At 40.4% G+C, this 135,000-nt stretch overlaps 9 protein-coding genes and 1 long non-coding RNA gene across 13 annotated transcripts in view; 4 read left to right on the forward strand and 6 right to left on the reverse strand.

Moving 5' to 3' along the window:
- Window positions 1-1,762: 1,762 nt before the first annotated feature.
- Window positions 1,763-18,917, reverse strand: flvcr1 (FLVCR heme transporter 1). Its single transcript, XM_037751410.1, has 11 exons — window positions 17,756-18,917; window positions 16,311-16,667; window positions 15,766-15,907; window positions 14,186-14,326; window positions 13,026-13,093; window positions 12,060-12,163; window positions 9,906-10,016; window positions 8,334-8,439; window positions 8,096-8,207; window positions 7,926-7,993; window positions 1,763-4,191 (listed from the first exon to the last, which is right to left on the reverse strand). Exons 1-11 carry the CDS (start codon window positions 18,113-18,115, stop codon window positions 4,093-4,095), a joined length of 1,668 nt encoding a protein of 555 aa, XP_037607338.1. The 5' UTR covers window positions 18,116-18,917; the 3' UTR covers window positions 1,763-4,092.
- A 2,257-nt stretch (window positions 18,918-21,174) lies between these two features.
- LOC119477614 (spermatogenesis-associated protein 45-like) lies at window positions 21,175-23,874 on the forward strand. Its single transcript, XM_037751761.1, has 2 exons — window positions 21,175-22,886; window positions 23,739-23,874. The coding sequence occupies exons 1-2, from the start codon at window positions 22,646-22,648 to the stop codon at window positions 23,756-23,758; spliced, it is 261 nt and encodes an 86-aa protein (XP_037607689.1). The 5' UTR covers window positions 21,175-22,645; the 3' UTR covers window positions 23,759-23,874.
- On the reverse strand, window positions 23,525-32,085 carry tatdn3 (TatD DNase domain containing 3). 2 transcript variants are annotated; one of them, XR_005204272.1, is made up of 11 exons: window positions 31,881-32,085; window positions 31,601-31,633; window positions 30,027-30,100; window positions 27,718-27,802; window positions 26,749-26,811; window positions 25,504-25,613; window positions 25,219-25,274; window positions 25,022-25,134; window positions 24,341-24,421; window positions 23,871-24,228; window positions 23,525-23,818 (listed from the first exon to the last, which is right to left on the reverse strand). XR_005204272.1 is itself a non-coding variant. In XM_037751760.1 (10 exons), exons 1-10 carry the CDS (start codon window positions 31,935-31,937, stop codon window positions 24,046-24,048), a joined length of 855 nt encoding a protein of 284 aa, XP_037607688.1. In that variant the 5' UTR covers window positions 31,938-32,085; the 3' UTR covers window positions 23,525-24,045. The 2 variants fall into 2 exon arrangements, 1 of the variants encoding a protein (XP_037607688.1); XM_037751760.1 differs by having other exon boundaries at window positions 23,525-24,228.
- A 1,282-nt stretch (window positions 32,086-33,367) lies between these two features.
- Window positions 33,368-39,108, forward strand: nsl1 (NSL1 component of MIS12 kinetochore complex). The gene is made up of 6 exons (XM_037749884.1): window positions 33,368-33,622; window positions 36,858-36,930; window positions 37,064-37,197; window positions 37,501-37,555; window positions 38,516-38,583; window positions 38,767-39,108. Exons 1-6 carry the CDS (start codon window positions 33,434-33,436, stop codon window positions 38,998-39,000), a joined length of 753 nt encoding a protein of 250 aa, XP_037605812.1. The 5' UTR covers window positions 33,368-33,433; the 3' UTR covers window positions 39,001-39,108.
- A 2,208-nt stretch (window positions 39,109-41,316) lies between these two features.
- batf3 (basic leucine zipper transcription factor, ATF-like 3) lies at window positions 41,317-44,240 on the forward strand. Its single transcript, XM_037751147.1, has 4 exons — window positions 41,317-41,632; window positions 41,955-42,059; window positions 42,902-42,946; window positions 43,154-44,240. Exons 1-4 carry the CDS (start codon window positions 41,558-41,560, stop codon window positions 43,295-43,297), a joined length of 369 nt encoding a protein of 122 aa, XP_037607075.1. The 5' UTR covers window positions 41,317-41,557; the 3' UTR covers window positions 43,298-44,240.
- LOC119477194 lies at window positions 43,242-45,548 on the reverse strand. Its single transcript, XR_005204193.1, has 3 exons — window positions 45,296-45,548; window positions 44,248-44,422; window positions 43,242-43,373 (listed from the first exon to the last, which is right to left on the reverse strand). It is a non-coding gene; the product is annotated as an uncharacterized LOC119477194 (long non-coding RNA).
- A 13,306-nt stretch (window positions 45,549-58,854) lies between these two features.
- On the reverse strand, window positions 58,855-63,446 carry atf3 (activating transcription factor 3). Of its 2 annotated transcripts, XM_037751357.1 has the most exons (5): window positions 63,425-63,445; window positions 63,328-63,388; window positions 61,723-61,981; window positions 61,502-61,609; window positions 58,855-61,194 (listed from the first exon to the last, which is right to left on the reverse strand). In XM_037751357.1, the coding sequence occupies exons 3-5, from the start codon at window positions 61,978-61,980 to the stop codon at window positions 60,895-60,897; spliced, it is 666 nt and encodes a 221-aa protein (XP_037607285.1). In that variant the 5' UTR covers window position 61,981; window positions 63,328-63,388; window positions 63,425-63,445; the 3' UTR covers window positions 58,855-60,894. The 2 variants fall into 2 exon arrangements, with proteins under 2 accessions (XP_037607285.1, XP_037607284.1); XM_037751356.1 differs by having other exon boundaries at window positions 63,328-63,446.
- Window positions 63,447-104,974: 41,528 nt separating this feature from the next.
- pex3 (peroxisomal biogenesis factor 3) lies at window positions 104,975-114,736 on the reverse strand. Its single transcript, XM_037750924.1, has 12 exons — window positions 114,512-114,736; window positions 112,622-112,753; window positions 112,406-112,487; window positions 112,131-112,174; window positions 111,866-111,987; window positions 111,428-111,494; window positions 111,283-111,337; window positions 110,077-110,215; window positions 109,897-109,967; window positions 109,678-109,800; window positions 109,409-109,505; window positions 104,975-108,321 (listed from the first exon to the last, which is right to left on the reverse strand). Exons 1-12 carry the CDS (start codon window positions 114,582-114,584, stop codon window positions 108,238-108,240), a joined length of 1,089 nt encoding a protein of 362 aa, XP_037606852.1. The 5' UTR covers window positions 114,585-114,736; the 3' UTR covers window positions 104,975-108,237.
- Window positions 114,737-115,560: 824 nt separating this feature from the next.
- Window positions 115,561-118,796, forward strand: adat2 (adenosine deaminase tRNA specific 2). 2 transcript variants are annotated; one of them, XM_037751165.1, is made up of 6 exons: window positions 115,561-115,638; window positions 116,593-116,697; window positions 117,072-117,222; window positions 117,826-117,932; window positions 118,165-118,237; window positions 118,690-118,796. In XM_037751165.1, the coding sequence occupies exons 1-6, from the start codon at window positions 115,636-115,638 to the stop codon at window positions 118,716-118,718; spliced, it is 468 nt and encodes a 155-aa protein (XP_037607093.1). In that variant the 5' UTR covers window positions 115,561-115,635; the 3' UTR covers window positions 118,719-118,796. The 2 variants fall into 2 exon arrangements, with proteins under 2 accessions (XP_037607093.1, XP_037607092.1); XM_037751164.1 differs by having other exon boundaries at window positions 115,590-115,835.
- A 6,992-nt stretch (window positions 118,797-125,788) lies between these two features.
- Window positions 125,789-135,000, reverse strand: part of aig1 (androgen-induced 1 (H. sapiens)) — a 21,258-nt gene continuing 12,046 nt past the window's right edge. The window contains exons 4-6 of the mRNA XM_037751163.1: window positions 129,146-129,261; window positions 128,542-128,711; window positions 125,789-126,272 (exon numbers count right to left, since the gene is read on the reverse strand). Coding sequence (XP_037607091.1) covers window positions 126,253-126,272; window positions 128,542-128,711; window positions 129,146-129,261 — 306 coding nt within the window. The 3' untranslated portion in view covers window positions 125,789-126,252. The remainder of the gene's footprint in view (window positions 126,273-128,541; window positions 128,712-129,145; window positions 129,262-135,000) is intronic.

Here is a 135,000-nt window from a genome sequence, read left to right on the forward strand (position 1 = left end):
AGCGCAGAATAGAAGTGAAAGCAGCGCTCTGTTTATTTTAACGTGAAAGTGCTGTAATAACAATATGTTGTCGCTAAATCAATGAATTATCGTGATCTCAATAAGGATAAAAAATAATCGTGATTATCATTTTGGCCATAATCGTGCAGCCCTAAATGAGAGACAGACTAGATTTGTTGACATGAGAAAAACAGAACACCCAGTCTTTAACTTTAATGGAAAGGTGCCGTAGTATACAGTAGCTGTCTGAGGCGTTACTGTCTTTGCTTAGTTTAACCTCTGCCATCAAGGGGTTACTGTATGTGTCAGATAACAGATAACACTGTCCAATTACAACATGTCCTTCGTCCACAACCATGAAAACCTCCTGCCACTCAGAAATTGATTCATTATGGAGATGTAAAATCTGAATCCAAAGATCAGTTTCATGGAGCCAGGGAGAGGAGAAAGCATCGAATCCGATGGGTTTATACATAATATTGTCTCGGCAGCAGTCACAGTATCACAACACATAATAATAATAAGATCCTTTCCTGATTTCACTTGCAAAAATCTCTGATGGTCACACAGTAGAAAATGTTGAAAACATGATGGAGACGATGTAAAATAATACGGCTGTATGCACATTAAAAAAACATATAAATATGAAAGCATGTGTCCATGAAATGTGTCACGTTTGTATTTATTCAGAGGAGGTTCACTGAGAAGCGGTGTTCTCTTTTTCAGGAACGCCCTGATCACATTCACACCTGGAAGCTCCATTACACCAAAGAGGCTGACCTGGAGCGGTTGGGGTTGGGTTTGGGGGAGTGGTGGTGACGACCCAGAATTCATCCTGCCGGTCCGTGGATTGAACCAACAACCCTCCGTTACAGGCATCTCTAACCTTTAGGCCACCACTGCCCCTCTGGGTCGTATCAAACAATTCCCAGTATTTTTAACCAGAGAACCATGTTATTAATAACTAGGGCTGGGCCATATGGAGAAAAATCACGATATTTTGACCAAATACCTCGATATTGATATTTACACAATAGGATTTTTGGTAAATAGATGATCAGTAATGTTGATATAATGACTAGGCATGTAAAGTTAAATAACAGAAGAGCTAAAACAGTCTGGTAAGTTCAGAAAATGATAGGGATGCATCGATACCGATACCAGTATCGGGTCCAATACTGGTATAAAACGGGGCCCCCTGCTCCACGTTTGCGGCGAGGTCCGGTTGGGGAGCGCTGTAAAGGCTGCGGCCGCGAGCTACCCCGAGCCTTTCCAAGCCGACCTAGAGCCAGTGCGGCGCACCGCCTCATATGCGGGACTCCCCAGCCTGCTGTGTGTCGCTCGCAACCTCCAGCTGGCTGTTAACGAGGGTCTTTAGGCACAGAGAAGTACTCGTATTCGGTACTCGGTATCGGCGAGTACCCAAATGTAAGTACTTGTACTCGGTCTGAATAAGTTGATATCGGTGCATCCCAAGAAAACGACATTCATTTTACTGTGATGAAGCTTCTAAAAGCAGGAAAAGACAACATTTATGCCGTATCGCGACATTTCGATATCCAAAATCTATGACGATATCTAGTCTGATATCACGATATCGATATATTGCCCAGCCCTATTATTATTAACCCTGTCATAATTTATTCACAAGAGAGGAATAAGTAGTCTAACTTGACAAGACAGAATAAATTATAGTATAACCATATGTCAAATATTAAGTTGCTCTATAAAAGTTATAAAAAACGAGAGAAAGACAAAGAAAAAAATGTGAGATTTTCATTTACATCAAACAATCAAGATTTATAATATTTCATATAAAGGTTTGAAAAAATAGAAGCAAATAAATATTGAGAAACAGAAGATCAAACAGTGGTTTAGGAGAAACGAGTCGACCGTGTTAAAAAGGTAATATGAAGAAAGGTTTAGGGGACAAAATCAGTAAAAATACCCCATCAGCTGAATGTCATATAGTCAACACTGATTAAAGGTGCTCAACGGGAGTTGTTGGGAACATTCAATCGGCTCTCAACAGTCATCACTTTGAAATGATGCTTTCATTTAGTCCTTGACAAAACTAAATTAATATTACGAAAACCAGAATAGTGTTGGAAGTTAGCTGACATGAAGATTTTAGGGGGGAACTGCTGCTATTCATTAAAATAAAATCCAAAATCAGGAGCCCTACGTGTAAAAGTCTGTCGTTTATAAGCTTTTTTCTTCTTAAAATAAAACTATCATTTACCATTTTGCTGTCAATTTACAAACTGACTTTGTTGAAGCATCCGGCATAGAGACGGGTGTCAGACTTTAAGCTACACGACAGCTAATTAAACGCTTTGCATCTATTTTGAAACTGTAAAAGTCGACAACATTCATCCACACGAAGTAAAAAAAAAAGTATAATTTGAGTTATAAATGTTTAAAGAAAGAACTACAAGATCCAGAATTCTTTCATACGACATCAAATAAAACAAAGAGATGGATCTGAAAACGAATCAGCAGCCTTTTCTTCTGATACATAAACACTTTGTGCTTCTCGTGTCCACTCGGCTTTGTTTTGTTACGTCCTTCTGTCTGTCCAGAGCGTGATAACGGACAGAGGTCGACCTTAAAAACACGTCTGAAAGCATCGCCTTTGAGTATAAATCTTGAAGTTGTGCGTGTGTTTCTTATTGTGCATTGTTTGGTCCATTATAGTTTGTGCAGTGAAGCCGTTGTAAAAGTCGTCCACATACTCTACGCCGCTTGTTCCCGAACCTATGTTCCTTGAGGAACCCCGGGTTGGGAACCACTGCACAACACATATTCTAGTTTACTAATGCAGATAGTTATTTCTTCATCAGTATAGTGTTTTGATTCTTGGTGCCAGTTATGTCAGAGCTCCTTCATAGCAGATAAACTGTTCTAAATGACCTTGTGGTTAAATAATGTAATTAATGTTAGATAGCTGCTAGACAATGTGAAACAACAATGAAAATGTTGTTTTGAAAGGCTAAACGCCAACAAATGTGGACTGAAGCAGAATATTTCGTTAGATTTTGCTATTAAGTAGCAAAACAAATATTTCTTTTTAAATAGTTTTATATGCAGACTTTTGTTGATCAGACAACAGTACTTTCTTCATAAGCATAGTGTTTTGATTCTTTGTGCCAGTTATGTCAGAGCTCCTTCATCGCAAATAAACTGTTCTAAATGACGTCTACTGTCCGTCCCCTTCCCTCCGCTCCCTTTGTCGGATGGAAAAGAAGGGGAAACTCAGGGATGCATCCCTGGAATCGAAATACAATTCTTCTCCGGTGTCAAAAAGGAAAAGCTGCACCATAAAACCTGTCAGGATTTACGTAATTGTTTAGATGTCTTAGGACTTGCTGTCGTAGCATTTATGACAAAGTCCGCCCATATTTATGAAGACTAAAACAAACTGTTTCTTGGCCCGTCTAACATGCACACAGCACGGCAGAAACATGATTTATGTGTTCCTCTTCTGTAGCTAACATGTCGTATGTGAAGAAGAAATCAGAAACATCTACAGTGTGTTTTCAGTCCAGAGCACGAGAGGATATTTCAAGTAAACTCAGGAGACGTTGGCCCCGTTTAGCGGCCGCAGTACAAAACCAAACAGAACCGCTCTCTAGTTCCTCCTCGCCGTCGCCCGGTCACTCCAACTACAGCAGAGCTTGTGATGGTGATCTACAGGTACGAACTGGAAGCCTGTCTTCCTTTGAAAAGTGCAGTGAGCTTCCTCTGTCTTCTTTTGTTTTGACCAATCCACAACTACCTCTCCATGAGGAAACCCAAAGTTCTGTGAATTGGAGGTAATCTTCTATGCAAGTGTTTGGGAGCGTGAGGCACCTGCATCCTACGGAGGCTCGACGCTCCGTGCCTCGTCGGTCACCCGCCTGGCTTGAATTAGTCTTGGCATCGCACCCAGATACTCCGTCTTTACGGTCACATCGAGGAGCTTGGCAATAAAAAATCAAGTTGCACCTTTGGGTTCCTCACGTGGAGCGATGGTGCCAGCCGGTCTCCCAGCAGAGCAGCAGCAGGGAGACCTTCACGGTCGTCCTGCGATCCGGCGGTGACTTGGCAGCGTCACAGCGAGGTCTCACGGGAGAAGCTGATCGACGGCTCCAGCTTGACGCCGTTGGTTTTCTTTTCTGAAGGGCAGTCACCGGGACACTCGCTGTGAAGCTGGGAGGAAGGAAGAGAAAGTTAGATAGCAACTAATCAAGTCCTCAAGCATTCGATGGAGACTAGAAGAGCTGAAGGGACGAATATCAGACATTAACAATGGAGTAACATTCAGTTTGATTAATGAAATACAACGCTGAAGGAGTGTCATGTTATCATGGTTAAAACATCTTTCAAATTGTTCTGAAGAAAACATGAATTGACCCGGTGAAGATAATGCAGTCTTGTGTTGCTTCTCAGAGTCTTTCTCTATAATACCACCAGATGGCGCCAAATGAAAACTAAACTGAAATCCTTCACATGCTGGTTTTAAGTGGTGACGATGCAAAACGAGGCCGTGCTGGAGATCCCCGACAGACTGGAACCAAGAAACGTTGGACAAAAACTGGGATTTTCCTTTTTCAAGTTTTTTCATTTGACTTTCAGGAGGAACAAAATAGAAGTCTAAAAACATAAATGTGAGATATTCATTTTCCATCTCACAATTCATCTGGAAAACCTCAAACTAGACTGTGTGATCTTTTAGTGAAGCTGGAAAGCTATGAGCTCAGGATGAAGAGGAAGGAGAGGATGAAGAGGAAGGAGGGAAGAAGAGGAAGGAGAGGATGAAGAGGAAGGAGAGGATGAAGAGGAAGGAGGGAAGAAGAGGATGAAGAGGAAGGAGAGGATGAAGAGGAAGGAGACGATGAAGAGGAAGGAGGGGGTGAAGAGGAAAGAGGGGAAGAAGAGGATGAAGAGGAAGGAGAGGATGAAGAGGAATGAGAGGATGAAGAGGAAGAAGAGGATGAAGAGGAAGGAGGGGATGAAGAGGAAGGAGAGGATGAAAAGGATGAAGAGGAAGGAGAAGATGAAAAGGAAGGAGAAGATGAAGAGGAAGAAAAGGATGAAGAGGAAGGAGAAGATGAAGAGGAAGGAGGGGATGAAGAGGAAGGAGAGGATGAAAAGGAAGGAGAAGATGAAGAGGAAGAAGAGGAAGGAGAGGATGAAGAGGAAGGAGATGATGAAGAGGAAGGAGATGATGAAGAGGAAGGAGGGGTTGAAGAGGAAGAAGAGGATGAAGAGGAAGAAGAGGATGAAGAGGAAGGAGAGGATGAAGAGGAAGGAGACGATGAAGAGGAAGGAGGGGGTGAAGAGGAAAGAGGGGAAGAAGAGGATGAAGAGGAAGGAGAGGATGAAGAGGAATGAGAGGATGAAGAGGAAGAAGAGGATGAAGAGGAAGGAGGGGATGAAGAGGAAGGAGAGGATGAAAAGGATGAAGAGGAAGGAGAAGATGAAAAGGAAGGAGAAGATGAAGAGGAAGAAAAGGATGAAGAGGAAGGAGAAGATGAAGAGGAAGGAGGGGATGAAGAGGAAGGAGAGGATGAAAAGGAAGGAGAAGATGAAGAGGAAGAAGAGGAAGGAGAGGATGAAGAGGAAGGAGATGATGAAGAGGAAGGAGATGATGAAGAGGAAGGAGGGGTTGAAGAGGAAGAAGAGGATGAAGAGGAAGAAGAGGATGAAGAGGAAGGAGAGGATGAAGAGGAAGGAGAGGAAGGAGAGGATGAAGAGGATGAAGAGGATGAAGAGGAAGAAGAGGAAGAAGAGCATGAAGAGGCTAAAGAGGAAGACGAGGGTGTGTTTGATGAAGAGCCTCGTCTTCAGGGCTCTTCGGCGGTGACTCAGCAGGACGGAGGGACATGAAGACTGATTGAAGAGAGTCCAGAAACAGAAAGAGGTTTAATGAGCCGCCTCGTCTGAAGGAACGTTTGTCCTCCAGAGGAGAAACACAAAAGAGACTCGATATCCAAACTGACTGAAGAGTCTCTGTTCAGGGGAAGTTTAGAGGAACGTTCAACAATCTGTCTCCTCATAAGGTCAACGCCGCCGCGGGACGCCAGGAGGACAAAGAGACACTCAGACTAAATGCTGTCCTCTCTAAAGGCCACTCCACGGGGACGCAGAGGGAAGACGGGATGGGAGATAGAAAGGAAAAAGAAATGATAGAGGAACTGGACGGGAAATGAAAAAAGGGTTCTGGATACATTTGATCTCTTTTTTCAGAACGCAGACGAGAATCCATCATCATCCAGGAAGTCAACTAAAATACTTAATAATAAGAATCTTCTGGGATATGATGCACTGTGTAAATAACAGCTTTCTAATGCCTAACCCAGAGGTCAGCAGCCGTCACTACCTAAAGAGGAAAAAGTTGTAATATTACGAGAATAAAGTCATAACTTTACGAGAAAAAAAGAAAATAACACGTAAAATTACTACTTTAATTTAATAATATTCTGACTTTATTCCATAAATCTCAGATGTATTTTTTCCTCAATGTGGTCCTAATACTCCGTCGTACCGTCGTACCATAGACCTACAACAATGATGAATGAAAATGAAAATGTAAACAAAGAACAGTTCTTCATTTCCATGTTTAAACCTCCACAGAGAGCCACTGGAGAGGAGCTGAAGAGACACAGGATGCTGACCGCTGGTCTAATCTATTCTTCTGTGAACAGAGACACAGAGACGCGCCTCGCACCTCCTGGAGAATGTGACTACACACCAGACACCGCAGAAGTGTGTTTGGACATCAGAACCGGGAGCAGTGGCGTAAATATCAACGGTGCAACCGGTGCGGCGTCCAAACATCCCCTTCCTACACCGCGTCCACACTGACTCCGTTATATGCTCTTCTGTTACGCTGTGTAAACAAACCACGTAGGCGACCTATCGGCTGTGAGCGTAACGTAACCACTCATCTTCGTTTGTTTGTTTGTTCTTTATAAAGAGAAAACGTTTAACATTGTGATATTTACTGATAATGACAATACAGCTGACAGCGGTAGGAAACTCTCAGCTCTCTGGTGATCTCCCTCCAGTCAGCTGACATCTCATTATGCAAATCAGCGGCATCCGGCGCGACTCACCGCCTCTGGAAACTCCCTAGAAACTTTTAAACTAACCGTTGATCTGAAATGAAGACAGATTCATCAACTGCATGAATTATTACTCGCATAAAATGTTTTCAGAAAAACATTTCGGTGAACTATTTTCGTGATATCAGAGAAGAAAGTTTCCAAACGAGCCTCCAGGTTGGTTCTGGTTTGAAAGCTGAGAGCAGCAGCCCACGGAGGGAAAGAGTTCGTCCAATCAGGGGTTTAGTAGCAGCACATCAAGCGTCCAGTGCTGGGAAGCGAGGTGATCCCTCGCCATAAAAAGCGCCCCGGTGGGCCCGGTACCGTGAACAGAAGTCCACTGAGCTGGTGATCTGCATGCTGCGTCTGCTGAGGGAGATCAGTCAGGACGCCGATCAACTAAATCAAAGACCGCCTGTTAAAAGATCTGAACACCGCGGGTCCACATTAAAAAGAAATGATTGCTGCAGTACTATATAGTGTATGCCTGGCGTGCATGAGAGGTGCCTGCACCAGTCCACTTAGAGGTATAAATCAGGCCTACTGTACGTCTCGTCTGTTGATCTGACTGAACCACCTCCAGGAGGAAAGATTCCACAATCTGTTTTCACTTCATGAAAGTGTGGCATCAAAACTTCTCACTTTCATGAAACCGAATCTGAAATAAAAGTCTCTCTCAAGCCGCTCAAAGACCGACGCACTCTTTCTGACAATGAGGAATATAATAATAATAATAATAATAATAATAATAATAATAATAATATGCAGGACATATGCAAAGTGTCCAACGAATGTGATGGACAGTAAACCTCCCTGTGTGTTTCTTGATGTACTTACTGCTTGCAGGCGGCTGCTGTCTGCTCCCATGTTCACGTTGTGTCTTTTCAGTTCTGACTTAATTAAGGCTGGAACATAAAAAAATGAAGAAACATTATATTTATATGATATATTTGATACGCACATATTCACACACACACACACACACACACACAACACACTCAGCCTACCGGTGAGCAGGATTCCCAGGAAGATCCAGGCGCAGAGGAAGAGATTCCCAGCCAGTGCACTGTAGTCCGTAGTGAGTTTACCCTGAATCAGAGTGAAGATGATCCCAAACAGCTGCACACACACACACACACACACACACACACACACACACACACACACACACACACACACACTGGTTAATGGATGTGTACTTGTAGCAGGTTCAGGTCGCTAACGTTGGAGGAATGTTTGTGGTACCTGAGCGAAAGCGTTGAGGAGTCCTGACGACGTCCCCTCAGACTCCGGGTAGGTGATCTCCACTCCGAACTCGAAGCCCAGCGGCAGGTAACCCGTCATGAAGAACCTGGAACACACACAGTCACATGCACAACTTCATGTACTGTCACATGCACAACTTCATGTACTGTCACATGCACAACTACATGTACTGTCACACTCACAACTTCATGTGTATTTTTCTGACTTGTTGTTTATATCATGAGTATTGCTGCGATTAAATATGTATAAGTCAGTTTGTAAGTGACGATGTTCAGGCTGAAAGGAACACAAATGATGGCTTTTATATGCTGCATCCTCAATATATTTAACAGGCTTTGGAATAAGCGCACTTTATTTGTTGATGAATTTCTATATTTATGTATCTATAAACACATAAACACACAGAGCCTGTTTCACACCGACAGCAGGTGTGTTTAAACCTACAGCAGGTGTGTTCAGACTGACAGCAGGTGTGTTCAGACCGACAGCAGGTGTGTTCAGACCGACAGCAGGTGTGTTTAAACCTACAGGAGGTGTGTTCAGACTGACAGCAGGTGTGTTTAAACCTACAGGAGATGTGTTCAGACTGACAGCAGGTGTGTTCAGACTGACAGCAGGTGTGTTCAGACCGACAGCAGGTGTGTTCAGACTGACAGCAGGTGTGTTTAAACCTACAGGAGGTGTGTTCAGACTGACAGCAGGTGTGTTTAAACCTACAGGAGGTGTGTTCAGACTGACAGCAGGTGTGTTTAAACCTACAGGAGGTGTGTTCAGACTGACAGCAGGTGTGTTTAAACCTACAGGAGGTGTGTTCAGACTGACAGCAGGTGTGTTTAAACCTACAGGAGGTGTGTTCAGACTGACAGGAGGTGTGTTGAAACCTACAGCAGGTGTGTTTAAACCTACAGCAGGTGTGTTCAGACTGACAGCAGGTGTGTTCAGACCGACAGCAGGTGTGTTTAAACCTACAGGAGGTGTGTTCAGACTGACAGGAGGTGTGTTGAAACCTACAGCAGGTGTGTTTAAACTTACAGCAACGAGAGAAAGAGAGACGGAGCCGACACCCTGTGTGTTGACTGTTTGTTTTGAAAGCAGGATTGTGTCGTTGTGATGAAGGTAACTGTATCTGTATCGTAGGTAACTGTATCTGTATCTGTATCTGTGACCTTCTGAAGGTCACAGGGTTAGTTTGAATCCCAACATCTGGGAGGAGAAAGCAACAACAGCCCGTCTGTCTTCAGCTTGTTTTAGTTTCAGAAGTGTTCAGTTAGTTAGCAGCCGTCACTCTGGTTATATTTCAACCGGTCTGACTGACTGACAGCAACAACAGTTTGTGACACCGGTCCAGTACTGAGGGAGAACGCTGCAGAAGACAGCTGCTCACGGGCTGCAACACGGTGCTATTCAATACTCAACACATCTCCCTTTAAGGTTCATTTAGAACAGATAAAAAATGTGCGATTGATCCTGATTAATAATATAAATAAATATATAATGAGTAAAAACCCGGTCCAGTCGGTAACCAAGTGTGTGATTTAGTGTTTTTCTTACCCCAGGGATCCAGCCGTGAAGAAGACCAGGATGATGTTGTCGAGGTTCAGAGTGAAGGTGAAGACCAGCATGCCCAGAAACGACAGGATGTAGACGATGAGAGTCGTCATCCTGGAGAACACAAACACACAGCAGAGGCTCTCGACTTACTCAATCACTTTGATTGACAGTATTTCAGTCACCAGTCAGAGAGAACGTATTTCCTCCAACTTGTCTTGTGAATGAAAACAATCTGATTCCCAGAAACTACGGAGGCATTAAACTAGAAGCTGATTGAACCCGACAGGTTAGTCAGGCAGAGTCAGGATTTCATTTCTCTGGACTCCTTCCAGCTCCATCGTCTCACGTTTCCCAGCTGTAGGACTTTAATTGTGTCCTCACATGAGCGTTAGACACGTGAAACAACTCTGATAATTCACTATATGGATGAAAGTATGTGGACAAGCCCGTCTGTTTTTCAAGGTGTGGGCCTCTTAGTTCCACTGAAGTGAAATCTCCACGCTACAGCAAACAATGAAATACCAGACACCTTCTTTCAGCTTTGAGGCAACACTTCTGGGACCCTTTCCTTTTGTCATAATGACAATGTCCCATAAAGAAATGTTTTTCCAGTTTGATGTGGAAGAATTTGACCGCAGTGAGCCGAGACGAGAAAGTCTAAAACGTCGGAGGGTCGTCGTGGATACGACCTGCACCCTCACATGTTAAATCCAGCGTGGTAAACACTACACATCCAGTAAAGGATGGAAACACTTTGGGTTTCACACATTGACAGGAAAAGCAGAGCTAGACAGAGCAGAGATAAAGCTGCATGCTAACTTCTAAATAAATTGCCAAAATATGTCCGAAAATAAGTCAAAACAAAGGCTGAAAAAAATCAGAAATATGTCAAAACATTTTTTTTTTAAAAAAGGCAGAAATATTTCTGAAAAAATGCCAAAGTATGTACGAAATATGGCCGAAAAACTTTTAAATAAAAAAGTTGAAATATGGCCGACAAAAGGCCGAAAAAATGCCAAAGTATGTCTGAAATGTGGCCCAACAAACGTCCGAAAAGAGGTTGAAAGAGGTCTGAATAAAGGTCTGAAAAATGCCAAAGTATGGCTGAAATATGGCTGAAAAATGTAAAAAAAAAAAAGTCGAAAAATATCTGAAAAAAAGCTAGCAGGAAACGTTATTGTATGGCGGTAACGTTATGGTATGGAGGTAACGTTATGGTATGGTGGTAACGTTATGGTATGGAGGTAACGTTATGGTATGGAGGTAACGTTATGGTATGGTGGTAACGTTATGGTATGGAGGTAACGTTATGGTATGGAGGTAACGTTATGGTATGGAGGTAACGTTATGGTATGGAGGTAACGTTATTGTATGGCGGTAACGTTATGGTATGGAGGTAACGTTATGGTATGGCGGTAACGTTATGGTATGGCGGTAACGTTATGGTATGGTGGTAACGTTATGGTATGGAGGTAACGTTATGGTATGGAGGTAACGTTATGGTATGGAGGTAACGTTATGGTATGGTGGTAACGTTATGGTATGGCGGTAACGTTATGGTATGGCGGTAACGTGGCGGTGGAGCCGTCCGTCGCTCTCGTCTCCGTGGTCAAATGGGCCGACGCTACAACTGTAGAGCACCCAGATACTGACATTATGTTCTCTGCATTGAAACGGCCCCGATGGAGCTGACCATGGATGGATAAAGAGAACGGAGCTGACGGGAGAGCTAGAGACCACCTTGGAGAAGTTACAGGAAGTAGACACGTGGGACTACGTCCGCTTTTCAAAATAAGATGTTAACAAAGGGAACTGTAGATACTAAATACATCTATGGAAATCAGATTGATGGATTATATTCACCAGAAGTATAAATCATTATAAATTAAAAAGATAAATCCACTAATCTGTGAGGGAAATGTCTTTATTCTTTGATTTCTGGGTTGCTGGATAATCAATGTAATCAATAATTCCTGCCAATGATCCTGATATATTTGACTTCAGGACGTCTCTGACTACAGACATGCTGAAAATCAAACATTCTACTGGATTCATTTAGAGATTTTACAAAGTGAAAGTCTCTAGAAGTGGAGGATTCATCTGGTTCCCTTCATGGTCTAGAGGTAAACAAGTTGGGTGAAGTGTGTTGCCTACTTGTACGTCTTGGTGTGGTCCAACCAGAGGCCACAGAGGATGGAGCCGACCATCCCAGCAACAACCAGAGTCAAACCGATTCTCCCGGCATTCATCTCCTGGTTCTGAGGACGGGAGATATGAGATATGAGATATGAGATATGAGATATGAGATATTAAATATGAGATATGAGATATGAGATATGAGATATGAGATATGTTAATATCGCCTCCGTGGGAACAAACTGCCGTCTTTTGAGCTCCTTTAAACTCATCAGATCTAACAGGTGGAGGATAAGCCGGTCACATGTTCTGGTAGGGGAAAGGGTTGTAAAGTCATCTGACAGTTCAGCTGAGAGAGTTTTATAAGTTCATGCCGGGGTGAACATCTCAGTGTGTGTGTGTGATAGGAATAGTGTGTATTGCTAATAAAAGCATAAAGTGGATGAGCGTCAGCGTCTCTGTTAAACTGACAGAGTGACAGCAGGCGGCTAATGAACTCAGACAATAAGCTCATGTCTTATCAAAGACATCACACGTCTCTTTGTTCTTTTCCCTCTAAATCCCTCTCTCTCTCTCTCTCTCTCTCTCTCTCTCTCCTTCCATCCAGCTTCCATCCACCTGTTTTATGAATATGTAACACCAGAATAAAATACAAAATAAAGCAGCTAAATGGAGCAAAATGATTTAAGTTGAGGTGGAAACCTGTTGAAGTGATGAAGAGAAGATCTGCAGATACAGACACAGATAGTTCCGTTATTATGTAGTTTGATCTGCTTTGTATCGTCGTCTTGTTCTTTCAGCTGTTTGTTCAATATTATTATATTCTTTTAGTACGCTTCCCTTCTTTACTGTACGCGGTCTTAGAGCCGGACCAGAACAAGGAAACAACTGGGTTTATTATTCTTCATTGTTCAGGCTGCATGAGAGATGGAGAGATTAAACCGTTTGTTTATTGGTTCCCTCCAGCTGTTTGTGTGTTCCTACCTGGTAGCAGGCCATGATCATCTGGTTGAGAAGAGTTGAGACGGAGTAGAAGGAACCCGTCATTATACCTGAGAGCAAACATACACAAAGAAGATATCTGTTAAGCTCAGGATTCAATAAGTGCATGATGAATATGTTCTGGCTTTTCTAACAAGGACGCATGCATTCATATTATTATAGAGAGTTCACTAAGACAGGTCTCTGTGTGTCTGTCCAGCTGTCTGTCCAGCTGTGTGTCCAGCTGTCCTGACTGGCTGGGAGTGTGTGTGCAATACGCCAAATTCACACCAGAGCAGTGGCGAAGTGCAGCCTGCGGCGCCGTCCGGCCTGCGGCGAGCTGCAGCCGTTTCATTCTGCGGTGAAATGCGGCCAAACTAAAAGTTGGTAAAAGTTGAACTTTTAGCGGGAAAGTGCATCCAGAGACGACCTGCAGCCAATCAGTGAACAGATCATGTGACTCCGTGACATGTTGACCTGTGTTACAAAGAATGTCTTCCCTCCTGAAACACATTGATACGCCTCCCGGTCGCAGAAAAATTGTATTATTACGTATAGCCGCACTTCACCGCTGCCTGTTGTGAATTCAGCGTTTGGGCTGCAACTAACCGTTATAGTCGTTGTCGATTATTCTCTCGGTTAATTGATTAGTTGTTTCGTCTATAAAATGTGAAAATGGTGAAAAATGTGGATCAGTGTTTCCCAAAGTCGAAGACAACGTCCTCAAATGTCTCAGAGATATTCAGTTTACTGTCGCAGAGGAAAGAAACCAGAAGATATTCACATTGAAGAAGCTACAATCAAAATGACTCAAACTGATTCATCCATTATCTAAACAGTTGGCGATTAATCAATTATTGGTTGCAGCTCTAGTGAGCATCCCTGATTGGCTGCTGCTTAGTTACAGAGTCGTTACGCATCCAGGTCAAATGAGTATACGACAATAAATATCCTCTTCTTTTAAGTCGGCCTGTCCGATGCAGAAGAGGACGTCAGCTGGACGTGTGTGTGGCTGATCATTTATACGAGGTGCGTTGTTGAAGTGGGTGTTGTGCCGTCACATGGAGGAGTCACGTGAAACAACATGAGACGGTCACGCTACAAACATGTAGAGTAGAAGAACACGGTGTGTGGCCCTGATGAGGCCAAAGCTGGACTCTCACCGTAGCTGACGAGGAGGAGGACGAAGGCTTTGTTCTTTATCAGGTTCATAATGGACCGTCTGTAGGAGTAGTCCTCAGGAGGAGAGGCCGGGAGGACGGCCTGGGCGTGACTGGGAGGGAGGAGAGGCCGGTCCTTTATCACTGTGGACCACACAGAGAGACAGTTTGGGTTAGCTGCTGGGACTCTAGGTAGTCACACAGATAACAGATAAATACATCAATACAAAGACTGTAAATACAACAATATAAGACAACCGGTCAGGTTACATCCATGTCTGTCCAAAATGTCAAAATGCAAAAATAAATAAATACAAATAAATACATAAAAAATAAATAAAAAATAAATAAAAAATAAACGCAAAAATAAATAAATGAATTCAATAAATGCAAAAATAAATAAATAAAATAAACAACAACAACAAAAACTAGGAAAGTGCCTGGTTATCCCGCCGAACATGGGTAAACCATGCACATACATTTTGAAAGTTAACTTGATTGATTTACATTTTCTACAACAATCGCATGGGGCACCGATGCAAAAATAAATAAATAAAAAATAAATGCAAAAATAAATAAATACAAAAAAATGCAAAAATAAATAAATAACAAATAAATAATAAATAAATAAATACAAATAAATAACAAAAAATTAAATACAAAATAAATACAAAATAAATACAAAATAAATGTAAAAATAAAAATGTAAAAAATAAATGCAAAAATAAATAAATAAAAAATTAATGCAAAAATAAATACATTTAAAAAATAAATACATATATAAATAAAAGGGAAAATTAAACAAAAGAGTAAATAAATAAGGGAATTAATGCAGATAAGATAAATAAATTAAGAAGCAAATTAAAACAGAAATATCAATTTATGTCACATTTTATCAATTAATTAATGTCTATATTTATCTTTAATATTATTTGTGCTACTTTTAATGACATATTTATTTATTTATTGATTGTCTTTTTATTTTGGCAGGTTCCGTCTAAGTGTAACCCTTAACCGTGGGCCTTTCCTTAACCTAATCCTGTTCTAATCTTAATCCTTCACTCAAGTCTTAATCCTGAACCGGTCCCTTTGATTTAAAGAGCGGCAAAATGTTCCCCTCTCCTACCCCCCCGATGTCCCCACTGTGGAGGACGTCTGAAATATGTCCATCCTTGTGAGGACATCTGTCCTCAGAAAGACAACAACACACAGCTGTGATGTAATGACGTGTTCCTGTCCTCACCTCACACGACTTCCAGGTAACTGAACCACAGCGACCGGAACAGATGGCGGCACGGCGTGTAAACGTGTGTGTGTGTGTGTGTGTGTGTGTGTGTGTGTGTGTGTGTGTGTGTGTGTGTCTGTGTGTGTGTGTGTGTGTGTGTGTCTGTGTGTGTGTGTCTGTGTGTGTGTGTGTGTCTGTCTGTCTGCGTGTGTCTGTGTGTGTGTGTGTCTGTGTGTGCGTGTGTCTGTGTGTGTGTGTCTGTGTGTGTCTGTGTGTGTCTGTCTGTCTGTCTGTCTGTGTGTGTGTGTGTGTGTGTGTGTGTGTGTGTGTGTGTGTGTGCGTGTGTGTGTTTGTGTACCTATAACGGCGAGGAGGAAGAGTGCCGTGGAGACGGCGGCGGTGCCGTAGAACATGATGCTGATGTTGTGACCCGTCAGTTCAATGTCGTTGGTGGTGGGGACCAACACTGGAGGCAACAGGAAGCCAATGGCTGTCCCCAACTGGGGACAAGAGACACAGAGAGACACAGAGAGAGACACAAAGAGAGAGACACATAGAGACATTTAGAGACATAGAGAGAGACAGAGAGACGTAGAGAGACACAGAGACACAGAGAGACACTGTTAACTAACAGTCACTCTACTGACTCCATGTCTCTACTCTCTTCTATCGGCTGTAGATCCACTCAGTGTCTCTAAACACATTGTAAACTACAGCCTAATCAATCACTCAATCAATCAATCAATCAATCAATCAATAATCTGTGGCATGCTGTGTCTCTTTGTATTCATTTTCTGTGTCTTTGTTGTAGTTTTGTAGTCATATTGTGTCTCTCTGTAGTTGTGTTGTGTCTCTTAGCATGTCTTTCAGGTACATGTTGCAGGTCAGGTGAAGCAGACTGACCTGGTTCCCCAGCACGGCCGTGGCGCAGGCGGTGGAGACCTCCCTGGGTCCGAACCACACCGAGGCGACCCGGGACGGCAGGCCGAGGATGAAGACCTGCGCCACGGAGCAGACCACCTGGGCGGTCACGGTGACGCCGAACCGCTCCGGACTCACGCTGACGCACTTCAGCCACGCGCCGGCGCAGTTGAGCCCGGAGCCCAGCAGGGCGGTGAGCCGCAGACCCCTCCGGTCCAGCAGCCAGGTGGCCGGGAAGATGAGCGGGATGTAGGCCACCATGTAGACCATGGACAGCCAGTCCACCTTGTCGTTGGTCACCCCGTAGTACCGCGTGAACACGTGCGTGATGATGCTGTACTGGATAAGAACAAGACGTTTATTTTATAGAGCACTTTTCAAGCACAAAATGCAATTCACATCATGTACAACAGAATACACTGGAACATAAATAATGAAATAAAGAAACAAGCATATACATATTCATACAGTTACATATGCACATATACACATCAGCACACTAAAGACTATAACTCAGCTGATGTAAAAGTCATTCTATAAAAGTGGGTTTTAAGACTACACTGTAAACAATGTCTGTTAATGTCCTGCAGGATTTCACCAGTATTAACCTGTTATTGCTAGAAACAGTGCTTTACTGTTAATACAAAAGAAAACCTGTTAAATTACTCTCAAAGGTCGTTTTTACATTCTTATAAAACATCCCTTTCCTGCTGATCAGCTGTCTAAAGTCTCATCAGTAACAGCTTCATGCAGTAGTTGTTGAGTTCTGGGACCTGGTCTGCTCATGTGAGGCTTGTTCATGAACATGATGGTAAAATCAGTGAATTATCTTTATTGTTCTTCATCACATGTTGTTCTGGTTTCATTCTGTGCTTGTAGCAGCTAGAGACACACAACAAGTCTATTACAGCCTTTTTCCTAACAGACTTTAATTGTATTTAGTGTGACTGTTCCTATGTCTGTAACCTGCTAAGTCTATTCATCTATAGGCACAAAATAATGTTTATTAAAATGTATGTCAAAAATAAATAGTGCATTAAAACAAATCAGTAAGATAATGAAAAAGAAAGGTGAAAAACAGCTTTATAATGTGTCTTTAAACAGTAAAATAACTGTAAAATACTGTGAAATTAATTAAAAAAATAGTATTTTTTATTAACAGTACAAAGCTGTAAATGTCAGCGACAGTATAATAATGTTAATATTACAGTAACATAAAGGCAACCCTGCTGCCAGCTCTTTACTGGTATTTAACTGGGACATTCTTCACAGTGTGGATTTAAAAGTTGTGACAGACTCTTCTGATCTGATGCTCAGTCCTGCAGAAGCTCCATCATCAGCTGTTAACAGACCTGCAGACCTGCAGACCTGAGGCCTGCTGGACGGTACCGTGTGGGGTGTGATGTGTGAGGAGCTCAGTTACATACTTGGATCCACTGGAAGGCGTTCACCAGAGAGTACAGGCTGAACACGGCCAGCACGGCGAACCGGCGCCGGTACAGCTGGGTCTGCAGCGCCGGTACCCGGTGCTTGTCCTCCTCTTCATCCTCTCCTCCTCCTCCTCCTCCTCCTCCTCCTCCGGCTCCGTTGGGCAGCATCTTCTCTCTCTCCTCCAGCTGCAGCTCCTTCTCCTCCGGCTGCAGCTGCAGCTCGGTGTCCGCTGCTGCTCCGTCCAGCAGCTCGGGGCTCTTCCTGCAGACCGTGATGTCGTTGATGTCGTCGTTAGGTGCGCGCCCAGGTGAGGTATCCGCGCGCAGATGCTCCTGCACGAGCTCTCCGGCGACCATGATGCGCGTCTGTCTCCGGTTTAATGAAGTGAGGAGGCGAGACAGGAAGCGAGGAGGAGCCGCTTCCTCATTCAGCTGCTGCTGGCTGCAGATCACCGCACAGTGACTAATAATAATGATATGATGTGAACCAGACTCAGAACAGATACATGTTAAACTACCTACTGTACAGAAAACATCCGGTTCATCTACTAATCTACCTCAGACCTCCTCTCCAGCAGACTGACGCTCTGTGCGCTCTGAGCGTCTCTGTCTCTCTGTCTCTCTGTGTCTCTGTGTCTCTCTCTGTCTGTGTCTCTCTCTCTCTGTGTCTCTCTGTGTCTCTCTCTCTGTCTCTCTCTCTCTCTCTCTCTCTCTCTCTGTCTCTCTGTCTCTCTCTCTGTGTCTCTGTGTCTCGTGTGGTGAATTGGTGAGCGTGGTTTGATAGCTCGTTGGAGGGAGGAGATGGAGGAGGAGCTCAGTTGGTGCTGAGGCATCATGGCCGGCTAGTTGAGGAGGTTTTTTTTTCGTTTCGACATAACAAAATAAAATAAAATGAAATATGGATGAAACCAAATGGAGAGAAAACAATTATAAATTAAAGAAAGAAAAAAATAAATAAACAAATAAAGAAAGAAAAAAAAAAAGTCAGGATGCAAATCAAGTTAAGGCAAGATGAACAGGAATATGATCAAATAAATGATCTCTCTCTCTCAGTCTCTCTCTCTCTCTGTCTCCCCCACCCTCTCTCTCTCTGTCTCTCTCTCTCTCTCTCTCTCAGTCTCTCTCAGTCTCTCTCTCTCTCTCTCTCTCTCTCTCTCTCTCTCTCTCTCTCTCTCAGTCTCTCTCTCTCTGTCTCTCTCTCTCTCTCTCTCAGTCTCTCTCTCTCTCTCTCTCTCTGTCTCTCTCTCTCAGTCTCTCTCTCTCTCTCTCTCTCTCTCTCTCTCTCTCTCTCTCTCTCTCTCTCTCTCTCTCAGTCTCTCTCTCTCTCTCTCTCTCTCTTTTGTTCAGCCTGACTCTGACACGAGGCCTTCCGATGCTGCTGAGCCAATAGAATAGCAGCTGCAGCTTGTTGTGTCTTGTCCTCTCTCTCTCTCTCTCTCTCTCTCTCTCTCTCTCTGCCTGCCTGGCTGCTGGATGGTGAATAATCGGTGTCCATGTGGAAACCGGGATTCCATGACGCAACAGCGTGTACTGGGAAATATGACCTATTATAACCCCACATTATTAATATAAGAAGTAGCCTAAATATTAATACGGTGAATTATTCTAATGTGGGATTTTTTTTTTTTGTTGCATTTCAGACTTCTGGAATATACTGCGATATGAAGCCAATAAATAAATCCACCCTGGACCACTCCGCAAAAACAGGCAGTTTTTTAAATGTGTTATTGTCTCCTATTCTAAAATGTTGAATATTTCTGCATCCTGGGGTCCCTAAACTGTGTTGAAGTCCATTAATGGTCTCACTGTAAAGCTGAGACTCTGGTGGATCCAATGAGCCCAACTGTATTCATGTGTGATGATGTTAGTCCCCATAGGAGACATTTCATTGACCTCACTGTATAAAATGACCTGTGGTGACCTCTAGGATAATCACAGCCTCATGAAACTTTACAGCCACAAACTAGAGACCTAGAGCATTCAGAGGATGGATGGATCAGACTAGAGACCTAGAGCATTCAGAGGATGGATGGATCAAACTAGAGACCTAGAGCATTCAGAGGATGGATGGATCAAACTAGAGACCTAGAGCATTCAGAGGATGGATGGAGGATGGATGGATCAAACTAGAGACCTAGAGCATTCAGAGGATGGATGGATCAAACTAGAGACCTAGAGCATTCAGAGGATGGATGATCAGACTAGAGACCTAGAGCATTCAGAGGATGGATGGATCAAACTAGAGACCTAGAGCATTCAGAGGATGGATGGATCAAACTAGAGACCTAGAGCATTCAGAGGATGGATGGATCAAACTAGAGACCTAGAGCATTCAGAGGATGGATGGATCAGACTAGAGACCTAGAGCATTCAGAGGATGGATGGATCAAACTAGAGACCTAGAGCATTCAGAGGATGGATGGATCAAACTAGAGACCTAGAGCATTCAGAGGATGGATGGATCAAACTAGAGACCTAGAGCATTCAGAGGATGGATGGATCAAACTAGAGGCCTAGAGCATTCAGAGGATGGATGGATCAGACTAGAGACCTAGAGCATTCAGAGGATGGATGGATCAAACTAGAGACCTAGAGCATTCAGAGGATGGATGGATCAGACTAGAGACCTAGAGCATTCAGAGGATGGATGGATCCGACTAGAGACCTAGAGCATTCAGAGGATGGATGGATCAGACTAGAGACCTAGAGCATTCAGAGGATGGATGGATCCGACTAGAGACCTAGAGCATTCAGAGGATGGATGGATCCGACTAGAGACCTAGAGCATTCAGAGGATGGATGGATCAAACTAGAGGCCTAGAGCATTCAGAGGATGGATGGATCAGACTAGAGACCTAGAGCATTCAGAGGATGGATGGATCAGACTAGAGACCTAGAGCATTCAGAGGATGGATGGATCAGACTAGAGACCTAGAGCATTCAGAGGATGGATGGATCCGACTAGAGACCTAGAGCATTCAGAGGATGGATGAATCCGACTAGAGACCTAGAGCATTCAGAGGATGGATGGATCAAACTAGAGGCCTAGAGCATTCAGAGGATGGATGGATCAGACTAGAGACCTAGAGCATTCAGAGGATGGATGGATCTGACTAGAGACCTAGAGCATTCAGAGGATGGATGGATCCGACTAGAGACCTAGAGCATTCAGAGGATGGATGGATCCGACTAGAGACCTAGAGCATTCAGAGGATGGATGGATCAAACTAGAGGCCTAGAGCATTCAGAGGATAGATGGCTTTCCTAGTGAGATTGACAATAAGGGTCCATTCAGGTCCCATTCAGGTCTGTAATGGTGCTGCTTGGTCCTGATACTCCAGTTATCCTCCCGTCCATGTGCTCAGACCGTTATCTGCTCTAATCCTAATCATCCTTTGACCCAGTGGGACTCCGCTGCAGCAGCAACAGGTCTGATCCCACAGGAAGTTCACACTTAATGTATACATGGATTTCACTGTTTCATCCATATGGGTGGAATAAAAGACCTAAAATAGATTTAAACATGGTATTTATTTTTACATTAAAGTGCTGACAGCCCTGAGAATGAGGATGCTGTAATGTATGAATACAGTGTTCACTTCCTTTATGTAAAATAATTAGTGAACATTCAATCATAACTTTGGCTGTGTTACGAATAAATATTAAAATGATCATTTAACTAGTAATAACGGTCCAAAATGATGTAAGATTTCATAGTTTTAAGTCAAAATCCTTCACATTTTCTTCACTGCAGATTTTGCATAATACGTAGGAGCATCCTGAGCGGCTCCTAAAACCTGAATGATTCCCGACTATAGGCTCCAAATAACACAGGAAAGCACTTTAACTATTAACACTAAACACACCACCTTAACCCTAGAATGGTTAAAGTTAACAGTGATTACCACCGCAGTGTAGAAAAGTGCTGTTTTTTCTTATTAGCAAAGCCTTTCAATATATTAATTTCTCTATTCTGCAGAGAGAGGCGCCAAACTCCAAACATCTGAATGAAGAGCCCAAAGAAGGACACGGAAACGCTGCTATAAATATTTGAACCGCATCAAACGGCCGACACCTGATAGTGAGGAGTGATAACAGGTCAGTCCTGTTCTACTGAGGCTACGATACACACATCACGTTTTCCACCTGGAATCCTTCTGATGTACGATGGTGTGTCTCAGGAGGATCAGATGACCTCTGACCTCATGTGGTGATGTGGTTTGAGAGGAGAAGAGTGAGAGAGAGACGAGAGCTCTCACTCTGTCTCTGTTTTCAGGTACCAAGAGGAAAATAAGAATTTGTTCTCAGTAGATGAGGTACTGAATCCTGTCACATCATCACACAGGAAACACTTTCCAACAGGTGAACCTGTCACCTTAAATAAACCATATTAATAAGATTCGTCAACGTTAGCAAGAGTAAATAAGGAGATGTTAATAATATCACATGACATATGAGATGTATTATATTTTTGCATCGATTCGAGTGTTATCAGCCTGTTCGCACTAAAAGGTATAAATGCCACGATAATGCACAAAGCGTTTAGCGTGCAATAAGTACGCCTTTCTTGATTTTCACGTGTCTGTTGTTGACCTGTGTTTTGTTTATTAAGATGCATTAAAGTTTAAAGGCTTATTCTGACGGCAACAAATGTGAAAATAAAAGTTTGTAGGATCTCAAAGCTCCAACTTTTAAAAAGACAGTAAGAACCTCTGTTGTGTGTTATAGTGACTCATCCTTCCACACATAGAGGATCTTTGGGACGCACAGACACAGCTTCAGGTTTCCCGTCGCCATGGAAACGGCAGCATCACAACCTGACATCACTTTAGATAATTCATACCCTTAAAGGGGGAAAAGAAAAATACATCCCAGAAAAAACAGGCGATGTCCGGAGGTGAAGAGCGGGCTCTGCTGGAGCTCAACCTGCGGAGGGAGACGTGGTGTCGGGTGGACGGGAACCCCCAGCAGGCCTGGGAGAGGGCCGAGAAGAGACACTACCGGGGTCACCTGCGGACCAGCCCGGTCCTCCTCACCGCTCTGACCGCCGGACCGCAGAGGAGGGCGGCCGATCGCTGCAGGCCTCCCCCCTCCGAGCTCCCGGAGAGAAGACACTACGAAGAGAGCTGTAAGAGTTTACTGGAATCCTCCTGATGTCTTTAAATGAGTTTATAATCTCTAAAGTATCATTATTTCATGCTTAATTCATGACAGAACTCAAATCCAGGCTGGGATATTTGTTTAGTGCATATATATATATATATATTTATAGTAGTGATGAGAGTCTATTTCTTTAAATTAAGTATGTGGAAAAACTGATATTGGAAGTTTTATTATTTCTTGTATTTGTTCATTTATTTTGCATATATTTTTATTTATTCTTGTATTTAATTTTAATTATTTATTTATTTTATAAAAAATAAATACACAAAATAAATAAATACATAAAAAAGTAATAAAAACAACAATAATAATAATAAAATGAAAGGAAAATTTAACAGAAGAGTTAATAAATAAGGGAATAAATACAAAGATACCTCTTTAATACCTTTCATTCATTATTATTATTATTTTTATTATTATTTTTGTTATTATTGTTTTGATTAATTTTCAATGTTATTCATAAATCTTTGCATTTATTTTGTATTTAAAAAATAATAATAATAAATAAATACAAAATACATGAATAAATAAAAAGTAAATGCAAAAATAAATAAATAAATTAAAAAATGTATAAAAATAAATACATAAACAAATAAAGAAGCATTTTAAAACTGAAATTTCAATTTATGTTTAAGACATCACAGAACACGTTGGCAGGATACACATGATTTGTAATGAATGGGTTTAAGCTTGAAAATCTCCAGTGTTGTCATTCAACACATTTAAATAATGTCTGATTATCTTGGTGGTTTATTATGTGATCATACTGTTTCATAATAATCTGACTCCCGTCTGTAACGCCTCTGTTCTCCTCCAGATAAATCACACCTGGTGTAGCCGGCTGCAGCCTGACGACCACGAGCTGGTTCAACAAACACACACGATGCATTCAGGGACCTGAACACACATGATGCATTCAGGGACCTGAACACACGATGCATTCAGGGACCTGATCACACGATGCATTCAGGGACCTGAACACACTTCAACTTCCAGTGTTTTATTTCCATAAACAGAGAACCGAGTACATCATAATTCAATTATTAATAAACAATAATGAAGTGTTGATCTTTGCCTTGAAGATGTGTTTCTGCCTGTCTCTCTATACGGACTATACGCCTCCCTCAGGCCAAACCTCCCCTTTCAGAAGCTCGTGTACTTCTGTGTGCGTGTGAGCGTGAAACATTAAAAGGGAAAAGTCTGTGTGCGTTTTGTGCGGTGGCGAGCTGAACAGTTTGTGGCGACAGACCTTTGACCTCGGCGATGTAGCGGCAGGACAGGACGATGTTACAGGGCTCGTTCCTCACCTGGGAGACAGAGAGAGAGACAGGAAGAGGTTGAAACAACAACATCTGCAGAGGAGATGCAGATGTGTCACAGTGGATGTAAACATGATGAGTTTGATCATTTTAAACTCACGTGCTTGTCGAGCCCCAGAGCAGGAGAGTCCGTCTCTAGACAGATGTGTTCCAGCGGGATCTGCTTGATCAGTTTGTCTCTCTGTATTCAAATAAGTATTATTTCATCATTATAACGAACTGATGCGACCGACGTCAGGACATCTTCCCCGAGGATCTCAGGCAGGCAAACTCAGTATCTGAGATCTGAGTTTGCCTGCTCAGATCTCAGATACTGAAATAATAATTGTCTAATATATTAATATTAAAATAATTAAAAATAATTAGTTTAGTTTTGTGTGTTGTGTTCTGTCGTGTATTTATGAGATATTACACTTCGTATTGCTAAACAGCATGTATTTTATAAGTTGGGTGTTTTGTTTTTTTTACCCATCATGCATCACACGTCAGCGAGCACGTACTGTACTTCATCTGCATATTTTATATGACTGCACATGAGCCAAAGTTCAGCTGAAGTTTTATGGATTTAACAACAATGCAGACAAAGAGGTTTCTGTTGCACATTCATACGAGACCAAAGAGCATTTTGATGATGATGTTTGCACTTATTTGGGTCCATATATACACACATATTAACCTCAGTAATCTTTGGCTTGAACATACAGGATCCTCCCTGAGGGCTGACCCTACCTATAGAATCATACATGAAAAGAAATAATTGAAAGAAGTCCTTTTTTTCTACCTGTTGGTTCCTGCAGACTGCAGGTGGGAAGGAGAACAGGTAACCGGCCTTCACACCTTCCAGCGCCACCGACGGCTTCCCAGCAAAGTTATGAAGCAGAGCTCGACTGATACCTGGCGGGAAAATCAGAAAGACGTGACGTCCAGATGTCTTGTTTTGCAGCCGTGTAAATGTATAAAATAGATTAAGACGCCCACCTTGTTCTCTCATGGTCGCTATGGTGACCTTAGCAGCTGATCGTGAGTGGACGTTCCTGTGCAGAAAACAGCATTTATTTAGGGTTAGGGTTCACATTCAGAGAGGAAAGTAGAAACGTGGTGGATTTGAACATGTCATTTGTGATTGTTTCTTTGCAGGTATAACTCTGAATTCATTGGACAATGAGTGGGAAGCTTGTCATTGAGATTGTCATCAGATTGTCATGAAGGAATCCTGCAGAGCTCGGAGGTTGAACTGTATATTATCTATGTTACTGTGCTCACACAGGCAGGTCCAGCTCCTTGGCGACGTTCAGCTGCTTAATGAAGACGTTCATCTGGTCGTCTCTGTCCTGCTGAGCGGGAGCACGCCACGGCGTGAAGTCGAGGCCGATCTGGAAACAAACGTAGACGACAATATTACTCAGAGCCTCGCAGGAGATGTACTGTAGATGTTCTTGTTTTATTAAAATGATGAGGTGCTCAAATGTTCCACAGAGAAGTACTCGTATCGGTACTCGGTATCGGTGAGTACCCAAATGTAAGTACTTGTACTCGGTCTGATAAAAAGTGGTATCCGTGCATCCCTATAATTCAACACGGTGAAAATACTCTACTACAAGTAAAGGTCCTGCATTTAAGTATATTATTATTATTTTCAGCAGAATGTATTTAAAGTAAAAGTCTATCTGCGTCAGTAAAATGTTCCCTGTCAGCGTTTTACCGTTCTATGGGATGTTCCTGGATTAATATCAGCGCTGCATTGTGTTCAGAGCAGCAGGAGGACGGACCAACCCTATCCATAACAATAACAGTTATGGAAACGAGACTCTGGGACTGTTGACTCAACGCTGTGATCGGACTGAACACACACATTCCTCAACAAGCAACTACAGAACAAAGGGTGTGTGTGTGTGTGTGTGTGTGTGTGTGTGTGTGTGTGTGTCTGATTGTGACCGACTCTGCTCGTTCACCGTTCCTCATGAGGACGATCAGGAGGTGAGTTGGGAGTTTTAACTAGTTTAATCTGCTTTACTTCACCAGAAGTCACATTAAAGTTGGATATGTGAGACGAGAGGTTGAAGGCTACCTGAGGAACTGGACCAGGTTAGATTCAAAAAATGATTTCAACTACACACACTAAATTCTTTTGTTTAGTTCACGAGTTCCCTTCATCACAATGATCAGATGTTTTGCGGCTCCAGACAGATTTATTTTTAGACAGTAAAGGTTTCTGACTCCTGGTCTAGAGTGAGTTAGACTTGTAGCTCTTAATTTAAGAGTCCTCTTTTTCTTCTACTTAGTTCTTTGATTTCCTTCATCCTTTAGTCCGCCTCACCTCTTTTCATGTTGTACCATCTAAGCTCCATGTAAATAAAATATCTTTATTTCTACCATCTGTTTTCATGTCGCCTTCCTTTCCCCCAACGAGCCGAGTGAGGGCTCCTTTGAAGAGCTGTTTGAAGGTTAAGATTAGAAGAAGGATTAGATTAAAGTGACAGTAAGAATATAGAAGAACAAACTTCCTACCTCTCCGATAGCGACGAGGCGTTGTCTGTGTTTGTAGAAGTGAGGCAGGGCAGCGTCCAGCTCCTTAAGAGGAGACACTAAAGAGAGGTCACACTTCCCCGGTTCATCACTGACATCAACACAGATATTTATGTATTACAAGTTTTATGAAACTCTATGTTTAAATATGCAAATGAGGCATTATCTTATTAAATTCATACCTTTAAAATAAGGTATAAAGATATGATTTCCTCAAGGTACAGGGATGAAGGGGGGGTTCGACAATCACAAGGTGTTTACAGGGATTACTGTTTATTTACTGGTTACTTCATATTTAAGTTTATTACTAACATGTTGTCACTATGGAACTGAGATGATGGAAACTTGAATTTCCCTCGGGATCAATAAAGTTACTATCTACCTATCTATCTATCTATCTATCTATCTATCTATCTATCTATCCATCTATCTATCTATCTATCTATCTATCTATCTATCTATCTATCTATCTATCTACCTATCTCTCTATCCATCTCCTGCAGCAGTAATAACTAACGGGGATCCTAAATGAAGTAAAGTTCCAGCAGCAGAGTTAATCCCGGCTCAGCTGACCTGCTTGAGGATCAGATCTCCATCAGTAACCTGAGAGCTTCATTCAAATGTGTTTTATTTGCAGATTCAAAGTTGAGAGAGAAGACAAATGTTGATTCTGTGACTTTGTGTTTAAAGGGAGCGTCTCTCTGTTTCTACATCATCAAAGGTTTATGTTGTAATATTTATCTCCTTTATGAGAAATGTACATTTTTGTACTTTCAATAACAAGTTAAAAGAACAAACAGATCCCCCTTCATGTCCTCCAGAGGCCTCCGAGACCCTCCCTCCTCCTGTGTTCCTCACTGAGATCACAGAGATCACTGGGTTCAGCTCCTCTCAGAGTCACTCCAGTAAAACAATCAAAAGCTGGACGAGGTGCTGGGACTGTTGTCCTACCTGAGGCTTCACGCTGCGCCGCTCGCCTCCTTCGCCGCCCTGCAGCGGATGGAGGCCGAAACACGGAGCCACCAGGTCTGGATAACTGAGAGGAGAATTCAACGGTAACACCCTGGATAATAAACACGGAGCTGTCCAGCTGAGAGCAGCTGTCTACGGGACAATGGACATTTATTTATTCTTCACATCAAGTCACTGTGACTTCAGAGAGAAGGAACATTCAGTTCTGCTCTCGCTGTCGGTGCTGTTCTGAGGTTCTGGCACTTCACTAGAGGATTGTACTTTAGTAAGACTGTATACTGTCTAACAGGTGAAGTTACCCCTGAGGTAATATACTAAACACATTCACTTCTAAAGTAGTTTAAATGATCAGGCAGAATGTGAGGTAGTTCAACCACACAGAGAAGGGATTTTAATTGACCTTAAAGGAACAGTGTGTCACACTACAGGGGATCAACTAGCAGAACTGTGTTTTCATTTAGTGTATAATCAGCTGCAACTCAGAACGGTTGTGTTTCCATCAGCTTAGAATGAATCCTTCATATCTACAGAGAGCAGGTCCTCTTCACAGAGTCCTCCATGTTGCTCCTTCATGTTGCTCCTTCATGTTGCTCCTCCATGTTGCTCCTTCATGTTGCTCCTTCATGTTGCTCCTCCATGTTGCTCCTCCATGTTGCTCCTTCATGTTGCTCCTTCATGTTGCTCCTCCATGTTGCTCCTTCATGTTGCTCCTCCATGTTGCTCCTTCATGTTGCTCCTCCATGTTGCTCCTCCATGTTGCTCCTTCATGTTGCTCCTCCATATTGCTCCTTCATGTTGGTCCTCCATATTGCTCCTCCATGTTGCTCCTCCATGTTGCTCCTTCATGTTGCTCCTCCATGTTGCTCCTTCATGATGCTCCTCCATGTTGCTCCTCCATGTTGCTCCTTCATGTTGATCCTCCATGTTGCTCCTCCATGTTGCTCCTTCATGATGCTCCTCCATGTTGCTCCTTCATGTTGCTCCTTCATGTTGATCCTCCATGTTGCTCCTCCATGTTGCTCCTTCATGTTGATCCTCCATGTTGCTCCTCCATGTTGCTCCTCCATGTTGCTCCTTCATGTTGCTCCTCCATGTTGCTCCTTCATGTTGCTCCTTCATGATGCTCCTCCATGTTGCTCCTTCATGTTGCTCCTTCATGTTGCTCCTCCATGTTGCTCCTCCATGTTGCTCCTTCATGTTGCTCCTCCATGTTGCTCCTCCATGTTGCTCCTTCATGTTGCTCCTCCATGTTGCTCCTTCATGTTGCTCCTCCATGTTGCTCCTCCATGTTGCTCCTTCATGTTGCTCCTCCATGTTGCTCCTTCATGTTGCTCCTCCATGTTGCTCCTTCATGTTGCTCCTTCATGTTGCTCCTTCATGTTGCTCCTTCATGTTGCTCCTCCATGTTGCTCCTCCATGTTGCTCCTTCATGTTGCTCCTTCATGTTGCTCCTCCATGTTGCTCCTTCATGTTGCTCCTCCATGTTGCTCCTCCATGTTGCTCCTCCATATTGCTCCTCCATGTTGCTCCTCCATGTTGCTCCTTCATGTTGCTCCTCCATGTTTCTACAGAAGCCCAGAACAGACAAACCGACCTCTGGCTCTAGAGAGAGACTTTCACGTTTTAACGTTACCTGAAGGTCACCGTAGTTCTCCGACACACTTGTGAAACTGGTAACGTGAGACGTGGAGTGTTAAACCGCGGTACCGCCAGCCGCCGTCTGACTTCCTGTTGCTCCTACAGTAGTGTTATTATGGTATGGATGACCTCTGAGAGAGGCCAACGGCGTTACTATGGTTTAGCACTCGGTGGCTCACGTTACCTCAGTCTTAGAAAGTGAGGAGTGAGCGGAGGAATACTGCACTCTGCAACCACACCACTAGATGTCGCCTACACACTGTACCTTTAACACATATTCTGCAGGTAGGAAATGGTATTTGTTTTTATTTATTCATTCATTTATTCTGACAGTAGAGATTCTTGATCAGGTCATTGTTAGCTGTTTTCTGTTTTTACTTTGCACTAGGATGACATGTTTGTATGAGCTCCTTGGTGTTTTCAAATTATTATTTTATCTTCACTAATCTGTAGTTTGCATCTCTTCACTCTGATTTTATTTCATTATAGAGTAATAACTTCCCCTCTGTGTAATCTAAATGTGTATTTTTCTTGTTTTTCTTAATGCATTTACTGCATCAGTCCTTCCTGCATTCTCTATAAAGCACACTACCTGATAGAAGTTGATGAGACAGACACGATGTGTGTTCTAGGACTGAAGACATACTGACCGTTCCTGCAGCTGGAGGACTCGGTCAAACTCTCCGACTCCTTCTGTTACTGCAACCAGAGTCTTTACCCCGACCTACACACACACACACACACACACAAACTGTTGTTTATGTTGTATACAGGGTCTGAAATTATTATTATTAGTATTATTATTTTGTATAATAATAATTATTAATATAAGGAGTACCTATCTGCCACGCTGGTAGACGGGTGACGCGATATATAGGTATTGACAATAACTAAGTATTTAAAAATGAAGTATTTATATTGTGTTAATAATTCAGCGCCTCCTAAATCATTTTATAGATCCAGTTATGGTTACAGATTCCCTACATTCGTGTTTTCAGTGTAATTAATTCACCAAAAATGAGACAAAACGCACAATAAACAAAGTTAAAGATGAATTTGACTGATTTAAAAAAAAAAAATTATAGATACCGCAATAATATCGTTATCGTGAATTATATCGGCCACAATAATTGTGTAGTGAAAATCTGATATTGTGTCAGCCCTGTAGTAGGGTTATGTTATTGTGATCAATTACCATTATGTTGAACTAATGAACTAATATCTGATCTAATTGTCAGAGTATGTAAACATTATATATCAGCGTCTTCTGCTGCTGCTGCTTCTAATACTGCTGCTAATACTATGACTACCAGTTTTAAAGGTTTATTCCACCCAATTACTACTCTCTGTCTCTCTCAGTGTTTATCAATGCAGTTCATCTGTTTGATATTCATATAAAGCATTTCTTCTTTCAGCCTATTCAGGAAATTCACATCTAATTTACCACTTTTGACAGTAGGACAGTTTAGCTTTCAGCTTTTCTAGCAATGTATTTCAGCTCTTTAGGTAATGCACTTCAGCTTCCAACTTATTTCCCAGTTGTACATTTCATTGTCTAGGTTTTTTCAGCAGTGCAGTGCATTTGAGCTTCATCGTAAGTCATTTCACATTTCTGCATTTTCAGCAATGCTTTTGTGATTAATTTCAGCATTCACACGCATTGACAGCAGGGATTGTGATTCATTTCTATGGATGTTTTTATTGGACTTTATTAGTTGTAACCTACAGAAGACATTCCACAAATGTGAACTATGATCTGCAAATATTTCATCTCCACAAACATGTGTTTCTGTATTTGTGTTGTGTAAAGTCACATCCACAAAAATACAGGGCGATTTGCAAATACGCATAACTTACTCTGTAAATAGGTATTTTAAGGTTTACATGTAAACTGATATCTACACATTTGTGCATCTATTTCGCATTTGCAGATCACTTCCTGTGCATTTGTGGGCCATGTGACATTTGCAACTTCCCCTCAGTTTGTTTACAGAATTGAAATACGTATTTACAGAGTAAGTTATTTGCAAATCACCCTGTATTTTTGTGAATGTGACTTTACACAACACAAATACACAAACACATGTTTGTGGGTAGTGAAACATCTGCAGATCATGGTTCACATTTGTGGAATGTCTTCTGTGGATTACAACTAATAAAGTCCAATAAAAACTTCCATTAATGTCCATTGTCTTGAACTAATGAAGTAGTTAATGAATGTGACCTCTGTGCTCCTCTGGATCACATCCTCCAGATCCTACAGAGACACAAACACAACAGACATCAGATAAACACAAAGGATCTGAGAAAGACTGTAGTGATCAACTGTAGTGAGATGACAGCAGTGAATTACAGCTTTTATCATTAGTTACACATGTATATTAGTGACATTAATACACATTTCAAACATCTACAGCTGCTGTAATGAGGAACAAATACTCTTTAAAACAATACTAACACTACATAATGAGGTTGTTCAGCTGGTTAGTTTAGGTAGTATTCACCTCTTCAAACTCCCGGGCTGATATATGACAGTGACAGTCAACGAAGCCAAACGCCATCAAACTAAACTTCAAATAGTAATAGCTGGAGGTGAAGACTAGACTGAAACACTGCTGTACTGTCTGACCAGTTCTGTCTTAGTGAACATCAACAGCCAGGTGGAACTCTCAGAGGACGCTGTGAGGGTTGGTCCGGAGGAAATATTTAGCAGGCGGACCAGGAAGTTCTTCTTCTTCCTCTTTTGTGATTTGCAGCAGACTAGAGGCCAGTTGGGCTCCTGCAGCACACACACTGTGCACACACAGTACTACACACACACACACACTGTGCACACACAGTACTACACACACACACACACTGTGCACACACAGTACTACACACACACACACACTGTGCACACACAGTACACATACACACTGTACACATACAGTACACACACACTGTGCACATACTGTACACACACTGTACACACACACACACACACACACTGTACACATACAGTACTGTAGAGGGGGAAGGACATGAGAATGCAAATCTATTGACCAAACAATCATTAAAACGACACTTAACTGACATACTAATACCGTTCAGTAAAGCAGAGGTTCAAACTATCATTAAGGACGACATGCACAAAACCTGGCAGGAATACTGAGACTTAAAGGAACTGTTTGGAACTTTTTACACGTATAAATCTACCGGGACGCTGTTCAGACCGCTCCTCTGCTCCTCTGCTCCTCTGCTCCTCTGCTCCTCTGCTCCTCTGCCTGCCTTCACTCACACACCGCGCTCCTTCTCTCTCTCTCTCTCCACCTCTCACGTGCATGCTGCTCACTCCACACTGCAGAAGAGTTAGTTTAGCTCTGAGAATATCTAGTGAATGTTCAGTGGACGTTTGTGCAGAAATAACTGCTGCAGCTCCTCCAGACCAACAGAGGTTTCCCGTGTCTTGTGAAGTGACGGGGCTCCGCAGAGAGAAACGTTATCGTCTCCGACCAAAACTCCGGCGTCTCCCCCGTTAAACAGTCCCTTTAAAATAGGTAAACATGACACAGGTAGATGTAATAACTGTGGACGAGAGGAAACGGTGGAGCATGTCATGCTGCATTGTGAGAGATATGAGGAAGAAAGAGATTAACGTACACTTTGATTTAATAGATATTCTACAAAGGAACTCACTAAATGAGTGTTATAGAAGATTATTTCAGTATCTTAGACAAATTAATATGATTAGAAAAATATGAGGTTGTTTGTTTTCTTTTTTCTTTTTCTTTTTATTTGTATTTGTATTTTGTTTCTATATTTTATATTTTTATATTTTTATATCTTTATTTTTATTTTTATTTTTATTTTATTTGTATTTTTTATATATTTTTGGGGATATAGTAATTATTAGGCAGAATGATCCACTCCTCCAGACCAGTAGGTGGCGGTAATGCACCTATAAGCTGGTTTACCGCCCGCCAATAAACCTCAAGAAGAAGAAGAAGAGGAAGAGGAAGAGGAGGGAGGAAGTTTCGTTTTGCGTCACGGAGCTGTGAAGCAGTTGGCGGCAGAGATGGAGCCTTCAGAGAGAGAAGCTCTACCCGCGGATGAAGATAACCAGGACTATAAAGTACAAGTAACGTCGAAGAAGCGAGTAATCCAGCAGATGAATCAATACAAAGAGATTTTAAGGAGAGTTCTGGACGAACAACCAGATGTTCCAGAAGACACGAAGACGGTTCTACTGCAGGAGCTGCAGGCGGTGAGTCTGTGTTTACATCCAGATGTTACTGAGTTATACCCTCTCTCTCTCTGTTTACATCCAGATGTTACTGAGTTATACTCTCTCTGTTTACATCCAGATGTTACTGAGTTATACCCTCTCTGTTTACATCCAGATGTTACTGAGTTATACCCTCTCTGTTTACATCCAGATGTTACTGAGTTATACCCTCTCTCTCTCTGTTTACATCCAGATGTTACTGAGTTATACTCTCTCTGTTTACATCCAGATGTTACTGAGTTATACCCTCTCTGTTTACATCCAGATGTTACTGAGTTATACTCTCTCTGTTTACATCCAGATGTTACTGAGTTATAGTCTCTCTCTCTCTGTTTACATCCAGATGTTACTGAGTTATACTCTCTCTGTTTACATCCAGATGTTACTGAGTTATAGTCTCTCTGTTTACATTCAGATGTTACTGAGTTATACCCTCTCTCTCTCTGTTTACATCCAGATGTTACTGAGTTATACCCTCTCTCTCTCTGTTTACATCCAGATGTTACTGAGTTATACCCTCTCTCTCTCTGGTTACATCCAGATGTTACTGAGTTATACCCTCTCTCTCTCTGTTTACATCCAGATGTTACTGAGTTATACCCTCTCTCTCTCTGTTTACATCCAGATGTTACTGAGTTATACCCTCTCTCTCTCTGTTTACATCCAGATGTTACTGAGTTATACCCTCTCTCTCTCTGTTTACATCCAGATGTTACTGAGTTATACCCTCTCTCTCTCTGTTTACATCCAGATGTTACTGAGTTATACCCTCTCTCTCTCTGTTTACATCCAGATGTTACTGAGTTATACCCTCTCTCTCTCTGTTTACATCCAGATGTTACTGAGTTATACTCTCTCTGTTTACATCCAGATGTTACTGAGTTATACTCTCTCTGTTTACATCCAGATGTTACTGAGTTATACCCTCTCTCTCTGTTTACATCCAGATGTTACTGAGTTATAGTCTCTCTGTTTACATCCAGATGTTACTGAGTTATACCCTCTCTCTCTCTGTTTACATCCAGATGTTACTGAGTTATACCCTCTCTCTCTCTGTTTACATCCAGATGTTACTGAGTTATACCCTCTCTCTCTCTGTTTACATCCAGATGTTACTGAGTTATACTCTCTCTCTGTTTACATCCAGATGTTACTGAGTTATACTCTCTCTCTCTGTTTACATCCAGATGTTACTGAGTTATACCCTCTCTCTGTTTACATCCAGATGTTACTGAGTTATACCCTCTCTCTGTTTACATCCAGATGTTACTGAGTTATACCCTCTCTCTCTGTTTACATCCAGATGTTACTGAGTTATACCCTCTCTCTGTTTACATCCAGATGTTACTGAGTTATACCCTCTCTCTCTGTTTACATCCAGATGTTACTGAGTTATACCCTCTCTCTGTTTACATCCAGATGTTACTGAGTTATACCCTCTCTCTCTGTTTACATCCAGATGCTACTGAGTTATAGTCTCTGTTTACATCCAGATGTTACTGAGTTATACTCTCTCTCTCTGTTTACATCCAGATGTTACTGAGTTATAGTCTCTCTGTTTACATCCAGATGTTACTGAGTTATACCCTCTCTCTCTCTGTTTACATCCAGATGTTACTGAGTTATACCCTCTCTCTCTCTGTTTACATCCAGATGTTACTGAGTTATACCCTCTCTCTCTCTGTTTACATCCAGATGTTACTGAGTTATACTCTCTCTCTCTGTTTACATCCAGATGTTACTGAGTTATACCCTCTCTCTGTTTACATCCAGATGTTACTGAGTTATACTCTCTCTCTCTGTTTACATCCAGATGTTACTGAGTTATACCCTCTCTCTGTTTACATCCAGATGTTACTGAGTTATACCCTCTCTCTGTTTACATCCAGATGTTACTGAGTTATACCCTCTCTCTCTCTGTTTACATCCAGATGTTACTGAGTTATACCCTCTCTCTGTTTACATCCAGATGTTACTGAGTTATACCCTCTCTCTCTCTGTTTACATCCAGATGTTACTGAGTTATACCCTCTCTCTGTTTACATCCAGATGTTACTGAGTTATACCCTCTCTCTCTCTGTTTACATCCAGATGTTACTGAGTTATACCCTCTCTCTGTTTACATCCAGATGTTACTGAGTTATACCCTCTCTCTCTCTGTTTACATCCAGATGCTACTGAGTTATAGTCTCTGTTTACATCCAGATGTTACTGAGTTATACCCTCTCTCTGTTTACATCCAGATGTTACTGAGTTATAGTCTCTGTTTACATCCAGATGTTACTGAGTTATGTATCAACAGACCGCTGAGCGTTGTTTTATAAAGTTAGATAGATAATAAAGTGTGCAGAGTTCGAAAAATCTTTATTTTAAAGGTCCCATATCAGCTCATTTCCAGGTTCATACTTGTATTTTGTGTTTCTACTAGAACATGTTTACATGCTGTAATGTTTAAAAAACAACTTTATTTTCCTCATCCTGTCTGTCTGAATATACCTGTATTCACCCTCCGTCTGAAACGCTCCGTTTTAGCACATTTTGACGGAATTGCAACAGAATTGCGTTGCTAGGCAACAGCTCTGGTCCATGTGTTCACATCCACGGCAACCAGGAATAAACTGGGACACATTGAGAATGTTTACGTTTAAAATTGTGTCAAGGGTTTAAATATTGTATATTTGTGACATCACAAATGGACAGAAATCCTGACGGCTTGTTTTAAATGCAGAGTTTCTGAATATGGGCTGTGTGTATTTGCCTGTGGATTCAGTGTTTTGATACTTTCACAGTATTTATATAGGAATTAAGCTGCTTTATAATAATGAAAACATGAAAATGTCACTTTTTTATAATATGGGACCTTTAATGTTTGCTCTGCTGTCAACATTCATACACATAATCTGTATGTTTTACAGGATATTTGGTTTTACCTTTTACGCAAAACTGCCAAATATTCCCTAATTACAGACTCTCAATTTTGAGAAATTGTGACATTTGATGACGTCACTTTGAGCTTTAAGAAATTGGGATTCCTCACTATTTTATAGACCAAATTATGAATCATCAGATTAATTAATAATATAAAAATAATGCTTAGTTGCAGCTCTAGAAACGTGCATTAACTAAGACACAGTTTAGGAAGTATTGCAGCTGTATTATGGACTCTTGTGTTTGATGTGAACTGCTGATGTCTGTGCTGTTTGTGTCTGTGCAGAACTTTGAGGCGGCTGTTCAGGACAACGTGTTGGTGAACGGACTGCCGTGGGAGGAGGCAGCGGATGTTGAAGGTGATCCACTATACCGCTGCAAAACTCTATCAAATAAGAGCTTCAGGTTTCCATCACATCCCTGTTCATGTTGATTAAAGTAGAGCTCTATTTAATGAACTGTTTCCGTTCCCTCCATCACGAACACACTCAGCGGAGGACGAGGCTCTGGATCTGGAGAGCCTGCTAGATGACACCATCGTTGAGACCACCAGGAGGCGCTGTGCGTACCCGAGACAGATCCTGCCTCACGTGGTCCACTCCCTCAAAGCTGAACGTAAACTCTTGGTGGGTGTCACAGTGGCTTTGTCTTTAGTCAGAGCTGGTAAATGTGCAGCGGAGAGTGGATGGATGATCCACACATGATGGTGTTCAGTTTCCTGGAATAAACACAGCTGAGTGGGAGGAAGACTGCACTAACATGATTTTTAGTTATAAAACCTATTACAGGTTTAACTTCATTATCCATGAGAGGATATCCATGTGGTGGAAGGTGTGAACACACAAAGAGGAAACACCAGTTGAAACAGACAAAGCGGTAACTGAGCAGCATCCAGAGCTTTCCTGACGTCTGCTGTGTTTGTTTTTCAGGGTCTGTATGAGAACGCAGTCAAACCTCAAGAGGTGGTCAAAGATCCTGGTCAAGGTAGTTACCTCTCATCATTTATATACATACACATTATTAAAGGTTCTGTTTGTAACTCCTTCCACGTATAAATCATTGCTGGTCGGTGTCTCATGGTCTCTCGTGTGTCTTCGCTGTTCAGACTCAGACTCCAACACAAACTCCAGTGAAGCACCAAAACCTCTTGGTTGTATCTAATGAAGCTGTTAAACAGTGTTGGCAGCGGTCGGAGGACGCGGGGGAGACCGGAGCTTTGGTCTCCAGGACCGGAGTCTCTGCTCCTCTGCTCCTCTGCTCCTCTGCCTGCCTTCACTCACACACCACGCTCCTTCTCTCTCTCTCTCTCCACCTCTCACGTGCATGCTGCTCACTCCACACTGCAGAAGAGTTAATTTAGCTCTGAGAATATCTAGTGAATGTTCAGTGGACGTTTGTGCAGAAATAACTGCTGCAGCTCCTCCAGACCAACAGAGGTTTCCCGTGTCTTGTGAAGTGACGGGGCTCCGCAGAGAGAAACGTTATCGTCTCCCACCAAAACTCCGGCGTCTCCCCCGTTCCCTCCGGCCGCGGTCGGGAGGCTGAGGCGGGAAAAGCCAACACTAGGATCAGCAGTGATTCATGGAGAGACCTTGGTCTGGTCAGCTAACATTACTGCCAAGCAGCTGAAATATAGAGTGATATTGTGCTTTTAGCTGACGTGTGTCTCCTCACTGTGTTGAGCGATGCTCCTTCATGTCTATGTAGAGCGAGCACAAGCGCCAGCAACAGGACGCTGACTTTAGTTGACTTAACGGACACAGGTGTCGCTGTTAACAACACATTTAGGATTCTTACCAACACTCCCTTTAACTAAACCGTGTAATAATATTCCTGAACCTCTGTCCAGCTGATATTTGGGGGAAATCCATCAGCTGTGGGTTGGATTGTGTGAAGTGTTTTAGTTCAGCGTAACGGTTCTACTGTTGTTGTGTGTTTCTCCAGAGAGCATCATGAAGGACTTATCAGCAGCAGCTCCTGGGATGGTGAAACAGGCCATCCAGGTCATAAAGGTACCTGACACTCCTGAACACACCTGAACACTCCTGAACACACCTGAACACACCTGAACACACCTGAACACTCCTGAGCACACCTGAACACACCTGAACACACCTGAACACACCTGAGCCAGCGTTCCAGATGGATCCATATACAGATGATTTACTGACTGGTGTATTTCTGTTTATCTGCAGTCGATCAACACGCTGCAGAAACAAGCCGAGAGCCTCCGTGAGGTCGTCAACATGAAGCCGAGTCACGCCACTCTGGAGATCCACAGAGAAGTGTTCGGTTCTAACGGCCAATCGGACGCCCCGCTGCCTCCTCTGACCAGGCAGCCAATCAAGAGAGCCGTAGAGGAAGCCGCCGCCGCCGGCTGCTATGTGCCTCTCAGTAAGAGACGTGTGGGAGATGGCGAGCCGGAGTGACGCTTCCTGCTCCCGTCACCACACGGCGGGGGAGACGGTGCGATGTTACGGACTAATACGTTTGGTTTTGGAACTCTTTTAATAATATAAAGCCGTGGTTCAACATGACTCATGAGGTTTATTCATTTAAAACATCATGAAGAGTCCTCTGTCCGTGCAGAATGTGTGTTTCTGATGATTTATTTATCCTAAAAACAAGCAAACGAAGCACAAAGAAAACATGGATGTCGCTTCCTCTCTTGTTCTGGTGAAAACCCACCCAGGTGCATGCTGGTCCTACCTGCCTATATAACCACGAATACCCACAAACTCCATAAAATATCCCAAAACCATTACTGTGTTTGTCTCTCAGTATGTTCCGACCTGTCTCTACTCAGTCTATCGGTTCCTCCTGAAGACTGAAGACGTCACTCAGACAGGACATAGTGTCAGTCATTGGGGTCTATTTTCAGCGATGGATTAATCAATCAACATGTATTATTTGTATATTCCTTTACAACAACCAAAAGGTACCCAAAGTGCTTTACATTAACATCAAGAGATAACAGGAATAAAAACATAACATCATAAAATCATAAAAAGCATAAGGAAGATGTCACAGTTCTACTACAGTAGATATTAAAAAACAATCTAAATAAAACAGTCTGGAGCTTAGATTTAAAGAGTACCAGGTCAGTGATAGTGTGTATATATATATATATATATATATATATGTATATCTGTATATCTGTGGAAACTGGTTCCAGAGTTTAGGAGCAGCGATCACCCCACAGCTTCTACCTCGACCTCGGGACTTCTAAAAAAGCTGCCGTGATGTGGTATTAGTGAGGTTGTATCAGAGCCGTTTTAAGAGTACGAGTACATGAGCACAGTATCGGTCCCGATACCCGATACTGGTATCGGTATCGGTGCATCCCTACCGACAACATAGACTCATGCCTAACAGCCTACGCCTAGAGGCTCCACAGACTCAGAGAGCCGACGTCCTGCATGAGGTGAGTTCTGTTCTTCTACTTCCACCTCTGAGAGGACAGATATAGACCTGGAGACAGAGAGGACACTTTCTCTGTTCCTCAACCTCGATGGAAGACGTCTCGTTAAGGAAAGGAAGGAAGGAAGGAAGGAGAGTTCATGAGGACTGACGCTGAGATTATACAACGGTGGATGTTGTTGACATTGATATCAGACCGTAGAAATAAAATCCACTTGACTTTCTTTCCCTCTCCTCCTCTCCTCTCCTTCTCTCTCCTCCTCTCCTCCTCTCTCCCCTCCTCTCTCCTCTCCTCTCCTTTCCTCTCCTCTCCTCTCCTCTCCTCTCCTCTCCTCTCCTCTCCTCTCCTCTCCTCTCCTCTCCTCTCCTCTCCTCTCCTCTCTCCTCTCCTCCTCTCTCCTCCTCCTCTTTTCTTCTCCTCTCCTTTCCTCTCCTCTCCTCTCCTCTCCTCTCTCCTCTCCTCCTCTCTCCTCTCCTCTCCTCTCCTTTCCTCTCCTCTCCTCTCCTCTCCTCTCCTCTCCTCTCCTCCTCCTCTTCTCCTCTCCTCTCGTCTCCTCCTCTCCTCTCCTCCTCTGCTCTCCTCTCCTCCTCTCTCCTCCTCTCCTCCTCCTCCTCCTCCTCTCTCCTCTCCTCTCCTCTCCTCTCCTCCTCTCTCCTCCTCTCCTCCTCCTCCTCCTCTCTCATCTCCTCTCCTCCTCTCTCCTCCTCTCCTCTCTCCCCTCCTCTCTCCTCCTCTCTCCTCTCCTCTCCTCCTCTCTCCTCCTCTCTCCTCTCCTCCTCTCTCCTCTCCTCTCCTTTCCTCTCCTCTCCTCTCCTCTTCTCCTCCTCCTCCTCTTCTCCTCTCCTCTCGTCTCCTCTCCTCTCCTCTCTCCTCTTCTCTCCTCCTCTCCTCCTCTCCTCTCTCCTCTCCTCTCCTCTCCTCTCCTCTCCTCTTCTCTCTCCTCTCTCCTCTCCTCTCCTCCTCTCCTCCTCTCTCCTCTCCTCTCCTCTCCTCTTCTCTCTCCTCTCTCCTCTCCTCTCCTCCTCTCCTCATCTCCTCCTGTCCTTCAGGCCTGTGAGCTGTTGGAGCAGAGGAACAGGAAGCTGAGGAGAGAGGTATTTACGATAGACGTCCATCGTGGATATCATCTGTCCCTGCTGTCCCTTGACTCCTGCCTAACAGCCTACGTCTAGAGGTACCATGACCTGGATGACTGAGAACCTTCACATGATGCATTCAGTTTGACCTTCCTTTAATTCGTTTGATTGTGTATTTAATGAATACAGATGTGGTGCTCTCGTAGAGTATATCCAGGACGGTGTTATAATGTGGCATGAATGGATGATGATGAAGTCATGTGACTTACGTGAACTGCCCCCCCCTCTCGCTGCTTCTGCTTCTAAAACGGCAGCGAAATTGAAAAGTGAAAAGAAAGCTGAAGTGAAAGTGCAGCTCTTCAGTGTTTTAACTTCACCGGACTCCATGCCCAGTCCTCAGATAACACTCTTTACATTCTGACGGAGACGGAGACGGCGTGTTCAGGGTCTCCTCCATGTTCTCCTCATCTTATTTCATCTACATCTGTGATGTCAGACTGTGATTCCTCCGGCCGATGTCCTCAGAGGAATAGAGAGAATAACCTCCTCTGTGAAGAATGGGAGGTAAGAGCACACTGATGCTGTATCGTCTTAACTTTAGAGGGAAATGTTTCTTCTTCTGGTGCAACCTGCTCCTTACGTCAAAGAGAGGTCAAAGGTCAAGGTCGTGCTAGCAAAGACGAGAGCTCGAACCTTCGTCTTCTGGTCACCAGAGGGCTGAGGAGTTGGTTTAGTGTGGCGACGAGGAGACAGATTATCGTCTGTATCGAGCTTTATGAGTTAAGTTAAGAATAATAATGAATAAAGTTAAGCTTCTAAAATGTGACCTGCTGACTGAATAAATAGATCATTAATATAACATGTCGTGTGTTTGTGTGTGTGTCAGTGTTCAGAGGATGAAGGCAGGAGGATGAAGAGGAGAGAGAAGAACAGAGTTGCAGCTCAGAAGAGTCGGAAGAGACAAACTCAGAGAGCCGACGTCCTGCATGAGGTGAGTTCTGTTCTTCTACTTCCACCTCTGAGAGGACAGATATAGACCTGGAGACAGAGAGGACACTTTCTCTGTTCCTCAACCTCGATGGAAGACGTCTCGTTAAGGAAAGGAAGGAAGGAAGGAAGGAAGGAGAATTCACGAGGACTGACGCTGAGATTATACAACGGTGGATGTTGTTGACATTGATATCAGACCGTAGAAATAAAATCTACTTGACTTTCTTTCCCTCTCGTCCTCGTCCTCCCACTCCTCCTCCTCTCCTCTCCTTTTCTCTCCTCTCCTCTCCTCTCCTCTCCTCTTCTCTTCTCTCCTCTCTCCTCTCTCCTTTCCTCTCCTCCTCTCCTCCTCTCCTCTCCTCTCCTCTCCTCTCCTCTCCTCTCCTCCTCTCCTCTCTTCCTCTCCTCTCTCCTCCTCTCCTCTCCTCTCCTCTCCTTTCCTCTCCTCTCCTCCTCTCCTCTCCTCTCCTCCTCCACTCTCAACTCCTCCTCTCCTCTCCTCCTCTTCTCTCCTCTCCTCTCCTCTCCTCTCCTCTCCTCTCTCCTCTCCTCTCCTCTCCTCTCTCTCCTCTCCTCTCCTCTCTTTCCTTTCCTGTCTCTCCTCTCCTCTCGCTCTCTCTCTCCTCTCTCTCTCCTCTTCTCTCTCTCTCCTCCTCCTCTCTTCTCCTTCTCTCCTCTCCTCCTCTCTCCCCCTCCTCTCTCTTCTCCTTCTCTCCTCTCCTCTCCTCCTCCTCTCTCCTCTCCTCTCCTCTCCTCCCCTCTCCTCTCCTCTTCTCTCTCCTCTCCTCCTCTCCTCCTCTCCTTCTCTCCTCTCCTCTCCTCTCCTTCTCTCCTGTCCTTCAGGCCTGTGAGCTGTTGGAGCAGAGGAACAGGAAGCTGAGGAGAGAGGTATTTACGATAGGTGTCCATCGTGGATATCATCTGTCTCTGCTGGATTACATCACTAGTTTACAGTTTATTTGCACACAACAAATCTTTATTTCGTCTCTGAACTCGACTGACTGATGAATTCAAAGTGGTTTTACATTAAAACTACATTTAAAAGAGGCAACGAGGAAGAAACCGACACAGTAATAAAGTAAATCTGGTCTCCAGGTGGATTCTCTGTCTGAGGAGCAGCGTCTGCTGTCGGAGACGCTCAGGGCCCACGAGCCCTTCTGTCCCATCATGCACTGCAGCTTCGCCTCCTCCACCTCGTCCAGCCTGCAGCCTGTCACCATGGCGACCCGCTCCGCCTGAGGCCAGGAGGAGGAGGAGGATGAATCTCTCTGACCAGCAGCAGCTGTGTGATGCACCAGTGAACCAGTAGAGGACGCTGTTCACCGTGGACAGAGACAGAGACAGAGACAGACAGAGATGTGACTCTGTAACTATGATCACAGTTAGAGCGTCCTCTGCTGGTTAAACCTCACTGATGTAAAGACTGTATTCTCTGTCCAGTTCCTTCTCATTCTGCTGCTTCAGATAGTTTAACTTTTATTATATGACTCTTACAGTGAGAGAAATATTCAAAAACAGCTTTTTAAAGAATGAAAATATTCCAGATGTGTCCATGAAATAAAGTCTGATGTACAGAATGTGGCAGCTATATGAAAAGTGTGGAGTAAAATAAAAGTTTGTGGATTTGGAACACATGCATGACCTCAGAGTTGGTGGCTTATCAGAATACATATATATATATATATATATATATATATATTTGATTTAATCTTTATTTAATCAGGCAGTCTCATTGAGATCTCTTTTCTAAGAGAGATCTGAGAACATTCACAAGAACACAATCAGCAAAACAGAAAGTAAAAACATCAGATAATAAAGCTTTAAAATCTCCAATAAATTAATACATTTATCATCATGTGATAAATAATCAAAGTAAAATAATTAAATGTGATGCAGTTGTAATAGTGTTTGGAGTTGTTTTAATACATTTAAAATGTGTATAAAACGCGTTACTGAAGAAATATTAGAACATACTTTATAATTTTCTGATGAGAGACGAAATTATTATTTGATGAATAAACTGAAAACTGTAAAAACCCTCAAGTTGTGTCAGACGTTTCCTGTGAGTTTGAACACGTTCACGAATGTTTCATGTTGCCCAAATACAGACTTTCTGGGATGTGACATCATTTCACCGAACCTCTAGAGGTCATTTCAATGTCACAGTGGATCCGTGACCTGCGTCTCACCTGCAGCGGCGTCCGGAGAGCTGAGGTCTGCTGACGTTACAGGATGCTCTCTCTGACACCAACACTTCCCTAATGTGACCACAATCACATCACACTTCATCTGCTCCGGGTTTCTCTTTTCGTTTTACCTTCCTCGTCCTCGTCCGTCCTCGTCCTCGTCCTCGTCCTCGCTGAGCTGAGCTGAGCTGAGCTGAGCTGAGCTGAGCTGAATGAAAAGTTCATCTAGATGTAGAAGATGCTGACGTAGAACTGAACCATTTATCTGCTGCAGACGTCTGGAAACTGGACTGACCGTCACTCCTCTGACCATATAACCTGTTATTATATTAATATATATCTCATTATTATATTACCATATATCTCATTATTATATTACCATATATCCCGTTAAGTGAAGTTCAAGTATATATTTCCCAAGTATACTTTATGTAGTAAGTATGCTAATATTAATGTTCTAGTAGTATATTTATACGCGTACTGTTTTAATATTTCTTGGGACTAAATTGGCCCTCTGTTTAGTTTATAAAAGTATACTTTTAAGTTTACTTTAAGTGTAAGAAAACTAAACATTGAGTACTATACAGATAGTTTACTAGTTTTGTACTTGTAAGTGTGCTATTTCAATACTTCTTGGGACTAATTTAGTTTATAAAAGTATACTTTAACTAAGTATTGTACTGATAGTTTACTAGTTTTATACTGGTAGCCCACTTTATAGTTTATCAAAGTACACGTGAAAGTATACTCTCAGTAAACTACTAGTTTAATAGTTTTATACTACAAGTATATGTGTATTGTAGCTATAGTTTATCAAAGTACACGTTAAAGTATATTATATTCAGTAAACGACTAGTTTAATAGTTGTTTTATTATACTTGTATATACTTGTAGCCCACTTTATCAAAGTACACTTCATTGTATACTTATATTTTCTGTTATGTAAAAAGCAAAGTGTGTTAATGAGGCAGCAGGAAGACAGGTTTCATCTCCAGGAACATGAATGACGTCATGTCTTGTTGTGGAGTGAGGTGTGTTTGTTTATGTTCACCTTGGAGAGCAGCAGGTGGGCGGGGCTTGTCAAACCGGATCCACAACGCTGCAGGTGAGACTGTCAAAAGAAAAGTTTAGGAAAGAGTATAAAGTCTGTGTACTTGTACTGTGTCCTCGTTCAACAGACCAGAGACTCTCCATCATCCGTCACTCTGAACTCAGATCAGTTTCTACAGGAGCTGACGTCACGACAACACCGGTCGCCTAGCAACGCAGGAAACACACCTGGAGCAGGAAGTGACCCTTCGGAGCAGTTCACAGGAAGCACACCTGCACAGACACACGCACGCCGTCTACTGTACACACTGTACACACACACTGTACACACACACTGTACACACACACACACTTTAATTTGTTGGTAATTTATTATTATTTATAATAACCATCATTTAGTTAATGGTTATTTTAATAGTTATTTAAACTTTTAGAATAACTTTCATTTTACTGTTATGAAATGATAATTAATAATGTTTACTACTTATTAATAATGCTATAATTAATAAGTTATTTTATCATTAGTTATTGTAATATGAAATAATTACTTATTAAATAAATTATATATTGTATCAAAGCTGATAATTACATTCTGTAAGTATCTATTAATCTAATCTATTATCTATTAATGTTGCACGCATTATGACATTTTATATACTATGTTAATTATTTATTAATAATTACAAAATTATTTATAAACATTTAAGAAATCATTTGTAAAACATCTATAAACATGAAATAGATAGATGGACCAGAAACCTGTTATTAACCATTGACAATTAAGTATTAACTATCTATATAAATAATGTTTATACATATTTTACAAAAAAATCTTAAAGGTTTATAATAATATTTTGATAAACAAATATATATATATATATAAAATATTATAATGTGTACAACAATAAACGGTTAAAATAACATAAATTATAGCATTACTAATAATTAGCAAACATTATTAATTATCATTTCATTGTTTGATAACATTAAAATAACTATTAACTAAGTTTAATTAATTATAAATTCACCATTTATAAAAGATGCTTATTATGAAGTGTGACCGGTTCGTTCCACATGAATAAATATTGAGAGACTTCTGGTGAAGTCCTGAATCAGTTCTTGGTGATTTCTCAGGTAGAAAGTTAAAATGCTTGTTAACAGACAGGAGATGATGTCATCTCCTACAGTGAGTCTCTTCAGGCGGCGTTCAGACAGATCTCTGAGGTGCAGCTGCGTTGATTCAGGCGGTGAGAAGTTGACTTTATGTAAATTTGATTTCCTAACATGAAGTTCTAAATGATCTTTCAGAGCCTTCGAAACATTTCCAGGAATACAAATCTGGTGGAGAAACACTGCAGCACCTATTTATTTATATTCTTATCCTAAAAGTAGTAAAATACCAACTATTAATGAGATCATTTAGGTTGCTAAAACCTACAAATTCACACAAAGAAATGTCATCAAAAGTGCATGTATTTGATTAGCCAACGCGATGTGTTTCCTGTTGATGTTGCACTGTGGAAAAAGTTGAGCTATAACTCACAGCATCAAGGCAGTGGTCTCATTCCCAGGATGTCAGATACCAACACTTTGTCACGGCCGTTGGTGCACGATATCGACGCACAGGGCTGGCTTAAGGCGTAGGCTAGGGATGCACCGATATCACTTCATTCAGACCGAGTACAAGTACTTACATTTGGGTACTCTCCGATACCGAGTACCGATACGAGTACTTCTCTGAGCCTAAAGAGCCTCGTTAACAGCCAGCTGGAGGGTGTGAGCGACACACGGCAGACTGGGGAGTCCCGCATACGAGGCAGTGCGCCGCCACCGGCTCGTATGCGGCTTGGCGCCAGGGGTCTGCGGCGATGTCGGCAACCCACCCGACCCGTCTTGAAACACGGACCAAGGAGTCTAAGCATGCGCGAGTCAGAGGGTGCAAGCAAAACCTCGTGGTGCAATGAAGGACGGCGCGCGCCGGCTGAGGTGGGATCCCGGCCCAGCGGGACCGGGCGCACCACCGGCCCGTCTCGCCCGCACCGTCGGGGAGGTGAAGCGTGAGCACCCGAGAGATGGTGACGAGAGGGTCACGCTACCGTAAAGTGGTATCGGTGCCGTTTTGCGAGTACGAGTACATGAGCACAGTATCGGACCCGATACCCGATACTGGTATCGGTATCAGTGCATCCCAAGTATAGGCAATATAGGCGATTGCCAGGAGACCGTTGGATTCGTTGCCAGGTGAATATTTTGGGAAAACTAAATTAAATTTAGCAGCTGAATTCACCAGGAACAACTACTGCAGACAAAACTCTTTAGAAATGTTTCATTTCATTTGGCATTTTGTTTCTTAAAGTTTTGCATCTTTGCTGTTTCAAATTAGACAGTGAAGTGATTGATAGTCTGATATCTCTGAGTCTTATCAGTACACACACACACACACACAGTCACAGACACAGACACACACACACACACACACACACACACGCACATGCACACACACACACATACACACACACGCAGACACACAAACACAGTCACACACACACACACACACAGACACACACACACACACACACACACACGCACGCACGCACACACACACACACACACACACACACACACACACACACACACACACACACACGCACACACACACACAGAAACACACACCTCCAACCCTTCAAATACTCACACTTCTACTGAACTGTGGAGTCGATTCTCAATAACTTCTCTGGAACAGTAACAGCTGTGCCAATAGATTACCAGGCCTGAGAGCTTGGTGATGAATGTCACAGATATACTTCTCACTAAATGATTACAAATAAATAAGATAAAAACAATAAAGATCATCTCCATGGAAGTTAAAGTAAGAAGTTTATACTGAACTTGTTAACCTCACTGGTGTTGCCTTGCAAGTCTTTATATAAATACTGCTCTTTAATGGATTTGAGCAGTGGTGGAGGAAGTGTTCAGATACTTAAGTCTCTAGTCTGATCCATCCATCCTCTGAATGCTCTAGGTCTCTAGTTTGATCCATCCATCCTCTGAATGCTCTAGGTCTCTAGTTTGATCCATCCATCCTCTGAATGCTCTAGGTCTCTAGTTTGATCCATCCATCCTCTGAATGCTCTAGGTCTCTAGTCTGATCCCTCCATCCTCTGAATGCTCTAGGTCTCTAGTTTGAGCCATCCATCCTCTGAATGCTCTAGGTCTCTAGTCTGATCCATCCATCCTCTGAATGCTCTAGGTCTCTAGTCTGATCCGTCCATCGCCAGTTTTTCCTCACCAGAATTTAGCGTAACTTTGGAGCGATATTTAACCTCCTTCCCGACAAACTACCATGACATGGATGGTACCGATGGATTCATCAGGTGTTATAGTTTTATACGATATTTGTCTCTATCTCTTCACCCTCGTGGGTCTCAGAGGGTTAATGATGTCGACAAAATGTTGGTTTTAGTCCAAATTTAAAAGAGTCCTTGATTTTTAGCAGATTTGGTGACAGACTCCACAGATGAAGACCAGCTGAGAAGAATCAGTCCGTCACCGATGATCTAACTGGTTTAGACATTACGGGTCTGAGAGAGAAAAGTCACATCGGATGTTATTAGACGTTTTCCCAGAAGAGTTTTGACTCATTTCATGTTAAAATGGAGAAATCGAGAAACCTTTAATACCACCGTTTCCCCCTCTGGTTTTCTACTCTTCCTCTTCTTCCTCCTCCTCCTCCTTCTCCCCGTACCATTACCCATGTGAAACCCTCGCCCTCCTCGGACACCGTTACAACTCAGTTCCCTGGAATGGTCATGGGTGCAGTCGGCCCACACATTTATTAGAAATATGTCCCTATCGCTGTAGAAACATCCCGTCTGTTGTCTTCATGTCAGAATCAAAAGGTTCCTAAAGAGGTGATTTGAAGTCCTTTGCCAGGTTTCATACTGGTGTAACACCTGCACCACGTAGGCAGGTGTTTACTGTGCATCTCCTTGTTAAACCTCTTCCAGTAAAATATATAAAACTAATCTACTGCTGTTATTATACAGTCTTGTTAGCACCGGCCACTGATCCCGACTCAGGCTTTATTTCCTGTTGTTGTTGTTGTGAAGCAGCAGCAGCAGTAACAGTAACAGCAGCAGTAACATCAGCAGCAGTAATAGTAGTAACAGTAACAGTAACAGCAGCAGCAGTAGCAGCAGCAGCAACAGCAGTAACAGTAACAGCAGCAGCAGCAACAGTAAGAGCAGCAGTAACAGCAGTAACAGTAACAGCAGCAGCAACAGCAGTAACAGTAATAGCAGCAGCAGCAGTAACAGCAGTAACAGCAGCAGCAGCATCAGCAGCAGTAACAGTAACAGCAGTAGCAGCAGTAACAGCAGCAGTAACAGTAACAGCAGCAGCAGCAACAGTAAGAGAAGCAGTAACAGCAGTAACAGTAACAACAGCAGCAGCAACAGCAGTAACAGTAATAGCAGCAGCAGCGGTAACAGCAGTAACAGCAGCAGCAGCATCAGCAGCAGTAACAGTAACAGCAGTAGCAGCAGTAACAGCAGCAGTAACAGTAACAGCAGTAGCAGTAACAGTAACAGTGGCAGCAGTAACAGTAACAGCAGTAGCAGCAGTAACAGCAGCAGCAACAGTAACAGCAGTAGCAGTAACAGCAGTAACAGCAGTAACAGTAGCAGTAACAGTAACAGTAACAGCAGCAGCAGTAACAGTAACAGCAGTAGCAGTAACAGCAGTAACAGCAGTAACAGTAGCAGTAACAGTAACAGCAGTAGCAGTAACAGCAGTAACAGCAGTAACAGTAGCAGTAACAGTAACAGCAGTAGCAGTAACAGTAACAGCAGCAGCAGTAACAGTAACAGCAGTAGCAGCAGTAACAGCAGCAGTAACAGTAACAGCAGTAGCAGTAACAGCAGTAACAGCAGTAACAGTAGCAGCAGTAACAGCAGTAACAGTAACAGTAACATCAGCAGCAGTAACAGTAACAGCAGTAACAGCAGTAACAGTAGCAGTAACAGTAACAGCAGTAGCAGTAACAGTAACAGCAGCAGCAGTAACAGCAGTAACAGTAGCAGTAACAGTAACAGCAGTAGCAGTAACAGTAACAGCAGCAGCAGTAACAGCAGTAACAGTAGCAGTAACAGTAACAGCAGTAGCAGTAACAGCAGTAACAGCAGTAACAGTAGCAGTAACAGTAACAGCAGTAGCAGTAACAGTAACAGCAGCAGCAGTAACAGTAACAGCAGTAGCAGCAGTAACAGCAGCAGTAACAGTAACAGCAGTAGCAGTAACAGCAGTAACAGCAGTAACAGTAGCAGCAGTAACAGCAGTAACAGTAACAGTAACAGCAGCAGCAGTAACAGTAACAGCAGTAGCAGCAGTAACAGCAGCAGTAACAGTAACAGCAGTAGCAGTAACAGCAGTAACAGCAGTAACAGTAGCAGCAGTAACAGCAGTAACAGTAACAGTAACATCAGCAGCAGTAACAGTAACAGCAGTAGCAGTAACAGCAGTAACAGCAGTAACAGTAGCAGTAACAGTAACAGCAGTAGCAGTAACAGTAACAGCAGCAGCAGTAACAGCAGTAACAGTAGCAGTAACAGTAACAGCAGTAGCAGTAACAGTAACAGCAGCAGCAGTAACAGCAGTAACAGTAGCAGTAACAGTAACAGCAGTAGCAGTAACAGCAGTAACAGCAGTAACAGTAGCAGTAACAGTAACAGCAGTAGCAGTAACAGTAACAGCAGCAGCAGTAACAGTAACAGCAGTAGCAGCAGTAACAGCAGCAGTAACAGTAACAGCAGTAGCAGTAACAGCAGTAACAGCAGTAACAGTAGCAGCAGTAACAGCAGTAACAGTAACAGTAACAGCAGCAGCAGTAACAGTAACAGCAGTAGCAGCAGTAACAGCAGCAGCAGCGGGAGAATTTAAAAGTGTCTTAACAGCAGCAGAGTTTATTACAGCATCACCACCAAAGCAAACAAGAGCTGGCAAGCCGTGTTGTTGCATCATGTTGTGGAATATACAGTATGTGCAACTGAAGAAAATATACCGTTCTGACTGTAAACACATCTGCTTTTCTTACCTGTTGCACAACATCTGTAATAAACAGAGGAGACCAAAGTGTGATAACATCTATCAGAGTAACAGTGAAAACTAAACATGGCCGGTTTTCCCCTTGACAGTCCTTTTAGGAGGTCGCTTTACTTCCTCCTCCTCTTCTGGGGTTTTATAACTCCTATTTTGTAATTCCTTGTTTTCACTGATCTTGTTTATAATCTGTTCGTGATCAAATAGTTTGTCCTTCCTTCTATTTCTCCCTCTCTATGATTTTATTGCCTGTTTTACTTCCTTGTGTCTTTAAAAGGAACTTTGATTTAAATAAATGAAGTGATGAATAATGGTGTCAACATGTTGTTAAACTCATATGTTTATGTAATTATTAAGTGAAAACAGATCTAATGTATAATTTATTCATGCTCTGTTTTGTTCAGTGTAACTTCCTTAAACTTTGTTCCTTGTTCTCTGTTAATATGTCAGAACATGAGAGAGTAAACAGCTGTGATGTGTCACCCAGTGGAGCTATAACAACTATTTGCTTTGTTGAGATATAGAGGAGTGATGTTTTAGTGCATGTTCGTGCATGTGAGCGTACCCTACCGGCCATGTTCTCATCCCAGCTCGTCTCATACCGACACTCCGTCAGACCCCTCGGCGGCACTTTCTGCTCGCAGTAAACACGTGATTAAAGCATCAGGAGGCAGATCGGAGCATATGATTAAAAAAAGTTACTTTTATAAAACAGTCTCTATATGGTGACAGTAGTGCATGAGACACGTAACCTGAAAAACATCATGTTCCTCCGGTGTCCTCCGGTGCTCCTAACGGCATCTGCAAGATTTCACAGACCGGAGGAAAACAAGCAGTCAGAGCTGATCTGAGGTCTGCTGTCCAGCTGCCGTCTCTGAGAGCCGGCTGTCAATCACTCTGAACTCCGATCAAACTAGGCAGCGCTGATCAAATATGAATCAATATTCTGTTACGTTAATGCCTATTTCTCTCCTCAGATGTTCTCAGAATCATCTTGTAGTGCACGCTTTAGCTGTAGAATGAAAACGTTTGTGACGCCGCCGCCATTGTGAAATCTGGTGAAGGAACGCCGTCACATGACCGGAGCACAGCCAATAGGAACGCTCTCTCTCTCTGTAATGACCTGTGATTGGTCAAAGTCTCCCGCCACGGGCTAGATGTTGTAAAGCCTGAAAACAGAGCCATGAGGAGGAGCACAAGTCTAGTTTTCTCTCAGAACACTTGAATTACAATATGCTGAAAGGTTATTATGGGATGTTTTTGCCCAATGATGCCAATAATATACTGACTATTGCAGCTTTAATGTTGTGAATTAAAGAAAAAGTTGCAAAGTGAAAGTGACTCTTTACACACGAGACACAAACAGTCCTGGATGGATGAAAGCCCTGTGTTTGTTGGACCTATCCACCTCCCCTCCCTCTCTGTGTGTCTCTTTTTAGCGCCGACAAACGTGACGACTCCAGCAAAAGAAGGCGACCGCTGAGGGTGAGAAGTGTCCAGTGTTCCACACTTTGAGTACAACATCCTGGTACTTTGAGTACAACATCCTGGTACTTTGAGTGCAACATCCTGGTACTTTGAGTACAACATCCTGGTACTTTGAGTACAACATCCTGGTACTTTGAGTACAAAATCCTGGTACTTTGAGTACAAAATCCTGGTACTTTGAGTACAAAATCCTGGTACTTTGAGTGCAACATCCTGGTACTTTGAGTACAAAATCCTGGTACTTTGAGTACAACATCCTGGTACTTTGAGTACAACATCCTGGTACTTTGAGTACAAAATCCTGGTACTTTGAGTGCAACATCCTGGTACTTTGAGTGCAACATCCTGGTACTTTGAGTGCATTTCACCACACATCTCATTGTGAACGCACTTAAAATTGCAAGTGTAAGTACGGTGAGTTGAGACACAGTCAAGGACTTTATTTTACCTCATAAAACCTATAAATCTATGTTTGTGTGCTCGGTGTGTGTTTAGCTGTGACCTTTGACCCCACCACACAGGATGCTGCTGGTCAGAGATTATGACACCGATGTTGCATCAGTCACTTTGCCTCCGCTTGTCATGGAGTTGCATCAGTTTCTCCCACAATGACAAAGCATCTTCCTCTCCGGTTCACCCTCCTCCCCTCCATGTGTGTGTGTGTGTGTGTGTGTGTGTGTGTGTGTACTTTGGCCTCATATTGGCCAACATCCCGTGTGGGACGAACAGCCGCCTCCAGGTCTGGACTTCAGGTCTGGACTCCAGGTCTGGACTCCAGGTCTGGACTCCAGGTGTGGACTCCAGGTCTGGACTCCAGGCCACTTGAAGAGTTCAGGTTTCTCTCTCCAGTGAAACAAGGATAGAAATCTCCTGGTGAATAATAAGCGTGATCAAAGTTAGCGGTGAAAACTGGGATCACTTCCTGGAACCACGTCTGGTTAGAGAACAGCTAACTGTGACCTCAACCTGCGACCTCAGCTGACCCGAGAATAAACTCTCTACTGTACCGTGTGAGAGGGCGGAAACTTCCCACTTCTGCTTGCAGTGAGAACCGACTGTATTTCTCCTCTGAGAGGTTATGATAAACCCTCTATAGTGATAGAGGTCTGTGATAGTAAAGGTTGCTGACCCCTGATCAAAAGAGACATTTTAGGCAGAAAAATAAATTAAAAAAATCTGTCTGGAGCCGCAAAACATGTGATCATTGTGATGAAGGTAACACAGTTTATAGTCTAAGTATATAGTATACCAGTCTAATGCAGTGAGGGACAAAGAGACAATGTACTACGGAGTATTAGGACCACATTGAGGGAAAAACATCTGAGATTTACACAATAAAATCAGAATATTACGAGAAGAAAGTCATAACTTAGAGGTCAATAATGATAATGGACATGACAGTTTTTCCTCGCCAGAATTTAGTTTTAGTAAGTTTGGAGCGTTATTTAACCTCCTTCATGACCAGCTGGTATGACATGGTTGGTACCGATGGATCCATCAGGTTTTTAGTTTCACTCTAGCTTGCATTGGCTTCACTTCTCAGACCCACAGTCAGCCCACTGACATGAACAGCACTAAGGTCTGCCCTGATGCAGGTAACCTAAAAGTGTTCTTTAATATTCACTCCAGCTATGCTTCAGAACGCTCAAAATCATCTTCAATCAGAAAAGTTAAGACAGCAAAGAAATCTCAAAACAACTTAAATCTGCTGAAATGAGGTCTGCATTAAGTGGAGGAAGGATCAGACTGACCCAGGCGAGTAGTTCCTCTCCTCTCTTTAGACCTAAAGAAAAAGGCGTCGTCACAACCTGATTGGCCAAGAAGGAAACACACCAAGCTGCTCTCAGTCGTTCATCAGGAGTCATCAGACCTTCACATCCTGCTCAACAGGCGATCTGAATAAACCTCCAATCAACTCAACAACTGACAGACAAACTTTTACCGAAGGAACATTTTCAACGCAGGACTTTTACAGTGTTATATTTGACTTTGGTAAAAGATCAGAATACTTCCTCATTGTTTACGGTAAGATTTTGAAGAATGAGTTGGAAAAACATTCATTACCATAAATGATGTAACTTAAATTCTAAGAATCCGCTTTTGAAAAGCAACATGACCGGAAACCGCGAGGAGCAGTGCACTGAAGAACACGTTTTTCCTGGAATAAAAGAAACCAGAAATATACTGAGAACTGTGTTTCAGCATTTACATCAGAAACAGCTTCATGTTGGATCCTGTTCGTACCACTAATGTTTCTGCTCGCGGCGTTCCCATTAAAACCATTTAATAGAAGTCTTCAGAAAAGCTGCTGAACCTGAGTTCACCTCTCAAAGCACGCAAGAACCACACAAAATATTATTCTTGAAAAGAAACAATTTTAAATCATCCATTTACAAGACAGAAGAAATAAACATATTTCCTTTCAATAAAAATATTTCTACTTGTTAAATGCAGATGTAACTAATAACAGTAAAGATATTATAATGGAAGAAATCCTCCTTCTAAATAAAGTGTAGTTTGTTTCATATCAGCCTCGTAGTATCTCACAGAACCGCACAACGCCCCGTGGTTAACGTTGTCAAACAATTGGTTAAGTTTAGGCAACAGAACTACTTGGTTAAGGTCAGAAAAAAGATCATAGTTTGTATTAAAATAATAATGTAACAGCGTAAAACAATGTTGCGTAAAACAATGTTGCGTAAAACAATGTTGCGTAAAACAATGTTGCGTAAAACAACGTTGCGTAAAGCAATGTTGCGTAAAACAACATTGTGTAATTATTAAGTTTACTAAGTTTACTTTTGGTTTCACACGGGACACAAACAGCCTCCTGGATGAATAGTCTTGTGTTTTTTTTGACCCATCCATCACTAATACCACCCGCCCTTTGTGAACTTTCTTGCTTCTTATACTCGTTATTATACCACGTAACTTTGAAGAAAGGTCGCTCAATATACTACGTCACTTGCTCTGACCGAATGTAAAGACATTGACATTCAACGTATTCGTGGTTTCCAGTAACATAAACATGTTTCTCTGGCGACTGATCTAAGAGAACAGGTAGAGGAAGTTACCTGAGCGGAGCAGAGCCGAGGGGGGATGTGATTCCTGGAGATGTTAAACGTTATAATTAACATACCAGTTCAAGTGAATCAAACAATACTGAAGCAGGTTGAAACATTTCCCTCCAGCAACGCACCACCGCCCACGTTCTCACAGCGCCGCTCAGCTCGGCTCTTAGTATTCACAGCGTCTCGTGAACATGTCTGCTCTCATCTCGACTGACCTCATTTCACCTTTATTTTATTTTATTTTAATGAAACCAGTCAGTCTATAGATCTATCAGCGTTAGTAAAGAAACTCCTGATAACAGCTGCGCATTATTAAACCGTGGTGACGTAGTTTAGTGTTTGCTTTCATCATCTTTGCGTGGGTTCACTGCTTCAGGACAATTAGCTGACTTTCTTTAGTGGGATCGTCAGAAACTCGTGCGTGAACCTCGCCCATCTAGCATGTAGGTGGGGAGTTAAAGCTCAAATCTGTTTCTTATTTTAGTTAAATTACAAACGGGAAATTTACACAAACCTCATCAGAATTTCCACCATTTCTTTTTTTTTAATTTACGGCTATTTTTTCCGACACATCTCCAGTGGTGGAAGAGGTATCACCTTTACTTTTAAGTAAAAGTAATAATACCACAGTGTAATTGTACTCTGTTACGAGTAAAAGTCCTGAGTTCAACATTTTACTTGAGTAAAAGTCAAAAGTATTAGCATCAAAATGTACTTAAAGTACAAAAACTGAAGTTGCATTAATGCGGTAAAGAAATTAATGGAGTCAAAACAATATTTGCGTTAACGTGTTATTATCACGTTAAGTTTGACAGCCCTAAAAATATATTTACATTTTGAGATAACAGGCTTAAATAATCTATTAGCGCCCTCAGCAGCTGTTGGCTTCTGTTTTACTTTGAGAATTAAACACAAGTTTTGTCACACAATCAGCATCAACTCTGCAATGTCTTATTAAAGGATTTAGGAAAATATACACATATATAAGAAGAAAACCAACACTGATTGTTCTAAATGGATTTTAATGAGCACACATTCCCAGATAAACACGGGGACGCTGCTGTAAGAGGAAATAAAACGTTTAATTTGGTGGTTCGTCCCTTCATGTAGAAAACATAAACACAAGTTCACCTACTAACTTCCTGCTGTGAGCTCAGAGCAGCTGTTTGTGCTGAAGAGAGAGAGAGACAAGACTGGACATGTCAGCTGTTCAGAGACGGAGAGGGAAGAGATGAGCTAATGTTTGTTATCTGTGAAGATAAGATGTGAAATATGCTCAAAGAACAACAAACCCACCGACACCGGGTCACAGGTGTGAAGGGTTACCTTTAACAATTCATGTTTCTCATGTGTGTTTCTTGTGTTCCAGAGTTTAGTTACGTTTTTAACAAATTACACACCTGTACCTGTAATCATTGGTTAAAATGTTATGGAGTATAAAAAATAAGATGTTTGGCTTTTTGAGGACCCGCCTAATGATATTTGTATTCATATCTGTTATTGTTTGTGTAGTTTACATTGTTTACATACATATTATATATATATAGTACCATCAATAGTATAAGTATTATTGTTGTATTAACCTATACTACACCTATATATTATTATTATTATGTCTTATATTATATCTTCTCATCATTTCTCACATCTTCTTGTATTATAATATTATACATCTATACTACTATTATACTATTACATTACACTACTGTTTCATACACTATAATATACACTACTATATTCAGTACTCTTGCACTATTTGCACTACGACTGGCACACCGTCACGTCACGTGTTGTTTAAACTACTGGATGCCTACATTTCCTTCGGGATCAATAGAGTATCTATTTATCTATCTATCTATCTATCTATCTATCTATCTATCCATCTATCCATCTATCTATCTATCTATCTATCTATCTATCTATCCATCTATCTATCCATCTATCTATCTATCTATCTATCTATCTATCTATCTATCTATCCATCTATCTATCCATCTATCTATCTATCATGAACTAAATTTGGTGTAAACTTGATGAAATGTAGCTCCAGGAGTTTTAGTGGTGCAGTGGTGGAATGAAACTATAAATACATTTACTGTAATGAAGTACAATTCTGAGGTACTTGTACTTTACTTGAGTGTTTCCATTTAATGCTACATTATACTTCTACTCCACGACAATTCAGAAGCAATTATTGTTCTTTTATTCCACTATATTTATTTGACACTACGGCTGTCAAAGTTATAATAATAACGCGTTAATGCAAATTTGTTTTGACGCCACTAATTTCTCTAACGCATTAACGTGATTTTTAGGTTGTAGCGGCTCAGTTTTAAAGCTAGAGTGAAGATACTGATATCATAGTAAACTAGAAAACCTGATGAATCCATCGGTACCAACCATGCCATACTAGCTTGTAGGAGGAGGTTAAATAACGCTACGAAGTTACGCTAAAGTTTGGCGAGGAAAAACTGTGACTTTCTGAAACTCTGACCTCCAGATATGTGAATGAAAATGGACAATATTGGACAATATCTGTCATTGTTTTGTGTTGTTAATTGATTTACAATAATAAATATATACATACATTTGCATGAAGCAGCATATTTGTCCACTCCCATGTTGATAAGAGGATTAAATACTTGACAAATCTCCCTTTAAGGTACATTCATGCGATTAATTGCGATTAAATATTTTAATCAATTAGCCCTAGAATATATATTTTTATATGAAGAATATGTGATGTAGCTTTAATATAATGAGATCAGAGCCTCTAGTTTAACAGCATTATTAAGTACTAAACATTGTTATTGTATAGAAACAGAACAGTATTTTGTGCATTGACGACTATTGTCCATACGAATCATATTAGATTATTTCCCAAAGAAAACGTCACCATGAGCGGTTACATTTTGCAGAACATATTTTTAATTAACAAAGTATCAAAAACAAAAGTTGACAGATCACAAAGATGGAAGTACACGTTGGTAGTAGCAGTGCAGTTGTACCTGACAGCCTACGGTTTATTCATTCAGGCTAAGATGCTCCAACAGTCGAGCAGCTACAGAAACAAAGACAGCCTCCAGTAGAAGTAGGCACAATAGAATACATCCAACTCAGTGCTTATTATTATTAGCTATCTAGCCACGACTAGCAACGGGACAATGAACAACATTACATACACGCTGTGAACGCCTGCGTCCCTTTAACCCTGCCACTCTCAAGTTCTTTGCTCATATAACACACACGATAAACAATATAAACCTTCTTCTACCATGCAAACATAAAATATAAAACTTCAGTCCTCACCGTGACAGTAATGTGCTGCTCTTACATAAATCATATCACTCTTCTGTTATGAGCTCACAATGGTGACAAACCTTTAAGATAGACACTAATGATGCTAACATGATGTTCAGTCTGCTCACTGACAATTATTCAAATACTGAGAGTTTCTCTACTGACGTGCAATGACTGAGGGAGAAGAGGGTTTCAGATGTTTGTCTATTGATGGACACTTTAGATTGATGCCATGTTTAGTAATTGACAAGAAACATAGCTTCTTAACTCTCGTTCATTACACCGCCTTGTGCAATAAACCACATTTCTCTTGAGGGATGATTCCACTCTAAAGCAAGCAGAGAGGAGGGGAAGAAATATTTGGCAGTGAGTTGAAGCCTGGATAAAGTTCATCACACACACACAGTTCTAACATCACATCATCTTGCATAACTCCAGAGTCAGGCGTGTGTTAAAAGGACCAGCTGGAAGCCGATGCAACACTTCCGATACCTAGCTAACGATATCTTGTGAACACAACTTCCAAACCAAATCTCATTAACAAAAATACACTTTTAGAAAATAATCCTTTGTTTTGCACTGTCCAAGACCAAAAAGGAGGCATCCGGTGTTTTACATACAGTAGCACAAAGTTAATACAATATACGAGATTTTAGGTAGAAAACAACATAACACTCGTGGAGCTTCATCGTCATGGAAGATGTAAAAAGCAACACTAGTTCTGTTCATCTTAAGAGGGAACGCAGTGATAAATAAAGTGTACTTGTGAAATTATATACAGTATTGTGTTTTTTTGGGACAATTTTGCTTGCCAGCGAATTTCAAATTGCTACGGAAAGTAAAGTATCATCTGCATATGGGATGATATTGTAATTTTTTACTATGCTTTTTCTTTAAGTTCAGAATTTTAAACCCTGTCTGCAAAGTACATTTCCCTTTTGTAACTGCTACTGCTGCCCTGACAGCAAACAACTTGACTTTTTTTTGGAGAGGTTAGCTCTTAAAACAACAACTTCTGCATCCAGCATAGGTCCTGAGTGGTTAGTAGTAGTAGCAGCGTATTTAGCAGACAGACAGGGTTGATACGGCAATTACAAGTCATACAGTAGTTACTTAATAAATATATTTCATACGCTAAGCACAAACAACAACGTCTCTTTTTAAAGTCGGCGACTTGCAGCTCAAACAGATGTCTGTACACACTCACACGGTCGACCTGCGTCTACTTTATGTGCCTTGATCACCTTGAAAATCACGCTTTGGTACAAAAATCAGACACTAAATGAAACTTTCATCCTTTCAAAATACCAGTAAATAAAAAAAAACAATGTTTTTGTTTTGTTTTTTTAGTGCTTTGGCATCCGTCTTGGCCCTGACTGTTTGTAATGTTAAAAAACTAAAACATAATGCTGAAGGTTGCTGTCCCTTGTGTGTCACGTCCTGTCCAATCAGCAGCTCCGGCTTCAGGGAGCGGGAGGTCTCTCTAGCAGCTTTGTGGATGAGACCGAGGGGTCATCCGAATGGCATTTTATCATCACTGTCATTCTCAGGTCGTGAGTCTGTTCGGCGGCTCCACCAGCTTCTCCAACAGTTCGTGCTGCGTCGACGGCAGCTTTGTAAAGTCTTAGAAAAGCGGCTAAAACACTCATATGTGACAGTGGATGTGATCGAGGGTCAGCAGTCCTCCTTCTAGAGGGGCGACTGTGGAGAGGGATGTGGTGGAGGAGGTGATGGAGGAGGTGAGGTTGTGGAGTTGTAAGTTGCTCTCCTTGATGTGTTGGATGAAGAGGTTCCTCTCGTCCTCGGGCGTTTGGCCGTTCTGGGCTCGGACGATGCAGGTCGGCCGGTGCAGGTTGAGCATGTAGACCAGCTGCTGCTTCTGCTGCTTCAGCTCCTCGATCTGAGCCTTCAGGTCGGCGTTGACCGTCTCCAGTTTCTCAGACTCCTGCAGAACAGAGACGGGAAGAAGAGGAAATGTTAATGCTGAACCTTTATCTTGGATGTTAAAGCTTTTGTTAGAAAAACTTCTTTGTGCTATAGGCAGTCTAAAAAATGTTGGAATTAAGGACTTTGAATGTTTTTTTAAATCACATATTGTACATTTAACATATTTTATCCTTGAGCCAGACATTGATTATCCTCAGTTACTTTTGTGGTGTGAAAATATAAAATAAAAACTGAGTTTCTATAAAAAAAGCCTGACCTTCCAGCTTGGTTATCTTTTCTAAAACTGATAGAAGTTGTAAACTGACCTGCTGCAGAGTCTCAGTCTTCTCCTTCTTCTTGTTGCGGCACTTTGCAGCAGCAACTTTGTTCCTCTCTCTCCGTCTCTTCCTCCTCTCGTGCTCCTGAGGTGTGAACTGGGAACCATAAAGAAATAGAAACTGTTAATATTTTCATCCCTAAAATAAACCCTACATTTATAAAACAGAGTCACATTTGACTACAGGCTGTGGTTCCTGCTCTGCCTCACCTCTCTCCTGACCCCGGAGCCACCGGTCCGGTGCTCCGAGGCTCGGTCCGAGCAGGAGCTGGCTCCGTCGGAGCTCATGTCGGCGCTGAGCCCGTTGGACAGGCGCTTGGTCTGGATGGCCAGCCGCAGCTCCTCTTTCACGATGGGCGTGAAGTTGGTGAAGTCGTCCAGGGTGAGCGTGCCCGGCGGCGAAAGGCAGGGCACCAGGGCGGAGCAGCTGATGTCAGCCAGCGAGGGACCCGGGTGCTGCAGCATCATTCTGGAAACACAAAGAGACGACTCGTTATTATCACGTCACTCAGAAACACCAAGAGGAAATATACAATTTATTAAGATATTGTGCAAAAAATAAAAAAATTCAGAGATACAAAAAACACCGTTAAACATGTTAAAGTCACTAAACACTTATTATTATTAAGAAACAAAGATCAGTTAAACTATGGAGATATTAGAGTGATGTTTATTTTGCTGAGTAATAATGATAAAGAGCTCAAATATTGCACAACAGTTATAATAAACAAAGAAAGGAGGTTGAATGTTATCAGAGTTAACGTAGAGGAGGAATCATTTATGGCCTCAGAGGCTTTGAAGGAGAATCAGCTGAACTTGAACAAATATTTTCCTTTTGAACAATTAAAGCGAATCATTAATAGGAGTGAATGTTTGTTATCTAAACAGACCAGTGACTCATGGAGAATTATGACTGACAGCTTGATAAGATGATTATGATATCAGCTCCGAGAGACCAAAACAAACACATTCATATCCTGTAATACAGGATATAAATAAATAAATGTGTATTAAAACAAGTTATTCTCTCTTTAATATCTCCATAATAAAGCACTCTACTGGTATTAATCTACTTCATGGTAAGTTAAGTTAATATTTTTGATTTATCAATTAATGTAACATTGTAACTGATTTACAATCAATTAAATAAATCAATAAAATACATATTTCTCAAGTTTTGTTATATATGTGTGTCATTTAAACATTTGTCTGAGAATAAAAACAGTTGTTTTAATTTAACTAAACCTCTAAATCAATTAAACTTTATTGTTATAGCTCCTTTCATACAGGTTAGTGCAGTTAAAGTGCTTAAAGACAAAACTATTTAACAATTTAATCTGATAATTTGAGACAATAATGCTAAAAATATAATAAAATACAATTAAAAACTATAATAACAGTAATAATAGTAAAACAGTGCGAAGTAAAAACTAGATTAATAAAATAAAATAAAATAAAAGTTAAATACAATAAAACAAGTGAATAAAATAATAAGGTTTAAATCTGTCATTAACTCCAAAGTTAAGAAAACAGTTAAATAAATTTCACTTTAACTCACAAAACCTTTAAATCACAAACATCCGAAATAGATTTCACCATTTTATATTAAGCATTATAATATATAAACATGGTCGGAGCAGATCTAAATCACATCAGAATCTCTTAAACAGAGTTACACATATTAAATTAACAGCTTTATAATAATAAAGAAGTTCTCGCTGACTTTAGAGCCGCAGAGAGTTTCTCTTTTATGTTTTCATTCAATCTGAAGAGTTTATAAGTTCCAGTGAAGCCTCCGGAGAGTCTCTCTCGTACCTGATCAAGCTGTGAGGGACGTTCAGCGGAGAAATGAACCTCTAATAGCCGCTCTGGTCTGATCTGGTTCCTGCTGCTGGTGGAGCTGCTGGTGCTGTTCTGGTGCGTAAAGTTGCGCTTGTGTGGGTTCCGTTGCATCACCTCTTTTATATACAGACTGAAGGGGCGGGGCCTGATGACGCAACCTGGAATGCTACTAGGGGGGAGGAGGAGGGGAGAGAGGAGGGAGGGAGGGGAGGGAGTGCACAGGGGTGACGTCATCCTATTTATAGAGACTTATCCAGTGATGATGCAATCCAGCTACACAGAGCTGCTGCTCAGCTGCTATTCCTCTATCAGCCATAACAGGACAGGATTCCCCTCCTCTCCTCTCCTCTCCTCTCCTCCTTCCTTTCCTCTCTCCTCTCCTCCCTCCTCTCCTCCCTCCTCTCTCCTCCTCTTCCTCTCTCCTCCAGTGGCTGCTGGTGTTCATGTTTCTTGGTGGGGCTGTGCTTCATCCAGTCAGTTTAAACATCCCGGTGTATTTTAATGCAGAAAACAGTGCAGGTATCAGAAACACATTGTACTTTACAGTTAAATAATTAACATGATGTTGTTCCAACAGGAAGAGTAAAGAATGCTTTAAAACACAACAGTATAACATGTACTCAGTGGTGGAAAGTAACTAAGAACTTAAATACAACTTTGAGGTACTTCTACTTTACTGGAGTATTTCCATGTTCTGATACTTTATACTTTATACTCCACCTCCTCCTCCTCCCTCCTCTCATCTTCTCTCTCCTCTCTCCTCCTCTATCCTCCTCTCATCTTCTCTCTCCTCTCTCCTCCTCTATCCTCCTCTCATCTTCTCTCTCCTCCTCTCTCCTCCTCTCATCTTCTCTCTCCTCCTCTCCTCCCTCCTCTCCTCTCCTCCTCCCTCCTCTCCTCTCCTCCTCCCTCCTCTCATCTTCTCTCTCCTCTCTCCTCCTCTATCCTCCTCTCATCTCCTCTCTCCTCCTCTCTCCTCCTCTCATCTTCTCTCTCCTCTCTCCTCCTCTATCCTCCTCTCATCTTCTCTCTCCTCCTCTCTCCTCCTCTCATCTTCTCTCTCCTCCTCTCCTCCCTCCTCTCCTCTCCTCCTCCCTCCTCTCCTCTCCTCCTCCCTCCTCTCATCTTCTCCTCCTCCCTCCTCTCCTCGTCTCCTCCCTCCTCTTCTCCTCCCTCACTCATCTCTCCTACGGCTTCTCCTCCCTCCTCTCGTCTTCTCCTCCCTCCTCCCTCCTCTCTCTGCTTCCTTCCTTCATCTCCTCACAGTCTTCTCCTCTTCTCTTTTCCTCCTTTCCCTCCATCATTATCTTGCCGCTTTTGTTTTGTTTCTTTTCTTTCATCCTCTTTTCTACCTCCTCTTCCATTCCTTCTTCTTTCCTTCCTTCTTTCTTTCTCATTTCTTTCCTCCTCTTTTTTATTTCCTTTCCTTTCCATCCATCCTTCCTTTTTCTTCTTTCTAGTTGTTCTCCTTTTTCTCTCACCCATACACCCGTCCCCTCCTCCTTTTCTTTTCCATCCGTCTCTCCATCCCTCCATCATTATCTCATCACATTTTCTCTTCCTATTTTTTCTTTCGTCTCTTCTTCTACTTCTTCCATCCTTTTTTCCTTTCCTTTTTATTTTCTCCCTCTTTCCCACATCGTTCTGTTCTGTCTCTTCTTTGCCTTCTTCCTCCCTCATTGTCTACAGACTTTTTCCACCCTTCTTTCCATCCCTCCATCATGCCACTTTCTCTCTTTCCCTCTTCCTACTTTAATCTCTTCCTCCCTCTCTCTTCCTTTCCTTTCCATCCCTCCTTTTTTCCTTCTTTTTCTCTCCCATACACTTGTCCCGTCATCTCCTCCTCTTCGTCTCCATCCTTCTTTCGTTTTTTTTCTCTTCTCTCATCTTTTCTTCCTCCCTCTTCCATCCTTCTCTCCATCATTCTTTCACACATCTTTTTTTCTGTCTTTTCTTCTTCTTCTTTTTCTTCTTCCTCCTCCCTCATTGTCTACGGACTTTTTCCATCTCTCCATCATGCCACTTTCTCTCTTTCTCTCTTCTATCTCTTCCTCCCTCTCTCTTCCTTTCTTTCCCTCCCCCTTTTTCCCAACTCGTTTTTTCTCCTCCTCTATTGTTCGTTTTCCTTCTCTCCTAGTCTCCTTCCTTTCTCATATAGTTTCCTTCTTTCTAGTCCCTTTTCCTCCTCTCCTTCCCATCCCTCTACTTTCTCTCACTTTTATCTCAGTATTTCTTCCTCTCTTTCCTCTCCTCTTCTCCCCCACACCATCACACTCAGTATTCAGATGAATAAAGTTCCCTTTAGATACATGAACAACATTTAAAAAGCTGAATAAAACTAATGAATCATGCTAAATAAAGGAGTACTATCTCTCCGTCTCTCTCTCCGTCTCTCTCTGCGTTGACCCTGACATGGACTCCCATTCCAGTCATTCCTCAGTAACGAGTGAATAACGCTGTTCCAGCTCAGTGACACACAGCAGTTATTTATTCTGTGGTGACATCTCCTCAGCCGAGTATAAAGCTATAAAACCACCAGGTTGAACACGGAGACTCTGGCACACGGAGGGATATACTTCATGTTAATAAGGTGAATTTAGGATTTTGTTTAAAGGTGACATGACCTCTCCAACGGAGGGAAATGATCCTGAAGACCAGCTGCTGGGTAGAAAAGGTAAAGATTTGTTTGCATGTTTCCTTTCTGCTCCTGTGAGGTCTGAGACATGCTGTATAGGAGTTTAGTGACTTCACTTTAATCTACTACTCCTCTGTTTCTTAATCGGTCTTAATCGGTTGATCTCGTTTAATCACCTGCTGAGACAGACGGGGATTTCCTGAGAGGAGCGCTGACGAGTGTCTACCTTAAAAACACACCATTATACTCATTAATACCAGTAAAGGTGGCAGTAGAGACGCTAAAGCAGCTGTAGTAGAACTTATTACAAGTATTACATTTACTGGTCGTAACCTTTATAGTATTATACAAGTGTTGGCAGTGGTTTTGTTAGTAGTGGCATTATACCAGTAGCAGTAGTACTAGTAGTAGCTCCGTCACATTAAGGTATAATCAGTATAGTAGTACTACATCCTCTCCTGAGGTTTCTTCCTCTCTGTTCAGGTGTTTTGGACAGTGTTTCTGTGTTTTCTCGTAGAGGTCAGGTTGCGTCAGGAACCGATGTTCACTCTGGGTCATTAAGGTCAAAACATGTAAAACGCAGACGTTTTTATTTAAATGATTTTTTGTTGTTGTTTGTTGTTACTTCTTTTTTCTTCCTGTTTGTTTTTTTTTCTCGTTTTCTTTTTTCTGTAGCTGCTTGCCAATTTTGTATTGATTAGCACATGGACATTTGTGGTTATATATATATATTTTTTTACTCTATTGGCGATCTATCAATTTGTAACCCCACACTATATAATTTTGCTTAAATACCAATAAAAAATGTATCACAAAAAAAAAAAGTCAAAGTTTGAGGCTTCGTGGTTTAAGATTTGTTCAATAAAATCACCACCGGTTTGAATCTATAACTGTTTCTCTCCCCCCATGTTTCACGTATTCCTCTCCACTGTCTAAGGAATATAAATAACTGATAATAGGGGGGTTTCTTTCTCCTTCATTCTGTGTGTCATTTCCCCTTCGTCTCTCTGACTGAATGGAGCAACAGTTCTGCTGAAATAATATAACAAAAATAGGTTTCAAGATGAGTAATGCTGTTTGTGCCAAATTCCTACCCTTCCTATACATGTCATATGACTTGAACATCAGATCATTCTTTGACTCTTTTTAGGTGAAAACAAGTCATCCTCAGTTCTGGTTTCAGAATGATGAAGACGGCTGGAGAACAATTAGATTGAAAACAGGATGTCGGCTCTACGGGGTGATATTTCTCTCCTTGGCAACCATCATGTTTTTTCATAAATGATTTACAGATTTGTAGGCATCTCAAAAGGATTGAAAAATAGTTCATATATCTGTCGTAAATGGGAACAGGGGACACCGTTCGTAGCTATACTACGAAAAATAATGTAGCCTACTGTGATTCGTATAGATACCGCAAAATCAATTTGTATTTGATGCACGCAAGAATTACAAAGGGCGACAAACAGCATGCAGGGAGGAGGTCGGGGTGGATGGGTGGGTTTAAAACGTTCACCCAGGAGACCGGCGTTCATGTCCCGAGTGAAACTAGAAGTCAACGCTTTATTTGTTTCTTTATTTATTTATTTGTCTCGTAACTTCCGTAGTTATTTGAACCCAAACCACCATCTGTTCCTAAACCTAACGAAGTAGTTTTGTTGAGTTTATTTTGAAAAGGCAGGAGAGGAAATTGAGACACGTCTTGCGAGACATCCCAGCAAACATGTGACGTCAGGAAGACGTTCAGATCATGTCTGTATAACGTCCGTCAGTCCAGACACACTTTTGGACGTCTGGTGGACTCAGGTTGACATCAATAGTTTAACAGTCGTTTAAAAAATACGTCGCAAAAACATTTCATTCTGGCTCCTCAGTGGACGTCTTTTGGACGGTCGACAGAGACGTTAAATTGATGTCTTTTGGACGTGTCTCTGCTCAGCGGGATAGGTGGCAAAATGCAAAAAAAAAAAAGTCGGATTAACTTTTTGTAACACATCACATGAACCGCTGTGTTTAACTTGAACTCATGAACTGCAGGTTTTAACACTCGGGGAAATAAAAACTATCCCAGCACGCATGATCTCCTTCTCTGCACTTCATCCGTACGCTCAGTATGTTCAGACAAACACATTCTGTTTCACCAAAATAAGCCTAAAACATGCTCTGAACCTGCACCGGCTTCTGTTCATTCTGTCTGAACAAACAGACTCTTTATGAGCACTTTTCCAGCTTGCAGAGGGAGTTTTACAGACTTTACCAGATCAGTAAACCTACCATGAGCTGGCAGTAAAACCTCTCTCTGTATTATTAGTAATAATAAGCGTATTAGTAGATGAAGGTCTGGCAGAGCTCTTTCCTCCTCCGCCTTCACCTCTTTCTCTCTTTTCCTTCCTCGTCACTCATTTCCTGTCATTTCCAGCTCAAAGCCTGCGACTGTTGTAATCTAGAAACTTCCAGTTTCTTCTGCCTGCAACAACTAAACATTTAAACTTTCACTTTCATTTAATCCAGAAGTCTCTTTTCTCAGAAGCTGAAGCTGAAGTTGCTTCAGAAGAGTTCAGAAGTTGTGAAATGTCAAAATCAACCCTCTATATGTTGGTGTCATGAGGGTTCATGGCTTTACTAGAAATGAATTGTACAAAAGGAAATATGACTTTGTACTGTGACTGCCATGACTGATCTAGAAACTTACATCAGTGTGTGTGTGTGTGTGTGTGTGTGTGTGTGTGTGTGTGTGTGTGTGTGTGTGTGTGTGTGTGAGTGTGTGTGTGCGTGCGTGTGTTCGTGTGTGTGTGAGTGTGTGTGTGTGCGTGCATGTGCGTGTGTGTGTGTGTGTGTGTGTGTGTGTGTGTGTGTGTGTGTGTGTGTGTGTGTGTGTGTGTGTGTGTGTGTGTGCGTGCGTGTCATGCATTGTTTCCAGGGAAGCCTTGATGGGCTGATAAAAACACCTCCATGGTGACTTTCCATTCAGAAGAGCCTTCACATTCTCTGTGTGTGTGTAACAGGAATGTCATCACGGTGAATACCAGCCGGCAGTAAAGACAGTTAATAGTTGACTAAACAGTGTTTCCCTGTTGCTGACTGTACAACGGAAACCTTTATAACCTTTATAACCAGGTTGACCTGTTGCAGACTGCACAGTGGAAACCTTTATAACCCTTATAACCTTTATTACCTTTATAACCAGGTCCACCTGCTGCAGACTGAAACCTTTATAACCAGGTTCACCGATGGTTAAAGGTTAAAGATCCGATGAGATCCGGGTCATGGAGTACGTACCTACGGCAGGCTGAGTTATACAAACATGAAATACCTGTTCTCAGGAAAAGAAAGTGGAAGCAGTCTCAGATTTAGTGTTTGCTGAAGGTGAACATTTCAACGGTAGCTGTTCACAAGTAACGTCAGCGATGGAATTTTCTAAGAAAATAATCTGCAAAATAACAGAAAAAGTAGTAGCAACTCATTACCCGGACTTTGTCCTGTAATTAAAAAACTTTTAAATTTAGTATTAATTAACAGTTTTATTTATTATTATTTATTATTGTATTATTTAAATTTAGTATTATTTAATGGAACATCTCTGGTAAAACAAAACAAGCCATTTTCTATTATTTAATAATTTATATACAATAAAAAACAAGACATTTACTGTTATTTAAAGGTGAATATATAGTAAAAAAATAAGCCATTTTCTATTATTTAATAATGTATATATAATAAAAAGACAGGTCATTTTCTAGTATTTAATGGGAAACTTTCTATCGTCCCCGGGACGCCGGGACAACAGGACGCCGTTAGTCTGGAGCCCTGACGGTGCCGACGGTATCGTAGAAAATTCGTTCAATTCACAACCAAGCGTAAAACTTTTTTAGTAATACTTCAAGACTTTTTCCTGAATCTTCATCACCTGTTGAAACCGTCTCTGTCTCTGTGTGTGTGAGCAGGCAGACAGGTGTTGAAACGTTTAAGAGGTCAGTGTGGTAATCCAGATTGATGCTGCGCTGTGAAGTCACCGCTGACCCCGTTGACTATTAATACCAGATGATCGGAGCGCTAACCCGCCGGCTAAATATCACATTCTCTATTTTTATATTTGAAGGGTTTCATACGGAGCTCTCTCTCTGTGTGTGTGTGTGTGTGTGTGTGTGTGTACGTTCACACCAACCAAACCTCTGTGTCTGTCTGACAAGTTTTAATGTTAATTTTACAATATTTATTTAGAGATCAAGACTGTTAAAACATTGTTTAATTGATACAAGTACAGTTTAAATGCTGAGAGTACATGTAAAAGAGGATGTAAAACTGGTTGTAGATCATATAAGACATGATTAACATGTTGTTTTAATTATTATTTTATTTAATAAATGATAAATAAACTGTAAGAAGCAAAGTAAAGTATTTAATTAGCTAAATGTGAGACACAAATAACCTGTTAATAATTACAATAATTAGAGTATTACGTGGTCTGCCGTTGCCTCTCCGGTTCTTTGACCTTCTAAAGTTGTGTTTCTCTCGGGACAATAAGTCGTGTTTTATCATTTCATATCAGTTGTGAGTCTCAAATAAACTCCTTTGAATCAAACTGAGAGCAGAATGACGGTGACTTCATCACATCCGTTAACCACCACGTTCTACTCTCACTTTCACCGGCTGTCAGCGTCAGTAGAGGTAGAGGTACAGTATGTTTGTGATGTTGGCTGATAGAGAAAACAGACGTGTTGACGGGGCTGTAAGTTTCACTATGAGGGACCCGATCAGGATATCAGGCAGTTTCTCATAAACACAATCTGCTCTGAGTAGAAGAGAAAGTGAAAAACAAAAGAAGCCGTGCATGTTTGAGCATGTTTCATGAGGACACGTCACCTCTGATAGTTCATATTTATGTCCTTTTTTAGACTCACTAGCTCGTCTGGAAGCATGTGGATGTTTCTTCCTTTTTATTTAAGAATCATTTATTGATTCTGATTAACATTATGATCTACCTGATGGAGGTCAACGCAAAAACACATTTTATCTGCATTGGCATAAATCTATGATGGTGTATTAGAGCCGTTGTAGGTAGAGGGGAAATATTCCTAGAAAAAACTCAGGATTTATAAGATTAAATTGGTTCCTTAACAAATTAAAAATATTATTTTTTATTATCACAGGTTTGAACTTTTATTTTCTTTATAAGCTCGCAAATTTGTAATTTTTCTCATAAATTAACAACTTTATGATATTGCAAATTTGTGGTTTTTTTTTTGTAAATTTACCACTTTAGTCTCAGACAACATCTTAGTTTTTTTCTCATTAATTGCCACATTAATCTCAGACAATATCCACATTTCTTTTCCTCGTAAATTAACAACTTTATAATCTTGCAAATTTGTGGGTTTTTGATTTTTAAATTTGCAACTTAAATCTCAGACAATATCTGAGTTTATTTTCTCATAAATTTACAAATTTAATCTCAGACAATATTAAAGTTTTTTTCTCGTAAATTAACAACTTTATAATCTTGCAAATTTTTTTTTTTTTTTGTAAATTTGCCACTTAAATCTCAGACAATATCTGAGTTTTTTTTCTCGTAAAATTATTACTTTAATCTCAGACAATATTAAAGTTATTTTCTCGTAAATTTACGACTTCGTAATCCTGCAAATTTGCGATTTTATTGCTTGTAAATTTACCACTTTAACCTCAGAAGCTTTTTTGTGTAATATCAGCCCCGTCCCCCGGCTCCATAATTATGTTTTTTATGCCCTATTATTCCGTCGTAACAATCTTCTAGCGGACGCAGCTTTTTAAGCCGTTAGACTTCAACACCACTACTTTTATATCCAGATGAAATATCAATATTGATGTAATTTATTCTTTTATTATCTGCTAACACGGCGCTTTCTCAGAACACGTTTCAGGTCAGGATGTCGGGGGGGTTAAATATAAAATATATTACACACATTCAGAAGACACCTCTCCTGTTGGGGGAGATCTTTATGTTTCAGGACACAGGTTCATTCCAACAACAGATGACGTTTTAGTCGTGTGGACATTTAACAGACGGAGCTCTCTCAGACTGCAGAGAGTCACATTTTATTTAACTGGACTCAGTTTCAGCCTCCAGGTTTCCTAAAACTGATGTTCCTATATTACAAACTCTCTGTTCGTATCCGGTGTGAAACCAAAGGAAACGTACTTATTTTAACGCAAAACTTGATCCTTTACTAAACCTAACCAGATCGTTTTGATACCTAAAACCTAAACGTATTTGAGAATGCAGTTTTGAAAATACCAAATATATCAAGAGCGGTTAAAACACGATGACGCTGAATATACTCGTGTCTAGAAATGTTGATGTGAAACGTGTTTTGGTTCAGAAACGTACGATGCAAACATTTTATTCTGGCGACTGGTTTGATCATTTATACGTGTCCAAATGAATGAACTGACGTGTCCTATTTTGTCAGTTTTCATTATTACTGAGTCGATGTTTTGGCATTAGTTTTGTTTAGAAGTTTATATTATAATTTAGATTAATAAATCCTGTGAAGTGCTCTCTGTTTAGATGTTCCACTCTCAGATACGGAGCAGCTCAGTAATCCATCACGTTTTACTAACAGCTTGCAGTGACTCCCTGCAAATGTGAAAATATATATTTAATATTTAAAGTGTCAATACAGTTTTTCAAGTATTTGTATTTGAATGAATGGGCAAAACTCTGCAGGGTGTTATATTATAGTAGTCTCGTTAATAATCTGCCCCCCCCCTTCCTCCTCCAGATTTACAGATTAAGAACAAAAGAGCTGTTGTTCTATTATTGTTGAACAAAGTTCCTTTTTCCTGGATTTCTAAACGAGACTGCAACTTTGAAATGTTCCGATAATGAAATAAAAGTGTTTATGATAAGTGTTGTTGGTGAAGAAGAGGAGGAGGAGGAGGAAGAGGAGGAGGCTTCCCATCCTCCCGGTGTCTCTTCTCGGTTCCCCGCTGGTTGCCCGGTAAAGCCACCGGCAGGATGAGAGGCATTATTTCCCGGAAAGGAAGAGGGTGACGTAATCCACTCCTGCTGAGAATAAAAGAGGAGGAGGAGGAAGAGGAGGAGGAGGAAGAGGAGGAGGAGGAAGAGGAGGACAGAGGAGCTGTTGTTTACGCCCCTGCTACTATAAGACAAAATATAGAATTAAAACACCAACAAATCAGAATTTATTCTTATTCTATTGTTGTAATCTATATTACATGTAGGTGTATATATATATATATATATATATATATATATATGTATATATATATATATATATATATTATTCTGCAAAGTGGCATAAATATGACACAATTCATTAATTATTTTATAAATTAATTAAATATAATATTAAATCAAATATGTAAAATAAATACAAAATTAATGTAAAATAAATTAATGTAAATACCCTTTTGTGTTATGATTATGAATATGATGATTATTATCATTATTAGTAATACTATTAAGGTAATATTTTATTTATGTGTAGGGTATTTATATTATTATCATTATTATTAATAATAATAATAATAATAATAATAATAATAATAACAATAATAATAATAATAATGATAATAATAATATAATAATAATTCATAGTGATTATTATATTTATAAATTGAGTATTTCTCCTGTAACTGTGAATAATAATATAGCATAAATAATACAGCTGAAAAATATAATAATAAAAATAATAGTAATAATAATTTGTATTATATTATATTTAATTATAGTATTATAATCAATTATATTATTATAATAAAACATAATACATATTTTATTATATTTTAAGAATTTGTAGAACCATAAGAAAAATGAAATCCAAACAATAACACTAAAACAATGATGATTATTTTATAACTTTTTCTTTTATTTTGATTTCTGTATTGTTTTGTTATTGTCTCCTCCTCTCTTCCTTCTTCATCCCGTCTCTGTCCAGATGGCGTCATCCTTTCCGGGAAGCTCTTCCTCTTCCTCCTCCTCCTCCTCCTCTTCTTCTTCTTTGTCACGGGAGATCCGGGAAATCCCCTTCAGCTCCTCCTCCTCCCCTCATACTCCTCCCTCCCTCCTCTCTCTCTTCCCTCCCCCTCTCCCCCTCTCCTCTCCTCTTCCCCCCCTCCTCCCTCCATCCATCCCTCCTCTCCTCCTCCCCCCCACCCTATCTCCACCTCCCCTCTCTCCTCCAGCATCACGTCACTGATGAGAAGCAGGGTGGGGGGAAGGTGTGAGACACGATGGATGGAGGGATGGAGGGATGGATGGAGGGATGGACTGATGGAGGGATAACGCAGCTCTTACCGTCCACGTTAATGTGGTAATAAACGGGTGTTTGAACGTTACGGGATCATTTGCACTTTCGATCTGAATGATTCACCTCGTTCCGGTAAATCTGATAGAAGCTGAGACGAGCTGATGACCGACGGTGACCGAGCTGAGAACACTGAGGTTACACCGTCTGATGCTGCTGATGCTGCTGATGCACCTATCAGATACTGCATCAATATAATGATTTATATCATGTGGTTGATGAAAACCTGAATGATATTTATATATATATTTCAGAAAATCTTTATTTGCATTCCTTAAAGGGACTATTTGTAACTTTCATAAATGTGTTGTTAACAGCTTCACCTGTGGCCGTTAAGTCAACTAAAGTCAGCGTCCTGTTGCTGGCGCTTGTGCTCGCTCTACATAGACATGAAGGAGCATCGCTCAACACAGTGAGGAGACACACGTCAGCTAAAAGCACAATATCACTCTATATTTCAGCTGCTTGGCAGTAATGTTAGCTGACCAGACCAAGGTCTCTCCATGAATCAATGCTGATCCTAGTGTTGGCTTTTCCCGCCTCAGCCTCCCGACCGCGGCCGGAGGGAACGGGGGAGACGCCGGAGTTTTGGTCGGAGACGATTACGTTTCTCTCTGCGGAGCCCCGTCACTTCACAAGACACGGGAAACCTCTGTTGGTCTGGAGGAGCTGCAGCAGTTATTTCTGCACAAACGTCCACTGAACATTCACTAGATATTCTCAGAGCTAAACTAACTCTTCTGCAGTGTGGAGTGAGCAGCATGCACGTGAGAGGTGGAGAGAGAGAGAGAGAAGGAGCGTGGTGTGTGAGTGAAGGCAAGCAGAGGTGCGGTCTGAACAGCGTAGCCACACGCGAGCGTGCATATGCGAGCGGGATCCCGACCCGGTAGATTTATAAATGTAAAAAGTTACAAACAGTCCCTTTAATTTAAATAAACCTCCATATCAGCTGCTGCAGTTTTATATTATTCATTCATTTATAGGGGTGATGAAACAATAACAACTAATCTGAATTCAGTTACATTATATATATAATATATAATATATAATATAGGGCTGCAAATCCATTCAAATATTGAATCGTGATTAATCGCATGATTGTCCATATTTAAATTGACTTCTCAGACAATATCTGAGTTTTTTTTTTCTCGGAAATTTTTATAATCTCGCAAATTTGTATTTTTTTTTATCAGAAATTTGCCAAATTAATCTCAGACAATATTCAATCTTTTTTTTGCAAATTTACGACTTCATAGGGCTGTCAATCGATTAAAATATTTAATCGTGATTAATCGCAAATAACTTCCCTCAGCTGTCGAAGAAATGTGCAATATATTTATTACCTCATCCTGATTTATTTACTGTGACATCATCCGTTCTGTTATGACCTAAGTGTTCTTTTTATTTATTTTATTATTATTATTATTTATTCTTGTTTTTACGTGTTTATATTCTTGATTTATTGCAAATGCTCCTTCAGTTGTGGCACCCCCAGTTTCGTTGTATATAGTGTCATGTACTGCGTAGCTTGTAATTTAAAACAGACTAACAGGTACTTTACACTTTCTCTAATGAGTTGCAGCTTCATCTGTACTTTGCACCTCCTTTATTTCTTCTTTTACTTTCATTTTAAATACATTCCTCCCTTAAAGTTTCTTTAAATGATGATTCTGTCGGGGACCTGATTGGTTTAACGAGAGCACAATGCATATTGTCATTCAGGTTTTAATGACGTACTAAAGTAGACATGAGTACGACCGATGTGAAACTAGATGTGATTATGATTCCTCATAGTTCGACGTTGGCATGTGAGCGGTGATTCAGTGGTTAAAACAGGCGGAAGGTCGTAAACTAATGAAGTCAGCAGCTTCATGTGACACTAAATGAACTTTGCTCTTCATACGTTGGTGGACTGGTTTCTGACGCGTATATATTTATATATTTATATATTTAATCATGGAAACAGGTTCACTTTGACACAGTGCTCTGGCACAGAGGCGGACTGAGAAACTAACAATACATACAATTATAAATAAATTACATTGTTTCCTCCGTGTAATAAATTAATACCAAATGAACAACTTTAAATGTTGCTAGCATGAAATAATATCAATAAACTGCTGCTATTTATAAATCCAAATACTCTACAGCCTTTAACACGTTGTTTTAAGTCTCTTTGTGGTTGTTTTAAGTCTCTTTGTGGTTGTTTTAAGTTTCTTTGTGGTTGTTTTGAGTCTCTTTGTGGTTGTTTTAAGTCTCTTTGTGGTTGTTTTGAGTCTCTTTGTGGTTGTTTTGAGTCTCTTTGTGGGTGTTTTGAGTTTCTTTGTGGTTGTTTTCAGTCTCTTTGTGGTTGTTTTGAGTCTCTTTTTGTGGTTGTTTTGTGTCTCTTTGTGGTTGTTTTGTGTATCTTTGTGGTTGTTTTGAGTCTCTTCGTGGGTGTTTTGAGTCTCTTTGTGGGTGTTTTGTGTCTCTTTGTGGTTGTTTTGAGTCTCTTTGTGGGTGTTTTAAGTCTCTTTGTGGTTGTTTTGTGTGTCTTTGTGGTTGTTTTGAGTCTCTTTGTGGTTGTTTTGAGTCTCTTTGTGGTTGTTTTGAATCTCTTTGTGGTTGTTTTGAGTCTCTTTGTGGTTGTTTTGAGTCTCTTTGTGGGTGTTTTAAGTCTCTTTGTGGGTGTTTTAAGTCTCTTTGTGGGTGTTTTGACTCTCTTTTGTGGTTGTTTTAAGTCTCTTTGTGGTTGTTTTGTGTGTCTTTGTGGTTGTTTTGAGTCTCTTTGTGGTTGTTTTGAGTCTCTTTGTGGTTGTTTTGAGTCTCTTTGTGGTTGTTTTGAGTCTCTTTGTGGTTGTTTTGAGTCTCTTTGTGGGTGTTTTGAGTCTCTTTGTGGTTGTTTTAAGTCTCTTTTTGGTTGTTTTGAGTTTCTTTGTGGTTGTTTTGTGTCTCTTTGTGGTTGTTTTGAGTATCTTTGTGGGTGTTTTGTGTCTCTTTGTGGTTGTTTTGTGTCTCTTTGTGGTTGTTTTGTGTCTCTTTTGTGGTTGTTTTGAGTCTCTTTGTGGGTGTTTTGACTCTCTTTGTGGGTGTTTTAAGTCTCTTTGTGGTTGTTTTGTGTGTCTTTGTGGTTGTTTTGAGTGTCTTTGTGGTTGTTTTGAGTCTCTCTGTGGTTGTTTTGAGTCTTTTTGTGGTTGTTTTGAGTCTCTTTGTGGTTGTTTTACTTCTGTTTTGTGGTTGTTTTACTTCTCTTTGGGGGTTTTTTACTTCTGTTTGTGTTTTTTTTGCATCTCTTTGTGGTTGTTTTGAGTCTCTCTGTGGTTGTTTTGAGTCTCTTTGTGGTTGTTTTGAGTCTCTTTGTGGTTGTTTTACTTCTGTTTTGTGGTTGTTTTACTTCTCTTTGGGGTTTTTTTACTTCTGTTTGTGTTTTTTTTGCATCTCTTTGTGGTTGTTTTGAGTCTCTCTGTGGTTGTTTTGAGTCTCTCTGTGGTTGTTTTGAGTCTCTTTGTGGTTGTTTTGAGTCTCTTTGTGGTTGTTTTGAGTCTCTTTGTGGTTGTTTTGAGTCTCTTTGTGGTTGTTTTGAGTCTCTCTGTGGTTGTTTTGAGTCTCTTTGTGGTTGTTTTGAGTCTCTTTGTGGTTGTTTTAGTCTCTTTGTGGTTGTTTTGAGTCTCTTTGTGGGTGTTTTGAGTCTCTTTGTGGGTGTTTTAAGTCTCTTTGTGGTTGTTTTGTGTGTCTTTGTGGTTGTTTTGAGTCTCTTTGTGGTTGTTTTGAGTCTCTCTGTGGTTGTTTTGAGTCTCTTTGTGGTTGTTTTAAGTCTCTTTGTGGTTGTTTTGAGTCTCTTTGTGGGTGTTTTGAGTCTCTTTGTGGGTGTTTTAAGTCTCTTTGTGGTTGTTTTGTGTGTCTTTGTGGTTGTTTTGAGTCTCTTTGTGGTTGTTTTGAGTCTCTTTGTGGTTGTTTTGAGTCTCTCTGTGGTTGTTTTGAGTCTCTTTGTGGTTGTTTTAAGTCTCTTTGTGGTTGTTTTGTGTGTCTTTGTGGTTGTTTTGAGTCTCTTTGTGGTTGTTTTGAGTCTCTTTGTGGTTGTTTTGAGTCTTTTTGTGGTTGTTTTGAGTCTCTTTGTGGTTGTTTTGAGTCTCTCTGTGGTTGTTTTGAGTCTTTTTGTGGTTGTTTTGAGTCTCTTTGTGGTTGTTTTACTTCTGTTTTGTGGTTGTTTTACTTCTCTTTGGGGTTTTTTTACTTCTGTTTGTGTTTTTTTTGCATGTCTTTGTGGTTGTTTTGAGTCTCTCTGTGGTTGTTTTGAGTCTCTTTGTGGTTGTTTTGAGTCTCTTTGTGGTTGTTTTACTTCTGTTTTGTGGTTGTTTTACTTCTCTTTGGGTTTTTTTTACTTCTGTTTGTGTTTTTTTTGCATCTCTTTGTGGGCGTTTTGAGTCTCTTTGTAGTCGCTCTGTGTGTTTTTGTGGTCATTTTGCATCTCTTTGTGGGCGTTTTGAGTCTCTTTAGGTTTTGTTTGCTTCTCTTTGTCATTGTTTCACATTTTATTGACTATCCAACAAGACATGTTCAACGGCTCCTTGATACAGAGGTTCTGGTCCAGAGGCCTCTGGTCCTGCAGCCAGTCGGCCAGGTTCACTAATCCACCCATGATGCTGAAAAGAGTTATTAAGAGTTAAATGAATAATGCATCGCCCCTGGACTCGTTTATCACATGAACTCTATTGCATACTGCTCTACTGTGTTTGATCTTTGTGATGAATTTCGTTGCTTCTCGTACATGAAAAACAATATTTGTATTCATATCTGGAGGCATTTTTAATGCAGTAAATAAATTCAGCTGCCTAAAAAGAAGAAGAAGAAGAAGAAGCTGTTCATGTTAAAGTTGATAATCCTGCTCCTGAACCCAACACAGTGGGTGGTTGTGGCTGCGTAGGTGTCATCCGTGGGCTTTTAAAACCACCGCTGGGTGTAACAGCGTGATGGAGGTGGACTGTGTCAAAGGTACAGGCTGGGATCTCTCATAGGCTGAAGGAACCGACTAATGTGAGCTAAAGGTCATAGAGGACAATGAACAGTGTTTTACCTTTGAACCACTTCACTGCCCAAACCGGTCCCACTGTTTGACTTTCCCACTGCCGTGCAGCACCTGAACCGTCACCGTGTGGTTTCTCTGCTCCTTAAATCACACCTCCGTTTGGTTTAAAGCCAGCTGATACAGCAGCTCCGTGCAGCTCACACTAAGCCTTTCTTTAAGTGACGATGATGTCATCATGCAGGCAAAAGGTCGACAGAGTTTGACATCTCATTCAGCGTGTTGTCACATGAATTAAATGACCGTACACCGGCGTTGTTTTATGTTTTAGTCCATTTACAAGACTAAAAATCACTATTAATTTATGCATAACAGCTTGTGTTTAATGCTTTTATGTTTTTTTATCATGTTGTATTTTCTTTACATTTTTGTTTTTTATAATAATGACTATCTTTTAAAGATGTCTCTCAATTATTTTATAACAGAATGAAATTCTCTTTGGTTGTTTTGTGCCCTCTGTGGTTGTTTTATGTCTCTTTGTGGGTTTTTTTTATTTCTTTGTGGACGTTTTTAGTCTCTTTGTGTTTTCTTTGTCTCTTTGTGGTCATTTTGTGTCTTTTTGGTTGTTTATTCGTGTCTTTGTCGTTGTTTTGAGTCACTTTTTTTAATGCATAACAGCTTGTGTTTAATGCTTTTATATTTTGTTTTATAATTTGGAATTTTCTCTACATTTGTGTTTATATAATTAGTATAATAACTCCATTCTTTTGAAACATTTTTAAAGATATCTTTCTATTGTTTTATATCAGAATTAAAACCAGAGTTGCATGTTGGTGTGATGAAGCAGCTGAAGATTAGATCTGAATATGTTCTCTTTTGTTCTCTCATGTTCTGCTGCAGTGACCCAGTTTCCCCCCTCAGGTCTCATTAAACTTGTATTAAAGTTTCATCTCTCCCACCTCTCCGCTGCTTTCTAGCCGCAGCCCAGACATTGCTTAACTCTAAACAGGAAGTTCATTATGTTCGTTCTGAATGTCGTTTCAAACAAAGGAAGCATTACATTAATCACCTTCCTGCTATCGAGCTGCACAAGCTTTCTGTGGGAATCATGTTGCAACCGCCTCAAGGCTCAAAAGTTCTCGTTTGACTTGTTTCTGCTGCTGAATGTCAGAAGCTACCTCAGGTGAGGTTAATTAAGTGATCACAGCTTTCACCTGATTCACCCTGGGTGTTTTTATATCTGCTGTTATCTTACATAATCCCATCCTGCTTCTGTTCACTGTCTTTTCCTTGTTAAACATTTCAGTGAAAGTTGGTGGAAAGTTCGGCCACATGGAAACGAACAAGTCTTTAGTTTCGCTGCAATTAAATTCTGAGATTATTTTTTAACATATTCACAATTATTTTAATGAAATAAACTACTTTGGTGTACATTAAGATCAAAATGCATGTTCAAATTGTCTTAACATTTTACTAGCATAAAAAGTGATGCTTCCTTGATTTGTAGTTTTCATACTTTAATTCAGATTTAGTTTACTTTATAATCACAGGAACAGTGATGTTTTAAGAAATTATCCTCCCAAAGTGAAAAACAAAATGTACTAAGTAAGCAACTGTCAAGAGCAAACATCACAAAATGCTTTACAATAAAACTAAATAAAAAACAGACATGAAGGTCAGATATATAAAAATAAATAAGTAAGATACTAAAAACTAAACAGAAGCAAGTCGAAACAAGTGGGTCCTTTAAAGGTGGGAAAAGGGAATTGAAATAGTCAACATGAAATAAATGCGTAAATAATCATCTCAGCTTTAGGGACACAACGGGATCTGAGTTTATCAGGTAGAAACAGAAGTGAAATAAACTATTTACATGCTGATCAAGACTCAAAGCCTCGTCCATAGAGAGATTATGGAGGGTAGAGTTAACAGAAGAGGAAACAGAACCAAGACTTTGACCTTTGGAATAAAATCAGCTGAGGCAGAAATAATAAATAACTTCTGTTTTGTCAGAATTTAGCTGCTATCTTTTTTTTAGAGAGTTGAGGTAATTTTTGTAGGACAGACAGTTTTGCAACAGGCTTAATGTATAATTGAATATCGTCTGCATAGAAATGGTAGACATGTTTAAAACAACCCCGTCTCCTACAACTAAACTGAATTCTCAATTACATTTCAAGGGAAACATATTTCCTTTTCCTTTCGTTTTAAACAGTTTTAAACTTGATTACAGCTTCAGTAGGCAGAACGTTTTCGGCATCATTGGGCAGACATCCCATAATAACCTTTCAGCATATTGTAATTCAAGTGTTCTGAGAGAAAACTAGACTTCTGCTCCTCCTCATGGCTCTGTTTTCAGGCCTTAGAACATCTAGCCCGTGACTTTGACCAATCACAGGTCATTTCAGAGAGAGAGAGCGTTCCTATTGGCTGAGCTCCGGCCGGTGGGCGGGGCTTGGTATTTCCTCAACTTGATCTCAACATGGCTGTCGTGTCACAAACTTTCTCATTTTCCAGCTAAACCGTGCACTACAAGATGATCCTGAGAACATCTGAGGAGAGAAATAGTCTTTAACGTAACCGAATATTGATTCATATTTGATCAGCGCTGCCTAGTTTGACCGTTTGGTCGGAGTTGGGGAGTGATTGTCAGCCGGCTCTCAGAGACCGTTAGGAGCACCGGAGGAACATGATTTTTGGCAATTTTTGTAGGACAGACATTTTTGCAACATTTTGAGGATTAATGTATAATTGAATATCGTCTGCATAGAAGTGGTTGGAGTTATGTTTAAAACGACCCTGTCTCCTACAAAATGATGTCCCCATACAACTAAACTGCATTCTCAATTACATTTCAAGGGAAACGTATTTCCTCCCAGATTACGGTCGCAGTTTTAAACAGCTTTAAACAGTTTTAAACAGTTTTAATAACGTGGTTAACGTTGTAAATTGAAACAAAACCAATCAAAAAATGCAACAAAACTACTTGGTTAGGTTAAAAAAAAACATCATGGTTTGGTAAAATGACTGTTATTTTATTAAGCTATGGATGTGAATTAAAATAAGTGAACATTTATTTTTAGTTTCACACGGGACACAAACTGGTCTCCTGGATGAAAGTCCTGTGATTGTTTGACCCGTCCACCTCCCCAGCCTCCTCCCGAGGACGACTTCAGTGGACTGAGATTACAATCGTATTTGTGATACATCAAAAACAAACGTAATCCGCGACAAAATATGTTTCCCTTGAAATGTAATTCCCAATAAAGTTTGGTTACATGGGAGCATCATTTTTAAGAGACGGGTTTAAAATGACTCATCATCTCTAGAGGAAGTATATGCAAACAGAACCGGATCCAGGACAGAACCTTGGGGAACACCTACAGTTTCAGATGATGAGGTAAAGTTGTGAACAGGAGTTGAAAAACTCCTCTACAACACGTCAGAGGAGAACTAGTCCTATCGGCTGATCCATGACAGAAGTTACCTCAGGTGCCGTTCATTTAGTGCTTTCACCTGGATTCACCCTGCATGGTGTTATTATATCTCTTATTATCTTATATGATCCCATACTAACACCGCTACGTAAAGGCTTTTATTCTTAGTTAAAATAATAACGCTGCAGTATGACAACGTGTCACAAACACACCCAGTCTGTTGAACTCTCTCTCTGCAGCGTCTCTTCTTCCCTGCAGGGCTGATTAAAGTTGTATTATCTCGTTCATAGAAAGAGCAGCAGGTCTGCTCACGTTTAGAGCTCGCTCCTTTCTGTGGCTGAAAGATCAGATTCACTGAAGACTGAACGAATCTGACCGACTGATTACTCAACAGAGAGAAACACCACACTCACATGTTGAACACATATTATTGTGCAACACCGTAAAATCATGAAAACTTCTACCGTGTGTGTGTGTGTTTGTGTGTGTGTGTGTGTGTGTGTGTGTGTGTGTGTGTCTGTTTGTGTGTGTGTGTGTTTGTGTGTGTGTTTGTGTGTGTGTCTGTGTGTGTGTGTGTCTGTGTGTGTGTGTGTGGTCTGTGTGTGTGTGTGTGTGTGTGTGTGTGTCTGTTTGTGTGTGTGTGTGTGTGTGTGTGTGTGTGTGTGTGTGTGTGTGTGTGTGTGTGTCTGTGTGTGTGTGTGTGTCTGTGTGTGTGTGTGCGTGTCTGTGTGTGTGTGTGTGTGTGTGTGTGTGTGTGTGTGTGTATGTGGTGGCTGTAACAGAAACAGGAAGCAGCATTATACCGCTGAACTTTATAGTTCTTGGTTTTGTTTTTTAAATATCATCATTCTGTGTGGATGTTACATCAGCAAATTTAAGAAATGACATCATATGTGAGTTCTGTATGCAGGCCTATGAAGCTCATGCAAGTTATGTTGTAGTGATATTTCACGTTTAAAATAACTACCACAGCAGTGGTAACTAAGTACGTTTAGGTTACTCAAGTACTGTACTTAAATACAATTTTGAGGTACTTTTACTTTACTGGTGTTTAAATTTTCAACCCGCCGCAGCGTCTAACAGACCCGCCCGTCCATCAGAGTACAGCGTCTCAGTGTCACGTTTTGCCTCGCTGAGGTGTGAATGTTATGGTACGTGTCCACAGGGGCGTTTTTTATCGCGAGGGGACGCGACGCTTCCCAGCATCGGACGCTTGGTGTGCTGTCCCTAGAAACAAGGCACTCGAGTCCTGATTGGACGAACGCTTTCCCGCCGTTGGCTGCTGCTCCCAGCTTTCAAACCGGAACCAGTCTGGAGGCTCGTTTTGAAACTTTCTTCTCTTATTTCACGTAAATAGTTCACTGAAATGTGTTTCTGAAAACATTTGAGGAGAGAAATAATCCATGTTGATGAATCTGTCTTTATTTTGGATCAACAACGTTTAGTTTAAAAGATCCTCGGGAGTTTGGAGAGGCGGCGAGTCGCGTCGGACGCCCGTGATTTACATAAAGTAGACGAGCCCTCAACTTTATGCAAATGAGGAGTGGGCGTCGTGACGCCTAGTCTCTCGAATCGCGACGCCACGCTACCAGAATGCATTGCTCGGCTGCTTACATACACAATAAATGGGGAGCGTGGAAAGCACGGAGGCTGGACACGTGCCATGTCACGCCTGTATGAAGGTGCAGGACCAGCAGGGAGCAACGAAACCACGTAGTTAGGTTTAGAAAGAATGTCACGGTTGGGCTTAAAAAAGTACGTAAACTAACAAAACACCTGGTTTATTCTACGTTACCCGCTCTGCTCGTAGCATATTCACTTACACGGCAGTACAGACTACACGGCGTACAAAACACACGCCTAAAGCAAGAACAGCGTTTTTAATTTTTTATTATCGTGTCATTCATTCTGCTTTCCGTGCAAAACATACGATGAATTTATAAAATATGATACTGAGCTGTAGATTAAACTATCCAACTGTAATTAAACAGTCAAAATGTGCATTAAAATGCCTCTGATGTGTTAAAGCAATCACTTTCCAATAACACTTTTACTTTAATAATTTACGTACATGTTGCTGTTTCGTTTGTACTTTTGCTGAAGTGAAATCTTGAATGTGAGACTTTTACTTTTAACAGGGTATTTTTACAGAGTGGTATCACTACTTTTACTTCAGTAAAAGATCAGAGTACCTTGTTGACAAGAGAGAAAACAGGAAGTAACTACCCCTTCACACAGAGACAGAGACAGAGACAGAGACAGAGACAGAGACAGAGACAGGTACTGTATGTGATCCAGCCGGAGGATGATGAGGAAACATCCAGCCGGAGGAAGATGATGAGGAAACATCCAGCCGGAGGAGGATGATGAGGAAACATCCAGCCGGAGGAGGATGATGAGGAAACAGCTTCTGTATTTTCTGGCGTTGTGTCACTGATGAGAAGAGATGAATTATCTCTCACAGTAAAATCTGATATGAAGCAACAGAGGAAGAGCAACATGTTGCAGAGACATTTACTGATACTGAATCTGACTGCAGCCTTTTGATTTCCTTTCTCTGCTGCTCACATATTATGTGATATATTTCCTCCCAAAAGTCCAAAATCAACACATAAACAAAACCAAAACAGCTGCTGCAGCCTGCGAGATGGAAGACAAATGAAAACTAGACAATTACACCTTAAACCTTTTAACAATGTGCAATCTCGACAGTGTTTATTTCAGAGTTTAAAACAAAAAAAAAGAGGAACTAGCAAATATCTATAGCCTTTGATATATGATATAAATCAACAGGTTCTCATCCCAACTCGTCACATACTGACGCTTTGTCAGAGCTCTCGGCGTCGCTTTTTGGTCGCAGTAAACATGTGCTTGTATCCTTTAAAGCATTACCAATTTTTTTTTTTCAAAATAAAGCCCTAACTTCTTTGTGTGCCTTTTTACTGGAATAAGCCTAAAAAATAATTTAAATAAAATAAAATGTGTATTTTTTTAATTAATTAATTAATAAATGTTCCCAACAGGTGACTCACACAGCAGATAAACACATGGCAGCTGTCTGCAGGATCTCTGAGAATTTGGGTGCTTAAGCAACTACGAGGAATCAGGCTGCAATAAAACACATTTTAAATAATGTTGTTCTTTTTAGGCCAAACTAAATAAATAACTGAAGGGTTTCCCCACCAGAGGTGTATTCCTTAAAGTGTTCAGCAGGCTGTGATTTACACTTTATTTTGGTGAATGAGGTGTTGGGTGTATGTCTTTATTTTGATACAGGACCCTCTACAGAACAAGACATGAATCACCGTGTATCATTTCAGTATGTAACATGATTAAATGGTTCATAACTACAAACCAACTTTAGTCAAATTATCCCAAATTAACCGATACCCAACGGGGGAATTCATTTCTTTTTTTAGCTCTAACGCTGGGGAACAAACTTCCCTTGATACTCTTGTTGTACGAGGTTGTACTTTATATGTGCACCTGTGTACAAATCCTTCTTTGTCTTCCATTGTTGTTGTTTTCTTGATTTTTTTCTTTTGTTACCTATACAGGAAAATAAATCTCACCACGATATATTAAGTATGTCACTGCCTCATCAGCAAATCTTTAGAAATAAAAATGACTTTATTATTATTATTATTATTATTAGATATTTTAATTTTGTTAAAGCATTTTTTATGTTCTATATATAGGCGAGGCAGGCTGAAACTCTACATAGTTATTTCCAGGAAACTTCCTAGAAAATGATTAGGAAATTACAGACCTATAAAATAAAGCCTTACCTCTTTGTTTTTTTTCAAAATAAAGGTCCAAATTCTGTATCTAAGCCTTCTTACACAACGTATTCTCACAGAAGGGTTCGTATGATTTAAAGCATAATTATTTTTTTTCAAAATAAAGGCCTTAATTATTTGTGTGCCTTCTTACTGGAATCAGTCTAAAATAATATAATTTGAATAAAATAAAATGTGTATGTTTTTGAGTATGTAAACTCACTAAAGTTGCTAAATTAAAATTAAAATTAAAATTAATGAAACAATAATAATAATAATAATAATAATAATAATAATAATATATAACTAATGAAACAACTTTTACCAAAACTTTTTTAATGTCCTTTTGTGTCCTTTTGATGGATGAACTTGTGCCCTGACTTGAATGAAGCCGTCTGGCCCGTGTAGCCGTGATCGTCTGTCATTCTGAGTGTTTTGATCCGGCTTAGGTTTCTATCACCTCGGCAGGATCGTGCCGCCTCGGAGGAGGAATGTACTCTGAAGTCAAACACTAGCTCAGACGTGTAAATATAGTCCTATGGTGACGCTGTCGGTGACGACGCGGTTTCAGGACTCTAAACTCGGCCCGTCGACTTCACGGACTGATGACATCATGCCAGACAGAAAATAGTGAAGCGCTGCCTCGTTTCCTCACTACTTCCTAACTTCCTTCCTCTCTTCCTTTCCTCTTCCATCTTTCCCTGTTGGCTCTCCTCCTCCATGTACAGTACACGACCAACATACTCCGGCTGCTCCAGTCACAGTTATTTATAATAGTTATTTATAATAGTTATTTATAAAGCCTGAGCTACATCAGTTAAAGGTGCATTCAGTAATGTCCTCCTTCATTTAACTAACGTGTGACCAGATTCTGCTGGTGTATTGGGATGTGTACTTATGTTATTACAGTAATATTTATTTATTTCATTCATTTTTCTTTTTTAGATTAATGTATTTTATTGTATAAGCTCCAAGATCAGAGGATTGAAAGCTCCAGAACAACTACTAAATGGACCTTGTGGTTGACTTTGTTTTGCTGTTTCCAAGAAAACGTCATGGTTGGGTTTTTTTCCCTCTTCGGAGGACTACATTTGTTTTTGTTTTCATTCTTTTTCAAATTACTAGCCAATGTAGGAAAAGAAAAATGATAATATTAATAATAATCATAATAGTTAAACCATATTACTTAGAAAAATAAAGAATAAAATAAATAAAAAAGCAGGGGCAAATAAGCCGGCCATCTTAACGACATGTAAACAAATAAACAGACAACAACAACAACAATAAAAAAATGTTAACGAGTCGACATGGAGACGTGTAAACAGACAAATATCAACAATGACAGTAAAAAAACAGCTGACAAACATAGAACAGACACATTAAGACGTGTCACAAATGTCACTAATGTAACTTACAAAACAAAACAACGGTCTCCTGGTTAAAAGTCCTGTGTTTGTTGGACCGTCCCATCATAAGTAGTCTTTCTCGCTTTACACTACGTCACTAACTCTCACCGTAGTATTTATACGTGGATGTGTTTACGTTGCAGTCAGTACAGGATACATGGCGTACACATGACACGCAGTAATCAAGAAAACCTTTCTTATTGCACGTTAAACGGCATTATCGTGGTATTTGTAAATGGTTTGAAACTGTTTTGTGTTTCAAAGGTAAAGTTAAATAATCTTAACCAAGATAATATAAAAAGAAATAAAAAACTGAAACCCTCAAAAGTATCCAACCTGTTCTCACGGGAAGGCGTATAAATACATTTCACGGACATTCTGCGTGTCGCATTTTAGCCTATTCGTGTGTCATTTGTACGCAAACGTCCGCAGTTGGGTTCAGGCAAGAAAACCACTTAAGGAAAAACATCGTGGTTGGGCTTAAAATACGTACGGAAACAACGTTACACAACTACAGAAAACACGTCACAAACGTGAATAAGAAACACGTGACAATCATCATTAACGTAACTTACAAAACAAAACACTGGCCAACAACGGCCTCAAACACGGGTCTCCGTGTCCTGTGTTTGTTGGACCCATCCTCCCACCATCAGCGGTCTTCCTCGTGTTTTATACTACGTCACTAATTCTTACCGTAGTATTTACACGTGTGTGCATTTACCTTTCAGTCAGTACAGGATACATGGTGTACAAAAGACACACGGAAATCAAGAAAGGTGTACTTATTGCACGCTAAACGCCTTGCGCGTTATCGTGGTATTTATACGTCTTTTTGTACAAACGGGCTGATAACAGGGTTTGTAAACCAAACTAAAATAAAAAACTATAAACCCCAAAAGTATCATATATAACATGCATATCAGAATTTGGGGAATTATTTGAGAAGTCTTATTAAAGTAGGGCTGTAATTTTTTTGTAGGATTTTATACACAAACGTGTTTTTGTTGGAAGATCCCTGCAGGAGTACATGCTGACCTGGTGGTTTGATACCGTGTCTCGTACTCTGCATGGTTGCACGTTAAAAGCTCCCAACACTCCCTCAGAACACCTGAGGCACACACAGATCAGGTGTCAGATAAAACTCACGCGAGCAACAATTAACTCTCCAGTTTCAGGGGGGTTTCAGGCACATCGGGCATTTCCATCTGAAGTCTCGGCTACAACAAAGTGGAACTTCCCCCCCTGACTTCTCCCCGACTCAGAAGAGATTGCTGCTGAGCGGAGAATGAAGCCGGGCCGGTTTTCATACCAGGAACGTTCTGCAGCGACGCCGTTGTGTTTGTTTATGCAGATGTCAGCACAAAAGATGACGGCGAGCTGTTATGTAAGCAAATGCCTCTGAATTCTTTTCATGTCTTTAATCGCTATGCCAAAAACTCCATTATGTAACCGCTTGCAAAAATATTTGTATTACGTTCACGCTTAAGTATTTAATTAATAAATGTTCCAATCAGGTGACTCACGCAGCAGATAAACACATGACAGCTGACTGCAGGATCGCTGAGAATGTGGGTGTTTAAGCAACTACGAGGAATCATGATGCAATAAAACACATTTTAAATAATGTTTGACGGCTTCTTTTTAGGCCAAACTAAATAAATAACTGAAGGGTTTCCCCACCAGAGGTGTATTCATTGAAATGTGCAGCAGGCTGTGATTTACACTTTATTTTGGTGAATGAGGTGTTGGGTGTATGCCTTTATTTTGATACAGGACCCTCTACAGAACAAGACATGAATCACCGTGTATCATTTCAGTATGTAACATGATTAAATGGTTCATAACTACAAACCAACTTTAGTCAGATTGTCCCAAATTAACCGATACCCAAAGGGGGAATTCATTTCTTTTTTAGCTCTAACGCTGGGGAACAAACTTCCCTTGAAACTCTTGTTGTACGAGGTTGTACTTTACATGTGCACCTGTGTACAAATCCTTCTTTGTCTTCCATTGTTGTTGTTTTCTTGATTTTTTTCTTTTGTTACCTATACAGGAAAATAAATCTCACCACGATATATTAAGTATGTCACTGCCTCATCAGCAAATCTTTAGAAATAAAAATGCCATTATTATTATTATTATCATTATTATTATTGTTATTATTATCATTATTATTGTTATTATTATTGTTATTATTATCATTATTATTGTTGTTATTATTATTATTATTATTATTGTTATTATTATTATTATTGTTATTATTATTATTATTGTTATTATTATTATTATTATTATCATTATTATTGTTATTATTATTATTATTATTATTGTTATTGTTATAGTTATTGTTATTGTTATAGTTATAGTTATTGTTATTATTATAGTTATTGTTATTGTTATTATTGTTATTGTTATTATTATTATTATTATTATTGTTATTATTATTATTATTGTTATTATTATTATTATTATTATTATTATTATTATTAGATATTTTAATTTTGTTAAAGCATTTTTTATGTTCTATATATAGGCGAGGCAGGCTGAAACTCTACATAGTTATTTCCAGGAAACTTCCAAGAAAATGATTAGGAAATTACAGACCTATAAAATAAAGCCTTACCTCTTTGGGTTTCTTTCAAAATAAAGGTCTACATTCTGTTTCTAAGCGTTCTTCACACAACGTATTCTCACACAAGGGTTCGTATTATTTATTATGAAGAGGTTATTTCTCATTTTTCATGCGTTCTCCTACGAATGTCCAGTAACGCGTGTCAATATTCGCTCGTTACATGAATATAGTCTTTTCAAAATAAACTTCACAGGAAACAACTCCCTGAGACAATAAAACAACGTAGTTAGGTTTAGGAAAAGATCGCGGTTTAGGTTCAAATAACTCCAGAAGCGATGTAACTTCACTACGTAAGTTACGTGACAGAATAAATCAACGATGACTCTTGGTTTCAAGCGGGACACCAACGCCGGTCTCTCCTGGTGGAAGTCCAGTGTGTTTTGAGAGTTTTTTCAGAGACCGACACACGGGGTTCCCCTCCAGCGTTACGTTTGGACGGACCGGGGACGGCGTGTCACTATACGCTCGTTACCTGCATAGTGTCCTTTCAAAATAAACTTCTGTTTGTAATTCGGTTTTATATAACAGAACCACTTAATCAGGGTTAGGAAACGGTCCTGGCCGACGTTAACTTCACCGACTAGCGACTCACGGGACTGACGATACCGGTTCATCACATACTGTCGCTAAAGGGCGTCTCCGTACGTCGGTCTCCGATGCCGAGGGGCGCTGACCAAACAGCGGTCATTGACGAGTTGGGAGAGAGAACGGGTTGACAAATTGATTTAGTGAGATATATACAAATTACAGTACATTACTTTTTGTAGGTATAGCTACAAACAGTGTATTAGGACAGCCTGCTTTATTTATTTATGAGTCTAAAAATAATGGAATCAACCTAAAAACTGCCCTTTATCTGTTTTTATTTCATGTCACGGCAACTGAGTTCTGTTCTACATTTGATAAGATGACCTTTGCTTAACCCCAACCCAACGAAAAAAAAAAAGATTTTGAAAAAAAAAAGACAATAAAAGTATGTTTTTGACTTTAGATTGTAAACTCCATAAAACAACATTAAAAATTAATATAAAAAATGAAATGCTGAAAACAAACTAATGAAACAACTTTTGCTTAGAAGTGCTGATGTTATAAAGGTAAAACATCAATTAAATCCAGGACTGATTTACCTGAAACACATATATATATATCTATATGTATATAGATATATATATATAACATAGTGTTTGTATAGAACATATTAAAGACCCTGCTCATTCATTATTAAAGGTTGTGTAAGCGGATCTCTGCCGGCGGCTCCAGGCTGCAGCTCCCTCCCTCTCTGCTGCACTGGAACTCCTCTGTTTATGTTGACATGGTTGTTGCCATGGCGACGACACCTTCACGCCCTGAGGACTTCCACCCTGGAACGCAGACACACAGACAGACAGACGGGCAAGCGAGGTAGAGACACACAGGGAGTGTCTGAGAGAGAGAGAGAGAGGGAGGGAAACCTCAGCCAGGGCTGCGTCCCATTATGAAAACTTTACATCCTTTGTTTCCTTCATCAGTCTGTAATGTTGAATTTAGCTTTCATTGTTATTTCTTCTATTTCTACTTATTTCTACTGTTATTTTTTAATTGTTTTACTGTAATTTAATATGTTTTTTATGTTCATTTTTATGTAAAGTACTCAGTGCATGTAATATCCTTATTGTTTTTATTGTTAAACACTTTGAGCTGCATTTCTTCTATGAAATAAAGATTATTGTTATCATTTTTATTATTATTTTGTACGTCATATGTTTGGTTGTGATGTATTTTTATTGTGTTGGGTTTAAAGGTGATATTGTAAATGTATTATTAAAAAACATTTGATGAATTTATATTTTTTCATATTTTTCTCCTATTTTACATTTAAGTTTCTTTTACATATTTTTTATAATATTTTACATATTTGTATAGTATTTTTAACATTTTATAGTATTTTTCTTCTATTTTACATTTAAGTTTCTTTTACATATTTTTATAATATTTTACATATTTGTATAGTATTTTTAACATTTTATAGTATTTTTCTTCTATTATACATTTAAGTTTCTTGTACATATTTGTATAATATTTTTCACATTTTAATGTATAATTCTTCTATTCCACATTTATTGATTCTTTTACATATCTTTTATAATATTTTTCATATTCTTTATAGTATTTTTCTTCTACTCTAAATTTATATTTCTTTTTGCAATACTTGTTTTTATTGGGTTTTTTTTCTTACTATGTTTATGTTATGCACCAAAACACCAAATCAAATTCCAGTAGTTGTAAAAGTACTTACAGTAGCTGCAGTAATAGTATAGAGTAATACGACAGCAGAAGTAGCATTAGCACTACTAGTAGGAGTTGTAATAGAGTACTGTAGTAGTAGAAGTATTTCTATTGTGTCCAACTTATTTTACATCTTATATAATTTTATATTTTATATCCATCTCGCTGTATTATATTACAAGTTGCACCTTTAAATGTCAGATATAACCGTTATTTTCAAGTTGAAATTAAGCTTTTCTCCGTCTCTCTGTCGTTAATAAAACTCACTCAGTTGTTTTAAATCTGCACGTAGAGAAGAAAAACAGAGAAGTAAGAGATCGTAGAAGGAAACAGTTTTGTGAAATGGGACGTGTCCCAGGAATCCCAGGCTCCAGAGGCTCCAGAGGCCTCTGCTCTCTGCCCTCTGCTCTCCGCTCTCCGGGCTCCGGGCTCCGGGCTCCGGGCTCCGGGCTCCGGGCTCCGGGCTCCGGGCTCCGGGCTCCGGGCTCCGGGCTCCGGGCTCCGGGCTCCGGGCTCCGGGCTCCGGGCTCTGGGCTCCGCGTGGCATCACTTCCTGCGCTGCTCACTGCTCACTTATTTTTAGATCATGTGTAAACTGGGTTACATGACTTTTGGCAGCTGCGACGCACAAACACAGAAACACACCCTGTTTGAAGTTTCAGTGACGTTAAAACACTACTGATCTTTATTTGTCTCATACGTGAGATGACAGCCGTAAAAAGACGTGACGTCACCGCGTCGACATGTTTCTGTGTAAATAGACTCGTAGTCATAGACGACATTTCTGGGCTAATATTAGCATCATACTTTATATTTATACTTTTAGATTTGATTACATCACACATATAAATAATACATAATAATAAAAAAGAAGTTTATTCAAGTGTGCTATCAGTGTACTTCTTTCTTTTTCTTTTTTAGTGTACTTCCTTGAAATAACTAATTATTGAAGTATACTTTCAGATTACTTTTTATGTACTTCTCAGAGATAAACTTAACAAAATGATACTTAAGTATACTTGGCTTATACTGACAAGTATACAGAAAAGTCTACTACTAAACTACTAGTTTACTCTCAGTAAACTAGTAGTGTACTTTAAAGTAGACTTTAAAGTGTACTTTCATAAACTAAAGTATGCAAGTATAGTAAACTATAAGTATACAGTGCAGTATACCTACAAGTTTACTTGTAGTATAGTTCATATTATAGTTGCAGTACAAAGTACAACTTGTATGGCAACTAGTTGTGTACTCAAAGTTTACTACAGTTACATTTAAAGTATACTTTTATAAACCAAAAAGTGCGCCAATTTAAGATGTTAGTATTGGGAATATACAGTACGTGATTTATACTTAAGTTTACTTCCTAAAATAAAACTTTAAAAAAGTAAACTTAAAATTAGAGAGTATGCTTTCAGATTACTTTTTATGTACTTATCAGAGATAAACTTAAGTATACTCGGCTGATACCGACAAGTATACAGAAAAGTCCAAGTATATTCGTCTTATACTGAAAAGTATGCAGAAAAGTTCACTTAAGAAAACTTACAAGTCTACTTGCAGTAAAAACTATTTAACTAGTAGTTTACTGAGAGTATACTTTAAAGTGTACTTTCATAAAGTATACAAGTATAACTAGCAAACAGTATACCTATAAGGTCACTATAGTTGCAATACAAAACACAACTTGTATGTAAACTAGTTGTGTACTCCAAGTGCACTACTACTCTTACATTTAAAGTACACTTAAAAGTTTACTTTTATAAACTAAAAAGTGGACTAAAGAAGAAGTATTGAAGTAGAATATTGAACTATTAGTATACTTATTACATAAAGAATACTTGGGAATGTACTGTGTATAAAGTACTTTAAGTTTACTTCATAAAATAAACTTGAAGTATACTTCCAAACATGAAGATATAAACTCAAAATGACATTAAAAAAGAACCTCAAAATATTAAATTAATGGGTCAAAGTTCTATTAAAGGTTTGTATTTTATATATTTTTCAATCATTGACGTCAGATGTGACGGGTTATGAAAACATCCTGGTAGAGGAATCCCTCGTCTTCCCTCTGACGCCATTAAAGTTAAAGTTTAACGTTAAACTTCTGCTTCTCTCCGTTGAAGTCAAACTGCTTCCTGATGAAACCAGACGCCTCGCAGCAGCAGCAGCAGCCCGGCTGTGTCTCCGTACGCTCGGCTTCGCTCTGTTTCGCTCTGCTAAGCGTGACTCAGCACGTTTCTTGTATTGTTGTTGGTCACATGTTCCGATGACTCAGCAGATCTCTGCAGAGAGAGAGAGAGAGAGAGAGAGAGAGAGAGAGAGAGAGAGAGAGAGAGAGAGAGAGAGAGAGGAAACATGTGACCTGAGAGTTTTTTTACATCGTCTTTAACCTGGTTTCATCAGATCGTCTCATATGACCGTGACTCATTTCATCACGTTATACTCTGATTTCACTCTGTCATGTTGTTTATTGTCTCGTGAAATCTGACCTCACTTCATGTAATCTCAGTTCAATCTCCTCTCTGAAAGAGAGTTATCTGTTATCTGGTACATTTCAGGGCTTTTGAGTTACAGATGGAGAATGTTAAACCTTTCCTCCTGTGTTTGCTCACCTCGTATCGTCAGCTTCAGCTCGTCCATTAACTGATGAGTTTATCTTTTCCTTGAACGACATTAAACCTCAAATGGGTTTCCGATGTGTCGGTGAAGTCGCTGAAGCATCTACCAAACTAATGTTATATAAAGTAAAGATATCAACAACAATCTACATTCAGTTGTTGTCTAATCTAAGTTTCAGTCTTAAACATCTACAGTTAGTTGTTTTATATGTTTTATTAGGTTTTATAATAGTAGCAGTGACACTACTACTACTACTACTACTACTACTTCTACTACTTCTACTACTACTACTACTACTAGAAGAGGTACTACGGTAGTAGACACTACAGTAGGACTGTTATCCCCTACTGTAGACACGACACATAACATTAACATCTTCACATCTGTCTATGTGCGTTACATTAACACACATATATCTCTGTACATTGCATAATCTTTTATACTTTGATATACAGTATGTACATATTTTTATAGTATTTTTCATATTCTTATTGTATTATTCTACTATATACATGTCTGTTTTTATACATATTTTTAGTGTTTTTTCATTTATTATATATTTTTTATTGTTTTTTTCTTCTATTATACTTTATGTTCCTTATACATTATTTTTTCATATTGTTATTGTATTTTTCTTCTATTCTTTATTTACCTGTCTTGTATATATTTTTATAATATTTTTTGTATTTTTATTGTATTTTTCTTCTATTATACTTTATGTTCCTTATACATTTTTTTCACATTATTTTTTCATATTTTTGTTGTATTTTTCTTATATTCTTTGTTTCTTGTACATATTTTTTACATATTTCTTTGCATATTTATATTGTATTTTTCTTTTATTCTAAGTTTGTTTCTTGTACATATTTTATAGTATTTTTTCATATTTTTATTGTATTTTTTTCTATTCTACATTTATCTCTCTTGTATATATTTTTATAATATTCTTTTGTATTTTTATTGTATTTTTATTCTATCCTATATTTATGTTTCTTCATTTTGGCAATATTTGCTTTTATTTTTTATTTCCTATTTTTCTCTTACTATGTTTATATCGTGCACCAAAACACCAAATGAAGTTCCTCGTATGTAAAAAAACCCACCTGACAATAAAGCGGATTCTGATTCTGATAGTAGTATTTGTTGAACTGCATGTTGCAGCTCTTTAACAGCAGTAGTTGTAAAAGTACTGACAGTAGCTGCAGTACTAGTAAAGAGTAATACAACAGCTGTAGTACCGTTATCACTACTGGCAGGAGAACTGTAGTAGTAGTTTTTATTGTGTTGCCTCATTTCATCTCACATCTCATATCATATTTAATATTTCACATCTATCTGTTCATATCTGTGGGTCACTTTGGGCCAATGGGAGGGCTCAGGTGAGATGACATCACCCCCCTGATCAGCAGTGTGACCTCAGCCTGCATCACCATGAATTCCTAACGAGGGAATCTGACGGCGTCCAATCAGCACGGGCCTGGATTATCAGGTAACGAGGCCTGACGGCACGCAGCCAATCACGTTACAGCTCATACAGATTACTGGCTGCTGGTGGTGCTCAGAGGGAATCAATAATGCACACACACACACACACACACACACACACACTGAGCCTGCCTTTACTACCACTATACGGTAAATGACGGAGCTCAGACGCTTCTAGAGAAAGGGAAGGACGGTCGGACACACGAGACATAAATAAGGAAAGAAAAGTGAGAGTGAGAAATCAGAGTGGACGGGATGATCTCAGTGTGTGATTCACTGCCAGCAGCTGTGAGTCACCACTGTATAACAGCAATTTAACACCAGAGAGGTTGAGTCACGTCGTGTTGAGCTGTCACTAACTGCTGCTGCTGCTTCTATCAGCTTCTATCAGCTTCTATCAGCTTCTATCAGAGCTGTTCATACAAAACTAAACGGGCTCCGTTCTCACTCTGATTAGTTAGTTTCAGCCAGAGGTTTGCTGTTTTTCCCTGGCTGGGGTGTAGAATAGAAAATACTTTATTGTCTGATTGTCGTGTACGAAAGGCATCACATTAACCCTCTGAGACCCACAATAGAGCCGTTTTAGTCTCTTTTTAGGGGGAGATAGCAGGTCAACAGTAGATGTCACATAGAAGTGGTGAACATCATCTGAAAGCTGAGAACCTGAAGATTAATTTGAGATGCAGCTCAGCACTGTGTGTCAAGTTGTTCTAGTTATAAATCAGAAATAACATTAAAAGTGTATAAGAGTCTAGACCAGAGGTTAGCAACCTGCGTCTCTTCAGCTCCTCACCAAGCCATCCATCCTCTGAATGCTCTAGGTCTCTAGTCTGATCCATCCATCCTCTGAATGCTCTAGGTCTCTAGTCTGATCCATCCATCCTCTGAATGCTCTAGGTCTCTAGTCTGATCCATCCATCCTCTGAATGCTCTAGGTCTCTAGTTTGATCCATCCATCCTCTGAATGCTCTAGGTCTCTAGTCTGATCCATCCATCCTCTGAATGCTCTAGGTCTCTAGTCTGATCCATCCATCCTCTGAATGCTCTAGGTCTCTAGTCTGATCCATCCATCCTCTGAATGCTCTAGGTCTCTAGTTTGTGGCTGTAAAGTTTCATGAGGCTGTGATTATCCTAGAGGTCACCACAGGTCATCACAACATCATCACACATGAATCCAGTTGTGCTCATTGGATCCACCAGTCTCAGTTTTACAGTGAGACCCAATTTATGGAACCCAACACTGTTTTAGGACCCCAGGATGCAGAAATATTCAACATTTTTGCCCCCCATACTGCATGTGATGATCATAAAGTGGGCATGTCTGTAAAGGGGAGACTCGTGGGTACCCATAGAACCCATTTACATTCACACATCTGGAGGTCAGAGGTCAAGGGACCCCTTGCTAGTATAGTGGTATTAACAGGTAGCAGTAATCGGTGTAGTAGCCGAGCTATCAATACTATTTAAAGTTTCTTTTGGCTCAAAGACTGTAAAATAAACCTGAGATAATCCCATGATCGTTTGTGGTAAAATAACATTTTGTTTGTACTTGAACTCCTCGTGAACTCAGTCGAACCTGAAACATGACTAGGAAGGTTTAAACCTGCCGAGTCACCGTGATGATGGTGGAAAAAGGTTTTGGTCACACCTGATATGATCGCCTCAGATCATCCTGTCCCTTTGAGGGGGAAATCACAAACCCTGACTGTCGGTAATGTTGGTATGTGACAGACGTGATGATGCCAGCTCAGAGATCACATGACCTGAGTCTCCGTGTTACTCGGCAGGTTTCACAGGGAGGAATTAAAGCTTTGTTTGGCTGGTTCTTCCTGGTTGCAGTGACTCTGGTACTAGAACACCTGGTGCTGGCGTAGACCTTAAAAACATCGCCTTTCTTGCTTCATAGTTTGGTGTTGTCTTTCATAATCTTAAACGTTTTAACTGAGAATCATTTCCTGCAAAACTGGTGATAAATAGATGCAACAAAAACTGTCAGTTGAAAGAAAACCAGAGGGACATTGTCATCCTTATAAACGGGGAAATTAGCGACCTATTAGAGAGCAGAACTCTTTTATCACCAGGCTGTAAACGGGTTTATTACTGCTGTAGAGTCGTCATTGTAACGTGCAGGTCTGTGGCGACTGACTCGCTTTTAAAGCCGTTAGAGGAACTTTTGACAGTTCCGCGGGGCGGCAGTATCTCAGTCCGTAGGGAACCAGAAGGTCGCCGGTTCAAGTCCCCACATGGACCAGTACTGGTAGCTGGAGAGCTGCTAGTTTGCCTCTTGGGCACTGCCAAGGTTGCCTTGACCTTGAGCATGGCACCAAACCACCCAACTGCTCGGCACGCCTGAAATTTTTTTAATTTCCCCTCAGGGGAACAATAAAATATTTCTTCTTCTTCTTCTTCTTCTTCTTCTTCTTATTCTTCTTTTTTTTGAGGGAACCCTTAAGTTAAAGGAAAATCTAAGTTTCTCCAGACCAGCGGACAGTAACGTATCTTTCACCCTCCTGTTGTGAGTCGGAGGTAGAACATGTTTCCATTTAAACAGAATAAGTCTCGTTGCCAACAAGCTGGTGAAGGAGAGAACATGTTGCATGTCTTTAGAAATGTTGGGCTGAAGGACTCCGAACAAAGCCAAGAGAGGTCCGGGGGGATAAGAGCAGCATTACCTGCTACCTTAAGTGTGTTGAAGATCTCGGACCAACATGTATTGAGCTCCGGGCAGGACCAGAACATGTGAGTGAGGTCGGCTGGAGATTGCCGGCACCCGTTACATGAACCTGTTAAATTGGGATACATCTTAGATATAATGGACTCTGTGCACAAGCTTACATTGTAGGAGGCATCGTAAAATACACGGACAAACTACGTGTTTTGTTGTTTCGTTTGGAGGACTTGTTGGAAGATAATTCAACTTTGCACAGCGGTTTCTGAGTGTTTCTGGATAACATTGTGTGTCAGATGATCTTGTGTTGATGTGTTCAGTTCAGCTCTAACGTCAGTACTCTGAACGCGACCTTCAACCACCCGGAAGCCCAAGAGACCGATCTCTACAGCGACGGTGGCAGAAAACAAAATGAAACACAATGAATGAGTTCAATAGAAAGTGATGTCCTCACACAAGACACCTGCTGTGTTTCAGTTCAGGGACGCACCACGTGTGTCTCGCGTCAGCATGTTATTTACTGTAATCTAACGGGTTATAAAGTGTGTCGTAACTCTGTAAATCACAGCTTCACCCAACCACAACATCAGGTGTTTATTTACTGTATTGAAGTAATGACTGATGAGAAAGCTCTTCTCTCCTACACCAGTTTCAGCCCTGAATCCACCTGAACCCTCCTTCTCTGTTTTTCCTGTTTTGGACTTGAGAACGAGGCTTTGTTGTTTTTGTCGCCCACTCAGACGACTTCTTGCATCACTAAGCTGCTGGAGATGTTGAGGGGGAGACAAAGATCTCTACTCAGATAAAATGCTCCCTGTGGGTTATAACTGTTTAAAGATCTCCTTTATAGTGAGGCTGAACTCGGAGTCAGCTGAGACATCAGTCTCGTTTTAAAACGGCCTTTACAACCTAACTTTATGAAAAATAAATAAATAAGACCCTAACTTTATGAAATCAATCAATAAATAAATAAATAAATAATACCCTAACTTTATGGAAAAAATAAATAAATAAATAAGACCCTAACTTTATGGAAAAAATAAATAAATAAATAAGACCCTAACTTTATGAAATCAGTCAATAAATAAATAAATAAATAATACCCTAACTTTATGAAATCAATTAATAAATAAATAAATAAATAACATCTTAACTTTATGAAATAAATAAATAAATAAGACCCTAACTTTATGGAATAAATAAATATATAAATTAATAAATTAATAAATGTATTTATTTATTTATTAATTTATAAATTAATAAATTAATAAATACATAAATAAGACCCTAACTTTAGAAAAAATAAATAAGTAAGACTGAATGAATATCAGCTGATCAATGTGATGAACAGTCAGCAGAAGTTCAGCTCTGCAGCACAACATGTTTTTACTAACTCTCCTGACAAACAGCACGTTCCCCGTCTGCCGTGGATTTCCCACTTTTGCAATGTGGGTCAGTGGTTCAGACGAGAGCTGCATCATGCCACCGGCGGCTCAGACTTCCAGCTCAACAGCGGAGGAGGAGGAGGGGGGGTATTTCCAGCTCTGTGCCACAAACAAAAGGCAAAGAAACGATCACTCACTGTGGAGCAAGAACAAACAGAACCACGACGACAGTTCAGTCACTCTGGGGCTAATTTGAGCTGAACCTGTTTTTGCTGTTCAGGGTTGAACGTGACTCGGCTCAGCAGCGCTTCCATGGAACAAACAAACGGCCTCACCGCACACAGTTACTCAGCAAATCATAAAGGAACAAAGGCTCCATTCTAACACTCGGCCTGTTTACGAGGGGCTCCGGCTCTATTTCAGGACGCAAGTAATCATTTCGTCAGCGGGACGGGGCGCGGTGGCACGATCCGTACCCGGGTATCGGTTAATCAGCGTAGGAGGAGGAGGAGGAGGAGGGGGAGGAGGAGGAGGAGGTCAGGAGGTCAGGAGGCTGCAGCTGACTGACTGACTGGCAGCTGTGTGTTGAAACTCTGAGGAGAAACTTACACATCACAGTCACAGTGTTGCTGCCGACCACATGGCCTCTTTCATCATGTGGCTGTTTGTTAACCGTCTGACGGACTGAGCGTGTCTGTGTGTGGACTTCTTTAGAAAGTGAGGACATTTTGTCTCCATCAGAGGACTGTTTGAGGGTTAGGACCTGGTTTTAGGGTTACAGCTAGAATGAAGGTCATGTTAAGGGTTAAGAGTCCTCAGAGAGTCTGTTCACAAAGTCACATTGTGGGGACTCGACTCCACAGATGGATAAAGACAGAGGTCAGCGACCTGCGTCTCTTCAGCTCCTCCACATTTTCATTTTATTTATCATTGTTGTAGGTCTATGGTACGACGGTACGACAGAGTATTAGGGCCAAGATTTAGAGAATAAAGTCATAATATTATAAAGTAGTAATTTTACCTGCTATTTTCTTTTCTTTCTCGTAAAGTTAAGACTTTATTCTCGTAATATTCTGACTTTATTGTGTAAATCTTAGATGTTGTTTCCCTCAATGTGGTCCTAATACTCCGTAGTACATTGTCTCTTTGGTCCTCACTGCATTAGACTGATATACTATATACTTAGACTATAAACTGTGTTACCTTCATCACAATGATCACATGTTTTGTGGCTCCAGACAGGTTTTTATTTATTTTTTAGCCTAAAATGCAAAAAAGAAATGCACTGCTGCTCCACCACTGAGAATAACTGAGTGTCTTTATTATATTATTATATTATTAATACAGTTCAGACATAAACTCCATCTAACGACGCTTCAGAGGAAAGGACGTCTCATGTCTCTAAAAACATATTTCCTGGTTTCCTCTCTCCTCACCTGGTTTCCTCTCTCCTCGCGTGGTTTCCTCTCTCCTCGCGTGGTTTCCTCTCTCCTCTCGTGGTTTCCTCTCTCCTCTCGTGGTTTCCTCTCTCCTCGCGTGGTTTCCTCTCTCCTCTCGTGGTTTCCTCTCTCCTCGCGTGGTTTCCTCTCTCCTCTCGTGGTTTCCTCTCTCCTCGCGTGGTTTCCTCTCTCCTCGCGTGGTTTCCTCTCTCCTCGCGTGGTTTCCTCTCTCCTCTCGTGGTTTCCTCTCTCCTCGCATGGTGGAAAAAACGCAAGTCTGATTCTCGTGCACAGATTGTTTAACCTCTTCATAAATATAAATAAAGCAGCTTTAAATATGAGACCTTTCTAATGAAGTGGAACAGAAACGTCTGACAACAGCAGCTCAGTTCAGTGTAATAATATAATTAAATATTACATTCTTTTAACCCTTTAATCGTCTCGACCATCAATAAACAACCCTCTCTTCATCTCTCCTCCTACGGTAACATGTCAGAGAGGTCAGCTGACACGATGACGTCATCGTTTGAGTCACACTCCAGGAAGAACATGAATATCATCACACACACCCGCACACACACACACACACACACACACACACACACACACACGCACACACACACACACACACACACACACACACGTCTAAAATGACAGTTTGAATTGAATAATAATAAATGCATAAAGTTGATGATCGGTGTTTGACCTCGTTGAACTTGGACGTCTCTCTCTGTTGATATTTTCCGCTGTGTAAACTCTCGTCCTGATAAGAGCTTTCCCAACAACTGTTTCCTGTTCGTTCATTCATTCAAGGTTAAAGGGGGAATTCTGTGGAATGTTTTTTGTGGCAAACCAACAGAAAACAATAAAAACATTCAGAACATGAACGTCACATAAATCCATTAAACTTCCAAAGGATGCGATTCAGTGAGGATGAGTCCGTCCTGAAACTCTTCCTCCTCCCCAAAACGAGACCAAAACTAACGATGCATTCAGGCGTCAACCTGTAACAGTCAAATATCTCCAAGGTTATCACCAGGAAGTTCCTTTAAAAGGCCGACAAGGTGTCAGATATCTCCGTTTCATCAGTTAAGAGTCGTTGAAAATCACAACATGATGCTCAACTTCTTTTTCTTTTTTATTATTTATTTGTTTAGTAATATTTAGCGCCTATTTGGCCCTCAAGAGCCAAGCGCCCTGATATCTATATATCTTTTCATAACATATAAACCTGCGTCTTTTATGACAAATTTGTTTCTTTTTATCGCAAAATGCACATTTGTTATTAACTTAACTGATCCGCTAAATTATTCACCAACTATTTTAGTTATTTGTTAAGAAAAAAAAGTCTAAATTTCTCTGATTGCAGCTTCTTAAATGTGAATATGATCTGGTTTCTTTCCTCCTCTGTGACGGTAAACTGAATATCTTTGAGTGGTGGACAAAACAAGACGTTTGAGGACATCGTCTTAGACTATAAGAAACACTGAGAGACCTTTTTCACCACTTACAGACCAAACAGCTAATCGATTAATGGAGAAAATAATCAACAATGAGTGGAGTATGAAGTGCTGCGTATTTCCCTCCTCTCCCTGCTCTGCTAGTAGAACATGATGAGTTGAATCAGGTGTGTTAACGAGCTCTCGTTGAGCTGAACTCACCTGATCTGACGAGCTAATCACACATGGGAAGAGATGGGAAACATGCAGCAGTTATGTAGTTTATGTCCATCACAATATCAGTAAATTAATCTAAACAATAAATGTAGTTTTACAAAAGAGGCTTGTTTTTATTCACCTTTTGATGTCCTTGATTGTGACCTGAACCTTCTCATCAGTCTGAGTGTAACCTTCACTAAACATGTGTTCCATGATCCTATAAAATAAAGGTGTGTTACAGCTGGAGATGACGAGTTCATCTCTTCATCGTGGAAACAACCGCTTGTCTTTATAATCCCACGCCCGCGTTGACTTGGATTATGAAATACCAGATTTCCATTCCAGATTTTCTTTTTTTAAATTCATGAATCGGCAATTAAAAGATGACATAACTGCTGATGTTATGATGAGTCAGCACTTTGACAATGCGGAGGTTATTTTCCAACACCAGTATGTCACGATGTGCTGATCTTATATCTAATGATGGAGCTGTTTCCTGCTTCAGGACGGCGCCCCCTGATGACACAAGAATGTCCTGCTGGCTTACAGTGTCCAACTAACCCTTAATATCAAAAACAAAACATGTGATCATTGTGATGAAGGTAACACAGTTTATAGTCTAAGTATATAGAATATAAGTCTAATGCAGTGAGGGACAAAGAGACAATGTACTACGGAGTATTAGGACCACATTGAGGGAAAACACATCTGAGATTTACACAATAAAGTCAGAATATTACGAGAATAAAGTCACAACTTTATGAGAAAAAAAGAAAAAATAACACGTTAAAGCTGAAGAGCTGCAGGTCGCTGACCTCTGAACTAAACTCTTTCACATATTAAACATAATTAAAACCCCATAAAGCAGAAAGGAAAGGAAACACAAACTGTATATTAAATCACATTTTACTTTTATTATCTCTTCAATAAACTGCTACAAGCGTACATTTCATCTGTCATTCAGGATGTTCTTTATGCTCCAAAAGGCGTAATAACGAATCGTTGATTACAGACGCAGATTTACATTCTCACCTGTTTATTATTATCATGAAGGAATCAGTTGGAATGAATCAGCTGAACTGATCTCTTCTCCTCAAGAGGGAAACTAACTAACAGGAATCTGACAGGTAATCGTGCAACACCTGGTGGCACGCTGAGACTGTTTCTGGTGAATCCCACCAACCAGCCTCCGCATGCATACTTACTTTACTTTACTGCTCTTATAGGACCAATCAGCAGATTTTAGCATCAGAACTGAACCAAACCAGATCTAATATGGGCTGTATAAAACATATAGAATAATAATTCTTATCATTTTGTTATGTAAAAATAATCATCTTCCCATTACCTCCATGTGTAGCCGCCTGTGTGGCACTAATCAAAGACAATAGGAGTGATAAGGTAATGCTCTGAAGGGGAGATTCATTAGTCGTAAACTATTAAATTATTCACCAACTATTTTAGTTATTTCTTAAGAAAAAAAAAGTCTTCGATTGCAGCTTCTTAAATGTGAATATCTTCTGGTTTCTTTCCTCCTCTGTGACAGGAAACTGAATATCTTTGAGTTGTGGACAAAACAAGACGTTTGAGGACGTCGTCTTGAGCTTTAAGAAACACTGATCGATATTTTTCACAATCTTACAGACCAAACAACTAATCGATTAATGGAGAAAATAATCAACAGATTAGTTGACAATGAAAATAATCATATTCCAGCGATCTAGATGATGTAAAGAACCTGTAAATTCATATAGTAGTGTATGAAGTGCTGCGTATTTCCCTCCTCTGCTAGTAGAACATGATGAGTTCAGGTGCGTTAACGAGTTCTCGTTGAGCTGAACTCACCTGATCTGAGGAGCTAATCTCACCTGGGAAGAGTTGGGAAACATGCAGCACTGAGAACCACTGGGTTTCCTTTCTTGGCTTTGGATAACAGTCTTATAATTTACACTCAGAACGCTCTGAAATCAGTTCAGCGTTGCCAGTAGTCCCATACAGTCAGTGTGAAACAGAAAGAAACAGGAGGAATATGTCTATATCGGCTCATTAATGAGACAAATACCAAACAGATTGTGGCTATTAAAGTGAAACTTTGGCTATTTTAGGATGCAAACAAGGATGTAATACCCACCCTGTCCAGGATAGAACATTTAACTGAACTCAAAAACAGGAGAGAACATTTTTGTAATGAAGCCCTTCATGTAAAGACAGAGGAGGACGATGCAGACAGATTCTCACATCAGCTGAAGAACAGCGACACCTTCTGGATAAAAAAGGGAACTACATCGGAAAAATAGGAATCAGACGCTGCAGGACACGCTCCAAAACACCGATTTATAGACTGAATCAAAAGGCTGCTTCACTCTTAGTCGACTAATCGGCCTGGCTGAGATTTCATCAGTCGATTTTTAATGCTTTTTTCATGCTGAATATTTCCATAAAAAACTTCTGAGCACATCTCTGGTCAACACCAGATTTAAACTCTGTCAATTAAATCAACTAATCAGTTAGTCCTCCTTTGGTTGAGGACAGTCTGACTGAAATCAGAACATTTAAAAGCCTGCAGGTCGTATTCTTTGCACCAAAAGAGATGAACTGCTGCGTGTTTGTCTTTAGGTTGTTTTATAATTTTATTCTTAGGTATTGTCTTATTTATTGTAGTATTTATCAACTGTACTATTTATAGATTTTAAGGGCTGAGAGAGAGCCAGGGTGAAATGCATTTCATTGCATTTAAACAGAAACACTGTACTTTTAAATGCATATGACAAATAAACTTGAAACTTGAAACTTGAAACAGCAAGTACACATAACTGCAGTCGGACTGATGTGAGTCTGTTAATAAAGGTGTTTTATTGACCACTGAAAGTCATCCACATCTGATAAGATGCTGTTTTGACATCATATTTAAAGGGACTGTATTTACTGTGTGAACAGGTTGTAAAGTAACCGAAACAATGAGACCTTCCACAACGTTCTGGGTTTCCTCTCTCAGCCTGTAGAATGATTTTAATGTGAAGAATGTGGCACGTTTTTTCCGGCAAAATCCAACGGATGTGATGTCGTGCACGCTCGCGAGTGCCTTTATTTTCAGCTCCAGCTACAGGGCTAACAGCGTGCAACCACAGCTAACATTTGGTAAGAAAAGGAGTCCGCTGACGCCAACAAACGACCAGCTGCCACCACAACGCAGACTCCACGGAAGCACAAATACATCAGGGCAAGCAACAGGACGCTGACTGTCGTTACTGTCGTTGACTTAACGTCACAGGTGTCACTGTTAACAAGCTATTTCTCATTCTTACATCCCGCCCCGTTAATTAGGAATAAATCAATTCCACTACGACATTTTGATCATCTTCTCACTCTTTGATAATCTTTTTTTTTTAAAGGCTGTAATATTTCCAAATTACCTCCAAGCTGCTGCAGATTTTCTCCACCAGGACAAGAAAAAACGGTCAAATTTAAAACCCTAAATATTAGAAGATCACCATCATATACGGATCAGCCCTCGTCGGTCCATCACATCCCTCTAACACCAGGTTAGGTTGTGAAAAAGAAACAAGAAAAGGAATAAAGGAAAACTCTTCTGATATCAAAACAAAGAGCCAAGATGCCGACCGAACAGCTGGAAACGAGAACAGACATAAAACACTCACCTCTGCTGATAGAACATCATCCTAAAATCTGTAATATTAATGTAATAAACTGACGATGTTTCTTCTTGTTTGATAAAGTGGAGAACAGTAGTGACCGATCCTTCACCACGTAGTCTCAGTGTGTGTTCCCCTCCTCTCGGGGTAATTAAAACCACACTAACAGGTTAAATAAGACTCCATTTCCCAAGATGCAGTGGTCCGAGGGTTAACCACAGGCTCTGCTGTGACTACAACCCCGGTGCAAGTCTTCCTGCACCAGTTGAATATCCATAACGGCGCCGTTCACAGGAAGCACACCGATGCTTCCACTGCTGCGTCGCCGTGGATATTTCTGTCATGAATGTTCATCGTCACAGAGACTCAAGTCTGCAGGATGTGGAGGAGAAGAGTGTCTCACAGAGAGGAAGGATGAACAGTCCAGGGCTTCAATCATTTCTGTTTTCATCCCTCTCGATTCCTCCTCTTCCTCCTCCTCTTCCTCTTCATGCTCGGTTGATTATTTCTGCAGCTCCTGAGGTGCACTGAAGGTCTCGTAGACGTTGGCCGCAAACTCCTTCACCTGGTCGTTCATCAGCAGTTCCTGAGAGACAGACAGGAAGTTAGAGACATAATATACAGAGAAGTAAAGACGTTGATATGTATTCTGTATTTGCTGGTTCTGTGCTTTAAAATGTAATTCATATTTAGAAATGACAAAATTAACTGACGGACTAACTAACGGAAGTGAGGAAAGCAAGCCGACGAGTAAAGTCAAACAATTAAAACGGTCTCTAACATGAAACTGATATTTTGTCCTCTCTTTTACAAACATTAAAGGTCCCATATCAGCTCATTTTCAGGTTCATACTTGTATTCTGTGTTTCTACTAGAACATGTTTACATGCTTTAATGTTTAAAAAAAACATTTATTTTCCTCATCCTGTCTGCCTGAATATACCTATATTCACCCTCTGTCTGAAACGCTCCGTTTTAGTGAATTTCAATGAAATTGCAACAGAATTGCGTTGCTAGGCAACAGCTTGGGTCCATGTTTACTTCCTGTCAGCTGATGTTATTCACATACACTGCAACAGGAAATAAACTGGGACACATTTAGAATGTTTACGTTTAAAACTTTGAAATGATCTAAATATTTTATATTTGTGACATCATAAATGGACAGAAATCCAAACGGCTTGTTTCAAACGCACAATTTCTGAATACGGGCTGTGTGTGTTTCTCCGTATATTGAGCGTTTTGATAGTTTAACTGGATTTATATATCACTTAAACCTGCTTTATAATATAAAAGATATGAAAATGTCACTTTTTACAATATGGGACCTTTAAAGACTGATACTGGATTACTGTTGGGAACATGTGTTTGATTATCACTCAGCAAACAGTCAAGATAAAGTCAAACAAAAGGCAGAGTTTGGACTTTGTTTCAAGATAACTGAGCCAATCTGTGCAGCCTGAGCTGTTGACATCTGTTTGCCTAAACTTGATAGCTGACCAGCGGATTGTTAAGTGTACTTGGCTTTCATATTTGATTGGTTGAGTATTTTACCGTCTTTTAATGCAAAACAAATGGAACTAGTACGTGAAAGCCAGCGTCCCATTCTGAAGCAATGTAATCTATATGATGCTGTGAAGTTTGTGTTGGTGAGAGCCTGCAGCTGGTTTCACCTGGACGAAGTGGCTGGGAGTCTCGCTGCAGATGGTGTTGATCTGACCGTTGACGATGGGGATGATCTTCGCCAGCGGCAGACTGACTGCAGACAGACTGGACACAAACAAACACAAATACGACAGTCGGAGATTAACGACAATTTTCTCATAGAAAATCACAAAAGAATAAACTCAAATGAGCAGGAAACAATAATGTACTCATGTTAGTTGCTATAGTGTGTAAACAGTGATAAAAGCTAATCATGTTAGTCAGTGGAGCAGCCGACCTATCGGGTGCAGAGCTGGGGGCGGAGTCACAGGGAGGCGGGCGGAAGAACTCGGCCAGGTTGTCAAGAAGACGAGAGAAACCGCGGTTGAAACTGGCGTTCAGGACGGTGGTGAAGTCTGGACTGGAGGAGCAAACACACACACATCAGAATCACACACATCTACAGGTGTATAAACACACGCACGCACACACACACACACACAGGTGCAGCGTTTACCTGTCCAGCATGTCTCTGGTCTCGTTCAACAGTCTGATGGTCACAACATCGTTTTCAGTCAGCCCACATGCCTGCAGAGGACGAAGAGGAGATGCTGTTAGTTAAACAGCCAGATGTTTGATATCAGTGAGTACAGCTGTGTTTCATCCATCCTCTCTCTCGGCGTGTGAAGTGAGCGACCTGGTCAGCGAGCGCGTTCTCGTCATCAGCCAGCATGTACCAGGACATCGTCCGCTCAGAGCCGGCCTCCACCTCCGCCCTGATCCAGCTCAGCTGCTGCTCCAGCTCCAGCAGAGACAGACTCTGCTTCAGGGACACGCTGCAAATCAGACATTCATTCATTAGTCACTTATTCAGCAAGAAACATCACAACGTCTTCTGATTCTTCTGATTGAAGCCTCAGAGATCAGAGACGTGACCGAACTGAAAGTTTTGGTTGTTTTGTTTTGAAAATGTCTTGTGGCGCTGCGGGAACCAACGTTAGAATAGTTTTACATTTTCAACTGTTTTTTTATTTTATTTTAGTTTTAGTTAGTTTTAAATGTGTTTCTTAGTTTCAGTTTCTCAAGGTTTAGTTTAGTTTATGATATAATGTCTTAAAAACTCAAACTGAAATGGATTTACGTATTTATTCTTTTTTTTATTATTCTTTTTTAAACCAGGTAATATCGTTTCAGTTTACTTTTTCTTCAAGGATACAAATTTATTTAGTTTCAGTTTACTAACAATATTTTAATTATCATTATTTAGTTTATTACAATAACAGCCGTGTTTAGAAGGTGTTATGGAAATGATGGTATTAAAGGTAATCTGAGATCTTTAGAAGAATTGACAGACTGATATTGTTTGTTGCTTCTCTCTCATCACTTTAGACGGAAACTGTGTATTTATTTGTTGTTAGTTATTAGATGTTGTTTTATTAATAATAAGTATTGATTATTCTAGATTTTTATTTTGTTTAGATTTGATTTTGCTAGTGTTTTGTTTTGCTAGTTATTTGTTATCTAGATAGGTATAGTAGGCCGGTATTGGACCAGCATGCACCAAGAGCAGAACAAGAGAAGCCGCTTCGTTTGCTTGCTTTTGGATAAATAAATCATCAGAAACAGACATTCTGCAGGGACTATTTTGTCTTCAGGGGCACTTTGATGTAAGTTAGATTTTTCCGACATGGCCACTAGAAACCGATTTTAAGTTGCCACGACAAAAGGTCGCCTGTAAGTTGCGAAAATGTGCAAAACTCTTGCGAGACTCGTTGCCTGACGACCCGTCAGGTCACAACTTGGAGGTTACTTTCTAGACACGACCTATAATCTGATATTTTATTGTCTAAACAATTAACCAAAAATATGATAATGCAAATCATCTTTATTTACAGACACTCACCCTCCCAGAGAGTTCTGTACGGCTTTCTTCACTACCATCATCAACTCTGTCAAACCTGGAGCGAGAAAGACAGACAGACAGAGGTGAAGACTGACAGACTGACATAAACGAGGAGGAGATCTTGGTGTGTGTGTTTCCATCCTACCGTCTCCCAGGAGATGTTGGATACTGGACAGGTACTGCTGCTGGACGTCCGGGGGAGCCAGAGGAGTCTGGGAGGGAAACAAATGAAAGTCTTGAGTTCTCCTACAACTGAAACTTTGTGAAGCTTCCTTTGAAACACTAAAACCTTAAGGACATCATGAAATAAACAATATACCTTCTTAAAAAAAGAACACAGATTTTACGGTGACCTCATCCTGGACAAGTAGTTTGAGAAACCGGAATAGTTTGTTGCTACAGCTGCAACGATTGGATCCAGGAAGTGGAAGTCTCATGTCAAATATTTACATAAACAAAAATTGGTTTGTATTTAAAGTTAACTGTAATAATGTGCACAGCAGAAACTGACGGTGTTAAAGTTAATGCTGTGATCCTACAGGTTGTAGAAGCGAAAGAAGCTCCTGAATGTTGTGTTCCTCACCATGGTGTTCTTGCCCACAGAGTTGTCCAGGTACAGGTATCCTCCGATGATGTTCAGCTGGACTCTCAGTAGAACCACCAGCATGCAGGTGCTGTACACCGCCACGATGGTGCGGGTGAAACCTGAACAAGACCACACACGTTTGGGATCAAATACTAGATCTCAAATCTGACTGTGAAAAGCTAAAAAATCTGTTTCTGTGCAGTAAAATATTTTCCTGGGATTATTTACAACTGATTTGTGACAGCTAATAGCGTGAACTCACTGATGATCTTTAAATCCTCCCAGATTTCCAGCTTGTTGGCCGGTCTGTGAGACGATGGGGAAGAAGAAACTGTTTATGTTTCACATCAAGACTGAGAACAACGCTGCGTTTTACAGCACACTTCCTGTTTCACTACAGACAGTAAAGTAACACTTCAACATGTTTAGTACAACAGAAACATCTAAAGATGGTGACAAAGTGGCACAAGAATGTGTAGTACAAGTGAATGAGGAATTGTTTTTATCTATTGAAGCTAACAGTAAAATGCTACTCACTTGGCCTTGAGGAGTGCGGTGAGGCTTTCTGAGTTGAGTTGACAGGCGATGGCTTCTCTCAGTGGAGGCAGCATGGACAGCACTGACACACACACACAGAGCAAAGAGTCAGAACAAAGAACGTCTAACATCAACTTTACATTGTTTAGTGCCGATCCTGATAATATGAAAAAAAGAAGACCAAAGTCTTATCATTCAGCAGAGTAAAGTCTTTACCGGTCATGTTGCACGTCCTCTGGTTGCTCTCAAAGTGGAACTGTCGTCTGGCCTGAGCGATGTACTCGGTCGCCTCCCTCTCCTGGATGTCCCTGATCTTCTTCTGGGCATATTTACCCAGGATGTACACTCCTGGGGATCACCAACGAAGAAGAAGTATCAATAACTAATATCAAGCACAGAATATAAATAAATATAATAATATAAATAATGTAAAATATAAATCAACCTTTATTGTCACACATTGTACATAGCACATATATATATATATATAGTTTTATATGTATATATATATATACATATATAACTATATATGTATATATATATATATACATACATACATATAAAACTATATATATATATATATAGTTATATATAGCTATATATAACTATATATATATATAGTTATATATGTATATATATATACCTATATATACATATATAGTTATATATATAACTATATATGTATAGTTATACATGTATATAACTATATATGTATATAGTTATATATAATTATACATATATATATAGTTATATATATACATATATATAGTTATATACATGTATATAGTTATACATGTATATAACTATATATGTATATATATATACAACTATATATAACTATATATACATATAGTTATATATGTATATATATATATAGTTATATATATACATATATATATGTATGTATATATGTATATATACATACATATATAACTATATATATATATAGTTATATATAATTATACATATATATAGTTATATATGTATATATATATAGTTATACATGTATATAACTATATATAACTATATATGTATATATATATATGTATAATTATATATATAGTTATATATATATATAATTATATATATATAACTATATAACTATATACATATATAACTATATATATGTATAATTATATATAACTATATATGTATATGTAGTTATATATACATATATAGTTATATATGTATATAGTTATATATAACTATATATATAGTTATATATAAGTATATATATACATGTATAACTATATATGTACATATATATAGTTATACATGTATATAACTATATATAACTATATACGTATATAACTAGATATACATATATAGTTATATATAGTTATATTTATATATATATATAACTATATATAGTTATATATATGTATGCCTAACTGAAACTACATACTGCTCTATTGTTGATATATAGTTTAAATCATGTATTCTAGCTCTGAGTCTGTAAAAATGAAACATAAACAGTCAGAGTTAGCAGTTAGCTCTCAGCTAGCTGTTAGCCTCTCAGAGTTCTCTCTGCTCGGGTTAGAGTTATCTACCTGCAGTCAGAGCTAACAGAGAGCTAGCAGAGAGCTAACAGAGAGCTAACAGAGAGCTAACAGAGAGCTAACAGAGAGCTAACAGAGAGCTAGCAGAGAGCTAGCAGAGAGCTAACAGAGAGCTAGCAGAGAGCTAACAGTTAGGTAGCTCTAGTTACCTGCGGTCAGAGCTAGCAGAGAGCTAGCAGAGAGCTAACAGTTAGGTAGCTCTAGTTACCTGCAGTCAGAGCTAGCAGAGAGCTAACAGAGAGCTAACAGCTCTAGTTACCTGCAGTCAGAGCTAGCAGAGAGCTAACAGTTAGGTAGCTCTAGTTACCTGCAGTCAGAGCTAGCAGAGAGCTAGCAGTTAGGTAGCTCTAGTTACCTGCAGTCAGAGCTAGCAGAGAGCTAGCAGTTAGGTAGCTCTAGTTACCTGCAGTCAGAGCTAGCAGAGAGCTAACAGTTAGGTAGCTCTAGTTACCTGCAGTCAGAGCTAGCAGAGAGCTAACAGTTAGGCAGCTCTAGTTACCTGCAGTCAGAGCTAGCAGAGAGCTAACAGTTAGGTAGCTCTAGTTACCTGCAGTCAGAGCTCCGGTGAAGATAAACTTCCTTTTGTGTCGTTTAACAAAGCTCCAGACAGATGACAACATGACGGAACTGTTGAAGGTTCACTCTCTACAGAACACAGCAGCTGCTACCTCTGAGCGGAGAGCTACCGGAGACATGCTGGTGCTAACGGCAGCGCCATGCTAACAGGCTAACACGATGCTAACAGCGTGCTAACATGCTAACAGCATGCTAACTGTCAGAAGAGTCAGAGTCCGCTGGTGACGCGGCGGAGGGAATAGTACATAGCACTACTTCCGGTGAGCGATTTCAAAATAAAACACGAATCGAGCTCTAGCACATAATGTGAAGAACATGTGAAGACAAACAGTTTTATTGTGTTATGCAGTTATGAGGTCATTTCTTTTAGGCCTGTCCTTACATTATTATTTTACATTTTTTACAAAAAAAATCTGATAACTTACATTTTGTTATTTAAAAATTGTGAACTAAAAATAAACGTGTTAGTGCTCACTGGTGGACAAAGTATATGTATTAGGAACAGTGTTTCTGTGATGATCTAATATCAGGATAATATCGCTGCACCAAATGTATATACAATACAAAAATATATAGTAAAAAAAAGTTAATAAAAGATAGTAAACGCAGTTTGATCATGTGAAAAACATTAACATTTTGCACAAAAATAATAATTAAGATAAAAATAATACTACGATAAATATATCTTAAAATAACCAAATTTGTGACATACATTTCTGTACATACATGTATATAAATACAGAAATATATATACAATATGTATAATAACAGTGTAATGAATAGAAATATGTTATAGTGGGAATGATGATAGTGCAATTTATGATATATCTGTCGAAGGAACCTGACTCAAAAACCACCTCCGAGTCTGTCAAACCTTAAAACTTCATGGAAACAAAAGACATAATAAAATGAAGCTTTTATTTTATATGTAAAATCCCTTCATTTCCGGTTTTACATCCAGTCAACTCTAGTGAGCTTGATGCATCGATGACGTCATCATGAACGTGAGGATGAGCGGAGCTGTTTGATTGGTCACGTCTGGAACGGAACTGGTCCGTCCAATATTATCTTCCCCCTCCGGTGCAGGTGGACGGCATGGTGAACTACAACCGACCACATTTAACTAAAGAGTGAAGAAATACGCAATAAACTCATCATATGTGAATAGTATGACTTTTACTACGTAGAGTTCAGTAGTGATAGTTGCCATGGGAACAGAGGAGGCTGGTGATGATGAGGGTTTCTGTCTGAGTGATGAAGAGGTGGAGAGGTGGATGAGCAGCGCCTTTAACATGGTGGAGAATGAATCTCAGTTGTTTTAAAGATTCAGTTTTATATAATTGTTGCAATTAACTTTATACATTTACATATTATTCATAAACATAAAACAGGAATATTTTGCCAATTATTGGAGCTAATTTCTCAGGAGTTCTGCAGCATGTTTTAACTTCTATGACAAATATTTGCTGGTTCATGTTTTCCAAACTTTTTTTATATACTTTTAAAAAATGTTTAACCATTAATCAATAAATGAAAAAAGTAATTGACAGATATTATTAATATGATAGTAATAATAATAATTATTATTATGATAATAATAATAATAATAATTATTATTATTATTATATTAAAGTGTTACAGTGCATGTAAAAACTGAAAAAGATTTGTAAATTAATTTTAAGAACAAAAAAAAATTAAAAAGCAATGAATACAAAAGTAGATGATAGATATTATTATTGTTATTATTATTATTATTATTATTATTATTATTATTATTATTATTATTATATTAAAGTGTTATAGTGCAAAAACACAAAAAAAGGATAGAAACTTTATTTTAAGAATATGAAAACAAACAAATAAATAAAAGCAATAAATAAATAAATTTAAAAGGTAATTGACAGATTAAATTCTCATGAAAATATTTTTTTAGTTGCATCTCCATAAAGGTCTGGATCAGTATCAGTGTGTGTAGTGTGTTTCTGTTTAACACCATGTGACCGTCCGTGTGTAGCTGCTGCGTGTTGACCTGCTGTAAACGTGTCTCTGCAGGCTAAAGACGCTCTGGAGAACGGAGAGGTGCCGGTCGGATGTCTGATGGTCTACGGTGATGAAGTCGTGGGGAAAGGGAGGAACGAAGTCAACGAGACCAAAAACGTAGGAAATATGAAAACATACAGGGTGCTCCGGCTGGTTTCCTGTTTCTCTTTTCAGAGACTGAGACTGAGCTCCGTGCAGAAATCTGTCAGTTTATCAAACATGCAGACCAGCACAGAGAAACATCTCTGTTGTTTTATTGTTGTTTACTTCATATTTAGACTATTTGGGGCAAAGCTATTGTTTATATAGCACATTTAATTACAGGTCATCACTAATCAATATTTCTGAATAGTGCAGACATTTTATCCTCCAAATACACCGTTACAACCTGCACCTCTTAAAACCTTCATTTTCAGAAGGGAGTTTGGCATTAAGTTTATCCGTGTGTGTGTGTGTGTTTGTGTGTGTGTGTGTGTGTGTGTGTATATTAGGCCACTCGCCACGCTGAGATGGTGGCCCTGGATCAGCTCCTGGACTGGTGTCGCCGCAGCAATCTGGATGTGAGCGGCGTGTGCAAGCGAACGGCGCTGTACGTCACCGTGGAGCCGTGCATCATGTGTGCTGCAGCCCTGCGCCTGCTCAGTATCCTCCACCCCCAACCTCTCTATGTGTGTGTGTGTGTGTGTGTGTGTGTGTGAGAGTGTGAGATCAGGTTCAGGTTATTTATTTGTGCACATACTGAAGGTAAATTTGGTTTGCAGTAAAAAGACAAGGTGTCCTTCATGACTCACATTTTACAGACACAGACAATAGACCAGGGGTCAGCAACCTTTACTATCTAAAGAACCATTCTAGGCAAAATTTTAGGAGCTGAAGAGACGCAGGTTGCTGACCGCTGCTGTAGACAAACATGGTAAAAATGCTCAAGGTTCCAGTGATCACTAAATCCACTAAAATACAATGAATAAATATGAATAAATAAATAAATAATCAATGAATCACCCGACTACTAGACTATTTCACAATCTGATTCAGACAGTTTCTGTTCTTTAAAGAGAAGTTTCCAAACGATGACACCAGAGAAAAAGACCAGATAGATTCAGTAACAGCAGGATGAAATGAGGTTGTCGTGGTTTTAGTCGGTGTGAGAATAGAAGAAGAAGAAGAAGAATAGGACGGTTTCCTCCAGTAAAACAGACGCTGGTTCTGATGATGACGGCTGTGTTTCCTTCACCTCGGCGTCAGACATCCCCGTGGTCATGTACGGCTGCAGGAACGAGCGGTTCGGAGGCTGCGGTTCAGTTCTGGACGTTTCCTCTGCAGACCTTCCTCAGACTGGGACCACGTTCAAGGTCTCTGTCTGTCCCCCCGGTGTCTCTTCATGTTCGCCTGACTGACGTTTATTTATCTGTGTGTCTCGTCCTCGGGGAGTGTGTCTCTGATGGGTTTGTGGAAGTTTTCTCAGAAGAGTGGAGGCTGCAGATTAATGCTCTTAATGCCTTATGGTGTATATATACTATATATATAACTGTATATATAATCAGTATATATAAGTGTGTATTAACACGTCGTGTGTGTGTTCAGTGTGTTTCAGGTCACCGAGCAGAAGAAGCCGTAGAGATGCTGAAGTCTTTCTACAAACAGGAGAATCCAAACGGTGATCAGAAACATCATCATCATCATCTCTTCTTCTCTCATCTCTCCTCAAATTATTTATTATTATTATTATATAATTAAAGTTATTAGGTAGCTAAGAAGCTAACATGAACACCATTTACCTCCAACTAGAAAAAGAAATGTCCTTTTGTGGCGTTTAACGGCTCTCTCATATTCTCTTCTCTTCTCTCATCTCTCTCTCCAAATTATGTTTTCTCTTTTTTAATTTTATACTTTTTATTTCTCATTTGTGATTTTTTTCTCATCTTCTCCTTTTAATCACATCTATTTTCATCTTTTCTACTCCGTCATCTTTCTCTTCTTTACACACTTTTCTATTCATTCATTTCATTGATTTACTATTCTCTCCTTTACCTTTACCTTTCCTTTTCTAAACTCTTCTCCTCTTTTCTCTTCTCTCTCTAACAGTGTTCTACTTTCTGTCTGTTTCAGCTCCTAAACCCAGAACAAGGAAGGACTGAACTCTTCAGCTGAATATTCAGTTTTTATATTCTGTATATCACCTTTGTTTTATTAAATAAATGTCATTATAAATCCTGTTTGTGTGTGATGACTTCTCATGAAGGAAGAAGAGGGGAAATGAAACCATTGAGTGATGAACCTGTAACCCAGAGGTCAGCGACCTTTACTATTAACAGAGACATTTAGGCAAAAAAAAATCTGTCTGGAGCAACAAAACATGTGATCATCATGATGAAGGTAACTCAGTTTATAGTTTAAGTATATAGTATATCAGTCTAATGCAGTGAGGGCCAAAGAGACAATGTACTACGGAGTATTAGGACCACATTGAGGGAAACAACATCTGAGATTTACACAATAAAGTCAGAATATTACGAGAAAAAAAGTCGTAATATTACAAGAATAAAGTCAACTTAACGAGAAAAAAAAGTCGTAAAATTACGAGAATAAAGTCATAACTTTACGAGAAAAAAAGTCGTAAAATTACAAGAATAAAGTCATAATGAGAAAAAAAAGTCGTAATATTACGAGAATAAAAAGTCAAAACTTAACGAGAAAAAAAAAGTCGTAAAATTACGAGAATAAAGTCATAACTGCGAGAAAAAAAGTCGTAATATTACAAGAATAAAGTCAAAACGAGAAAAAAAAGTCGTAAAATTACGAGAATAAAAAGTCAAAACTTAACGAGAAAAAAAAAGTCGTAAAATTACGAGAATAAAGTCATAACTTAACGAGAAAAAAAAAGTCGTAAAATTACGAGAATAAAGTCAAAACGAGAAAAAAAAGTCGTAATATTACGAGATTAAAAAGTCAGAACTTTACGAGAAAAAATTAAATAACACGTAAAATGACTACTTTATAATATTCTGACTTTATTCTCTAAATCTCAGATGTATTTTTTTTCCTCAATGTGGCTCTAATACTCCTTCGTACCGTCGTACCATAGACCTACAACAATGATAAAAAAAAATGAAAATGTAAACAAGAACAGTTCTTCATTTCCATGTTTAAACTCCACAGAGAGCCACTAGAGAGGAGCTGAAGAGAAGCAGGTTTCTAGAGAGGAGCTGAAGAGATGCAGGTTTCTAGAGAGGAGCTGAAGAGATGCAGGTTTCTAGAGAGGAGATGAAGAGATGCAGGTTTCTAGAGAGGAGCTGAAGAGATGCAGGTTTCTAGAGAGGAGCTGAAGAGATGCAGGTTTCTAGAGAGGAGCTGAAGAGATGCAGGTTTCTAGAGAGGAGATGAAGAGATGCAGGTTTCTAGAGAGGAGCTGAAGAGATGCAGGTTTCTAGAGAGGAGCTGAAGAGATGCAGGTTTCTAGAGAGGAGCTGAAGAGATGCAGGTTTCTAGAGAGGAGCTGAAGAGATGCAGGTTTCTGGAGAGGAGCTGAAGAGATGCAGGTTTCTAGAGAGGAGCTGAAGAGATGCAGGTTTCTAGAGAGGAGCTGAAGAGATGCAGGTTTCTGGAGAGGAGCTGAAGAGATGCAGGTTTCTGGAGAGGAGCTGAAGAGAAGCAGGTTTCTAAAGAGGAGCTGAAGAGAAGCAGGTTTCTAGAGAGGAGCTGAAGAGAAGCAGGTTTCTAGAGAGGAGCTGAAGAGATGCAGGTTTCTAGAGAGGAGCTGAAGAGATGCAGGTTTCTGGAGAGGAGATGAAGAGATGCAGGTTTCTGGAGAGGAGCTGAAGAGAAGCAGGTTTCTGGAGAGGAGATGAAGAGATGCAGGTTTCTAGAGAGGAGCTGAAGAGATGCAGGTTTCTGGAGAGGAGATGAAGAGATGCAGGTTTCTAGAGAGGAGCTGAAGAGATGCAGGTTTCTGGAGAGGAGCTGAAGAGAAGCAGGTTTCTAGAGAGGAGCTGAAGAGAAGCAGGTTTCTAGAGAGGAGCTGAAGAGAAGCAGGTTTCTAGAGAGGAGCTGAAGAGATGCAGGTTTCTAGAGAGGAGCTGAAGAGATGCAGGTTTCTAGAGAGGAGCTGAAGAGATGCAGGTTTCTGGAGAGGAGATGAAGAGATGCAGGTTTCTAGAGAGGAGATGAAGAGACGCAGGTTTCTGGAGAGGAGATGAAGAGATGCAGGTTTCTGGAGAGGAGCTGAAGAGATGCAGGTTTCTAGAGAGGAGATGAAGAGACGCAGGTTTCTGGAGAGGAGATGAAGAGATGCAGGTTTCTGGAGAGGAGATGAAGAGACGCAGGTTTCTAGAGAGGAGATGAAGAGATGCAGGTTTCTGGAGAGGAGCTGAAGAGATGCAGGTTTCTAGAGAGGAAATGAAGAGAAGCAGGTTTCTGAAGAGGAGCTGAAGAGAAGCAGGTTTCTAGAGAGGAGATGAAGAGATGCAGGTTTCTGGAGAGGAGCTGAAGAGATGCAGGTTTCTAGAGAGGAGCTGAAGAGATGCAGGTTTCTAGAGAGGAGATGAAGAGATGCAGGTTTCTAGAGAGGAAATGAAGAGAAGCAGGTTTCTGAAGAGGAGCTGAAGAGAAGCAGGTTTCTAGAGAGGAGATGAAGAGATGCAGGTTTCTGGAGAGGAGCTGAAGAGATGCAGGTTTCTGGAGAGGAGCTGAAGAGATGCAGGTTTCTAGAGAGGAGATGAAGAGATGCAGGTTTCTGGAGAGGAGCTGAAGAGATGCAGGTTTCTAGAGAGGAGCTGAAGAGATGCAGGTTTCTAGAGAGGAGATGAAGAGATGCAGGTTTCTGGAGAGGAGCTGAAGAGATGCAGGTTTCTAGAGAGGAGATGAAGAGATGCAGGTTTCTGGAGAGGAGCTGAAGAGATGCAGGTTTCTAGAGAGGAGATGAAGAGATGCAGGTTTCTGGAGAGGAGCTGAAGAGATGCAGGTTTCTAGAGAGGAGATGAAGAGATGCAGGTTTCTGGAGAGGAGCTGAAGAGATGCAGGTTTCTAGAGAGGAGCTGAAGAGATGCAGGTTTCTGGAGAGGAGCTGAAGAGATGCAGGTTTCTGGAGAGGAGCTGAAGAGATGCAGGTTTCTAGAGAGGAGCTGAAGAGATGCAGGTTTCTAGAGAGGAGCTGAAGAGATGCAGGTTTCTGGAGAGGAGATGAAGAGATGCAGGTTTCTGAAGAGGAGCTGAAGAGATGCAGGTTTCTGGAGAGGAGATGAAGAGATGCAGGTTTCTGGAGAGGAGATGAAGAGATGCAGGTTTCTGGAGAGGAGATGAAGAGATGCAGGTTTCTGGAGAGGAGATGAAGAGATGCAGGTTTCTGGCCTCTGGACTTAAACATCATCTCTTAATGACCCACAGCTCCGTCACGTCGTCTGTAGTTTAACCGCCTACCAGACGAGCTGCTGAAGCTGCAGTTCAAACTGAATGATCAACGTTAGAGAGTCTGAATCTTCAGCAGGACGCTCCGAGTCCATCTGCTCGTCGGCCATGTTGGATTTTATTGTTCATAACTGTTCACATGTAAAACCACTTCCTGTTTTATATCACTGAGAACCAGAGAGTGTGTGTGTGTGTGTGTGTGTAGGACTGACCTCAACTATAACACACACACACACACACACACACGCACGCACACATACACACATGCATGCACACATACAAACACACGCACACACAGAGACACGCTGACACAACTCAGACTCTTTCTGTCGTTTCACTTCCTGTCAGACACACTGTGTGTGTGTGTGTGTGTGTGTGTGTGTGTGTGTTCACAGTATCTGCAGATGGAGGAGGTGTGTGTGTGTGTCTGAGTGTCAGAGTGTGCTGAGGGACTGTGTGTGTGTGCGTTTAATTGTGTAGTTGTGTAGTTGTGTGTGTTTCAGGTGTTTCTCCAGCAGAGCGAAGAAATGATTTTAAACTCATTTTGTCGCTCTCTCTCTTTCTCTCTTCTCTCTCTCTCTTTAGTTTCACTTCCTTCCTTCTTTTAGTGGCCAACAACATCCTTCCTTCCTTCCTTCCCCCACCACTTCCTTCCTTCCTTCCTTCCTTCCTTCCTTCCTTCCTTAACCCCACCACTTCCTTCCTTCCGTCCTCTGTGTTCATCCTTCCTTCCTCCTTATTTCCTTCTCATTGTTTATCTTTTACATCTTCCTGTTTCTTCTCTTCCTTCACCCTCTTTTGGTTTCCTTTCTTTTCTCAGTGGTTTATTTGTTTCAGTTTCTCTCGTTGATTCCTTCCTTCACTTTTTTTACCTGTTTTATACTTCCTCTTTTCTTTATTATATTTCTTCTTTATTTGACCTGTTTTCTTCGACTACTAGTTTATTCTTCTGTTCTTCTTTCTTTCCATCATCCAGTTGTCCATCTTATGTTTAGTATGCTTTTACTTCTTCCCTCTCTCCTTTCTTCCCTCCTTCCTTCCTTCATCTTATTTCCTTGCTTCCCCCAGTCTTCCTTCATTTCTCATCCCCTTTCCTTCCTTCCTTCTTTCCTTCAGTTTTTCTTCACCCCCCACTCCTCCCTTTCTGGTATTGTCCTTCCTTCTTCCTGTTTTACTATCTCACCTTTCAGTTTCTTACTTTACTTCCCCTCTCCCACCCTCCTTCCTTCTTTCATCTTGTATCCTTCCCTCTTTCCTGTTTCCTTTCCTACCTCAGTGGTTCAGTAGCTTCATTTGACCTTCTTTTGTTCTTTCATTCTCCCATCATAAACATATCTTCCCCTCTTCCTTCCTTCCATTTCTATAATGTTTCATCGTATCAGTTTAACTTCCTTTAACACATGCTATACTTTATCTTCTGTACTTCCTCTTTTATACAGAAAAACATGAACATTCATCACCCCGCCAAAATAAACACGAGTTCATCACATAGAAACGTCTTCACCAGAACGGATCACATGCCGTCACCACAACCATCTCACATGAACACTTTCTACTCCTCCTCCTCATGTCCTGAGGACGCTTCAATCACAGATATTATCATCAGATATAGATATATATATTATATATATATATATATATTTTTTTTTTTTTCATATATATAAATATATATATTTATATATATATCTATTTATAGATATATATATTTTTTTATATATATATCTATATATATATATACATATATAATCATATATTATCATCACAGATATAAAAGTGGTGTTTTATTGTGACTGAAGCTCGTTCAGCGGTCCAGCTCCTCTCAGCTCCTGTCGGCTCCTCTCGGCTCGTTAACATGTAAATTTATGCTAATTAATGCAGAGCAGAATATTCCTGCATGTTTTAATGTGTCACCTCAAAGCGGAGGAGTTGACGTGTTAATGAAGAGACGACACACACACACACACACACACACACACACACACACAGTTAGCTGCTAACCGCTAATGAACTGTGTTGTTGTGTCAAACTCTCGTCTCCTAGCTGACAGTCAGACACACACACAAACACACACGTTTAAACACACACAGCTGGTGTAATGTGAGACGTCATGTTGTGTAGAAGATGCAGGAACATTCATATTATTATTATGTATTATTTCAGTGTGGTTTGTGTTGACAGGAAGTGATGATGTGTTTTGTGGTTTAACCTTTAAAGAAAAAGGAAACTGAGGTGGTGTTGGTGTTGCTCCACCCGTCTGCTCAGCGCTGGGGGACCAATCAAACACTCACTTCCTGTCTTTGCATTGCTGTTTGCGTTCACACCTGGACAACACCTGGACGCCACCGGTCTCCATGTTATTCTGCTCTGCTGTGTTCAGACAGAGAAGCAGCTACCAGTCCCTCACTAGAGAGATTCATGTGATTCATGTGATTCATGTGATTATTAATGTGTGAGTGCTGTTCAGCTCAGTTCATCTACTGAACTGTGTTTGAAGTTTGGGGTTTCCATGGCGACGGAGATCTGGTTAAAAGCAGTCAGGCTGCGTTGGTGAAATTATAAAAAGACATGTCCTCTCCCTGTTCACCGCTCGGAGAGATTTCACTACCTCAATTATTATTATTATTATTATTTATATATTATTAAAGAACTAAACATTGCTTTGTATATATAATATAATATAATATAATGTGGGTTATTCTATGTTTATAATTTAGATTGTTGTTATGCTAGTTGTAGTAGTCTGTATATTTATAGTGTATTCTAATATTCTTTATATTGTGTATTCTATGGATAGATTTCTCTACATTACATTTTATGATCTGTTCCTGTTTATTACCTGGAGAAAAAGAAACACATTCTCTCTCTCTCTCTTTAGTTTCAGTTCTCTTTTCTCTACTTCCTTCTTTTAGTGGCTGACAACGTCCTTCCTTCCTTCCTTCCTTCCTCCCCCGTTTCCTCCTGCCCTTCTTTATTCATCGTTCCTTCCTCCTTATTTCCTTCATATTGTTTTTCTTTTACATCTTCCCTCTCCCTCCTATTTCTTCTTTTCCTTTACTCCTTTTTATTTCCTCTCTTTCTACACCTTTTTCTCAGCGGTTCAATCCTATCAGGTTGTTTTTGTTTCACAATTTCTCTTGATTCCTTGATTCCTTTTTTTTATTTGAACTGTTTTTCTACTACTTCCTTTCCATCATCCAGTGGTCCATCTTGTGTTCATATTATTTTATACTATTTTATATTATTATACTTTTACTTCTTCCCTCTCTCCGTCCTTCATCTTTTTTCCTTCCTTCCCCAGTCTTCCTCATCCCATTTTGTCCCTTCCTTCCTTCCATCTATCTATCCATCTATCTATGAAACATGAACTCTGTGTCAGTACCGATTCACCAGATTTCAGCTGAGAACAGTTCACAACCACATAATACAGAGGTATAGACCCAGAGAAACAAACCTCACAGGTGGCTTCATAATGAAAACATAAGTAAAAAAAGAGTTTTAATGAAAGTAAACTAAATAAAATAAAATAAAGCACAGACTCCTGCAGGAGCAGCTCTGAGCTCTGAGCTCTGAGCTCTGAGCTCTGAGCTCTGAGCTCTGAGCTCTGAGGTCTGAGGTGTTCCCAGATGCAGGTCACCTAGAGGTGTTCTTTAATGAATACATGTCTGTTAAGTGTATATCTATCACCAAAGGTGAGTTTGCTCGTCTTACCTGAGACTCTTCACCAGGTGCTGCGGCGTCCCGTCTCGTCCAATCGAAACCCACCACGGACTCGATCGGTCGGGATCCAGACTGGACAGGAAACATGTTCCACTGAAGCTTTATTGATTTTGAACCAACATCTAGTTTCTTCCATACAGGTGGTGTGACTCATAAGATGAATAGTAATAATGATGATCAACACGTTATTGATGTTGTTATGAGTAGATGAGTAGATGTTTGTGCGTTAGACGGTTTCTTAGTTTCTGCCACTGAAAAACAAATAAATTAAAAAACAAAAGATGAGTTCTGATTCGCCGGCATTCGTCATCTTCTCCTCCGTATTTACATTAGCTGATGATGTTCCTATCTTATTGTTATTGGTATTGTTATTGGGTGTATATATATATATATATATATATATACTGTATATAGTCCAAAGGTGAGCGGTCCGGAGAGGTCGGCTGTTTTCTGTTCTTGTGCTGTCCTGGTGGGTCGGGGGGGGGGGGCGCGACTTGTCCTCTTCTGTCCCACCAAGGTCGACTTCAACCCCCCCCCCCCGTCCAGAGGAGGTCACTCACCTTTGACCTTTTCTGAGAGAAAGAGACAAACAGGAGAGAAAGAGAGAAAGAGAGAGAGAGAGAAGTCAGCAGCTGTGGAGGTGAAACAGGAAGTCTTTCTAGGGTAAAACTGGAAGTCTTTCTGAGGTAAAACTGGAAGTCTTTCTGAGGTAAAACTGGAAGTCTTTCTGTGGTAAAACTGGAAGTCTTTCTGGGGTAAAACTGGAAGTCTTTCTGAGGTAAAACTGGAAGTCTTTCTGGGGTAAAACTGGAAGTCTTTCTGAGGTAAAACTGGAAGTCTTTCTGGGGTAAAACTGGAAGTCTTTCTGAGGTAAAACAGGAAGTCTTTCTGGGTTAAAACAGGAACTATTTCTGAGGTAAAACAGGAAGTCTTTCTGAGGTAAAACAGGAAGTCTTTCTGAGGTAAAACTGGAAGTCTTTCTGGGGTAAAACAGGAAGTCTTTCTGAGGTAAAACTGGAAGTCTTTCTGGGGTAAAACTGGAAGTCTTTCTGAGGTAAAACTGGAAGTCTTTCTGGGGTAAAACTGGAAGTCTTTCTGAGGTAAAACTGGAAGTCTTTCTGAGGTAAAACTGGAAGTCTTTCTGGGGTAAAACTGGAAGTCTTTCTGAGGTAAAACAGGAAGTCTTTCTGAGGTAAAACTGGAAGTCTTTCTGTGGTAAAACTGGAAGTCTTTCTGGGGTAAAACTGGAAGTCTTTCTGAGGTAAAACTGGAAGTCTTTCTGGGGTAAAACTGGAAGTCTTTCTGGGGTAAAACTGGAAGTCTTTCTGAGGTAAAACAGGAAGTCTTTCTGGGTTAAAACAGGAACTATTTCTGAGGTAAAACTGGAAGTATTTCTGAGGTAAAACTGGAAGTCTTTCTGAGGTAAAACTGGAAGTCCTTCTGGGGTAAAACTGGAAGTCTTTCTGAGGTAAAACTGGAAGTCTTTCTGGGTTAAAACAGGAACTATTTCTGATGTAAAACTGGAAGTCTTTCTGAGGTAAAACTGGAAGTCTTTCTGAGGTAAAACTGGAAGTCTTTCTGAGGTAAAACTGGAAGTCCTTCTGGGGTAAAACTGGAAGTCTTTCTGAGGTAAAACTGGAAGTCTTTCTGGGGTAAAACTGGAAGTCTTTCTGAGGTGAAACAGGAAGTCTATCTGGTCTGCAGATGTTTAATCTGTTTCTGCTTTTCATCCCGTTTCAGACCACCAGATCTGAGAACATGATATAATATATAATAGATATGTTCTAACAGCAGAGTGAAATCTGCCGCCGCTGTCTGTTCCAGATGTTTTGGTGGATTCTGAGCTCTTCAGAATGAGAGAGGACGACACCGTTAGACCGTTAGTAGAGCTGGACGATACGCTCAACATCTCCTATCATCAGATTTACAATTACATTTTAATATAACATGTTTCTTTGTGTACCTGTAGTATACTGTGTGTACCTGTAGTATATATTGTGTACCTGTAGTATATATTGTGTACCTGTAGTATATATTGTGTGTACCTGTAGTATATATTGTGAACCTGTAGTATATATTGTGTGTACCTGTAGTATATATTGTGAACCTGTAGTATATATTGTGTACCTGTAGTATATTGTGTACCTGTAGTTGGTACTGCGTCCCAGATGTAGCTGTTGAGGATTTCTCCTGTGTGTACTCTGTGTACCTGTAGTATATATTGTGTACCTGTAGTATATTGTGTGTACCTGTAGTTGGTATTGTGTACCTGTAGTATATATTGTGTACCTGTAGTATATATTGTGTACCTGTAGAATATTGTGTGTACCTGTAGTTGGTATTGTGTACCTGTAGTATATATTGTGTACCTGTAGTATATTGTGTGTACCTGTAGTATATATTGTGTACCTGTAGTATATATTGTGTGTACCTGTAGTATATTGTGTGTACCTGTAGTATATATTGTGTACCTGTAGTATATATTGTGTGTACCTGTAGTATATTGTGTGTACCTGTAGTATATATTGTGTACCTGTAGTATATTGTGTGTACCTGTAGTATATATTGTGTACCTGTAGTATATATTGTGTGTACCTGTAGTATATATTGTGTACCTGTAGTATATTGTGTGTACCTGTAGTATATTGTGTGTACCTGTAGTATATATTGTGTACCTGTAGTATATATTGTGTGTACCTGTAGTATATTGTGTGTACCTGTAGTATATATTGTGTGTACCTGTAGTATATTGTGTGTACCTGTAGTATATATTGTGTGTACCTGTAGTATATTGTGTGTACCTGTAGTATATATTGTGTACCTGTAGTATATTGTGTGTACCTGTAGTTGGTATTGCGTCCCAGATGTAGCTGTTGAGGATTTCTCCGAGCGTGTAGAAAACACAGATCACCGCCGTCATCACGCTGAAGAAGACGACCCGAGCCAGCGGCGTGATGCGCTCCAGCACCGGGTAGACCCAAACACCCGTCACCTGGTGCACCCAACACGTCCTGGACGGGGACCCGGGACACAGGAGACACGCATCATCAGAGGACATGTTTCATCAGGGTTAGTAGTAAAGACTAAAGTGTTTTAAACTCAGGATTAGATTCTGGATTTAGAGGTTACATCACTGTTTTCTTTAATGGAGTCTGGTGGCTTTGAAGAGAGCGTAGATAGTCAGATAGTCTGTCTGACAGCGAGGTGAAGGGGTGAGAATACTCTAAATAAAGTGTAAACTTAAACTGATATTGATTCTTTTAGGTGTCTAAAATGTGTTTAGCTGCTGCCAGCGTCCACAGCAGGACATTACTTTACTCAGAACTCCATCTACTGGAGGAATACACTGACTATGGAGGAGTACAACTCATACAACCACACTGAGAACGGTCCCTTTAACCATGAACTGGATGTGTGTGTGGTGGAAACAGGAAGCAGCAGGTACCAGAGGATGTATCCCACGCCAAAGCAGCACACGGCGGCCACACCCCACGACCTGCTGGGGTACCGATGGCGGGTGGTCCGCATCTCGATGATGATGAAGGGAAGAACGGTGGTGTGCTGAGAGAGAGAGAGAGAGAGAGAGAGAGAGAGAGAGAGAGAGAGAGAGAGACGGACAGACGGAGAGAGAAGAATAGATCTGTAAATACACTCTAAGCCTTCACATGAACTACTCTGTGTGTCCACCAGGAGGCACTCACACACAAACTACAGACTCTCACCAGGCTGCTGTTAACATCTCAGCACAGTTCAGACCTTTTACCTCACATGCACTCTGAGGAGCACAGCTGTACATCAGTGTGTGTGTGTGTGTGTGTGTGTGTGTGTGTGTGTGTGTGTGTGTGTGTGTGTGTGTTACGTCACGGCGAGAACAACAACAACTGGGATTCTTCCTCCATCTGTTCATTATTCCCACATTGATGGTTAGAAGGTGATGATGATGTTTCTCATATGAAGGACAGGACAGAGAAATCAGTGGCGAAGTGGGGAGACTGCTTTGAATACATTTCTCATGTGGACAGACCGTGAAGCAAAGCACACACCATCACACACACTCTCTATGTGATGTCTGAAAACTGATTGGATGCTTGTAAATCAGATTATATATATGTATTTGATTTGTCTTTTCTAATTTATTTCTTCATTTTTATTTTTTGCATTTTAGTTGCATACTAGGATTTTGTAGATATTATTTTTTTTAAATGTATTGATTTATGTTTTTTATTTATTAATTTATAATTTTTTTTATATTAATATTATTTTGCATATAGGAGCTTGATTTGTGGACCAAAATGTGACAATGTTCAAAAATCAATAAAATACTAAATACAAAAAATATTCAATTAACTGTGCAGCGCTACGAGAGAGAGAGCAAAGACAGACGACAGCTAGCTGAAGACTGAGACGAATATACGAGCAAGAGGGTCAAAGGTCAAGGTGCTATGCTATGACAAAGTAGTATCTGCAACAGTACTTTGTAGGAGTAGCTGCAGTACTTTGTAGTAGTAGCTGCAGTACTTTGTAGGAGTAGCTGCAGTACTTTGTAGGAGTAGCTGCAGTACTTTGTAGGAGTAGCTGCAGTACTTTGTAGTAGTAGCTGCAGTACTTTGTAGGAGTAGCTGCAGTACTTTGTAGTAGTACTTGCAGTACTTTGTAGTAGTAGCTGCAGTACTTTGTAGGAGTAGCTGCAGTACTTTGTAGGAGTAGCTGCAGTACTTTGTAGTAGTAGCTGCAGTACTTTGTAGGAGTAGCTGCAGTACTTTGTAGTAGTACTTGCAGTACTTTGTAGTAGTAGCTGCAGTACTTTGTAGGAGTAGCTGCAGTACTTTGTAGGAGTAGCTGCAGTACTTTGTAGGAGTAGCTGCAGTACTTTGTAGTAGTAGCTGCAGTACTTTGTAGGAGTAGCTGCAGTACTTTGTAGGAGTAGCTGCAGTACTTTGTAGGAGTAGCTGCAGTACTTTGTAGGAGTAGCTGCAGTACTTTGTAGGAGTAGCTGCAGTACTTTGTAGTAGTAGCTGCAGTACTTTGTAGGAGTAGCTGCAGTACTTTGTAGGAGTAGCTGCAGTACTTTGTAGGAGTAGCTGCAGTACTTTGTAGGAGTAGCTGCAGTACTTTGTAGGAGTAGCTGCAGTACTTTGTAGGAGTAGCTGCAGTACTTTGTAGGAGTAGCTGCAGTACTTTGTAGTAGTAGCTGCAGTACTTTGTAGGAGTAGCTGCAGTACTTTGTAGTAGTAGCTGCAGTACTTTGTAGGAGTAGCTGCAGTACTTTGTAGGAGTAGCTGCAGTACTTTGTAGGAGTAGCTGCAGTACTTTGTAGTAGTAGCTGCAGTACTTTGTAGTAGTAGCTGCAGTACTTTGTAGGAGTAGCTGCAGTACTTTGTAGGAGTAGCTGCAGTACTTTGTAGGAGTAGCTGCAGTACTTTGTAGGAGTAGCTGCAGTACTTTGTAGGAGTAGCTGCAGTACGTACTAAAGGTAAAGTTTGAGATTTGGAGCGTAGCTGAAGTTTCTGGTTTTAGAAGGAGACTATAAATCTGAAGGGAAACTCTGAATATGAATATATTTCAGCATGACATGTTAAAGTGTACTTCGTATACCGACTTTGAACCAATCGGCTTCTCTGATTTCCGTCCTGAGGATGAAGAAGGTCAGACTGAAGATGCCAACTATGTGCAAACTAACAACATCTCTCTCTCTCTCTCTCTCTCTCTCTCTCCTGGGGTCTTAAATACTAGGTTTCCCTCCCATCATTATACTCCACACACACGCACGCACGCACACACACACACACACACACACACACACACACACACACACACACACACACACACTGTCCTGACGCTGCACTTTTTACCCAGAGTTCCTCAGTGGAATTCCAGCGTCTTGGTCGTGTTTAAGTTTAGTCTCTGTTGAGAGGACTCACGGCTCGTAAATAATACTCTCTTTATACTCGCTGTCCCTCTCTCTCTATTTTAGTTTCTAGGTCTCTCTCTTTGTTGTCCTCTCTCTCTCTCTCTCTCTCTCTGTCTCTGTCTCTGTCTCCCCCCCCCTCCTCGAGGTTTGCGGTTTCGTTGGAGCAGCCAGCTTTCTGCCTCTGTGGAAAATCCCCCCTCTTCGGTGGTTCGATCCTGCGGTCTGTAGGCTAAAAACGGGACAAACCATTTCACGCAGAGACACACAGCTGGGGGTGGGTGGGGTCACACGGCCGAGGGCGGGGGTCACGGGGGTCAAACGTCTTCACAGAGTCCAACAAACAACTGAAAACGATGGAAATAGATTCACTCTGGGACGGATTTCAGAAGCTGAGGATGTGACCTGAAAGACTTCTACTGTACACCAAACTCAAACAGACTGACAGAGAATCACAATCATTCTCTCCTCCATCACGACACGCTGGTGAGCTGCTCTTGAGCAAAGCACTAACGCTGAACTTCAAACCAGCTTCATTGACTAGACCGACCCTATCGACCCTCTCAGGCCTGCAAACAGAGGGATGAGAAACGGGACCGTTCTGAGAACAGAGCTGAACTTCGCTTTTCAACGCGCCGCTTTCAGCAGCTTATCCTCAAACAGTTCATATGATGTCCTACGGAAAAGTTATTCCTCCTTTTCGTTTCCATTTGTTTTCCTACGAATGTCCAGCAACACGTGTCCATTTCCACTCGTTACATGCATACAGTCTTTTCAAAATAAACTTCCGTCTTCACAGGAAACAACTTCCTTAGGTTTAGGTAATAAAACGACTTAGTTAGGTTTAGGAAAAGAAACTACTAAAGTAGTGTTACTTAGCAGTGTGTTACGTGAAAAATAAATCAAAGTTGACTTCTGGTGTCACACGGGACATGAACGCTGGTCTCCTGGTGAAAGTCCTGACCTCCTCCCTGCTAGTGTTGCACGGTATACCGATACTAGAAAGGAATCGCGACACCCCCGCCGTTAAAAACGGTCCGACACCCCGTTTTATTAGTGCCGATAGTTAAAGAACGACCGTGTTTTAATACGAGCCGTGAGTTGAGTCGATTATCGATTTGTGGGTTTTTGTTTTGGAAGCCTCTCGTCGTCTCCCGGGCTGCAGTACCACTCTTCGCCTGAACTGTTACTGATGCGCCAGCGGGGGCGCTGTTTTACAAAAACTAGGGACAATTGGGACATACTACTTTGTCATAACAAAGCGCCTTGAACTTTGACCCTCTTGCTCGTATATTGGTCGCAGTCTGTCAACTAGCTGTCGTCTGTCTTTGCTCTCTCTCGCAGGGTTCCACAATTAATTGATTATTAATCACAATCCCGATTTCCCACAATTAAATGAACATAACTGGCTGCAATATTGACGTTTAAAATGCGGCTGTGTATCAAATCAAGCGGCGCCTAAACGAGCAGCCAGCTACCAGGGAGAGATCCAGATGTTTTGGCTTCACTTTTAGGGAGCTGTCATGCCGCTGCGAGCTACAGGTGCCCATCAGACCGGCGCCCGTCTCGTTAACCGTCAGCACTCACAGCGGAGCGTTCAGGCCCAGTCGGAACAACGCAGCTCAGCTGGTTCATCCAGCGCCAGCTGCATGTGGGAAACATACAGGGACGGTGCATGAGGGGGGGAGTCGACTGCTGGAAGTCAAAGACGTCGTATTTAAGTTGATGTTCATGTTTTTATTCTACATTCTAATCAGTTTTTATCACAAAAATTCATCTCTGCAGGAAAAACTGTGAGTTGATGTTGATGGTTCTCTCCCAGTGTTTCTTCCTGACATGAAGGTCAACGTTACCAACGTTACCGTCATCACAAACACAACTACACAAGTTCTTCACCTCCACAGAGAGAAGACATTAAATATCAGGATTATAGATGATAACAGATCAATAACACATCTGTGAAATCAATCTCTCTCTCTCTCTCTCTCTCTCTCTCACTCTCTCTCTCTCTCTCTCTCTATCTCTCTCTCTCTCTCTCTCACTCTCTCTCTCTCACTCTCTCCCTCTCTCTCCTCCGATGGGAATGGCCACATGGTTGCCGTGGCAGCCGGTATAGACAAACAACAGTGATACCATGAATACCGCTAAATATTTACAACCAGGCTGAACTCACACACACAGACACACACACGCACACACACGCACACACAAACACAATGTCTCAAAAACACACTCACGCACACTTCCTCACGTTTTCTGTGTCTCATATATATACACACACACACACACACACACACACACACAAAGCCGTTGGTGGTTGTTTTGGTCCTTGGCGACGCCGCCATAGCAACCACTCAGATATTACATCATCTTCTGGAGTATGAGAAGAGACTCACACACACACACACACACACACACACACACACACACTGTCTCTGTCTGTTTCACTTAAATCAGTGTTGTGGGAATGATCTGAACGCACGCCACCGCCCCTCCCCTCAATGCCCTCTCCCCTCCCCTCAACGCCGCCGCCCCTCCTTTCACGACACCGTCCCTCCCCTCAACGCCGCCGCCCCTCCCCTCCCCTCAACGCCGCCGCCTCTCCCCTACCCTGAACGCCGCCGCCCCTCCCCTCCCCTCAACGCCGCCGCCCCTCCCCTACCCTCAACGCCGCCGCCCCTCAACGCCGCCGCCCCTCCCCTCCGCTCTGTGCTCCGGCAGCAGGAAGCTTCACGAGGACGTTTTGCATATTTACAGACAAAGTGCTGGAACATTTCCTGATGATCTCAGCGTCTGATTTAAACACACAGCTGACAGCGTTATCAGTCGGTCGGCGTGGAGAGCTACAGCGTGTCGGACATTAGATTAAACCCACTTCCTCATAGACGGCAAATCAAAGGCAGCGATCAGCTGACTGTATTCACCTTGGTCTGGTCAGCTAACATTACATTACAGGTGAAGCTGTTAACAAGACATTTAGGATTCTTACATACAGGCCCTTTAAGGGAGATTAGTCCAGTATTTAATCCTCTTATCAACATGGGAGTGGACTAATCTGCTGCTTTATGTAAATGTATGTATATATTTATTATTGTAAATCAATTAACAACACAAAACAATGACAGATATTGATCAGAAACCCTCACAGGTACTGCATTAGGAATTCAGGAATGAATGCTGAAGACATAACAGATGTTGGTGGATGTTTTCAGTCCAGTAGAAAAGGAGCTTTAGATGCTGGTAACCCGGTAAAGAAAACTATTTTAACCAATATCATTTTATCAATCCTAATTATGCCAAAAAAAATAATTTATTATAATTACTGCATTTGTTTAATTACATTATTAAACATCAACTCCATTCAACTGTCATACAATCACACAGCCCAAGAT

This window comes from Sebastes umbrosus, chromosome 18 (assembly GCF_015220745.1).
Source record: "Sebastes umbrosus isolate fSebUmb1 chromosome 18, fSebUmb1.pri, whole genome shotgun sequence".
Taxonomy (NCBI): Eukaryota; Metazoa; Chordata; class Actinopteri; order Perciformes; family Sebastidae; genus Sebastes; species Sebastes umbrosus.

Coding starts and splice junctions, on each gene's coding strand:
- LOC119477614 (XM_037751761.1), top strand. CDS start 22,646: ATGTCCGGAGGTGAAGAGCGGGCTCTGCTGGAGCTCAACCTGCGGAGG. Junction 22,887..23,738: donor AAGACACTACGAAGAGAGCT/GTAAGAGTTTAC, acceptor GTTCTCCTCCAG/ATAAATCACACCTGGTGTAG.
- batf3 (XM_037751147.1), top strand. CDS start 41,558: ATGTCAGACTGTGATTCCTCCGGCCGATGTCCTCAGAGGAATAGAGAG. Junction 42,060..42,901: donor GAGCCGACGTCCTGCATGAG/GTGAGTTCTGTT, acceptor CCTGTCCTTCAG/GCCTGTGAGCTGTTGGAGCA. Junction 42,947..43,153: donor ACAGGAAGCTGAGGAGAGAG/GTATTTACGATA, acceptor TCTGGTCTCCAG/GTGGATTCTCTGTCTGAGGA.
- adat2 (XM_037751164.1), top strand. CDS start 115,749: ATGGGAACAGAGGAGGCTGGTGATGATGAGGGTTTCTGTCTGAGTGAT. Junction 117,223..117,825: donor TGCAGCCCTGCGCCTGCTCA/GTATCCTCCACC, acceptor CCTCGGCGTCAG/ACATCCCCGTGGTCATGTAC. Junction 118,238..118,689: donor CAAACAGGAGAATCCAAACG/GTGATCAGAAAC, acceptor TGTCTGTTTCAG/CTCCTAAACCCAGAACAAGG.
- nsl1 (XM_037749884.1), top strand. CDS start 33,434: ATGGAGCCTTCAGAGAGAGAAGCTCTACCCGCGGATGAAGATAACCAG. Junction 33,623..36,857: donor TACTGCAGGAGCTGCAGGCG/GTGAGTCTGTGT, acceptor GTGTCTGTGCAG/AACTTTGAGGCGGCTGTTCA. Junction 38,584..38,766: donor AGGCCATCCAGGTCATAAAG/GTACCTGACACT, acceptor GTTTATCTGCAG/TCGATCAACACGCTGCAGAA.
- atf3 (XM_037751356.1), bottom strand. CDS start 61,980: ATGATGCTGCAGCACCCGGGTCCCTCGCTGGCTGACATCAGCTGCTCC. Junction 61,610..61,722: donor GCTCCGGGGTCAGGAGAGAG/GTGAGGCAGAGC, acceptor TATGGTTCCCAG/TTCACACCTCAGGAGCACGA. Junction 61,195..61,501: donor AGACTGAGACTCTGCAGCAG/GTCAGTTTACAA, acceptor TCTGTTCTGCAG/GAGTCTGAGAAACTGGAGAC.
- flvcr1 (XM_037751410.1), bottom strand. CDS start 18,115: ATGGTCGCCGGAGAGCTCGTGCAGGAGCATCTGCGCGCGGATACCTCA. Junction 12,164..13,025: donor TGATCATGGCCTGCTACCAG/GTAGGAACACAC, acceptor TCCCGTCCTCAG/AACCAGGAGATGAATGCCGG. Junction 10,017..12,059: donor GACCACACCAAGACGTACAA/GTAGGCAACACA, acceptor TGTGTTCTCCAG/GATGACGACTCTCATCGTCT.
- pex3 (XM_037750924.1), bottom strand. CDS start 114,584: ATGTTGTCATCTGTCTGGAGCTTTGTTAAACGACACAAAAGGAAGTTT. Junction 112,488..112,621: donor GAGGACGTGCAACATGACCG/GTAAAGACTTTA, acceptor TGTGTGTGTCAG/TGCTGTCCATGCTGCCTCCA. Junction 108,322..109,408: donor CTCCCAGCCACTTCGTCCAG/GTGAAACCAGCT, acceptor TCTGTCTCTCAG/GAACTGCTGATGAACGACCA.
- tatdn3 (XM_037751760.1), bottom strand. CDS start 31,937: ATGGCGTTTGGCTTCGTTGACTGTCACTGTCATATATCAGCCCGGGAG. Junction 25,275..25,503: donor AAGGAGCTGGACCTGCCTGT/GTGAGCACAGTA, acceptor TTTTCTGCACAG/GAACGTCCACTCACGATCAG. Junction 25,135..25,218: donor AGCGACCATGAGAGAACAAG/GTGGGCGTCTTA, acceptor TTTTCCCGCCAG/GTATCAGTCGAGCTCTGCTT.